Source organism: Homo sapiens, chromosome X (assembly GCF_000001405.40).
Source record: "Homo sapiens chromosome X, GRCh38.p14 Primary Assembly".
NCBI classification, from domain to species: Eukaryota; Metazoa; Chordata; class Mammalia; order Primates; family Hominidae; genus Homo; species Homo sapiens.
The window spans coordinates 118,830,514-118,969,757 of NC_000023.11; the positions used below are offsets into that span (position 1 = coordinate 118,830,514).

Genomic DNA, 139,244 nt, shown 5'->3' on the forward strand with positions numbered 1-139,244 from the left:
CCATGTTAGCCAGGATGGTCTCGATCTCCTGACCTCGTGATCCGTTCGCCTCAGCCTCCCAAAGTGCTGGGATTACAGGCGTGAGCCACCGCACCTGGCCCAAAGCCTATGCTTCTTACATGTCTCCCATGTTCACAGCACCCTATCATGTAGGTGTTATTATCTGCATGTGACACGAAACAAAATTGAGGTTTGTAAAAATTCAGGATAATAAGGCCTGCCTTTCCAGGTGTGCCCTTTATATGAGTGATTAACATAGGGTTGGTCCATTGTAGACTCCCACAGACTCTCAAGAAATGGCAGCTACTGGACATCTGCTGAAATGCATTACTCTGCTACTGAAGGAAGGGCAGGAAAAGTTAAATGCTGTCCATGCCATGCATACAGTGCTTATTCAGTGTTAATCTGATGATATGACAGTCTGGTTTCAGGAGCTACACTGAGCTTGGCCCCTGACAGGAGTCCTTTACAATTCAGGTGACCCTGAAATCCTGCCACTGCCAGAGTTCTCAGGGGCAGGATAAAAGGAGGCAGCGAGACTAGCTCTGGGTCTTGAGTTATCATCCTGGCAGGAAATATGTATGGATCCTTAGCTGCAGCAGCTCATTGCAGACCAGAGCTGACAACTTAGGTTGGCCTCACACACATTCTTCTTCCAGATATGTAACATGTTCATCATCTCCATTTTACAGACTAGGACATTGAGGCACACATAGTTATTGTCACTTGCCTAAGATTACACAGATAGTAAGGGTTGGGGCTGGAATTGAACTTCAGATCTGCCTCTCCCCAGAGCCAGAAGTCTTTACAGTTATACTATAAAGTCCTTCCTAATGGGTACAATATATCTGATCATTCTATCGGTTGCATCCTGGGAACCAATTTCTAATTGCCATACTCACGACCAAAAGCCTGCACAGTAACATAGCCTTGGTCTCATTTCTTTTATTAAACAAGACGGAAAAAAAAAGATCAGTTTAGGAAAGCTCCTTCTTAGAGCCTGTAACTATCTTCTCTTCATATTTATTTTTATATACAATTTCTGGGATAAGATACTAAAAATAACAAACTGTTGATGAGGATGTGGACAAGCAGTCTCTCTCCCACACTGCTGGTAGGACTGAGGATTGAGGCATTCTTGCTGGAAGGCTGACCAGGAAATGCATCAAAGGTTGAAATATAAAAATCCCTGGATCCAACAGCTGCTGAAATTGATGCTGAGAACATAGCTGGACAAGTGTAAAAAATTTTTATGAACAAAGATGTTTACCCTAGTTTATTTTGTGTAATAGTGGAAAACTGGAAACAAGTTAAAAGACCATAAGTAAAACTTGGGTGAATAAATTAGGCTTCATACTTGCAAGACAACGCTCTGCATTTCAAGCTCTCGGTGTGCCTTCAGATCATTGAGTCTAATTGGAAAAATTAAATGTGGCCGCTCTAAAAACGGGCTTAAAACCCCAGGCCATCTGTGTTCTCTCTGACCCCCAGTGTGCTGCTCCATCAGTCTGGAACTCTTTTCACCTGGCAAAACCCTTGTCAAACTTCAAGTATCCTCTCATCTGGCACTCCCTCGGGCCAGCTTGCCCTGACCCTGCTAAAGCTCATTCCCCGAATCTTAGGTAGCATTTATCATTGTGTTGTAATTGCTTGTATAACTAGCTGTCTTCCCCACTAGGCTTTTATCCTCCCAAGCCTAGTACAATGTTGTTGGGGCATCTTGACACAGACTTCAGGCACGTTCCCACCTCACCAGTTTGCACTGGTTGTTCTCATTGTTCCTCCAAATAGCCCTGTGCCTTAATCATTCCCCATGTTCCTGTATTTGCTCAAATGCCATCTTCTCATTGAAGCTGACCCTGAACATCCCATTTAAAACAGCACATCTGATCATCAGCACTCCGATTCTCTCTTGCCTGCTCTATTTTTCCATCACATGCCTTTCTTCTAGTATACTACATAATTTACTGAGTTATATTGTACATTGATGTCTCTCCCCACCAGACTCAACGACAGCAGGCATTCTAGTTAACTGCAGCATCACCAGCTCCTGGAACACTCCCTGGAACAGAGCTCATTCTCAGTAAATATTTGTGGCTGGAATGAACAAAGTGCCTGGCACACAGTAGGCCCTCAGTGAATGCCAGCTTTTGTTACTGCCTCCTACCTGGAACAAGTGCTGCCAGAAAGGAGACAGTCAATGAGAGAATAGTGCACATTGCTGAGCCACCACCCACCTAGCCGATGAAATCACAAACCTGGAAGACATTCTATATCCATTGCTTGGTTTTCACTTCCCCAGGGTATCACTTATTAGATGGACCATTCACTCCTAGCATGGCAGAAAGTGGGAAATGGGTTTCTTTGTAGCTTCATCTATGTCACATTATCAAACTTTGGGTTTAAGAGTTTCAAATCCCCAGGCCGGGCATGGTGGTTCACGCCTGTAATCCCAGCACTTTGGGAGGCCCAGGCAGGTGGATCACGAGGTCAGGAGATCGAGACCATCCTGGCTAACACAGTGAAACCCCGTCTCCACTAAAAATACAAAAAATCAGCCAGGCATGGTGGCGGGCAACTGTAGTCCTAGCTACGCAGGAGGCCAAGGCAGGAGAATGGCATGAACCTGGGAGGCAGAGCTTGCAGTGAGACGAAATTGCGCCACTGTACTCCAGCCTGGGCGACAGAGTGAGACTCCGTCTCATTAAAAAAAAAAAAAAAAAAAAAAAAAAAGAGTTTCAAATCCCTAATCATCCCAAGTGCATTTGTTTTGTAATCCCATGGGCATTTGCAAGATGCCCCAACAACATTGTGCTAGTCATAGGGGATATAAGCCTGATAATAACTCATAGGTCCTGAAGCTAAACTGCCCAGATCTGAAGCCCAGTCTCAGCATTTACTAGTTGTGATCCCAGTCAAGGTATTTACCCTCTCTGTGCTTCAGTTGCCTCTCTCTAAAATGGGGACAATAACAGTACCTATCTTAGAGAGTAGTTGTAAGAAATAAGCAAGTTACTATATGTGAAACACATATTACAATGTCTGGAAACAGGCAAGAGCTCTATAAATGTTAACTATCATAAGCCATTAGTATTTAACAAATATGAATGCCTATAGGCACGAGTTTGAGGAATGAAAAAGAGGGAAGTGGAGACATTAAATTTATATTTTTCTTTACCCAACTCATGAAATATGGGGAGATCAGAGACAGGTTAATATAGCTAAAGAGAACCGCGGGGTCAATTCAAGCATTACACTTCCTTTATCAACCCCCATTTCCTGGAAAGTTGCCCAGTCCTTCCTTTTCTGCTCCTATGTAGACTTTTACCATAATACATATAAAACTGTCACAAAGGCCGGGTGCAGTGGCTCACGCCTGTAATCCCAGCACTTTGGGAGGCTGAGGTGGGTGGATCACCTGAGGTCAGGACTTCAAGACCAGCCTGGCCAACATGGTGAAACCTGTCTCTACTAAAAATACAAAAAATTAGCTGGGCGTGGTGGTGGGTGCCTGTAACTCCAGCTACTTGGGAGGCTGAGGCAGGAGAATTGCTTGAACCCAGGAGGTGGAGGTTGCAGTGAGCTGAGATCGTGCCATTGAGCTTCAGCCTGGGCAACAAGAGCGAAACTCCGTCTCAAAAAAAAAAAAAACAAAAAACAAAAACCTGTCACAAACATGTTTGTTTTGTTATTTACTCATGTGTTTAATATCCACAACATTCGTGTTTTACATGTCTTTTCTCTATCCTAGAATCCAGGCTCTTTGAGTGCTGGGGCTGTGTCTTATTTGTCTTTATAAAAGGATTTCTTTGTTAGTGCTTTATTTTTAGAATATGTTCACATGCTTAGAGTAAGGAAAACCACTAAAGAGAGAAAGACAAGGAATTGGCTAAATTCCTTAAAAATATGAAACTACCCAGGTTTGGGGATAGTAACTGACCAGGAGGGCTTTTTTTTTTTTTTGAGACAGTGTCTCGCTCTGGAGCCCAGGATGGAGTGCAGTGGCACGCAATCATGGCTCACTGCAGCCTCGACTTCCCAGGCTCAGGTGATTCTCCCACCTTTGCCTCCTGAGTAGCTGGGACCACGGGCATGTGCCACCACACCCAACTAATCTTTGTATTTTTGGGGTAGAGACAGGGTTTTACCATGTTGCCCTGGCTGGTCTCAAACTCCTGGACTCAAGCGACCTGTCCACCTCGGCCTCCCAAAGTGCTGGGATTAAAAGTGTGAGCCACTGCACCCGGCCCATTTTATCATTTGACTGGGGCTTTGGGAAAGTATGAAGAGGTTAAGAAGGGAAGTTAAGGAAAACCATAGCTAGTAGTCCCAACTTCCTCTATAAATTTTAACACAAGACATCTCCGAGAGACTATGCTTAATTGGGGGAGTAGAATTTGTTGAAGTCTCCTTGCATGTGCCTAACTTCAATTCCTTTTCATGAACATTTTCACCATCTGTTGCAATTTCCCTGCAGTTTACTATTCTCTTTCAAAAAGCAGTACTATACAGAGTATTCCAGATGTCATCAGATCCATATAGTGGGACTACCACCTTCTTCAATCGAACATTGGTCAAATGGAAATAATAGTCTCGATCACATAGTGTTGTAAAAATTAAATGAAAAATTTAAAAAAGAAAATAACTGTCTTGAAAAATATGGGTATATTGGGTACTCTTTGCTATTTTCCTTCTATTAAGGAACAAACAAGAGTGATAATAGGACCGGGCATGCTTGCTCAGGCCTGTAATCCCAGCAGTTTGGGAGGCCAAGGCACACAGATCACTTGAGGTCAGGAGTTTGAGACCAGTCTGGCCAACATGGTGAAACCCTGTCTCTACTAAAAAAAAAAAAAAAAAAAAAAAAAAATTAGTACGACTGTAATCCTAGCTACTTGGGAGGCTGAGGCAGGAGAATCATTTGAACCTGGGAGGCAGAGGTTGCAGTGAGCTGAGATCGTGCCACTGCACTCCAGCCTGAGTGACAGCCTAAGACCCCGTCTCAATAAAAAAAAGATAATAATAAATGATTTTCAATCACTATGTATTGAACATGTCAATAATATAGTAAGAATTCTTAATCCCATTTAAGAGAATATCAATGAGTCTCAGCAAAAGATAGTAACAGGACTAAGGTCATACAGTCAGTAAGTGAATGGTAAGTTGGGCGGCTCCAAAGCCTGTGAACTTTCCATCACATATTTTAAGTAAAAATATTGACATTGCTTAGAAAAACTGTATCATAATGGAAGATTAGTTCTTGGGGCAGGAGAAATAAGCAGATATGAATATTTGACCAATTTCCTATTCATCAAGACAAAGCTGTTTGAAAAACTATAAGTAAAGGAACTTAAATTTTACTAGTTGGAACATGATAGAGGTTTTTTTTTTTTTTCTTTTTTTTTGAGATGGAGTCTTGCTCTGTCACCCAGGCTGGAGTGCAGTGGAGCGATCTGGGCTCACTGCAAGCTCTGCCTTCCGGGTTCACGCCATTCTCCTGCCTTAGCCTCCAGAGTAGCTGGGACTACAGGCACCTACCACGACGCCTGGCTAATTTTTTGTATCTTTAGTAGGGACGGGGTTTCACCGTGTTAGCCGGGATGGTCTCGATCTCCTGACCTTGTGATCCGCCCTCCTTGGCCTCCCGAAGTGCTGGGATTACAGGCGTGAGCCACCGCGTCTGACCAGAGGTTGGTTTTAAATATCCTGGATGGACCAAGATCTAATTTTGGCTCAGGAAAATATAATTTAAGGTAGAATCTTGGGGCTGGTTATGGTGGTTCATGCCTATAATCCCAGCACTTTGGGAGGCTGAGGCAGAAGGATTGCTTGAGCCCAGGAGTTCAAGGCCAGCCTGTGAAATATAGTGAGACACATCTCTACAAAAAACTTAAAAATTAGCCCGGCATGGCGATGTATGCCTGTGATCTCAGCTACTTGTAAGGGCTGAAGCGGGAGAATAGCTTGAGCCCAGGAGGTCAAGGCTACAGTGAGCCGTGATCATGCCACTGCACTTTGGTTTGGGCAACAGAGTGGGACCCTGTCTCAAAAAAAAAAAAAAAGATTCTTGGCCAAGTGCAGTGGCTTATGATTGTAATCTCAACACTTTGGGAGGTCCAGGCAGGAGAATTACATGAGGCCAGGAGTTCGAGGTTGCAGTGAATTGTGATGGTGTCTGAGCCTGGGCAATGAGACTGTCTCTAAAAACAAAACAAAACAAAACAAAAAAACAAAAAACAGAAAAGAAATGTAAATTTTTTCCTTCTCTGTGTGCCAGAATGTTTGTAAAACTATTTCATTTATTAAATTATTTTAGGTTTGTTACAAAAGTTGAATATTTAGAGTGTCACAAAATTATGTAAAATACAGTTAATACTTAAATAATCATAAAAGTATACAGTAAAAGAAAAAATAAATCATAGGTAAACACTGAATATTTTGGGATATTTCTTTTATTTCTTTTTTATTTTTTGAAGACAGGGTCTGGCTCTGTCACCCAGGCTGGAGTGTAGTGGCACCGTCTCAGCTCACTGCAACCTCTGCCTCCTGAGCTCAAGCCATCCTCACAACTCAGCCTCCCAAGTAGCTGGGACTTTAGGCGTGTGCCACCACACCTGGTTAATTTTTGCATTTTTAGTAGAGATGGGGTCTTACCATGTTGCCCAGGCTGATCTTAAACTCCTGGACTCAAGAGATCCTCCCACCTTGGCCTCCCAAGGTGCTGAGATTAGAGGTGTGAGCCACCATGCCCAACCTGGCATATTTCTTTTAAATCTTTTTTCTAACCCTGTGAATGTAGATACATGTATAATTTACTTTATTGGGATTGTACTCTCTAAAAAGGGAGTTTTACATATGAAGTATTTATAAAATTGTTTTTGTTCTTTTTCTAATGACAAATGTGATAATTTTGAGAGCAAAATTAAAGATTATTTGTCAAAAAAGAGGAGTAAAGGGGTAAAGCCTGAGCAAATATAAAAACATACTAATAAAAAAACTATAATAAACACTGTGTTGTTACTGGCTGACAAATATCCATCATAAATTGTAATAAATATGACTCTTTTCCTAGAAAAAGCAAGAGAATTGATGGAAACACAGCTGAAAATAAAACAATGAGGGACAATAACATAAAACTGAATGACTTAGGAGAAGAAAATGATACTACTCTTTTGAGTGCACCTGTTAGAAGATTTGAATGAATGGAGAAAACTCAAGCTTAGCTGGAGGGTGGTAGGCCTGGTGGCTGGGGTAAAGAGGAAGATATCACCATAAAATCATCCAGGCCCCAGCCACATCATAGGCCAACCTCACCATTACAATGCAGGGACCCCCTGCTCCAATAGGCTTGCCAGTATGTGAAGTAGTTCACTGGGAATGAAACAAGTGTGAGGCCCGGCTTGGTGGCTCAAGCCTGTAATCCCAGCACTTTGGGAGGCCGAGGCGGGTGGATCACTTGAGGTCACGAGTTCAAGACCAGCCTGGACAACATGGTGAGACCTCGTCTCTACTAAAAAATACAAAAAGTAGCCGGGTGTGGCACGTGTCTGTAATCCCAGGTACTCAGGAGGCTGAGGCAGGAGAATCACTTGAACATGGGAGGCGGAGGTTGCAGTTAGCCAAGATCATGCCGCTGCACTCCAGCCTGGGTGACAGCGAGACTCCATTTCAAAAAAAAGAAAAATCGTGCAAATGCTTGGCTAATTATTCCAACACCATTAATTGAATAAGTGGGAGGATCACTTGAGGCCAGTAGTTGGAGAGCAACCTGGGCAACATAGCAAGACCCCATCTTTAAAACAATAAAAAATCAAATGCTCGCTCCCCATATATCACCAATGCACCTGATGATATGACGAAGTGCATTTATTGCTTCCCTCACTACGGGAGAACACCACTTCGTGAAGCTTTAGCGGTGCTTCAGACAGGAAAAGAAAGATCAGAATTTATTGAGAAATGAAAAATGGGCTTAAGGCGGTGAGTCTTTCAATGCTGGGATTTGATTGGGATTGGGTAAGAACCACGAGATACCAACATTCTAGGATTGGTGTAAGCAGCAAGAGGAGGATTTTAATGAGAGGCATTCAAAAAATTTTAGAGTGCAAACTGTTGGTGCTGTCCATTGACGAGTTGATGGGCCTTTGCAGAAGATCCTGTAATGCAGAAACTATTCGCCTGCAGAGAACGTCCTGGAAAAGTAATGCGAATGAAGACAGTGGATTAGCAAAGTCCTTTTTATGTAGATGCTACAGTGGGGTTTTTGATTCTCAGTGTCCAGGCCGAGTTTGGGGATAGATGGTTTTAATTCCCATATACATACATTTTTAATGGACAATTCACCTTAGGCACGTGTTTATTTTATGGTGTCAAAATCCTTTCATTTCTCGAAGGTGTTTACTGAGACCTGAGTTAGTTGCTAAACTAGCTGGTTTAAAGCTAAACAAGTAGCTTAAACCTGTCTGCTAAAACCTTCAGGTGGATTATTTCATTTGCTCCTCACAAACACCTGTGAATCCTCACAAACACTTCACCATTATTGTCCCTATTTTATAGAAGAGGAGAATGAGACTCAGAAGTAATAATTAGCTCACAATCTCGGGGCTACAAATACATGTTTTCAGGAGCATCAGCAAAACCCTCTTAATCAAACAAACAAACATAAACTCCAAAACCCTGCCTTATTCTTCTGTTTTTGCACAAGGAGCTGGAATCCAGGTTCAAGATAATTATCTGGCCATTCTGTCTTCTTAGAGGTCCTTTTCCCTTTCGGGGGAAGGGAGGAAAGGGTGGAAGCGGCTTCCACCCACTCCAGTTCGGGCTTGGGTCAGCTCCCTGGGCTTCGCGGAGCACGCCCTGGTGCCACCGGCGGGGCCATTTCCGCCGCGGGGGCCCAGACAGCGCCGCCGGCTCGCGTAGGGTCCAGCGGACCGGCAGGCTCGCCCTCGCGGTGCCAGCTCTGCTCTCTTCTGGTCACCAGGGGGCGCCAGAAGCAATGGTGCATCCCGAAAGGGACGGCGGCCACGTGACAGGGGGGTCACGCGCAGGGTCGTAGGGGACCGCCTGGGGATCCCCGGACGGCTGCGAGGAATGAGCGGTTGGCTCGGGCTGGTTTCCTCCCTCCACCGCCTGCTTGTTTCGCCATGCCCGGGCCGGACGGTGGGGCTGCAGCGGCGAAAGCGACTGAAGTCCGGGAGCAGTCGCATGAGCTTCCCGGTCACCAGGAGGCCCCGGGAACAGACACCTCACCCTGACATTGTGGCAGGTTTGGCCCTTCCCGCAATGCAACAAAGGAGGGACTTTGTCCCAGCCTTTCCCCTAGCCAGGAGAGGTGCTGTTAAATCCCTTTGTGCCTCCCCACCGGCCTTGGAGAGATGAGATTTCCCCTGTAGTACCCCAGGGGACGGGCCGACGGGATGGACTTTGTATCTTTTGGCTGATCTGGCCGGACATCCTTGCCCAATAAGCACTTACCCAGTTGCCCACCCTCCAAAAAAAGGAGAAAATCAAATCAGTAATTTGATCGATCATTTTCATAGATATGCTGTAATAGAACAATTCACCTGGTTGTGAACTGGGCTGGGGAGTTTCAAGACGTGAGTTTGTTAACTGACTAGTTTCTTGCTTGGTGTAGAGGCCTTAGGCACTCTCACACTTAAACCAGCAGAAAGGCCAGGGAGTATCTAGACTACACACTGGGGTCACTCAACTGGAAACACGTTGTACACCTCAAGACATCGTACAATTTCTCAGACTGAGATGCTGGCTGTGATGTCTATGCAGCACAGCCCCAAGTCCCAACTGACAGAAATGTCTCAGAAACTTAATTCACCACGGTCTTTTTTTTTTTTTTTTTGAGACAGAGTCTTGCTCTGTCGCCCAGGCTGGAGTGCAATGGCGCGATCTCGGCTCACTGCAACCTCTGTCTCCTGGGTTCAAGCAATTCTCCCGCCTCAGCCTCCTGAGTAGCTGGGATTACAGGCGCCCGCCACGACACCCGGCTAGTTTTTGTATTTTTTAGTAGATATGGGGTTTCACCATGTTCGCCAGGCTAGTCTTGAACTCCTGACCTCAAGTAATCCGCCCATCTTGGCCTCTCAAAGTGCTGGGATTACAGGCGTGAGCCACATGCCTGGCCTCACCACGGTTTTATTTTTGTTTTTGTTTTTTTTTGTTTTTGTTTTTGTTTTTTCTTGAGACGGTCTCACTCTGTCGCCCAGGCTGGAGTGCAGTGGCACGATCTCGGCTCACTGCAACCTCTGCCTCCTGGGTTCAATCAGTTCTCCTGTCTCCAACTCCCGAGTAGCTGGAATTACAGGCATGCCACCACCATGCCCAGCTAATTTTTGTATTTTTAGTAGAGACGGGGTTTCACCATGTTGGCTAGGCTGGTCTCGAACTCCTGACCACAGGTGATCTACCCGCCTTGGCCTCCCAAAGTGCTGGGATTACAGGCGTGAACCACTACCAGCAGCCTCACCACAGTTCTTAATAGAAGTAGTCTATTTGAGGAAAAACAGTTAATTTATAAAGAAACTGAATAATGTAATAAATTGAGGAATTTTTTCCCAGCCTTGTACTTTTTATACCATCAAATCCACTGACTTTAAGTGTACAGTTTAAAAAATAAATTTAGCCAGGAGCGGTAGTGCACACCTGTAGTCCCAGCTACTTGGGGGCTGAGGTGGGAGGATCACTTGAGCCAGGGAGGTTGAGGCTGCAGTGAGCTGTGATTGTGCCACTGCACTCCAGTCTGGGTGACAGAGCAAGACCCTGTCTCAAAACTAAACAAATAAATAAAAATAAATTTATGGAGTTGTGCAACCATCACCACAATACAGTTTTAGGACATTTTCCCTATCCCCCACGAATTCCCAGAAGCAGTTTGCAGTTAATCTCCTCTCTCATGTTTAGCCCTAGGCAACCATTTGTCTGCTTTCTGTCTGTATATAGTTGCTTTTTCTGGACATTTCACATGAATGGACTCATACAATATGTGGCCTTTTGTGTCTGGGTTCTTTCACTTAACATGATGTTTTCAAGGTTCATCCATTTTGTAACATTATCAATACTCCCTTCCTTTTTCTGGCTAAATAATATTACATTGATGGATATACCATATTTTGTTTTTCCACTCATCAGTTGATAAACATTTGAGTTGTTTCCACTTTTTGGTTGTTATGAATAATTCTGTGAATATTCGTATACAAGTTTTTGTGTGGACATGTTTTGGGTTCTCTTGGGTATATACCTAGGAGTGGAATTGCTGGGTTTTATAAAGTAACTGTATGTTTAACTTTTTAGGAACTTCTGGATTGCTTTCCAAAGTGGCTGCACTGTTTTCTATCCCCACTGGTAAATGTATGAGGATTTCTATTTCTCCACATCCTTACCAATACTTTCTTGTCTGTCTTTTTGATTAGTGTCTCATTGTGATGTTAATTTGCCTAGATTGAGTGACTTTTGGTTGTATTTGGTTTAGCTAGTTTCACTTCATTTAATGAATGCCTTTTTTAGTGTTATAAAAATTAGGAGCTGAAATGAATAATACATAGTCCTTCCTTGCAAGGAGCTCATAGTTCCTTCAGGAAGACAGACAACAAAACAATGACAGTATAGCTTGTTAAGTGCTCTGAAGGGAGTTGAGGACAAGATGCTCTGGGGAGCAGAGAAGAGGAACACTTAACCCTGCTTGAAGGCGGGTGGAGGAAAGTATTAAGGAAACCTTTTACAGAAGAGGAACACTTAACCCTGCTTGAAGGCGGGTGGAGGAAAGTATTAAGGAAACCTTTTCCAGAAGAGGACTTAATGTGCCTCTCGTTTTCTTTTGTTTATTTTAATCAAAATTATACAAGTACATACTGTAGGTTTTTTATTTGTTTTGAAACAGCATCTCGCTCTGTCACCCAGGTTGGAGTACAGTGGCGCGTGCAATCACAGCTCACTGCAGCCTCAACCTTCAAGCAATCTTCTCACCTCAGCCTCCCAAATACCTGGGACTACAGGTGCACACCACCATGGCTGGCTAATTTTTAAATGTTGTGTAGAGACAGGGTTTCACAGCCAGGCGCAGTGGCTCACGCCTGTAATCCCAGCACTTTGGGAGGCTGAGGTGGACAGATCACCTGAGGTCAGGAGCTAGAGACCAGCCTGGCAAACATGGCGAAACCTCATCTCTACTAAAAATACAAAAATTAGCTGGGCGTGGTGGCATGCACCTGTAATCCCAGCTACTCAGGAGGCTGAGGCAGGAGAATCGTTTGAACCCAGGAGGTGGAGGTTGCAATGAGCTGAGATCGCATCACTGCATTCCAGCCTGGGTGACAGAGCAAGACTCCATCTCAAAAAAAAAAAAAAAAAAAGAAAAAGACAAAAAAAAGACAGGGTTTTGCCATGTTGCCCAGGCTGATCTTGAACTCCTAGGCTCAAGCGATCCTCCCATCTCAGCCTCCCAAAGTGCTAGGATTACAGGTATCATACTGTAGTTTTTAAAAATCAAATAGTTCTACAAGATTTGCTTTTTTTAAAAAATGAATCATTTGCTTTCCTTCCCATTCCATGTTGCCCCCAAAAGCAACCACTTTCTATTCTTTTAAGTCTTTGAATATTTACCTGTATATCTTTAAAGAGCATATTTATATTTGAGAAAAAGAAGCCCCAACATAGGCCAATTAATATCCTCACTTGCACTGATTTTTAAATTGGTCAGCCCTATTAAATATTAACACATAGTTAGTTATGAAAGTGACGGTCACAATGCAGCCTACCTTCTGTCCATCTAAATGAAAGAAGACAGGCATGCTCAACAGTTAGCTACTAGAATAACTGAAGTAACACAATACATACTTTTAAAAAATGTGGGCTGGGCGCGGTGGTTCACGCCTGTAATCCCAGCACTTTGGGAGGCCGAGGTGTGTGGATCACCTGAGGTCAGGAGTTGGAGACCAGCCTGGCCAACATAGGCGAAACACCATCTCTACTAAAAATACAAAAAGTAGCCAGGCGTGTGCCTGTAGTCCCAGCTACTTGGGAGGCTGAGGCAGGAGAATCGCTTGAACCTGGGAGGTGGAGGTTGCAGTGAGCTGAGATCACACCACTGCACTCCAGCCTGGGCGACAAAAAAAAAAAAAAAAAAGTGGCTGAGGAATTGTTTTTCTCATTGGTGCTTTACTATCATATAGCTCCAATAAGCCAGCACCCAAATGTAACTGTCAATTATGAGGAATGTTATTTTCACTTAAACTTTAAAAGAAAAGCAAACCACAAACAAGCTGCATGATGTAGTATAGGAATTAGCAATCTATGACCTGTGAGCTAAGAATGTGTTTTCAGATGAATAGTGACAACAAATTTGATGATAGGGAACACTAATTTTCAACCCTAATGAAGCAAAATATTATTTTTCTATTCTAACCTTTTCATTAGTAGAACTGTATTATAAAACCTTATAGTCAATTGTTATTACTTTTTAAATTTCATTAATTAAAAATTTGTACAATTTTGTTTTCTCTCATTATGTAAATACTTATATAATATCCTCGATCTTGCTTCTTGGTTCATAAATTCTAAATTATTAATTCTCTGACCTTCACAGAAAAGCTTGCTAACTCCTGGTTTAATAGAATAAAAAGGGCTGGGCGCGGTGACTCACGCCTGTAATCCTAGCACTTTGGGAGGCTGAGGTGGGCGGATCACGAGGTCAAGAGATTGAGACCATCCTGGCCAACATGGTGATCAAAAGATCGAGACCATCCTGGCCAACATGGTGAAACCCCGTCTCTGCTAAAAATACAAAAATTAGCTGGGCATGGTGGCGTGCACCTGTAGTCCCAGCTACTTAGGAGACTGAGGCAGGAGAATTGCTTGAACCCGGGAGGCAGAGGTTGCAGTGAGCTGAGATTGTACCACTCGCAGTGAGCTGAGATTGTACCACTCTACCCCAGCCTGGCAACAGAACGAGACTCCATCTCAAAAAAAAAAAAAAAAAAAAAAAGGTATGGAAAGCAATTGACATGTACTTGCTGTGTGACCTTGGGAAGTCACTTTATGTCTCTGGTCTTTATTTTTATTATCTATAAAATGGAGCTAAAGGGTAATGGGTTGATGAGATAAACTCTACCATGAATCCCCCAGTTTTTGATTAATTAATTATACAAGTATTTATTGAGTTACTGTTATGTACCAAGAACTGTTAAATGCATTGGGAATACAGCATGAAACAAAATTTTTGTCCTGAAAGAAGACACTGTTCTCAATGAAAAGAGACTTAAGATGCAGTGTGTGGTCTGAGATTGGATCATGATTTAAACAAACTTGCTTAATGGGACATTTTTGGGAAAATTAGGGAAATTTGTATATGGATGGTTATTAGATGATGTGAAAACTTTTTAAGATGAAATGGTGGAGGTCATTAACTGAAAAGGGCAGTTGTAAAACATTTTGTACAGTATTTCATTTTTGGAAGAAAATGCGTATATGTATTACATATACTTAGAAAAAATATCTGAAAAGATATATACTAAGCTGTTAATGGTGATTTCTGTGTGATGGGAACACAATGTTCTATTTAGTTATTTTTGCTTTCAAATTTTTCACAATGAATATACACTGCTTTTGTAAAAATAAAAGATTGTTTCTAATTTAAAAAATAATCTCTCTTTTCACAAAGCTTATAGCTAATGCCTCTTGTAAGTATTCATATTGCCAATTTGTCACTTTTTTTTTTTTCAGGGCAGGAAAACATCTAAGAAAGGAGGCTCCCCCCTTCCCTTGCAGGTAACAAAGTATCGGGGTGATCTCTGTGAAATAGCTACTGAATGTAAACTGATGCTACTGGCATTCCTCTGGGACTTTTACTGATAAGTAGAGCTTTCATAGTCTTCCCAATTTCAGATGACTCGAGATTGAATTTCTTTTTCTTTCCTTCCTTCCTTCCTTCCTTCCTTCCTTCCTTCCTTCCTTCCTTCCTTCCTTCCTCTCTCTCTCTTTCTTTTTTTTTTTTTGACCGAGTCTCGCTCTGTCGCCCAGGCTGGAGTGCAGTGGCACGATCTCGGCTCACTACAACCTCTGCCTCCCAGGTTCAAACGATTCTCCTGCCTCAGCCTCCCGAGTAGCTAGGATTATAGGCACCCACCATCGTGCCTGGATAATTTTTGTATTTTTAGTAGAGATGAGGTTTCACCATGTTGGCCAGGCTGGTCTTGAACTCCTGACCTCAGGTGATCTGCCCGCCTTGGCCTCCCAAAGTGTTGGGATTACAGGCATGAGCCACTGCACCTGGTCTAGATTGGATTTCTTATCTTGCAAAGCCAAGGTGAAGTCCAGACCATGAAAAAGCAGAAAATGTATCAAGATAAATACTACCTTGTGAGCCCTATCAATAGTCCTACCAATAGCTTTCTGATATTGGAGGCTTTCAAATGAGATTTTTTTTTTTTAGGGTTACCAGCAATTAAAAAGAAGTACTAGAGAGGCAAATATCGGCAGTATACATCTAAGCGCTGGTCGGAAAAGAAGGAACTCAGCCCAAGAACTTGCCCAATCTGATACTGGAGGTAGGTGTATCTCTGTTGCATCCATGAACGCATCAGGCTACCAAAGCCCGATGTGATTAAGCATTTGAATCGTGTAACTGCTTCTCTTATTGTAGGCCAGGAGTCAGCAAACTTCAGCATGTGGACCAAATCTGGTCTGCCATCTATTTTTGTAAATAAAGTTTTATTGTTTATTTGTTTATGTATTGTCTATTACTGCTTTTACCCTGTGATGGCAGAGTTGAGTAGTTGGCAACAGATACTGTATATGACCTACAAAGCCACAAATATTTACTATCTGTCCATTTATTTATTTATTTATTCATTCATTCATTCATGAGACAAGGTCTCGCTCTGTCACCCAGGCTGGAGTGCAGTGGAGTGATCACGGCTCACTGCAGCCTTGAACTCCTGGGCTCAAGCAATCTACCCACCTCATCCTCCCAAGTAGCTGGGACTACAGGTGCGCCCCACCATGCTCAGCTAATTTTAAAATATTTTGTAGAGATGGGGTCTTACTGTATTTCCCAGGCTGGTCTCAAACTCCTGGGCTCAAGCGATCCACCCGCCTCAGCCTCCCAAAGTGCTGGGATTACAGGTGTGAGCCACCATGCCCAGCCTATATGGCCCTTTAAATAAAAAGTTTGTGGACCCTTCTTCTAGATTCACCAGAAAACTGCCTCAGTACGCATGCCTGTGGGAGAGAATAACCACTTATATTATTTTCTTTTTTTTCCCTATACATTTAAGTAGTGTTCCTTTCATCCAACGGAAAATGAAGAAAGGGACTTTCTTTGGTCCCTGCCTGTGTTCACCTTTGCCAAGGACCTTTCTCTCATGAATCCCTCTCTGCTCTTTTCAAGGAGGGTTTCAGGTTCTGTGTTATCACCCAAATTGTGACCTTTACAAAGCCCCGCTGGTCTGCTTGGAATTTCACATGATGTGCCCTTCTCTAGATTTAGGTCTTTACATGTAGTACTTGCTTATTTAAATTTTATTTGCCTTTCAAGGTGCCACTCAAGAACCACTCCCTCCAAGATGTTTTCCTGGATTTCCTCAGCCTAAAGTAATCCCTCTTTTTCCTGGGTGAGTTATATCTTTTAGTTTATTTCTCTTGTTAGGCTCACGTTCACTGATTTACATCCATACTCATTGCTTTGTGCTTATTTGTATTTGTGAGTTACATTCTCTACCAGATTTTAAATTCCTTGAGGGTAGGTACATATGTTGTTCAACTTTTTTTTTTTTTTTTTGAGACAGATTCTCGCTCTGTTGCCCAGGCTGGAGTGCAGTGCACGATCTCAGCTCACTGCAACCTCCACTCCCCGGGTTCAAACAATTCTCGTGCCTCAGCCCCCCGAGTAGCTGGGATTATGGGTGCATGTCACCACGCCTGGCTAATTTTTTTTTAACAGTTTCTTCATGTTGGCCAGGCTGGTCTCAAACTCCTGACCTCAAGTGATCTGCCCGCCTTGGCCTCCCAAGATGCTGGGATTACAGGTGTGAGCCACTGCGCCCGGCCTTTTGTTCAACTTTAAATAAATTATTTTTTCCCCATCATCAGATGCAAAAGAGGTTCAACAATAAAATAAATTGGTAAGTTCCCCCATATACTTCAGATCTAATCTTTAGTTCTCCAATGTTTCCACTGAGGATTTTTCCTGTGAAATGCTGGAGTCACTTCCTTTGTCCGTAGTGATCCTTGTAATTTCAAGCACCAGGCTATGATTTTCTATTCCATTGCTTTGATGGAGTTACTTCCACTAGGGGGAGCTCCTTACTTTGCTATATAGTCAATTTCCTTCTCTTTAGGAGACAAAAGAAGGGAGACTTCCTCAGACAAAATGTCAAAACAATGGTAGGAAGTAGCAACTAAAAACATCTCCTGGGGCTTGACTAGGTCTCAGCACTAGCTGGCTCCTCAAATGCCATTTCACTTGTCATATTGCAATTTGGTATAATTCTGGCCCATGTGTCAAGATTTCCCCCTACCCAATCTACTTCATTCATTCCATTTACAAATACATATTGAGTACATACTTTGTGTCAGGTATTGCTGTAGATGCTGGGGCTTCATCTGTGAATAAAACAGACCAAGTCCCTGACTTTATGGAGCTTATATTCACATATGGGCAGCGGACAATAAGTGAGATGAATAAAGAAAATATACAGTCTAGTAGATAGTCTAGTAGATAGATATTTATCTAGTAGATAAATATAAAAGAAAAAAGCAATGCAGCATCTTGTAGGCTATTGTGAGAATTTTGAATGTGATGGGAAGCATTGGGGAATTTTGAGTAGGGGAGTGATGTGATCTGACTTACATTTTATAAGGATTGCTGTGGTTGTTTTGTGGAAAGTAATTTTTTTTTTTTTTGAGACGGAGTTTCGCTCTGTTGCCCAGGCTGGAGTGCAGTGGTGCGATCTTGGCTCACTGCAAGCTCCACCTCCCGGGTTCACGCCATTCTCCTGCCTCAGCCTCCCGAGTAGCTGGGACTACAGGCACCCACCACTACGCCCGGCTAATTTTTTGTATTTTTAGTAGAGACGGGGTTTCACCGTGTTAGCCAGGATGGTCTCCATCTCCTGACCTCGTGATCTGCCTGCCTCGGCCTCCCAAAGTGCTGGGATTGCAGGCGTGAGCCACCGCGCCCAGCCTGTGGAAAGTAAATTTTAAGGGGGCAAGCTTGGGTCAGGGGAGGAACAGTGGACTTGGGGAGAAGTTGTTGGATTTTGGATACATTTTGAAGGTAGAGCCAACTGGATTTGCTAACAGATCAGATGTAGGATGTAAGAGGAATCAAGGAAAGCAGGGTCACCATATGGCATAACACTAATAGCATTGACAAAAATGTGACTGGTGCCCCCTGGAGTTCTGTAACACAGCATCTCTGTCCAAGATGATGCCAAGTCTTTTGGCCTGAATGGTCGGAAAGATAGAGTTGCCACTAACTGCAATGGTGAAGACTGTCAGATGAACAGGGTTGGGAGTGTGTTGGAAGCTCAATTTTGGATATGTTTAATTTGAGCTGCCAGTTAGACATCTAAGTGGGGATGTTGAATAAGCTGTGGGATGTATGAACCTGGCATTCAGAGGAGTGGCCTGGGCCAAAGATAAACATTTTTGAGTCGTAGGCATCTACATAGTATTTAAGGTATGATATGGACGAAATCACCAAGGAGTGAGAAGGGTTAAAGAGAAGGAGACCAAGGACCAAGCCCTGAGACATCTCAACATTTAGAGTTTAGGAACGTAAAGAGGAACAAATAATGGAGGCTAAGAAAGACTGGCCAGAAGGTAGAAGGCAAACCAGAAGAGAATGGTATCCTGGAAGCCAAGTGAAGAAGGTGCTTCAAAGAAGAGAGAATGATCAACTGTGAAAAATACTTATGGTTGGCCAAGTAAGCTGAGGTCTGGGAAGTTTTGGTAGAATTTAACAACTTAGAGGTCACTAGTAGCCTTGATAAAAGCTGTTTCAGTGGACAAAAGCTTGATTAGAATGGTTCAAAAGGGAAAGAGAAGAGAAAAATTGTAGACAGGGAGTATAGACAAATCTTTTGAAGATTTTTGTTTTAAAGGTGAGCAGAGAAATGAGGCAGTAACTCAAATGGTTTGTGGGGTCAAGAGAGGGTGTTTTGAGTGGGAGAAATAATTGCAAGTTTGCTCTAGGAGTACTTAGCGACAGTTGAGTTCACTTGTACTTATTCACCTGCATTTCTTGGGGGTAGTACCCAGTAATCCTCAGGGAAGGTAGCTATCACAGGAGGGGATGTTGCCAATAGGTTTGAGTGGAATGAACTCTAAGGGAACCCATGGATGCCCTTTAATAAAACTGAATTCAGAACCTCTGCAGTTAGCAGAGCAGAGAGTATCTTAATGTATGGAAAAAATCAGGGCTGTGAGGTCTAGCTATCCCTCTCACCCACATGGTGATTCCAGCCTCCTTTGCCAACCTTGAAAGATCTGGCCTCAAGTTACACTAAAGAGAGTCTGAGGGTCTCCTTCCAGAAACATTATCTATTGTATGGAAGGGAGAGGAAAGGAAGTTCTTACAGGTGCTGTGAAGCTGACTAAAACCCCAGGGAGTGTTTCAACTAAGTGGGAAACTTGACATAAAGATTCACTGGTCATTTCCCGGTTCCTTGGTGAGAAGTGGCCTCAGCAGTAGAAGACAGTATAGCACTGGGCTTGTTTCTTAGCTTTGTACTTTAGTAGTGATGGCTTTGAAAACACATACAAGTTTTACTGGTCTCCATGTAGCATTTTGGTTTGAATTTTTTTAAATTACTTTTATGTTTTTGAGACACAGTCTCACTCTGTCACCCAGGCTGGAGTGCAGTGGTGTGATCTTGGCTCGCTGCAACCTCCACCTCCCGAATTCAAGCAGTTCTCCTGCCTCAGCTTCCCGAGTAGCTGGGACTACAGGCACCTGCTACCACGCCTGGCTGAGTTTTGTATTTTTAGTAGAGATGGGATTTTACCATGTTGGCCAGGCTGGTCTCAAACTCCTGACCTCAAGCAACCTGCCTGCCTCAGCCTCCCAAAGTGCTGGGATTACAGGTGTGAGCCACTGTGCCTGGCCTGAATTTCTTTCCTATTCTCATACCTTCAAGGCCCAGCTCATATGTTACCTGCTCTACAGAGCCTTCTTTGAGCTCCCTCTCTGGCAAAAATAATCATTTCCTCTCTGCATCTATAGTATTTTTTCTCTTTCTTTCTCTTAGCACATATCACATTGCGTTATGGTTGTGTGGTTGTAAACTGATGAGGCAGTAGAGTGTAATGATGAGAGCATGGGTTCTGGAGCTAGGCTGCTTGTATTCAAATGGTGGCTCTTGCAAGTTGCTTAACCTCCCTGAGCCTCAGTTTCTTATCTGTCTCATCTCAGTTTAATAATAACAATATGACTGGGATCTCATAATAGGGATTTTGTAAAGATTAAAGAGATTAACAATGTGAAGTACTTAGAACAGTGCCCAGCACATAGTAAGTGCTTAGTGACCTTTCGTTATTTGTTTCTCTTCTTGCTGAGGAATAAGACCATATATATATATTTTTTTTTATATGGAGTCTCACTGCTTGCCCAGGCTGGAGTGCAGTGGCGCGATCTGGGCTCACTGCAAGCTCCATCTCCCGGGTTCACACCATTCTTCTGCCTCAGCCTCCCGAGCAGCTGGGACTACAGGCGCCCGCCACCACTCCCAGCTAATTTTTTTTTTGTATTTTTAGTAGAGACGGGGTTTCACTGTGTTAGCCAGGATGGTCTCGATCTCCTGACCTCGTGATCCACCCGCCTCGGCCTCCCAAAGTGCTGGGATTACAGGCGTGAGCCACCGCGCCCCGCCAAATAAGACCATATTTTTATCTTTTATATATATATATATATTTATTATACTTTAAGTTCTAGAGTACATGTGCACAATGTGCAGGTTTGTTACATATGTATACATGTGCCATGTTGGTGTGCTGCACCCATTAACTCGTCATTTACATTAGGTACATCTCCTAAAGCTATCCCTCCCCCTCCCCACACCCCACAAAAGGCCCCGGTGTGTGATGTTCCCTTTCCTGTGTCTAAGTGTTCTCATTGTTCAATATAAACAGAACCAAATACCATATTTTTATCTTTGTACCACTGATGCTTAGCACTGGGCTTGGCAGAGAGTACTGGGTATCTACTTAATCAATTTTTGTGTGAATAAACCAGATTTCTAAATCAACTTCAGTTCTTCTTTAATAGTTTCATAGGTATATAGCCCTTTTATGAGATCACTCATTCATTCCTGTGTACCACTCTGTGTAGTAGTTAAGAATGAAGGTTCTGGAGCCTGATCACCCAGTTTGTATTGTTGTTTTGCCAGTTATTGGCTGGATGAGATTAGGCATGATATTTAACATCTCAGTGCCTCAGCTCTCTCACCTGGAAAATGAGGAGAAATATAGGACGTTAAACATAGAGTTTCTGAACACTCAAAAGTTAACTATAAGTATTATTAATCTTATCAGCAATTAAGCGACTTAATGAACACCTACAATGTTCCAGGAATTGTGCTAACAGTGGGGATGCAGAGATGAATAAGGCTTGGTCCCTGCTCTCAGAAATCCTATAAGCTAGTGAAGGAAACAAGTGTGATCAAATCAGTATGTATGGAGCCTAGCAGAAGATGGGATCAATTTAACAGGAGGGAACAGTAACAGGAAAAGGCAGGGTAGTAAGACTTTATAGAGGAGGGAATTCCTGAGCTTTGCATCTGTGGGTTGACAGTCCTGGGATATTAATGTCAAGTACATATTGAAATCCCTTTTGTGGTTTATCAGAGATGAGTTTTATAACAGATTTCTCCCATCAGATTTTCTTTTTTGTTTGTTTGTTTTTGTTTCACTGAAAGCATTTACCTGGAAGATTTTCTTAATAAGGCCACTTAACAAGAGGCCTCCAGACGGTGATGATCTCTGTCCTCACTTGGCAGCATGGTGACTGCACTGCCATGCAGCTCCTCCGTCTCACCTTGCCTTTTGAGAGATCTGGCTGGTTTTAGGAGCACTGTTACTGGATTCAACATTGCATCTAGACTTGAGAATTCTTTGTTCACATCTGGTTTGAAAAAGAATGTTTGAATGGCTTCTGTCTGTCCTGTTTGCTTGGAAACAGAAACAGGGCTAATTGTTTTATGGAACCCTCAATCTGCTATTTGAATGAATTTTATGATAAATGCATATAACCAAGACCAGTATTGATATTGCCTTCTAGTTTGGGGGCCTAAGAAAAATTTTAATCCTTCTCAGAAAATATGGAATTGTCATGTCAATAAATCTTGTCCAATGCCTAAAGAAAAAGCCTCACCCTGGCTGGGTGTGGTGGCTCACGCCTGTATTCCCAGCACTTTGGGAGGCTGAGGTGGGTGGATCACGAGGTCAGGAGTTCAAGACCAGCCTGGCCAAGATGGTGAAACCCCGTCTCTACTAAAAATACAAAAAAAAAAAAAAAATTAGCCAGGAGTGGTGGTGAGCACTTGTAATCCCAGCTACTCAGGAGGCTGAGGCAGAGAACTGCTTGAACCCGGGAGGCGGAGGTTGCAGTGAGCTGAGATCACGCCATTGCACTCCAGCCTGGGTGACAGAGTGAGACTCCGTCTCAAAAAAAAAAAAGCTTCACCCTGCCTTTTGAATCCCAGAGAACCTGTTCTGGGCCAACAATGCACCACCAGGCTTTCCCAAGTGCACCAAACATAGTTTTGAATAGTTTTCCTTGGGCAAAGCTCCTCTTTCCTTTTGAACTTCAGCCAGAGGGCCCTCACAGGCAGAAGACTAAATTTCAGATGCTTCTGTCTTGCCCTCTCCCTCCCTCTCAATAAATTTTCTGAAAAAGTTGGCATTTGGATTCTTCTTTTCCCACCCTAACAATCAGGCAGGAAGGAAGTAGAGAATAGCATATGTTCTAAGAAAAGGCTGGTGCCCCTTTCTAGCTCACCCTTTTAATAGAGGCCTCTTAGAGATGGTGGGACTGGAGCTACAATTAAATTTTTGAGATCAAAGACAGGGTGCAGATAGATGAAAATCTTAATGTCTTTTGTCTCTCAGAAAACCAATAGAGCCATCGAAGCTTGTCTAGTTCCCCCAAGTAGTTAATGAGAACAATAGAATTTTGAGTTCCTGGTGTTCTTTGGAGCTGATTTTGGCAAATGACAAGCAGTTTGTAAAAGGGCTTATTATTCGAGTAGAGCTTTGGCTGCCTGACTTTTAAGGTTGATTATTTGTTTTGCATGTTGTATAACAGGAGTGTTGGGCAATGCTCAGAAGAGGTTTTTGGGGTCAGAGATGTAAGGACTTCTCTGACTGTCTTCTCCCAACAGAACCAGATTCCAGCTGCGGAGCAAGAGGCAAGCTTGTACACAGGACCAAAGCCATGGCTTTTGTATAGCCCCTTACCACCAGACAGGCCTTTTCACTGGTTCCTTTAGGGGGAGAATATATCAAAATTTCTATCAAGTCAGTAACCCAAGAAAAATATTTCTCTGTGTATGTAATTTCTCAAACTTTCATTGGTGATGTGACCTGCTTTTTAAAGAAACATTTTTAAGGACATAGTTTGGTCTTTTGCAATAAACAGTTGTATATGGGGTCCCTGTCAGCTCAGTAAGTAGATGCTCTGAAAGGTAGAGCCTTCAACTGGTTATAGTGAAAAACAGCTAAGAGAGGTCTTCCCTCATTGGTGAAGAGTGCCAAGTGGATGTTGTCCCAGCCCTTTTGTTTTCAAGGTTTAAAGTGTTGTGCTTCCTGACCAGGTGCAGTGGCTCACACCTGTAATCCCAGAGCTTTGGGAGAATGAGGCAGGTGGATCACTTGAGGTCAGGAGTTCGAGACCAGCCTGGACAACATGGCAAAACCCTGTCTCCACCAAAAATACAAAAAAAAAATTAGCCAGGCGTGGTGGTGCACGCCTGTAATCCCAGCTACTGGGGAGGCTAAGGCAGGAGAATCTCTTGAACCCGGGGGACGGAGGTTGCAGTGAATGGAAATCGTGCCACTGCACTCCAGTCTGGGTGACAGAGTGAGACTCTGTCTCAAAAAATAAAAATAAAAAAATAAATGAAATGTTGTGCTTCCTATCTTATGCTGGACCTGCTGGCTCACTGAGAGATAGAGAGGCAAATATTAGACATTTTGGAGACAGTGAATGAAGGATGTTCCTCTCCCTCCTATTCTAAACTTTAAAAGTACACTGAGCCAGGGCCTACAAGAAATTGAGATTTTTTTTTTTTTTTTGAGATGGAATCTTGCTATGTTGCCAAAGCTGGACTTGAATTTCAAACAATCCTCCTGCTTCAGCCTCCCAAGTAGCTGGGACTACAGGTGCTTGCCACTATCAGATGGCTTTGATAAACAGAAACTTAGTTGTGTCTCCTTTTTTGTTTTTTAATGGGAACCTAATATATGAGGGAGTTCTGTGTATAAAGGCTATAAACTAGCATTTGTGTCCAGTGCCATCAGTAAAATGGGAAGTAGCAGAAGGAGATGATAGGTACCTAGGAAGAGATTTCATGAGCTATTCAATAAATTTTGGATGCTTTTTGATATTTGGAAGATGTGTGTCCTTAGGAGAGATGGCCTCTACACTTGAAGTTACTAATTCATGGCAAACCATTCTCCTTCAAAGACAAAGTTTTGCTGAAGAGAGTCTTGGGAAACATGAAATCTGATCATCCTGGTAGAGTTTGTGTCTCTAAAAGGAACTATACATTGTGGGTGTGAGTAGCTTAATTTCTTGCACTAAAGTCTCTGGCACCCTAAATGAAACACTGCTTTGGTGCCTATATTAATCACGATAGGCTAGACCGATACAGTGACAAATAGCAGAGGTTTATTTGTTGCTCACATAATGTTTGATATAGACTGGTTGGTCCTCTTCTGTCTTGTAGCTATACCATCTGGAACAGATGACTTCCAAGGACACCGTAGCAAAGAAAAAGAGAACTGGAAGCCCATGTGCCTTAATCGCTTCATCCTAGAGGTAACACAGAACTTCTGCATACATTTCATTGGCAGGAACTAATCACCTAACCCCAATTTAACCACAAGGAAGACTGGGATATGTAGAGGCATAGCTAGTAGATTTCACGTCTATTAACAGTCTCTGCTATACCCCCTCAGTACCAACTGACCACTAACTTCCCACCCCACTCACCAGGAATGTATAGCTGCTGATGATTTTCGAATTCGGTAAGAGACTGGATTGTGAATATCAGACCACCTCTTCAGTCTAACAGACAGTGCTTGTTTTACCTAAGGTGAGGAGACAGCACAGGCAGTACTCACTTGTTTGTCAGTTACAGTCCTTTTCCTCTCCCTCTCTCATTACTCACCATGAAACACACATTGTCCCTTCTACTTCTGTCCCAAGCGTCACACTCATAAGAACATAAGAAGTGCCCCCAGATCAAACAAGAGTGCTTGAATAGAAAGTGAGATATTTCTTCTTTATAAGGTTGACCTTACAAGGCTGAGGCAGGCTATGCCTAATTATGTAGGGACCCTAATGTCTCATGGTTGTGTCAGCATAAATTAATTAATGATTAACCCTCTAACAAGGCTAAGTGAACAGAATTCCCCAGTGTCCTGAGAGAAGGAAAGTTAATGTGTTCTTTCTCCCAGGAGGAGGATAACCAGTGGAGCCTTTTCTGGATTTCTCACTAGAAGTAAAGACCAAATTTCCAGAAGGAACCTGAGAGATAAAAAGTGGTTGGCTGCTCCTGACCTGACTCATAGTGTTTAACTGAACCATACCACTAGTGTATACTAGTGTGTGTGTATGTACATGCATACACACATGCACACACACATTCACACACAATCCTATGGTATTTGGTGACTTTGGATGCCCAGCTCTTGCAACAATTTCCTGCTGTCATTCTTTTCCCTTTGAATCTCAGGGGTGAGCAAACTAAAGAAATACTATCATCTTACTGCTTTTAGTATATTCCATAGAAAAGGAGTGGCTGGAGTCAGTGTAGATCAACCCAAGCAGTACAAATCTGCCAGAATTGCAGCTCAGCTTCCTTACCTCCAGCATGTGTACCTTTCTGAAGGGTAGGCCCTTAAGCCAGACATAAGTAAGTTATCCACTCTGTGCATAACTGTCTGACTTGGCTTAGAAGCATGAAAGGGGCAGAAATGTAAGATGGGTAAAGAAGGGCTTCATCTGAAATAGGGCCATGATGATTAGCTCTCTCTTTCCTTCCTTTGGCTTCATTGCTGTATTCCATGTGGGTCTTGATATCTTGAAACTGGATGAGATACCCAAATAGTCAGTCCCTGAATATAAATCATTTCCTTGTACAGAATCACTGCCAAACTCAGTATGGTTAAAAGATTTTTAACACCCAGCTGCAGCATTCACTCTGGTTAGAATTGGCCATTTAAATTTATTTCACATATGTAAGTATCATATCCTTTATAATGCATTCTTAATTGTTGCTCAGTTCTTCCAGATTGAATTCCTTTAAAAAATTCCTTATGTAATCTTTTAATTCTAGTTGGAAAACATCACTTGACAGTTGCTGTTTATACAGGCATGCCTCGTTTTATTGTGCCTGGCTTTATTGTACTTTGCAGATACTGTGTTTTTCACAAATGGAAGGTTTGTGGCAACCCTGCGTTAAGCAAGTCTGTTGGCACCATTTTCTCGACAGCATGTGCTAACTTTGTCTCTGTCTCACATTTTGGTAATTCTCTCAATGTTTCAAACTTTTTCATTATGATTACATCTGTTATGTGGAGCTGTGATCAGTGATCTTTGATGTTAACATTGTAATTGTTTTGGGGTGCCACAACTGTGCCCAGATAAGACAGTGAACTTAATTGGTAAATGTTTTATGTGTTCAGACTGTTCCACTGACTAGCCCTTCTTCAAACTCTCTCACTCTCCTTGGGCCTCCCTATTCCCTGAAATACAACAATATTGATATTAAGCCAATTAATAACCCTACAATGATTTCCAAGTGTTTAAGTGAAAGGAAAGACATGTATGTTTCACCTTAAATCAAAAGCTAGAAATGGCCAGGCGTGGAGGCTCACGCCTGTAATCCCAGCACTTTGGGAGGCCAAGGCGGGCGGATCACAAGGTCAGGAGATCGAGACCATCCTGGCTAACACGGTGAAACCCTGTCTCTACTAAAAAATACAAAAAATTAGCCGGGCGTAGTGGCAGGCGCCTGTAGTCCCAGCTACATGGGAGGCTGAGGCAGGAGAATGGCGTGAACCTGGGAGGCGGAGCTTGCAGTGAGCCGAGATCGCGCCACTGCATTCCAGCCTGGGTGACAGAGCGAGACTCCATCTCAAAAAAAAAAAAAAAAAAAAAAAAAGCTAGAAATGACTAAGCTAAGCTAAGTGAGGAAGGCACGTCAAAAGCCCAGCGAGGCCTCTTGTGCCAGCCAGTTAGCCAAGTTGTGAATGCAAAGGAAAAGTTCTTGAAGGAAATTAAAGTGCCATTCCAATGAGCATGTGAATAAGAAAGCAAACAGCCTTATTGCCGATATGGAGAAAGTTTTAGTGATCTGGATAGAAGATCAAATGTTTTCTTAAGCCACGATATTCCCTTAAACCAAAGCCTGCCTAATCCAGAACTGGACCCTAACTCTCTTCAATTCTATGAAGGCTGAGAGAGATGAGGAAGCTGCAGAAGAAAAGTGTGAAGCTAGCAGAGGTTGGTTCATGAGGTTTAAGGAAAGAAGCTGTCTCCACAACACAAAAGTGCAAAGAGCAGCAAGTGCTGATGGAGAAGCTGCAGCAAGTTATCCAGAAGATTAACTAAGATCATTGATAAGAGTAGCTGCACTAAACAACAGATTTTCCATGTAGACAAAACAGCCTTATATTAGAAGAAGATGGCATCTAGGAATTTTTTTTTTTTTGAGATAGAGTCTCACTCTGTTGCCCAGGCTGGAGTACAGTGGGGCGGCCTCAGCTCACTGCAACCTCCGCCTCCTGGGTTCAGGTAATTCTCCCTGCGCCAGCCTCCCAAGTAGCTGGGATTACAGGCGCCCGCCACCATGCCCAGCTAATTTTTGTATTTTTTAGTAGAGATGGGGTTTCGCCATGTTGGTCAGGCTGGTCTTGAACTCCTGACCTTAAGTGATCTGCCTGCCTCGGCATCCCAAAGTGCTGGGATTACAGGCATGAGCCACCGTGCCCGGCCAGCATCTAGGATTTTAATAGCTGCAGAGGAGAAGTCAGTGCTTGGCTTCAAAGGTTCAAAGGACAGGTTGACTCTCTTGTTAGGAGCTAATGCAGCTGGTGACTTTAAATTGAAGCCAATATTCATTTATCATTCTGAAAATTCTAGGGTCCTTAAGAATTATGCCAAATTCTGCTTGTGTTCTCTAAATGGAACAACAAAGCCTGAATGACAGCACATCTGTTTACAGCATGGTTTTCTGAACATGTTAAGCCCACTGTTGAGACCTACTGCTCAGAAAAAAAGGTTCCTTTCAAAATATTACTGCTCATTAACAATGCACTTAGTCACCCAAGAGCTCTGATGGCTATGTACAAGGAGATTAATGTTGTTTTCATGTCTGCTAACACAACATACATTCTGTAGCAGATGGATTAAGGAGTAATTTAGACCTTCAAGTCCTATTTTTTTAAAAAATACATTTTATAAGGCTGCAATGGAGCTATTCCTTTGATAGATCTGGGCAAAGGAAATTGAAAACCTTCTGGAAAGGATTCACCATTCTAAATGACATTAAGAACACTCATGGTTAATAGGAGGAGGTCAAAATACCAACGTGGACTGTAATCCCAGCATTTTGGGAGGCCAAGGCGGGTGGATCACTTGAGGTCAGGAGTTCAAGACCAGCCTGGCCAACATGCTGAAATCCTGTCTCTACTAAAAATATAAAACATTAGCCGGGTGTGGTGGTGGGCGCTTGTAATCCCAGTTACTTGGGAGGCTGAGGCAGGAGAATCTCTTGAACCCAGAAGGTGGAGGTTGCAGTGAGCCGAGATTGTGCCACTGCACTCCAGCCTGGGCAACGGAGTGAGACTCCATCTCAAAAAACAAAACAAAACAAAACAAAACAAATAAACAAACAAAAGACAAAAAAAAACCCAACATTAACAGGAGTTGGGAAGAAATTTGATATGGTTCAGATCTGTGTCCCCACCCAAATCTCATGTCGAATTGTAATTCCCAGTGTTGGAGCTGGGGCCTGGAGGAAGGTGGTTGGATAACGGGGGTGGTTTCTCATGGCTTAACACCATCCCCCTTAGTTGCCGTCATCACATACTTGTGAGATCTGGTTGCTTAAAAATGTGTATCACCTCCTCCCCGCTCTCTTTCTCCTACTCTGGCCATGTGAAATTACTTGCTCTTCCTTCGCCTTCTGCCATGATTGGAAGCTTCCTGAGACCTCCCCGGAGGCTGATGCTGCCGTGCTTCCTGTACAGCCTGCAGTACTGTGAGCCAAATAAACCTCTTTTCTTTATATATTACCCAGTCTCAGGCATTTCTTTATAGCAATGCAAGAATGGACTAATACAAAGTTCATTCCAACCTTCATGGATGACTTTGAGGGGTTCAAGACTTCAGTGGAGGAAGTCACTGCAGATGAGGTGGAAATAGCAAGAGAACTAAAATTAGAAGTGAAGCCCGAAGATATGATTGAATTGCTGCAATCTCATGATAAAACTTGAACAGATGAGGTATTGCTTCTTATGGATGAGCAAAGAAAGTGGATTTTTGAGATGGAATTTACTCCTGGTGAAGATGCTGTGAACATTGTTGAAATGACAACAAAGGATTTAGAATATGACATAAACTTAGTTGATAAAGCAGTGGCAGGGTTTGAGAGGACTGACTCCAATTTTGAAAGAAGTTTCACTGTGGGTAAAATGCTATCAAATAGCATGGCATGCTATAAAGAAATCTTTTGGGCCAGGTGCAGTGGCTCATGCCTGTAATCCCAACATTTTGGGAGGCCGAGGTGGGTGGATCACGAGGTCAAGAGATTGAGACCATCCCGGCTAACATGGTGAAACCCCATCTCTATTAAAAATACAAAAAAATTAGCTGGGCATGGTGGCACATGCCTGTAGTCCCAGCTGAGGCAGGAGAATCACTTGAACCCCGGAGATGGAGGCTACAGTGAGCCAAGATTGTGCCATTGCACTCTAACTTAGTGACAGAGCAAGACTCTGTCTAAAAATAAATAAATAAATAAATAATCTTTTAGGCCAGTCGTGGTGGCTCACGCCTGTAATCCTAGCACTTTGGGAGGCTGAGACGGGCAGATTGCCTGAGCTCAGGAGTTCCAGACCAGCCTGGGCAACACAGCGAAACCCCATCTCTACTAAAATACAAAAATCGGCTGGGCGTGGTGGCGGGCGCCTGTAATCCCAGCTATTCAGGAGGCTGAGGCATGAGAATTGCATGAACCCTGGAGGCGGAAGTTGCAGAGAGCTGAGATCTTGCCACTGTACTCCAGCCTGTGAAACTCTGTCTAAAAAAAAAGAAAAGAAAGAAAGAAGGAAAGAAGAAAGAAAGAAAGAAAGAAAGAAAGAAAGAAAGAAAGAAAGAAAGAAGGAAAGAAAGAAGGAAAGAAGGAAAGAAAGAAAGAAAGAAAGAAAGAAAGAAAGAAAGAAAGAAAGAAAGAAAGAAAGAAAGAAATCTATCTTTTGGAAAGGAAGAGTCAATTGATGTGGCAAACCTCACTGTTGTCTTATTTTAAGAAATTGCCCCAGCCACCCTAACCTTCAGCAACCACCACCCTGATCAGGCAGGAGCCATCAACCTCAAGTCAAGACCTCCCACCAGCAAAAAGATTATGACTTGCTGAAGGCTCAGATGATCATTAGTATTTTTTAGCAATAAAGTATCTTAAATTAAGGCATGTTTATTGTTTTTATAGGCACAATGCTATTGCACAATTAGTACACTATAGTATAGTGTAAACATGACTTTTATATGCACTGGGAAACCAAAAAAATTGTGTGACTCACTTTATTACGATATTCACTTTATTACAGTGGTCTGGAACCCAACCCACAATACCTTCAAGGTATGCCTGTATTTCCCCTTTCTTTCCCAGTAACAAAATTTTAATTCTTCAATTTCACATTTTCCCGTCTTCCTCTTCCTATTTTGATCTCTGCTGTTGGTTGCCACTTTCTTTGCTAAGTTTCCTTTCCTTTCCCAACATCAAATCCTAAGTTTTATTCCCTTTTCTGTATATTTAATTTCAGTTATTTTGTGCGATTTCTAGCACAACTTTTAAGTAACTGAAGATATATAACTCTGAGCCAGTTAGAATCCCTTAGACTTATGTGATCCTTCCAAGGAGTTCAAAGTAATTCACCTTAAAAATTAAACTATTCCACTGTAGTACTTCATTTATCATCTCCAGATATCTGGAGACTAGGTAGGGGCGACTTTTACCCTTCCTATTTTAAGAATGGACAAATCGAGATTTCGAGATGATAAATAACTTTTCCATCATCATTATCCTGCTGGTTCTTTGATGTCCAGACCAAAGTAATGAAATGATGACCTGTGAATTCTACATTATTACCTCCTTCCTTGATTAAAAATGACACTGGGACAGGCTGAGGGAGACTGCTGTGCATTGTATGGGAGTGAATAATCTGGCAGAGGCAGAACTCTATAGTTAGGCATCCCTAAAAGGCAGGGACCCCAGCATCTAAACAATCCTCCTTTGATATCCTGTGTCTGGCTGGGCCTTTGGCATCTGGCCCAGCGCTCCCAGCAGAACCCTGTGGTAATCCTTGCCTACAGAGTATGGGGATGCAGTGAGCATTTAGCTGCCAAGAATGTTATAGACAATAGAAATAGAGAAGTTTCAAGTGTTCCTTCCTAGAGTAGCAAGTGACAGCTTAGGATGGGAGGGAGAATGGCCTTCTCTATAGCTTACCAAATGAGTTAGTGACTATGAAAGTGGTTTCTAAGTAGTAAAAATATGGAACACACGATGGTTATTGCTGTGACATTATAAATTGCCTGTGTTGTTTTTCCCCCAAGGTTTGTAAGAAGACCACAGAGATCTCAAATATTGCTACAGTCATGAGCTCAGCCTCCTGAGTAGCTGGGATTACAGGTGCCCGCCACCACATCTAGCTAATTTTTGTATTTTTAATAGAAGTAACACTTACAGTTCCCCTAGGCACAATGCAGAGATTCTCCTCTGTGGAAGTTAGAGCAAATTCCCCAGGCTAGTGTTACCCCTGCTTTGTCAGCACTTACTTCATTTTCTGAAAGAAGAATCTGGCGTGGCTTCATCTTTATTCCTAATTGTTCTTCCCAATTTTCTGTCATTCAAAGCCTTCTGAGCTCTAGGGAGTTGAGTGGAGGACAGGGGAGCTTGAGGCATGGCCTGATCCCAGGCTTATATTCCATAGTACAGCATTTATCCCCAGGTCGGGCCTCTGGCATCCTCTGCTCTCTGAAAATCTGCTCCAAATCTGGATGGAAGAAACAGTCGCAAACTCCCTCAAACACACAGAGGTAGCCTTACAGCATTAAAGGTCTGTTATTCTTCAGACATTTTCTAGTCCCTTGTTTATAACGTAGCTCTAAAGAGTCCTGTAATCTGGTTACCTAGCTGCACAGATTAGAAGCAACAGGCAGATATATTGCAGTGGGGGAGGGAGGGAAGAAGCTCAGACAAACTGATGGAGGAAGTGCCTGCTGAAGGCCTGAAACCCTGGGAGGAGGCAGGAAAACAAAATAGCATAACGTAATGAAGGATGTGATTGTGATTACCCTGAGTAAGCTGGAAAAAGGTTCAAGTGGGCTGGGGAATCTGGAAAACATGTTATATAAACATGTATATTTCACATGTCATGAAAATACTGTTTAAAATTTTTGGCATTTAAGGGATAAGGTTCCCTTATCTATACAAATCCAGTTATTTCTAAGTCTGCCATAACTCACCTAAACCAGAATTATGAGTATTTCCTATAGTGACAATATAATGCTTTTTTATAGTAAGGATTTGAAGCCCTGTTTTTGTGAGTGTGATTCAGGCATCGTGTGAGAATGTGATTGGAATGCTGAATTCATTCATTCCCTGATTTGGTACGCATATAGAAGTGTTAGCCAGGTGCGGTGGCTCACGCCTGTAATCCTAGCACTTTGGAAGGCTGAGGTGGGCAGATTGCCTGTGCTCAGGAGTTCGAGACCAGCCTGGGCAACATGGTGAAACTCCGTCTTTACTAAAATACAAAAAATTAGCTGGGTGTGGTGGCGCTCGCCTGTAGTCCCAGCTACTCAGGAGGCTGAGGCACGAGAATTGCTTGACCCTGAGAGGCAGAGAGGTTGCAGTGAGCCGAGATTGCGCCACTGCACTCCAGCCTGGGTGGCACAGCAAAACTCTGAGTCCAAAAAACAAACAAAAAAAAGTGTCACATTTCAGCCTTCATACAAGGCTCTCTCAACCGCCCTTAGACTTTTCCTCACATTTCTTTCATTGGCCCAGGAGTTGCTTTTGATCCTCCATGGAAGCCTGAGCTGTGGAAGACTGCATCTCAGGACTGGAGGTCCCAAACAGGAAGTGACTTCAATCTTCAGGAAAGTCACTGCCTGGTTGTCACCTGGATTCACGTTCAGTGTACCGATGAACTAACTAGCCCAGTGCATTTGTCACTGCTTCTGAGTCAAGCCTGGGCAGGGCACAGAGGCTGGTGTACAGATTCTACCTTGTGAACTGTCCTGCTCGCAAGGCCATAAGCTTTCTGAACAGCTGCTGTGAACTGGCAGGTGCTGGGTGGGAGGTGATGCTGGTTGTGCCAGAGCTTTCTGGTGCTGTCATATGCTTCTACAATTACCTCCCTTCTTTTGCTTGCAGATTCATAGTTTGGCCACACATCTTTGCCAGCAGGAAGGTCTGTTTTATTCACTCCTCTCACTGACCCTCCCCCCACCCCCAGTCCATGACAGAGAGTATGATTGACTTGGCTCAAAGCAAAGAAGCAGCAAGGCTGCAGAGCCCATAAAGCAGTCAGAAACATGTCTCACTTAGCTCTTGTAATTGTGATGTCTTGGCTTGGCCTTTTGCCACCCTTCCCTGTTCTGGTCCTTAACATGCTTCACCGAGGGGTAGTTGCTAATTGGGAAATTTAGTGCATCCTTCTTTGAGGATGATTGTTATGGCTATAGAACTGCAAAATAGGACACTAAGATGTGGTGGAGCACTGGACTTAGAATCAGGAAGCCTGGTCCTGATTCTAATCATATTCTGGTCCTGGGTCAGCTGTGGATTGCTGTGTGATCTTGGACAAATCTCTTCCTCATCTGCTGGAGGGGCAAGGGGACAATGGTTATACTAGTCAATCTCTGAGATCTAAGCATTAAATCTTCCATTTTCTTTCCTGTTCATGCAGAAAGAAATGTTTTGGTTCATTTCCTAGAATGTCTTCTCTTTTTCTCTGTATCCACGTCTCCTTTCACCAGAACCTGTCTTTTGGTGAAGCAATTACTCATCTATTTCATTTTAAAGCTTCCCTGGGAATATGGAAAGATTGTATAGAGGTGCCTAGGTTCTAGGAGTTTTTATTTTGAAACCGATGTATGGAATTCAAGATTAATAGAGTTATTGTAGTCCCATCTGGAATTTTAATCACTGAATCACAGGGAGAGCAGCCAAGCCAACCATCCATGATGCAGTTAGATTTGGAACTAGACATCTCAGCCTCAGTTCTCTCCTGCAAGTGACTGGGGTGGGAGCAGAAGGAATATGCTATCCCATCACCTCCCATCATTAGCACTGCCCAGAAAAAGCAGAGGAGAGACTGAAAAGGGTGTGGTAGCAAACTTGGACAAGGATACCAGACAAGTGGCAGACTTTATGAAATGTCCACTGTTTGGCAAATGAGCCAGGCATTGTGGAGCAGGGAGACTAAGGACAACTTTCTACAAACAAACCCTGCCTGTTCTTGCTTTTGGGCCTATATCAAGTTTTCTCCAATTGGCATGCCCTCCTTTTCCTCGTAGCTTATTCAAAGTCCTACCCATCCAGCAAACTCCACCTCTTCTATTTAAGTTCAGCAGACCTTTATTGAGGACCACCCAATGACCCAGCCCTCCTTTAAGGATACAAAGATGAATAAAAACTTAGTGCCTGGCCTTGGGATGACAGTAATATATTGTCCTGCTTGGGTCACTGTTGTTTCATGTGTGTTTCTTTTCCCTCTGCAGCTAAACTGTAAGCTCTTGGAGGGCAAATTGTGTTTTGAGGGGTCCCGCAATCACCCCAAGTTGGGTGATTTACTAGAAAGACTCATAAGACCCAATAGCAGGTTTTACTTACAGCTAAGGTTTATTACGCCAAAGGATACAGAACAAAAGCTGCAGGAAAAATATACATTGAGTAGGCACAGGTTTTCAAGTCCTTTCTTATCCATGGCTGCACAGGAGCATCTAACAAATTAACAGCAAACTACAGGGACACCTGTGAAATGTCTCTGTCTAGGAAAGCCCACCCAAGTCTCAGAGTCTCTGAGGCTTTTGCGAAATGACACTCAGGATCCCAACATCAAAACCAGGTACATCATGAATCTTGCAAAAACAATCCAGAGAAGTCCTGACAAGTAGATACAGTATACCTCATTGCTCTGGATGTATAAAATGACATCAAGACATCATCAATTGGTGACATAAAGAACATCTGAGGGCTGTATTCCCAGAGGTAGGCCTAGGGGCAATCATAATTCTAGGCTCCCCTGAAGATGTGCAAGGACTGATCAATTAGAGCTTCTGTGTTAACCCTTTCTTCAACGCTGTGTCTTACACATTTCATACATCCCCTCAGAGTGTTTAGCACAGACAGGTCCTCTTCTCTAAGCCCAAGACTCATATATTTCACTATCTCTTATGTTCATTCCCACAGACATCAGCACCTCAACATGTACAAATATGAACTAGATTTCCCCCCTTACCCCACTTTCTCCATCTCAGTAACTGTCAACATCATTCACTCTGTTGCTCAGGCCCCCAAATCTTTGTTTTCCTTTTGATTCTCCTCTCCCCGTCACTTCCCACAACCAATCAGGAATTTTCTTTTGACTCTAACTTTGAAGTATATCCCAAATGTGATCTCTCATCCTCTCAGCCACCCTAGTGTAAACCATCATCATCTTTCATCTGGACCACTTGCCTCCTAAATGTTTCAATTTGTTTCCTCTATAGCCTGTTCTCCACTCACCACCAAGAGTGATCCTTCAAAATGTACATCAGACTATGTCACTTCTGGCTACTCACAACCTCCAATTGTTCGTTAATATGCTTGGAATAAAACTGAAACATTTTACTCTCTTGCTCACTTATTGTGCTCTAGCCTGAGACCCCGTGAATGAGTATGTTTCCTTCTCACATGACATTCCTTTTTCCAGGACTGTTCTTCCTCTAACGCTTTAAATGCCTGGATGCTTTTCCTTTAAGTGTGACCTTCACTATCAGCCCCTCATGGAGACTTTTTCTGATCACCCTATCTAAGGTAGCCCTGCTCCTCTGCTCACCTGAAATCATAATTGTTTATTTGTTTATGTATTTGTTGTCACTCTACACTGATTAGACTATAAACTCATGAGAGAAGACCTTTGTCTCTCATTCATAATGATATCTTCAGCGCCTAGCACTATGCCAAATTTAGAGTAGGCTTCCAATAAATATTTGTTAATGAATATAATAGGTTATTAATAAATATATTTGATTACTTAAAAGTGATGAACTGGCCTCTGCCCTTAAAAGGTTTATGTTCTACTGAAGAGTTGAGTAGGAAAGAAACTCAAAATAGATGGAAAACTTTTCTGTGTTGTCCGGGATCCAACATAGGACATATCAGCATTCTGGACAGCAGAAACCAACAAGCAACAGAGGGACCACATCAAACAGCTGGAATCTATCCAGCTCAGCATTCTCTCTGGCAGGGGTTTCTGGGGTCTGTTTGAAGAGAGATACAAGAAGCTTGGAAATTCCATGTGGAAAGCAAGGATCGTGGAGAGTTGATGTCTTCTTTAGGGTAGTGGCAGTGGAGTTTTTGCCAGCGAAGCACCCACAGTATGGCTGCACCTTGTTTCTGGCCTCTTCAGGGCCTCGCTTTATGGGTCGCCAGAGATCCTGTGGGTGGTCTAATATTGTTTAATAAATTTCCTTTCTGCTTAAACTAGTCAGAGTGGATTTTGCAGTTTGCAGTTAAGAACTCAGACCTATCTAATAGGTTGAAAAACAAGGTTGAACTTCAGAATGGTGACTTGTAACTGACATCTAACTTTGATAGAAAGTGTTAAAATTATACTGATGTTGGAGGCATTACTTCAAAACTGAACCAAAACATATAGCCATATCAAAATGACATGCTAAGTTTGAGACAAAGCAATTTATTTAGTCACATCCATGGGAAAAATTGTATATGTTTTCATGTGTCTATAAAGCACTATTGTCAAAAATGAGCATTTTTAAGCATTTACTTCTTTAAGTTGATTGCTATTATAATCTGGTGTAATTTTTATTACAAGTATATCAGCAACTAAATGAAAAACACTTAAAATATTTTTAAAAGGCAAAACTAAACTATTACGTTTAAGGTTGCAACCTGAGCGATAAAACTATAATGAAATCAAGGAAGAGAGGAAGAGATTTCCATAAAAGTCAGCGTAGTGGTTAATTTTAGGATTGGGATGGGACATGTGCCAGGCTTCTAAGGTAGCTAGCAAAGTTCTATTTCTTGACCTAGAAGTAAATATCTAAAAGTGTATTTACTTTATAATACTCTATTAAGATATGCATTTTTCTATTATTATATCTTGCAGTTAAAATGGTTAAAAATATGTATATCAACTACTCAAATGTGAATTATTTTTATGGAAATGTCCCCTGTATGTTTTCATTTCAGGATCCCTGAGGACTTTCTTACGGATTTTTGTCTGTGGGAACTTGTGAATTACCGTATGAGCTTAGCAGGAGAGTTAACTTAAAATGTTTATTGTCCCTTATGACTGGGCGCGGTGGCTCATGCCTGTCATCCCAGCACTTTGGGAGGCAGAGGCAGGCCAATCATCTGAGGACAGGAGTTGGAGACAAGCCTGGCCAACATGCTGAAACCCTGTCTCTACTAAAAATACAAAAATTAGCCAGGTGTGGTGGCGCACGCCTGTAATCCCAGCTACTCGGGAGGCTGAGGCAAGAGAATTGCTCAAACCCAGGTGGCAGAGGTTGCAGTGAGCTGAGATCACATCACTGCACTCCAGCCTGGGCAACAGAGTGAGACTCCGTCTCAAAAAAAAAAATTAATTATCCCTTATAATCAAAGTTATGCAAATGAAAACAAGACACCATTATTCCCCATGGAACTGTCAAAGATGTTTTAAAAAGTGTTATTACTCAGTGTTGGTGAAAGTATGGAGAAATGGATACTTATATATGCCCTGATGGCAGAAATGTAAATGACTATAATCTTTTTTTTTTTTTTTCTTTTGACAGAGGCTTGGCCTGTCACCCAGGCTGGAGTGCAGTGGTGCAATCTTGGATCACTGCAATCTCCGTCTCCCGGGTTCAAACGATTCTCTTGCCTCAGCCTCCCAAGCAGCTGGGATTACAGACGCCTGCCACCATTCCCAGCTAATTTTTGTATTTTTTTTCAGTAGAGATGGGGTTTCACCATGTTGGCCAGACTGGTCTTGAACTCCTGACCTCAGGTGATCCACCCGCCTCAGCCTCCCAGAGTGCTGGGATTACAGGTGTGAGCCGCTGCACCTGACCGACTACAACCTTTTTGTAAAGCCATTTTGAAGTCTGTAACAAGGGCCTAAAAATGCTCATTTTTTTTTTCTTTTGAGACGGAGTCTTGCTCTGTCACCAGACTGGAGTGTTGGGGCACAATCTCGGCTCACTGCAACCTCTGCCTCCTGGGTTCAAGTGATTCTCCAGCCTCAGCCTCCCAACTAGCTGGGACTACAGGCTTGCACCACCAAGCCCAGCTAATTTTTGTATTTTTAGTAGAGACAGGGTTTCACCATGTTGGCCAGGATGGTCTCGATTTCTTGACCTCGTGATCTGCCCACCTCAGCTTCCCAAAGTGCTGGGATTACAAGCGTGAGCCACCACACCTGGGCCCAAAATGCTCATTTTTAGGAAACTTTAACCCAGTAAACTCAATCCTAGGAAATTTATATTAAGGAAATAGTCAGAGGTGTACAAGAAAATATATGTACAGGGATGTTTCTTGCAGTAGTTTTGTAATAGTAAAATTTTGGAAACAACATAAATGTTTAACCCTAGGGAAATGGTACAGTCACAAAACAAAATATTATACAGCCATCAATATGAGTAGTTTTGAATGTATACACATAGAAGATAATAATGATAGTGATGGCCAACATTTATTGATCACTCAATATTTGCCAGGGACTATGAAACCTCTTTACATGAATTATCTCATCCTTGAGATAATACTGTGAGGTGAGTACTATGATTATTCTCATTTTGTAAATAACAAAACTGAGACTCAGAAAGTTTAAGTAACTTGCCCAAGGTAAGTAAGCAATAGAGTCAAGGTTAAATACTCCAAATTTACATAAAGGCTGTTAACCCTAGTAATCTTTAAGTGATGGGATTATAGTTATTTTTGTTGTCTGCTTTATATTTTATTTATTTATTTATTTATTTTGAGACAGTGTTGCTCTGTCGCCCAGGCTGGAGTGCAGTGGCATGATCTTGGCTCACTGCAACCCCCACCTTCCAGGTTCAAGCAACCCTCCCACCTCAACCTCCTGAGTAGCTGGTACTACAGGTGTGCGCCACCACACCTGGCTAATTTTTGTGTTTTTACTAGAGATGGGGTTTCCCCATGTTGACCAGGCTGGTCTTGAACTCCTGAACTCAAGTGACCCATCCACCTCAGCCTCCCAAAGTGTTGGGATTACAGGTGTGAGCCATGGTGCCTGGCCTCTACTTTATATTTCTCTTTATGCTTATAATTTTTTATTTTTTTAATTGATAAATGATAATTCTATATATTTATGGGGTACAGTGTGATGTTTTGTTTGATGCATGAATATATTGTGAAATGATCAAATCATGGTAATTAGCATACTCATCACCTCAAACATGTATCATTTTTGGGGGTTGAGAGAGGATTTAGAATCCTCTCTTCTAGTTATTTTGAAAAATCTTAATTTTATAAAATAACCACTTATTACTTTTGTAATCAGAAAAAAAAAAATAGCTCTTCCCAGATATTCTTGCCACACAGAGATGCACTGACTTCTGGGGAAAGTGTCCTGGGATGAGGTTAGGGCCAAGGGTCTTGAGGCAGGAAATAATACAAAATAGTTCTGTCACCCAGGCTAGAGTGCAGTGGTGCGATCTCAGCTCACTGCAACCTCTGCCTCCCAGGTTCAAGCAATTCTCCTGCCTCAGCCTTCCAAGTAGCTGGGATTACAGACGTATGCCACCACACCAGGCTAATTTTTTGTATTTTTTGTAGAGACTGGGTTTCACCGTGTTAGCCAGGATGGTCTCAATTTCCTGACCTCGTGATCCACCTGGCCTCGGCCTCGCAAAGTGCTGGGATTACAGGAGTGAGCCACCACGGCCAGCCTGTTTATTTTTTATTTTTTATTTTTTTGAGACAGAGTCTCACTCTGTCGCCCAGGCTGGAGTGCAGTGACACGATCTCGGCTCACTGCAACTTGTACCTCCTGGTTCAAGCGATCCTCCCACCTCAGCCTCCTGAGTAGCTGGGATTACAGGCATGCGCCATCACACCCAGCTAATTTTTGTAGTTTTAGTAGAGACGGGATTTCGCCATGTTGGCCAGGATGGTCTTGAACTCCTGACCTCAGGCGATCCGTCCGCCTCCGCCTCCCGAAGTGCTGGGATTATAGGCGTGAGCCACTGTGCCTGACACAAAATAGTTTTCTTGTGCTCAGCTTCCCCTTCTCTGTGAATAGTCCAGTTTTTTCCTAAGAACATTACCTCCCAACTACAGACTAGAAACTTGGCTGCCTCGGTTTGGACCCTTGCTTCTGAGCAAGTAGAATCTTGCTGAAGAAGGGAATGGCATGTGGGGCAGTGACAAAGGGCAGGAACTACCTGCTTTCTGAATTTCCTACTAAATTTCCTACTTAAAGCCCTGCATTTCACACTATCCCCCTCATAGCTGTGGGTTATGCATCAGGAGTTCTGATTTGGTGCCTCTTGTTTACTTCTCTGCCACCTCTGCCTCCAGACCCAGGGTCAGGGAGCCTCCTTTTGGCTCTGGCTGGGCAGCCACCTTGGTTAGTCCAGAAGGACTCGTGGCTCCCAGAGGGTCATCATAGCTTGGTACTGTTCCATCGTATGTCAGCTACTCCACCTTCCACCTGATCACAACCAGTCTTTTCCCAAACTTGGATCTTTTGAGGAAAGATGAGACAAGAAAATGTAGCAGACTCCATGTGAACCCTTCTCTAGACCTAGGAAAACTTATTCAATACTCCTCCTTACTAAGAGCTAATCAGTATATGAAATAAAGACACTCAGGAAGTTTGCCTGAAGGTTAACTCAGAGACCTGGGAGTGAAACCTAGCTCTCCTGCTTCCTAGGCCCCTCTGTGCCATCTATTTTTAGCCAAGCTGCCCTGAGCCTTGTCCATCTTGTCTGAAAGCCAAAGTAGGCACACAGTTTGCTCATAAACATTCCTGTGCTTGCCAGCTCATGCTAGCCAACCATTTAGATGTTGGTTTTAAAACTGCGAGCCTTCCCTTGTACCTACCTCCTAAGGCCTGCAAAGAATACACACCAAGGGATCAATAGCCTGAGTTTTTCCCGAAGCCAAGTGACCTCAGTCAAATGCCCTCAATTGAGAGGCGTGTCTATTACTCGTTCATCTTGGCACAGGGTGCAGCAAATGACTCCCTCTCAGAGCCACTGTTCCTGGTCACAGTTCTTTGAGTGTGCTGACCTACTTTCTCCCCTTCACAGGAAAAACAGAAACCAATAAATGTCTCCAGTGAGTAATCTTGCTTTCAGGAGCACTGACTCTGTGTTTTGGCCTCTTGTCCTTTCCCTGCTCCATTATCACTCTGCTATAACCATAAGAAAATGGTTCATGACTGAACTAGAACTCTGTTTGTTGTTTACTGTCCCCATTCTGTAGCTGGGTTTTCAGAGCAACTATGGCCCACATATCACAGGGATGGGGGCAGAGCCCTCCCTACCTTTCCTTTCCCTACTACAATTCATTGCTAAATAGCATAATGTGGACTAAAGTTGCTTCTGCACAAGAATGTTGGGAATCAACAGAGTATCTCTGGTTTTGGCCACACATGCTATGCGACTGGTAGCATTATGGACTGAGAGGCATTCAGCTTGAGACTCCTGACTTAACTTACTATATACCTTTGGAGTGGGCCTCTAAGAAGAGTCAGGTGGCTCAATTCGGTTGCCTTGACAAGCAGAACCTCTTTACTGAGCGTGTACAGGTGACTCTCAAATACCCACACTGAGATTCTCTGTGGCTAATGGATTATTTTAGGCTGTCCTTACCCTTCACAGTCTTCATGCTATTGCCCACTCCCTCCAGCCATCATCTGGAAGCAACTTGGAAATATATGCTCATTTTAATGTCAGTCTGAGAAAAGTTAACTAGAGGAATAAATCTACTGGGGTTCAGAGGCAAGGTGTTGATAGGACATATAATGTATTCCAGAGTGCCTTTTGGATTATCTACCGGTTTTTAATAACCTGGCATGTCTGTTCTTCATGACCATGGATAACTGAGTATATCTTATTTTGCTCCCCTATCCCTGGGCACTGTGTCTCCTTTCTTCCTCACTTGTCCTTGTGTGTACAACAGATTATAACCAGCTTGCCTTCTAGAATCCTGTCAAATTTCATTTATATCGAATGTGCTGGCCAGGTGTGGTAGCTCACCCCTGTAATCCCAGCATTTTGGAAGGCCGAGGTAGGAGGATCACTTGAGCCCAGGAGTTAGAGACCAGCCCGGGCAGCATAGCGAGACCTCATCTCTACCAAAAAAAAAAAAAAATTAAAATAGCCAGGCATGATGGCACATGCCTGTAGTCCCAGCTACTTGGGAAGCTCAGGCGGGAGGACTGCTTGAGCCTGGGAGATTGAGACTGCAGTGAGCCTGGGAGATTGAGACTGCAGTGAGCTGTGATCATGTCACTGCACAACAGCATGGACAACAAAGCAAGACCCTGGCTCAACAAACTGGAAGTGCTAACATGGGCTTTTAAAAAGGTTCCAAGTCCTTTTCACCAGCTCCAAAGTCATATTCGAAGTCTGGGCAACATGGAAAAACTCGTCTCTACAAAAAATACAAAAAAATAGCCGGCCATGGTGGCACACACCTGTAGTCCCAGCTACCTGGGAGTGTAAGGTGGGAGGATCACTTGAGCCTGGGAAAGGGAGGTTGCAGTGAGCTGAGATTGTGCCAGTGTGCTCCAGCCTGAGTGACAGAGTGAGGCCCCGTCTCAAAATAAATAAATAAATAAATAAAATCAATATACATTAGGAAGCAATGAGGTTTTTTTTTTTTTTTTAAAGCAAGTTGTAGACAGATATATACTGGATGATACTGTTTTTATCAACTTGGATAGAAATTAATACACAAACAAGAGTATATTTTGTTTGAGGATAGGTATATATGTAGCAAAACACAGACTGAAAGACTAAGCCTAATTCATGATAAGTCATTTCAACCACTTCGTATCATTCCATCATGTAAACGTACCCTGATTATTTATATATTATCCTTTTGATGGACATCAGCTTCTTTCCAATTTTTGTATTTTGCAAGCTGTGCTGCAATGTACATCCTTTTATGTGTCTCCCAGTGCATATGTGCAAAAAGTTTCCCTACACCAATGAATACCTAGAATTAGAATTGTTGGGTCCTATAGTATGCTTACTTTCAACTTTACAAAATATTGCTAAATTGTTTTCCAAAGTTGTTGTACCAGCTGGGCACAGTGGTTCACAACTGTAATGCCAGCACTTTAGGAGGCCAAGGTGAGAGGATGACTTGAGGCTAGGAGTTTGAGACCTGCCTGGACTACATAGCAAGACCCCATCTCAATTAAAAAGATAATACAAATATAAAATATATATAAAGAAAAAAAATCATATTGTAGTCATAGTGGCCACAAGAGGCTGCACTTCAGCAACTAGCTTATCTCAGGCCAGCTGGGCCAGGGTTAGAGTGAACCCTTCCTCTGAAGAGCTGGGCAGGTAGCAGGTGGTAAGATAGGACATGGCTGCAGGCAACAGCCAGGAATCTCTACTTCTGGAGTAGCCATTCATACTTGTGGTTGTAAAGCATGTGTCCCCCACCCAATCATCTGGGTTGGAGGTAGGATGTGGATGAATGACAACAGGACCTCTGCATTCACAGAACTGGAGAGGGGAGGGGGCAACTGGGATGGGGAATGAGGATGAATCGCAAGCAGCAGCAGAAGTGAGGAGAACAGTAGGGAGATAGAAAGGGTAATATTGCTAGTCACCAAAACAATGGGACAAAGATCCCAAAGACATTTCAGAGATCATTGAGTAGGTTGTCCCTCCCATTACAAATTCAGAGCAGGGCCTTGAGGGCAGGGTTTCCAGAAAGGTGCCCACCAGACCTCAGCATTCACTGCCCAGGGCCACCTCAGGACTCTGCTTCCCATGTTTTGGTGAAGAGCTCCTTGGCTGCTCCAGCCATGGCTCAAGTGAGCCCATGTGCAGTTCATGCCACTGCTCTGGAGGGTACAAGTGTAAACCTTGGCAGCATGCACAGGGTGCTGACTCTGCAGAAGTGCTGAGCGCATGAGTTATGGGGCCATTGTGGCATCTACCTAGATTTCAAAGGATGTATCGGACAGTCTGGGGGCCCAGGCAGAGACTTGTTGCAGAGGCAGAGCCACTGCAGAGAGCCCCCACTAGGGCAATGCCTAGTGGAGCTGTGGAAAGCAGGATCCTGCAGAGTCTCCACTAGGGCAGTGCCTAGTGGAACCGTGGGAGTGGGACCACCACTGGGACCCCAGAGCCGTAGAGCTACCAGCATACAGTGCCAACCTGGGAAAGCTGCAGGCATGAGACTCCAACCTGAGACAGCTGAAACATGTGCTGAGCCCAACAAAGCCATAGATAGGGGCAGGGCTGCCTGAGGCCTTGGGGGCTCAGCCCGTGTCTTGGTGTGCCCAAGATGCAGGACATGGAATCAAAGGAGATTATTCTATACCTTTAAGACTTAATGTGGTTTTCTTTGTTGGGTTTTGGACTTACTTGGGACCCCTTTCTTCTTGCCTATTTCTCCCCCTTGGAATGGGAATGTCTATCTTATGTCTGTCCCACTGTATTAGTCCATTCTTACACTGCTATAAAGAAATACCAGGCTGGGCACGGTGGCTCATGCCTGTAATCCCAGCACTTTGGGAGGCCAAGGGGTGCAGATCATGAGGTCAGGAGATCAAGACCATCCTGGCCAACATGGTGAAACCCCATCTCTACTAAAATACAATTAGCCAGGTGTGGTGGTGCGTGCCTGTAGTCCCAGCTACTCGGGAGGCTGAGGCAGAGGAATCGCTTGAACCTGGGAGACAGAGACTGCCGTGAGCAGAGATCACACCACGGCACTCCAGCCTGGCAACAGAGTGAGATTCCGTCTCAAAAAAAAAAAAAAAAAGAAAGAAAGAAATACCAGAGACTGGGTAATTTATAAACAAAAGAGGTTAATTGGCTCATGGTTCTGCAGGCTGTATGTAGATTCTGTAGGTTCTGCAGGAAACATGGTGCTGGCATCTGCTCAGCTTCTGTGGAGGCCTCAGGAAACTTTCAATCGTGGCAGAAGGTGAAGGGGAGGCAGGCATGTCTTACATGGCTGGAGCAAGAGGAAGAGAGAGGGGAGGTGCTACACACTTAAACAACCAGATTTCATGAGAACTCACCATCACGAGAAAAGCACAGAGGGGATGGTGCTAAACCATTCATAAAGGATCCACCCCCATGGTCCAATCACCTCCTACCAGGCCCCACCTCTAACACTGGAGTTTACGATTCAACATGAAATTTGGGCAGGGACACATATCCAAACCACATCACCCAGCATTGTATTTTGTAAATAAATAATTTTGTTTAATTTTTAATCTGTTTCCTCACAGCTGGAGGAAAATTTGCCTCAAGGTGAATTATGCCTTGAGTCCCACCCATATCTGCTTTTGATGAGACTGGACTTTGGATCTTTGAGTTGACACTGAAACAAGAATTTTCTGGCTACTGCAATGGAATGAATGTATTTCGCATTGTGAGGACATGAATTTTGGGGACCAGAATAGAATGCCATGGTTTGAATGTGTCCCCTAAAGTTCATGTGTTGGAAACTTAATTCCCAATAGAACAGTGTTGGGAGGTGGGACATAATAAGAAGTGATTAGGTCATGAGGGCTCTACCCTTATTAATAGATTAATGTCATTATCTCAGGAGTGGGTTAGTTATTGTAAGAGTGGCTGCATTATAAAAGCAAGTTTGACTCTTCCTGTTCCCTCGCTCTTACCCTCTCTTGTACTTCTGCCTTTCATTATGGCATGACGCAGCGTGAAGGCCCTCATCAGATGCTGGCTCCATGCTCTTGGACTTCCCAGCCTCCAGTACCATGAGCCAAATAAATTTCTGTTTATTATAAATTACGTAGTCTGTGATACTCTGTTATAGCAATGTAAAACAGACTAGGACACTCTGCCTGTTTCAAAACCCTCCAGGGGCTTCCAGTTACATTTTGTATAACGTTCAAGCTCTTTACTTTGACCTAATAAGATATAGTAGCCCTTACCAAAATATCTGATCTCATCCCATACTATGTTATTTGTTTATGATGCTTCCAGCTATAATTTGTTCTCTCTTCAGGGCCTATGCACCCTGCATAAAATGTTCTCTTACCATCTTTCTCATCATCCACATCTCAGCTCTAGGGTCAGCTCCTCATAGAGGCTTTCCCTGGTCATCCCAACTAAGGAGCCACCTACTCTGATCAGTATCTCATCATATCACCCTGGTTTTTTTTTTCTCTCTCTCTCTTTTTGGCGGGGCGGGAGTGGGGTTGACCTGGGCTATGGCTGGGTCAAGTGCCTGCTTTATTCAACAGGAAATGCCCAAGTGGGACTCACCCCCACCTTTCACAGTGTAAATGAGCAGGGAGCAAGGCAGGAAGCTAGAAAAATAACACATGGATCTAGACGATCCAGAAAGACCCTGTTAAGTCAGCTCAAGGCCAAGACTGGTCAGCGTGAGAGAATAAAAGAGGTGACGGAAAAGCCTTGGGCAGCCTGGGCCATGATGGGCCTAGCGGAAGTAGTTGGGACATTCGTGGGCAACAAAATGCCAGGTTTGATTAAAAGTGTCCATGACAGCCGGGTCCATGGGCCCTTCCTCCATCACTGCCAAGTTCTGCTCCAGCTTCTCCAGGCTGGACATGCCCAGGATGACCACGTCTCTGTGGGCACCCTGCAGCTGTGAGTGGTGGTACATCCACCAGAGGGTGGGTGGCCAAGGTCATGCTGGGGGCACTGACACCATACACGGCCTGTGTGGCCTTCTGCATCAGGGAAATGGCCTCAAAGTGGTGCTCCTTCCAGAAGCGATTCCTGTGGGTCTCAGCCCAGCTATTCCCAAAGAAGTGGCCCCCAGACTGTTTCCTGCCCTTGTCCTCATACTTGTACTTGCCGGTCAGCAGACCCCCAGCCAGAGGGTTGTAGGCATAGAACCTCAGTCCAAAGTGCCCAAGGCAGGGGAAGAGCTCCATTTCCACCTGCCGGGTGGTGGCATTGTACATGCCATGGTACACAGTGGGCAGGATCCAGCCTTTGCTCTTATTTATTTATTTATTACTTTTCTTTTTTTTTGGAGATGGAGTCTCGCTCTGTCACCCAGGCGGGAGTGCAGTGGCGCCATCTCGGCTCACTGCAAGCTCCGCCTCCCGAGTTCACGCCATTCTCCTGCCTTAGCCTCCTGAGTAGCTGGGACTACAGGCACTTGCCACCACACCCGGCTAATTTTTTTTTTTTTTTTTGTATTTTCAGTCGAGACGGGGTTTCACCGTGTTAGCCAGGATGCTCTCGATCTCCTGAACTCGTGATCCGCCCACCTCGGCCTCCCAAAGTGCTGGGATTACAGGCCTGAGCCACCGCGCCCGGCCCAGCCTTTGCTCTTGCAGAGGGTACAGATCTCGGCCACTTCCCCCAGCCGGCATAGTTGGAGAGGCCAAGCTCCACGAACTTGCCCTCCTGGTGTCGCTGGTGGCAAGCACACAGCGTCTCTTCCACTGGGGTGCCGTGGTCAGGTGCATGTAGGTAGAAGAGGTCCAATCGGGGACACTGCAGCCTCTTCAGTGACGTCTCTAGCTGGGACCAGACACTGTCAGGCTTTAGTGATTTTCCCTCTCAAGGGTTGGCCTTGGTGGCCAATTTCACTCAGCAGTCGCCGCCGCCCAGCCCCAGCCTCAGGCCGCCCAGGATGATTTTGGACTGGCCATCGCTGTACATGAAGGCCATGTCCAGCTCGGTGTGGCCACGCTCCAGGAAAGCGTGCACGGCCGTGGCGCTGGCAGATGTGTCCATGTGGCGCCCCATCTCCATGATGCCCAGCACCATGGTGCGCCGGGCCAGGATGCCCAAGGCGGCCTGCGTTGGTTGTGGAAGGGACATGGCGAGCATGCGGGCCTCGGGTGGCAGGGAGCGACTTGTGCAGTGGATGGCGGCTTGGGGCATGGTGCGAGACGCGGTGCTCAACATGACCATGGTGCCTGCCCCTCACCCTGTTTTATTTTCTCCCTACCACTTAACATTATCTGAAATTGTCTGTTCATTTATTGGCTTGCTTATTATTATATATCTTCACCGCCACTAGAATGTAAATTTCATGAGCATGGCAATCTTATTTGCCTCAGTCCTGCTGAATGTCTAGCAACTAGCACAGTACTTAGCAGGTGCTCAGTGGATTATTTGTTGAATAAATGAGTCAGGATATGGACTGGCATTGTTGAAACCATGGGAAATATGTGATCATATGATCACTTCAAGGAGAGCCTGAAGAGTTAAATGTGGATTATAAAGGAATGAGCAGAGGAAAGAATGCCTACAAAGCAATTTGGAGGAACAACCAGGGAGGTAGGAGGAGAGACAGGAAAGTGTGATGTTACAGAAGGCAATCCTACTTCTCTCCCCAAAAGCAACCAATGCTAACAGATGGGTGGGTATCCTTCCAAATCATGTTCTATATATTTACATACATTCACAAATGTTTATATTACATGCATATGTAGTTTTGGTTTTTATATAAATGAGCTCATAGTACATGTATTATTCTATCATTTGCTTTTTTTTAAAAAAGAAATAACAGCTTTATTGAGCTATAATTCACACACTACACAATTCACACATTTAAAGTGTGCAGTTCAATTATTTTTAATATATTCATGGATGTGTGCAACCACTGCCATAGTCAATTTTTAGAACATTTTCATCACCTCAGAAGGAAACCCTGTATCCTTTAGCTATCGCCTCTTTATCCTTCAACCCTTACCAACCACTAATCCACTTTCAGTCTCTATAGATTTCCCTATTCTGGACTTTGATATTAATGGAAGAATATGTGATCTTTTGTGACTGGCTTATTTTACTTAGCACAGTGTTTTCAAGGTTCATTTATGTTGTAGCATGAATCAGAACTTCATTCTTTTTATTGCTGAATAAAATTGCTCTTGGAGGCCAGGCATGGTGGTGCACACCTGTAATTTCAACACTTTGGGAGGGTGAGGCAGGTGGATCACTTGAGCTCAGGAGTTCAAGACCAGCCTGGGCAACATGGCAAAACCCTGTCTCTACAAAATACAAAAAATTAGCTGGATGTAGCATTGTGTTCCTATAGTCACAGCTACCCAGGAGGCTGAGGTGGGAGGACTGCTTGAGCCTGGGAGGCCAAGGCTGCAGTGAGCCATGATTGTGCTATGGCACTCCTGCCTGGACAACAGAGTGAGACCCTGTCTCAAACAAAATAAAACAAAACAAAACAAAACAAAAAACTTGCAACTTGCTCTTGGCATATCCATTGTGTGGATATACTACATTTTGTTTATCTATTTGTCATTTGGACATTTGGGTAGTTTCTACTTTTTATTTTATTTTTTGATGGACTCTCACTTTGTTGCCAGGCTGGAGTGCAGTGGCGTGATCTCGGCTCACTGCAACCTCCGACTCCCTGGTTCAAGTGATTCTCCTTCCTCAGCCTCCCAAGTAGCTGGCATTAGAGACACGTGCCACCACACCCAGCTAAGTTTTTTTTTTTTTTTTTTTTTTTTTTTTTTTTTTTAGTAGAGACAGGGTTTCACCATGTTGGCCAGGATGGTATCCATCTCCTGACCTCATAATCCACCTGCCTCAGCCTCCCAAAGTTTTGGGATTACAGGCATGAGCCACTGCACCCAGCCAGTTTCTACTTTTTGGCTATTATAAATAACATGGCTATGAGTATTCATGTTCCAGTTTTTGTGTGGACATATATTTTCATGTCTTTTGGGTGTGTATCTAGGAGTGGGATTGCTGGGTCATATGGTAACTCCGTGTTTAACATTTTGAGGAACTACTGGATTGTTTTTCAAAGTGGCTGATCCATTTTACATTCCCACCAGCAGTATATGAGGCTTCCAGTTTCTCCACATCTTTGCCAACACTTGTTAGTATCTGTCCTTTTGATTATAGCCATACTAGGGACTGTGATTTCACTTGCTTTTTTATTTAATGTGTATGGATTTTTTTCTGTATCAGTATATATAGATAGCTTGTGTGTGTGTGTGTATGTGTGTGTGTGTGTGACAGTCTCACTCTGTAGCCCAGGCTGAAATGCAGTGGCACGATCTCAGCTCACTGCAACCTCCGCCTCCCAGGTTCAAGCGATTCTCGTGCCTCAGCCTCCTGAGTAGCTGGGATTACAGGCTCCTGCCACCACGCCTGGCTGATTTTTGTATTTTTAGTAGAGACGGGGTTTTGCCATGTTGGCCAGGCTGGTCTCAAACTCCTGACCTCAGGTGATCTGCCCACCTGGGCCTCCCAAAGTGCTGGGATTGCAGACGTGAGCCACCACGCCCAGCTGATATCTTACATATTTAACTGCTGCATAATATTCCACAGAAACCATGCTTTTCAAGATATTCCTGCCTATATCATTGTGTTATTTCTTCCACCAGGGCGCAGCAGTCTGGAAATAGAAACAATGGTGGTGGATCAATTCAATTGATCCAGATTTGGAAGTTGCGTGGCAAGTGAGAAGGATTTGGATGGTAATGGTGAGAAAGGATTTGAAATAATTTATCAAACCTGGTTCAGATCAATCCTGGTGCATAAGTGACTAACAAGGAGCTGGAGTGGATGGCATAGCATAGTGGCTAGAACCCTAAAACAAGGGATTTTACATGAAAGTGGAAAGGTAACTGTTTGGTTTTGCATTTACCCATTCCCTCTGTTGAGTTTTTTTTTTTTAATACTGAGTTATTCACTACTTTGTCTTCTTTTTTTTTGAGACAGAGTCTCATTCTGTTGCTCAGGCTAGAGTACAGTGGCAATCTCGGCTCACTGCAGTCTCTACCTCCTGGGTTCCAGTGATTCTTGTTCCTCAACCTTCTGAGTAGCTGGGATTACAGATGCCCACTACCATGCCCAGCTAATTTTTGTGTTTTTATTAGAGATGGGGTTTCACCATGTTGACCAGGCTGATCTCGAACTCCTGACCTCAAGTAACCCACCCACCTCAGCCTCCCAAAGTGCTGGGATTACAGGCGTAAGCCACTGCACCTGGCCTGCTTTGCCTTCTTAAACAGATGATTCAGAACATAATATAACCTTGTCTTGTGACTCAGGGTGGCCATTATGATCATCTGCTTTTGACCTGGACCTCTGAGGCATGTAGCAATATGTCTTTCCTTATGTCTTTTCCCTAAGTGTGTTCCGGATTTTTGTGCTTTTGAAGAAGTTCTGAGATCAACGTATTCTTGGTTCTTCTAATGTGTAGCTGTTTGACTAAGGACTGACTCCATGCATCTCCTATGAAGTGAAGTTCATGGGTTTTATGACAGCAATTTTACATGCTGCTTAGATGCTTTTTTCTCATCTAGGTTTTTAGTTATATTATGGCAGAGATTATAAGAAATCTGATCTCTAGAGAAGTGCTGGTACTTCTTTAATTTGGCATAGACTATTTTTGGCAAGCTAGTTTTCTAGCATTGAACACTTTAATGAATAAGTTCATAGTCACCCTATCCACATTCTTTTTAATGGTAGAAAACTGTCTGTCTAATACAGTAGCCATTAGCTACATGTAGATTTTTAAATTTAAATATACATTAATTAAGAGTAGGCTGGGCATGGTGGTTCATGCCTGTAATCCCAGCACTTCAGAAGGCCAAAGTGGGTGGATCATTTGAGGTCAGGAGTTCAAGACCAGCCTGGCCAACATGGTGAAACCCCGTTTCCACTAAAAATACAAAAATTAGCTGGGCGTGGTGGTACACACCTGTAATCCCAGCTACTCGGGAGGCTGAGGCAGGAGAATTCCTTGAACCCAGGAGGCAGAGGTTTGCAGTAGCCGAAATCCGCCACTGCACTTCAACCTGGGTGACAGAGCAAGACTCCATCTCAAAAAAAAAAAAAGAAAGAAAAAATTCCCTTATTGTACTAGCCACATTTCAAGTGCTTAGTAGTCACATGTGGCTACTGGCTACCCTATTGGAAAGTGCAGATGTAGAACACTTTCATCATCAAATAAAGTTCTATAGAGCAGCAATGGTTTAGACATTGAGCCAGTCTCTTCTCAGGCTTCTTGTTTCCAAACTAGAGTCTCATGGTTTAAGTGCATCCTTGTACAAGCAACCATGCTCATACTATTCTCCAACACTCTCTGATTTCCAACCCCTGATCATTGTCATTTGCTCTCTATTAGTATTAATTTCCTATGGCTACTATAACAAATCATCACAAGTTTAGTGGCTTAAAACAACATAAATTTATTATCACATATGACATAGTTTTGATATTTGTCCCCTTCAAATCTCATGTTGAAATGTGACCCCTAATGTTGGAGGTGGAGCCCACTGGGAGGTGTTTAGGTTATGGGGGTTGATCCCTCTTGAATAGCTTGGTGCTGTCCCCATGATAATGAATGAGTTCTCACTCTATTAGTTTACAGGAGATCTAGTTGTTTACAAGTACATAGCATGCCTCCCCTCTCTCTATCACTCCCCCCTCACCATGTGACATGCCTGCTCACCCTTTGCCATCTGCCATGATTAGAAGCTTCCTGAGGTTCTCACCAGAAGCAGATGCTGGCATCATGCTGCTTGCTGCTTATACAGCCTGCAGAACTGTGAGGCAAATCAACCTCTTTTATTTATAAATTACCCAGTCTCAGGTGTTCCTTTATAGCCACACAAAACCAACTAAGGCAATACAGTTTTGGAGATTGAAGTTCAAAATCAGCCATTTTCCAGCTTCTAGATGCTGCCTACATTCCTTAGTTCATAGCTCCTTCCTCCGTCTTCAAAGCCTGCAGCGTAGCATCTTCAAGTCTCTCTGTGACTCTCTGACCTCCGCCTCCATAGTCACGTGACCTTCTCTGACTCTGACCTTCCTGCCTCTTTTATGAAGAGTCCGTAATAAAGATTAGGTCGCCTTGGCTAATCCAGAGCAATCATCTCATTTCAAGAATATTAACTTAATCACACCTGCAAAGTCCCTTTCAGCATTTTACCATTATGTTATACCGGTATGTTGTGAGGACCACTATTCAGCCTGCCACAGACAGTTTTCTACAGTGGCATTTTGTTTTCCTGTGATGGACAGTGATCCAGTGGTCCTTATTTTCCAGGACCAGAGTATGCTGGTCCAGCACAGAGTATGCTGATATCCCAAGGTTTTATATAAAGGGAGGATAATGTTTTAAAATCTTATTTTCTGTGAGAAAACATTTTAAATGGTCCATTTTCAAGGTATGATAAATCTAAGTACTGGCAGCCAGCCTGCGGACGTGACAAACCGCACAGCTCATGCACCTAGAAAGTCGCAATAAGCAAACAGAATGTAGAGGAGGAGTCAGCCTATAAAAGGGAAGAAAAAGTTTACAGAGTTATTGGAAAATCGAAACTTAAGCAGGGAAGGGGACTGGGTTATAACCTTATAAGGGATAATGAAACTTAGGTGACGTCCAGAAAGATTGTAACCCCACAGTATTTGACCAATGAGGAACTGGGGGAGGGACTTGCGTGCTAGGAGATAAATTACCTGCTGTAGCTGCCCCAGCTGTGCCTGCCTACCAGACACCCATTCTTGCACGATCACCATTAAAATTCTCTCTTCCATTGTTCTTTTGTGTCTCTGAGTCCATTCTTTGGGTTTGGACAGATGAATGTGTTTCTCACAAACTTGGGGGCCCATCTGGGATCTCTGTGCCTGCGTGGAGTTGGACTCCAGCCAAGAGGGGAGAGGCGTCCCACCTGATTTAAGTGGCCTGCTCTGTCTGGGAATCCCGGCTCCCTGCAGAGGCCATAGACAAACCTGAGACTGTTATTCAGGAGGCAGTGGAGGTGACACAGGGAGAAAAGCAGGCACCGTGGCAACCAGGCAACCTCATGTACGAGCCAAGGTAGGAAAATTGGACTGTGAGTATTGTCTTGGTGGTTGGGCATTTTTGGAGGTCGAGTGTGTGTGACTGAGACGTATCCTAGGTATGAAGCAAGTGTGGAGACCCAATTTGCGGTTCTGTTCTCTCGCGAGGGGAACAGCCAGAGACGGATGAAATGATTCTCGGTGTGTGCAAGAAACCTCTAGTGGGGGGCTTGAGTACACAGGGAAAAACTCAGACACAGATTGACGAAAATGGGAAACAGAAATTCTAGGCCTAGGGGACAAAGGAAAGAGGGAGCCAAAGAGACTCCCTCTGACATTCCCCCGGATAGTCCTTTAAGGAGAATGCTGCAGGTTTGGAGGGACAACCCTTGAACCAGGGACAAGGAAAAGGAAAAGATGATAAAGTATTGCTGTTTTACCTGTCCCAAAGACCCCATTCGCAAGCCTTCAGTCTTTTGATTTAAGTTTGGCTCAGATGAGAACTGGGTGTGCCAAGCTTTAATTCTCTATGTGAATGATAAAACCCCATTCTAGGCCGGGCACGGTGGCTTACGCCTGTGGTCCCAGCACTTTGGGAGGCCGAGGTGGGTGGATCACGATGTCAGGAGATCGAGACCATCCTGGCTAACACAATGAAACCCCATCTCTACTAAAAATACAAAAAATTAGCCAGGTGTGGTGGTGGGCGCCTGTAGTCCCAGCTACTTGGGAGGCTGAGGCAGGAGAATGGCGTGAACCCGGGAGGCGGAGCTTGCAGTGAGCTGAGATCGCACCACTGCACTCCAGCCTGGGCGACAGAGCAAGACTCCACTAAAACAAAACAAAACAAAATAAAACAAAACAAAAAACAAAAACCATCCTCACAAGAAGAGATAGGTTATGCTCTCTGCTGGATCAAAGAATTAACCCCCACGTTCCCCATCAAAGAAGAAGAAAAAGAGCCTAGTAAAAAGCTCTTGCCCAGTGAAAAGCCCTGGGACCCCCTATCATGCTTGCCCCTCCATACAGCTCACAAAATAGGGGACAGGAAGATCAAGGGGGCAACAGGAGGGTTAGAGGAAGAAAGACCTGGAGACCATGGGGGAACCAAACCAATTGCTCCTTTAAGTCCTCATCCAAATTTAAGAAAAAGAACAGTGTAAGAGGGATATTAAGAACTTCCTTATCCTGTCCACACAGCAGGCATCTAGCATGCTCCCTCTTAGAGAAGTTCCCATGGGACAGGGAGAGACTGGCTTTGTAAATGCTCCTCTTACAAGTTCTGAAGTTAGGAATTTCAAGAAGGAAATGAAACCACGCCTAGAAGATCCCCTCGGTTTAGCAGACCAGCTGGACCAATTCCTAGGAACCAGCTTTTACACCTGGGCTGAAATGATGTCTATCATGAATATTCTGTTCACAGGAGAAGAAAGGGGAATGATTAGGAGAGCAGCCATGACCATCTGGGAGAGGCAACACCCTCCCAGGCAAGGAGTCTTGCCAACCAAACAAAAATTTCCAAATGTCGATCCTAAATGGGATAATAATGATCCCAGGGACTGGACCCAAATGCAGGACCTCAGGGAACTAATAATTAAAGGGATCAAAGAGTCCACTCCTAGGACACAAAATGTCTCAAAGGCATTCAAGATTCAACAAGAAAATGAGGAAACTCCCTCTGCATTCCTGCAGAGGTTCCTGAGAAAATACTCTAGATTAGATCTGGAGGACCCAGTAGGGCAAGGCCTTTTGAAGGTTAACTTTGTAACTAAGAGCTGGCCTGACATTACAAAAAAATTACAAAAGAGTAATGAATGGAATGAGAAACCAGTTGAAGAATTACTGAGGGAAGCTCAGAAGGTCTTTGTAAGGAGAGAGGAAGAGAAGCAGAAACAAAAAGCGAGAATCATGGTTTCCACTGTGGAAAAGGTAGTCAGAAGAAGGTTAGATCAAGATCCCTCTTGAAGGAAACAATGGGATAATAGATTTTGACACAGAGGAAGAAGGGAAAAGCTCCTAAGACTATGAGTTGATGTTACAAGTGCGGAAAACCAGGGCATTTTAAGAGAGAATGTCCTGAATGGAAAAAAGAAGAAAAAATGATCCCCTTCATGACGGTTGATGAAGACAAGGGGGGCCAGGGGTTCCTTCTGAGTAGGACCCTCCAGGAACCGCTGATAAATGTGAAGGTGGGACCCGAGGGAGAAGAAGTGACAGTTTTGGTTGATACTGGGGTGGCTTGCTCCTCCCTAATTCACCAACCAAGGGGTACAGAAGTCTCTAAGAAAAAATTGACAGTATCGGGGTAAAAGGGGAGGGATTTCAGGTTCTGATATTCAAGGAAATGTTAATTAGATTGGGACCTGAACAAATTGAGGTGTGACTCTTATATGTTCCTGAAGCAGGAACTAACCTCCTTGGTCAAGACCTGATTGTGAGATTGGGTTTAGGATTAGGAATAGAGGAAGGACAAATAAAAGTAATGATGGGCCTCCTAACAAAGCAAGAGGAAAGAAAAATTAATCCCCTTGTGTGGATTAGGGAAGGCAACAGGGGAGGGTTAAAAATCACACCCTTACAGATTAAACTAAAACAACCAGGAGAAGTAGTTTTCAGAAAACAGGCCAGGCACAGTGGCTCACGCCTGTAATCCCAGCATTTTGGGAGACTGAGGTGGGCGTATCATGAGGTCAAGAGATCGAGACCATCCTGACCAACATGGTGAAACCCCGTCTCTACTAAAAATACAAAAATTATCTCGGCATGGTGGCACACACCTGTAGCCCCGGCTTCTCAGGAGGCTGAGGCAGGAGAATCACTTGAACCTAGGAGGCGGAGGTTGCAGTGAGCTGAGATCATGTCACTGCACTTCAGCCTGGCAACAGAGTGAGACTCCGTTTCAAAAAAAAAAAAAGAAAGAAAAAAGAAAGAAAAAGAAAACAATATCCCATTTCTACTGAAGGGAGAAAAGATCTCCAACTGGTAATAGAGGGATTGATTAAAGATGGACTATTAGAACCCTGCATGTCACTATACAATACTCCAATTTTCCCAGTCAAAAAGCCTGATGGGTTCTATAGATTGGTGCAAGATCTAGGGACTATGAATCAAATTGTCCAGACCCACCATCCTGTGGCACCTAACCCCTACGCCCTCCTTAATAAGATACTCTATGAACATAAGTGATTCAGTGTGGTGGGTCTAAAAGATGTATTCTGGGCATGTCCCCTAGATCTTAGGAGCAGGGACCTCTTTGTCTTTGAATAAGAAAATCCTATAACTGGGAGAAAACAACAGGACTGCTAGACTGTGCTGCCACAAGGTTTCATGGCAGCCCCAAATGTATTTGGTCAAATAATAGAAAAAGTCCGGGAGGAATTCCAACCTTCCAGGGGAACCCAGTCATTACAATATGTAGATAATCTTTTAATTTCTGGGGAGAGGAGGGCCGAGGTATCAGAAACCACCATAAGCTTGCTTAATTTCCTAGGAGAAAGGGGATTGCAAGTCTCTAAGAACAAATTGCAGTTTGTAGAAAAAGAAGTTAAATATTTAGGACACCTGATTAGTGAAGGGAAGTGGAGAATAAACCCAGAGAGAATATCTGGAATAGTGGGCCTGCCTTTGCCTAAGACAGAGAGAACTCCGAAAATTTTTAGGTTCAACTGGCTACTGCAGGTTGTGAATTGACTCATATGCTCAAAAGACAAAAATTCTGTATCTCAAGTTACTAGAAGAGGAACCCGATCCCATGCAATGATCCCCATAGGAAATTCAGGTAGTGAAAGAGCTAAAGCAGGCCCTCATTACTGCCCCGGTCCTGGCCCTCCCATCTTTAGAGAAACCATTCCATCTGTTTGTAACAGTAGACCAGAGTTTGGCCTTGGAGTGCTCACTCATACCGGGGGAGGGAAGAGGCAACCTGTTGCTTTTGTCTCCAAGCTTCTTGAGCCTGTCTCTCGGGGGTGGCCTGAATGTGTGCAAGCAGTAGCTGCCACAGCCCTGCTGGTAGAGTCAAAAGCTAACTTTGGTGGGGCCCTAATAGTAAGCACCCACACCAAGTCAGGAATATATTAAATCAAAAAGCCAGGAGGTGGTTAATGGATTCTTGGATTCAAAAATATGAAGCCATGTCACTAGAAAAAGATAATTTGGCTGTAACAACAGATACTTGCCTGAATCCAGCCAGTTTCCTATGGAAAGGAGAGAAGAACAAAGAGACATCAGACCATAACTGCTTAGATATCATAGAATACCAAATCAAAGTTAGACCAGACCTTAAGGAAGCTCCACTACATGATGGGATAAGGCTGTTTGTGGATGAGTTTTCCCAAGTGACAAATGGCAAGAGACATAATGGTTATGCTGTTATTGGTGGAAATAGTTAACCAAGTAATGACCCTAAAAGGGTAGAAATAATTGAGGTAAAGGATTTAAGGCAAACTTTAGAAATTGAGACAGGGTACAGGGATGTGAATGCCTGGTTCAAATTTTCAGTACAAGCCCTCAACAAGAGTAATTGCTGGCTGGGCGCAGTGGCTCACGCCTGTAATCCCAACACTTTGGGAGGCTGGGGCAGGCAGATCACGAGGTCAGGAGATCGAGACCATCCTGGCTAACACAGTGAAACCCCGTCCCTACTAAAAATACAAAAAATTAGCCAGGCGTGGTGGCACGTGCCTGTAATCATAGCTACTCGTGAGGATGAGGCTGAGGCTGAGGCAGGAGAATCGCTTGAACCCGGGAGGCGGAGTTTACAGTGAGCCGAGATCATGCCACCGCACTCCAGCCTGGGTGACAGAGCGAGAGTCCGTCTCAAAAAAGAAAGTAATTGCTATGTGCGTGCTGCGGGACGACCTCAGGCCCAGGTGATTCCATTTCCCCTAGGATGGGATACCGATCCTGAAGGCATGCATTGCATGTTGGCTCTATACCAGGACAAAGATGCATGGGAAATGAGACTTGTAAGAGCCTGTCATTGTTCTTTCCTGCATTGTGGTGGTCAGATCCCAGAGCAATCCCCTCATTCTCTATAGGGAATATGAACCACTCCTCTTGTCTCTCTAGGCAGGGGGCAGAGTTCAATAAGCCCGTGGGAGAACTCTCGTACTTGTACCCACATCCTAATTGTCACTGCTGAGTCAGGCAATGGCAATTACTCAGCTCTCCATATACTCTGGGCTGTTGTCTGGTGGTATTGTGGGAAAGGGGACCTCCATAACCTGTTAGTTACTGTCCAACTGGACCAGGACTTGTGCTTTAGTCCAATTGGCCATTCCTTTCACCCTGGCATTCCATAAGATACCCGAAAATACACATGGCCACCAAAACCAGACAGATTTGACAAATTCTTTTGATCCCAATATATATATTGACTCGACAGGAGTCCCCAAGGGGGTGCCTAATGAATTTAAGGCCTGAAGCCAAATAGCTGCTGGGTTTGAGTCAGCACTCTTTTGGTGATCAATTATTAATAAGAATGTGGATTGGATTAACTATATCTGTTATAATCAACAGAGATTCATCAATTGTACTCAGGACGCCCTCAAAGAGGTGGCTAGCGAGTTTGATGCCACCAGCCAAATGGCCTGGGAAACAGACTTGTGCTAGACATGATACTAGCAGAAAAAGGGGGTGTATGTGTTATGCTAGATGGGAAATGTTGTACTTTCATTCCCAACAATATTGCCCCAGATGGGACCATCACCAAAGTTTTACAAGGACTGACAACTGTAGCCAATAAACTGGCAGAAAATGCTGGAATTGACCCATTTACAGACTGGCTAGAAGGTTGGTTTGGAAAATGGAAAGACATGGTAGCTTCAATCCTTACATCTCTCATAATTGTGGCAGGAGTCTTAACAGCAGTGGGATGTTGTATTATCCCTTGTGTGAAGGGAGTAGCACAGAGATTAATTGAAACAGCTATTAATAAACAAATGCCAATGACTTACCAGCAAAATAACCTGCTACTATTAGAAACCAAATTAAACTCACTCTCCTATAAGGAAGAAAGTAGACAACTTCTAGAGTGATTGGAGGACCAAAAGGGTTTAGATGAAAATGAGACCAAAGGAAGTAAATAAAAAAGAGGAGGGAATTTGTGAGAAAACATTTTACATGGTCAATTTTCAAGGCATGATAAATCTATGTACTGGCAACCAGCCTGTGGACATGACAAACCACATGGCTCATGTACCTAGAAAGTCATGATAAGGAAACAGAATGTAGAGCAGGGGTCAGCCCATAAAAGGGAAGAAAGTTTTGTTATTGGGAAATCGAAATGTAAGTGGGGTAGGGGACTGGGGTATAATCTTATAAAAGATAATGAAACTTAGGTGATATCTGGGACTATTGTAACCCCATAGTACTTGACCAATGAGGAACTGGGGGAGGGACTTGCATGCAAGAGATAAATTACCTGCTGTAACTGCCCCAGGTGTGCCTGCCTACCAGACACCCGATTTTGTAAGACCGCCATTAAAAGTCTCGCTTCCACTGTTCTTCGTGTCTCTGAGTCTATTCTTTGGGTTTGGACGGGTGAATGTGTTTCTCACATTTTCTGCCTTTCGCCTATATGGAAATACCAAAATATGATTGTTCTGACCTTCAAAATATGATTCTGTGAGTATAGTGGTATAGGAGTATCTTATCAGCAAGACAAATCCACAGCTAACTCAATATCCTATCAGAGTGTTTGGCTACTGTAATACAGTTATTTCAGGGCTAATCTCTGCCAACTTTTCTTCTCAAACACACACACACACACACACACACACACACACACACACACACACACATAGGGATATGGATGCACCCATAAACAAAAAACTGGGGGCTCGATATATTAACCAAAGCAAAGCCTTCTGAGCTTCTCTTTGCCCCCCAAAAAAGGATGATAAATGAAAGTCTGAATCATTCCTAGGAGAAGAAGCAGCAGACACCAATGCAGGATTGGTCTTCCACTTCCAGTCTGGACAAGATAGCATAGACTCATTTCTCCCTGCTTCTCCCAGGTAAGCCCAACCAGAAATCCTGGAAATAATTCAAGAGGTGGCCACAGGAGAATTCTAAAAGGTGTAAAGGGGAAGGCAGAACGATTAGGAATCCCAGGACTGGAGGAACACCATAGTAGCAGGGTACCTTATGACTCTCAAGCCATAAATGTGACCCAGGCCCAGCATTTCCCAAACCCCAACGTAGCAATAGAAAATGGTTCCTGTAGGTTCCTTTCTCCTCTGCATTGAATGGGAGTCCTACTGACACCAACAGGTAAGCCTGGCAACTCCAGCAAGTGGGATTTAGCAAGGTGCCTCACTGACAATAAGCAGCCAGCAGAAGTGCTGTCCTTTCCCACAAGGTCAGAGACTCCCCTACCCCACTGAAAGATACTCTCCAAGCAAGCACACCATCAAGGGGAAACGTGACCATGACAAGTAGCCTAGCCCAGGAAGCCTGTTTGTTTTCATGGTCTTGAGGCTTCTCTCTTCCTCTGAGAGATACCAGGAAGGCAGGCAGCAAAGTCAGGGGAGTCCCACCAGAACCAGCAGAGACAAGGAAGATTCTTTGTTTCCACAGACTAGAAAAATCACTTCCCCCACCTAGAGGCACCAGGCAACCCTATCTGAGGAACACTCTGCTTCCTCAGGCAGCACCAGCAGGGAAGAGTGGACCCATTAGCACCACATGAATCAAGCAGATCAAAATAGCACTACAGAGGCTCTGAAACTAAATTGTCATTGGAATCACAGCCTTCAAAAGTAGGCCAGGACCTGCATGCTAAACCTAAACAAACTGACTGCCTGCTAAAATCAAATATTTAAGTAGGAATTAGAGTCTTCTAATATAATAGTCAACATATCCAGAATATGATAAAAATCACCCTAAAACAATCAACTGATACCAACACCAAGATGAATTAGATGTTGAAATTATCTGACAAGGGATTTAATGTAGCCACCACAAAAATGCTTTAATAAGTAATTGCAAAGTCTCTTGAAATAAATGGAAAAAATATAAAATCTTAGCATAGCAATAGAAGTTATACAAAAGAATCAAATATACTCCAGGCCAGTCTGACATGGTACATTCAGTCTCTGATTAAGAACGTGGAGTAGGGCAAGGACAAGTTAAGATGGGAAATACATGTGTGGTTCTGTGATGGAGCTGCAGCTGAATTATTTCATCACAAGGGGCTCTTATGTTATCAAAGGACACAGACCTGAACCTTGACTGAGTAGTTTTCTGAGGGGCATTGAGCACTTCCTGGGGAGTCCAGAATTGGGAAACTTGGTTTTGACCTTCATGTGGCTGTGTGACTATCTCTTATCTGCCTCTTTCTGGGAATAGGAACTACTTCAAATCCAGGAAGGGAGGCTGGTCAAATACAAATAACAATAAACAGCCCAATGGCAACCCTTCCTTGCAGTGAGTACTTACTGTGTGCCAAACACTGAACTAGATCTCTTTGTGATCATCCATTCATGGAATCCTCACAGCAGCCCTCCACTAAGGGCATTTTTGAGATCTCAGGTTTAATTGGGTTAAAGTTCCCTCAGTAGACACCTGGGGTATCTACCAGCCTACAAGGACCTGTGCCGGGTACAGGTATAGGTGATACTGTGATGACACCCTTCATAGACACATGTGACTAGAGCTCACAGCAGGTGGGGGCAAGCAAGTTCCTGGGATAGAACAACATGGGGGTCCCAAGGAACAAGTGGCCACATTCTGGGAGTGTTTGGGAAGATTTCCCCTTGGCAGGGTATTTAACTTGGGCCTCCAGATACCAGTGAAAGCATGGGCTTTGGCATCAGGAAGACTTGGATTCAAGTCCTGACTCCTTTGCTTCTTGGCAATGGGACCTTGGTTAAATAACTTAACCTAAAAAAAAAAATTTAACCTGACTGAGCCTCAGTTTCCTCATCTGTAAAATGGGTATAAGTATTGCTATAATCATTGTTGGGTTGTTGTGAGGAAGAAATGGGAAGATGCTCAGAGCAGCCCTAGGCAGGGATAGTCTGTGCCTCTTTACTTGAAGGCCCCTTCTGACACACCTTCTTCCAGGAATCCTTTGATCTCTTCTTCCTTCAAATTCATACATAATCAGGCATTTTATACATGATTAAAACACCTGTTCACATTTTCTAAAGAACCAAATGAAAATTACAGAACTGAAAAATAGATTTTTAAAAATTGCTGGATAGGATCAATTATAGAGCAGAGATGGCAGAGGACAAAATCAGTAAACTTGTTTATAGATCAATAGAATTTACCCAGCCTGAACAACAGAGAGAAAATAGACTGAAAAAAAAGATAGGGCCTCAGGGACCTGTTAGAAATAACAAAAGATCCAACATTCATATAATCAGATTCCCAGAAGGATACCAAAACCAAAGACAGTACAAAGCAAGAAAACTATAGATGAATGAATATCTTTCATGGACTTAGACACAGAAACTGCCGCAAAATAATAGCCAAATGAACCCAACAATGTAGAAAAGAATTATACTCTGGGATTTATTCCCATGTATGCATAGTTCAATATTTTAAAGTTAATCAATGTAATCCACCATATCAGCAGACTAAAATCATTTAACCATATCAACTGGCACAGAAAAAGCATTTGATGATAACATTCAAACTTTTTTTTTTTTTTGAGACAGGGTCTCGCTTTGTTACGCAGGCTGGAGTGCAGTGGCACAAACATGGTTCACTGCAGCCTCAACCTCCTGGGCCCAAGTGATCCTCCCTCCTCAGTCCCCCAGTAGCTGGTACTGTAGGTGTGTGCCATCATGCCTGGCTAATTTTTTGTATTTTTTTGTAGAGACAAGGTTCCACTGTGTTGTCCAGGTTTGTCTCGAACTCCTGAGCTCAGGCAATCTGCCCACCTCAGCCTCCCAAAATTGCTGGGATTACAGGCATGAGCCACCACACCCAGCTTAAAGTTCAACATTTATTCATGATTAAAAACTCTCAGTACACTAGGCATAGAGGAAAACTTCCTTAATCTCATAAAGAACATCTGCAAAAAACCTACAACTAACATTATACTTAATGGTGAAAGACTGAGTTCTTTCTCAAGTCAGAACAAGGCAAGCATGTTTGTTTCCACTATTTTTTTTTTTTTCAGGTGGAGTCTCACTCTGTTGCCCAGGCTGGAGTGCAGTGGCACGATCTCAGCTCACTGCAACCTCTGCCTCCTGGGTTCAAGTGATTCTTGTGCCTCAGCCTCCCAAGTAGCTGGGACTACAGGGGCCCACCACCACGTGCAGCTAATTTTTGTATTTTTAGTAGAGACGGGGTTTCGCCATGTTGGCCAGGCTGGTCTCAAACTTGTGACCTCAGGTTATCCACCCACCTTGGCCTCCCAGAGTGCTACAGTCATGAACAACCGTGCCTGGCTGTTCTCACTACTTCTATTCAATATCGTATTGTAAGTTCTATCCAGTACAATGGCAAGAAAGGGGGAAAAATAGCTCTAGCACAACAAGAAAAGGAAATAAAAGGTACATGGATTGGAAAGGATCAAGTGAAACTGTGTTGATTCTCAAAAGACTTAATTGTCTACATAGAAAATCACAGGGAATCTTTTTTTTTTAAAAAAAATAAAACAAAAAAACCTCGTAGAACTATTCACTGAATTCAGTAAGGTCATATGATACCAGATAAACACACAAAAATCAATCACATATATATACTAACAATGTGGAAATCTAAATAAAGAACACAATGCCATTCATCCTTGTGCCAAAGAGCAAGTATAAATTTAACAAAACATGAAAGGATCTGTATGTTGGAAATTATAAAACACTGAGGAAAGAACTCAAAGAAGACCTTAATAATTGCAGAGACATACTGTGTGGGTTAAAAGACAACATAGTAAAGATATCAATTATCCCCAAATTGATCTATAGGCTAATGAAATTCCTATCAAAATCTCAGCAAGGATCTTTATAGACATAGAAAAGCTTCTTCTAAAATTTACATGGAAAGGCAAAGGACCTAGAGTAGCTAAAGTGATTTTTATAAAGAATAAATTGGAGGGAATCACTCTTCCCAATATAAAGGGTTACCATATATGGCTATAGTAATCAAGATACTGTGGTACACGGATATAGACAGTGGAAATGATAGATCATTGCAGACTTGGAAGAGTGAGGGGTGGAAGGGAGGAGGATGATGAGAAATTGGCTAATGGGTACAATATATGTTATTCATGTGATGGATACACTCAAAGCCCTAACTAACTTGGCCTCTGTGCAATCTATGCATATGATAAAATTGCACATGTACCCCAATATTGTACAAATAAAAAGAAAAAAAAGAGAGTATGGTAATGACAGAGAGTAGACACATAGATCAGTGGAACAAAAAACCCAGAAATATAGCAATGCAAACTTGCTCAAACGATTTTTGACAAAGGTATAAAAGCAACTTAAGGAAGGATAGCGTTTTCAACAAACAGTTCAGGAGAATTGACATCCATAGGCCAAAAAAGTGAACTTTTACCTAAACATCCCACCTTATACAAAAATAACTCAAAATGGATCACAGACTTAAATGTAAAGCATACAACTATAAAACATTTTAGAGAAAAAACAAAACCACAGGAGAAAATCTTCATGATTTAGGGCCTAGCAAAGTGTTCTTAGGTTTGACACTGTCTAGGGGTTATCCATGTAAGAAAAACTACATTAAATTGGGCTTCATAAAAAATTAAAAGCTTTGATCTATGAAAGGTCCTATTAAGAGAATGAAAAGACAAGCTATAGACTGAGAGAAAATATTTGCAAGCTACATACCCAACAAAGAACTCGTATCTAGGATATATAAAGAACTTTTGGGCCAGGCATAGTGGCTCACGCCTGTAATCCCAGCACTTTGGGAGGCCAAGGCAGTTGGATCACTGGAACCCAGGGGTTGGCGACCAGCCTGGGCAACATGGCAAGACCACCTCTCTACAAAAAAAAAATATATAAAAATTAGCTGGGTGTGGTGGCGCGTGCCTGTAGTCCCAGCTACTCGGGAGACTGAGGCAGGAGAATTGCTTGAGCCCAGGAGGTCGAGGCAGGAGGTACCACCACACTCCAGCCTGGGAGATAGAGCAAAACCCTGCCTCTGGGGTGGGGATAGATTAACACACCCTATTTTGATTTCCTAGTGCTGTCTCCTGGTATGAAGATTTATATAGCAAAGGCTTGGTTTTTTCATTAAAGTGATGTTCAATTAAACTTGGTTACTGAGAATTTCCAGAAGGCAAACAATTCTTCTTTGGATTACCAGAGGCCCTAAGGTGCTACATACTCAGGTTTGGGAAGTCATTCTTCTTTGTAACTATCCAGCCTGGTAGCCAGATGGCCAATGAGTTTCATGCCTGCACAATGAGCCAGAAAATGTTCAAGGCCCCAATTTTTTTGTTTTTATCTTTTTTTAAAAAATTAAACTTTCTATTTTGAGATGACTGTAGGTTCACATGCAATTGTCAGAAACGGCACATTGAGATATTATGTACCCTTTATCCAGTTTTTCTCAGTGGTGACATCTTATTTACTGTACTATAGTATCACAACCAGGACGTTGCTACAACCTATTACTCTTGTCCAGATTTCCCAAGTTTTACCTGTAATCATTTGTTTCTGTTTATGTGTTCTATGTATTTCATTATATGCATTTTAAAAAAAAATAACAGATCTTTTTCACTAGAAGTTTTATGCAGTTGTAGCACTTGTAGTTCATGTATCCACCAACACAGTACAGAAACGTACTTTCACCACAAGGAATCTTTTGTAGCCATGCCTATCTCTTTTTTTTTTTTTTTTTTTGAGATGGAGTTTCAACCTTGTCATCCGGGCTTGAGTGCAGTGGTGCAATCTTGGCTAACTGCAACCTCTGCCTCCCAGGTTCAAGCAATTCTCCTGCCTCAGCCTCCTGAGTAGCTGGGATTACAGGCACCTGCCACCAAGACCAGCTAATTTTTGTATTTTTAGTAGAGACAGGGTTTCACATGTTGGCCAGGCTGGTCTCAAACTCCTGATCTCAGGTGATCCACTCCCTCGGCCTCCCAAAGTGCTGGGATTACAGGCATGAGCCACCGCACTGGGCTGCCATGCCTACCTCCTATATGCTCCATTCCCTAATGCCTGGTACCCACTAATCTGTTCCCTATCTCTATATTTTTGTCAAGAGTGTTATGTAAATAATCATACAGTTTATAACCTTTTAAGATTGGCTTTTTTTCACTAAGCAAAATTCCCAGGAGTTCATTCAAGTTATTGCATGAACCAATACCTGATTTCTTTTTTTTTTCTTTTTTGAGACAGTCTCATTCTGTCACCCAAGCTGGAGTGCAGTGATGTGATCACGGCTCACTGCAGCTTTGAACTCACTCAAGCGATCCTCCTACCTCAGCCTTCTGATTAGCTGGGACTACAAGCATGTGCTACCACACCCAGCTAATTTTTAATTTTTTTGTAGAGACAGTGTCTCACTATGTTGCCCAGGCTGATCTTGAACCCCTGGGCTCAAGCAATCCTCCTTCCTCAGCCTCCCAAAGTGCTTGGATTATAAGCTTGAGCCACTGTGTCTGGCCCCTGATTTCTTGTTATTGCTGCATAGTATTCCATGGCATGGATGAATTATAATTTGTTTAATCATTAATCTGTTGAAGAATGCCAACAATGTATGAATGATACAGTTTTTCTGCTTATTTGCCAGCATGTGTGTTGTTAACTGTTTTTTAATTTTAGCTATTCTGATAGGTGTTTAGTGATATCTCATTGTGATTTTAATTTGCATTTCCCTTATGGCTAATGATGTTGATTGAGCATCTTTGTCGTGTGTTTGCAATCTATATATCCTTTTTGGTGAAATATCTATTCATATATTTTGCTCATTTTCTAATCGGATTGTTTGAGTTTTGAGAGGCTTTTTTTTGGGACGGGGTCAATTTTGTATTGCTATAAAGAAATACCTGAGGCTGGGTAATTTACAAGAAAAGAGATTTAATTGGCTTATGGTTCTGCAGGCTGTACAGGAAGCATAGTGGCATCTACTTCTGGGGAGGCCTCAGGAAGCTTCCAATCATGTTGGAAGGCAAAGCAGGAGCCGGCACATCACATGGTGAGAATGGGGTGGCCAGGGCAGAGAGAGGGAAGTGTGTATGTGTGTGGAGAGACAGAGAGAGAGAGAAGAGAGCGCCACCACACACTTTTAAATGACCAGATCTCATGTGAACTCAGAGTGAGAGCCCACTTATCACCAAGGGGGTGGCCCAAGCCATTCACGAGGGATCTGTCCCCATGATCCAAACACCTCCCACCAGGCCCCACCTCTAACACTGGGGATTAGATTTCAACATGAGATTTGGGTGAGGACAAATATACAAACTCTATCAGTTATACTGCATAGTTGATGAAGTCTGGGCTTTTAGTGTACCCATCACCCGAATTGTATACATTGTATCCAATAGGTACTTTCTCATCCTTCACCAACCTCCCACCCTCCTACCTTTTGGAGTCTTCTCCAATGTGTATTATTCCACCCTCATTATAGAGTTTTGAAACCAGAAATCAGCATCTTGGGCTGCCTGAACTATTCTTAGATCACTTCTCTCACCAATTGGGGAAACTTACAGGACAGAAGAAGCCAGCTGACTTCTGTACATGTATATGGTTCTTGCCCAGGAGCCTCCATGTGATTCTAGAGCCAGTCCTACACACACACACACACACACACACACACACACACACACACAATAGGTACAACTGCCTCAGGAAGTCATGTTTTAAGGAATTCTTAAACTGCCCTCCTGAGTACCCCCAAATGTCTCTTGCTAAAGTTTAATCATGTCTGAACTTTCCAGCATCAGAATCATCTGTCTGGACTGAGGAATTCCAGAAGACCTCCCTAAAAATGCAGATGCGTCACTTATGAGGATATTCCATGATGAAGTTCGGCCCTGTGGGATTAGAATGATACCTTTTGATTTGAGATGTGTGAGAGGTCTGAAATGGTGCTCAATGCTAAGAAATAGGAACTCCAGCTTACATTAAGAGGTGGGACAGGGAATGACCCTGCCCAGCCAGGTGTCAGCAGGAGATGCTGGGACTCAGAGAGGTGGGCCAGAAGGGGAGGAAAGAGCCAAAGGAGGAGTGGGGGCATGCTGAGTACAAACTTTGCCTATTTCATAAATATGCCTGGATCATGCCCTGGTGGGCCCCACTATTGAGTTGGGTAGCTAGATGCTTGTTGGCTTCTGCCTTATCTACCTACCAGAAAAACACTAAGTAAAAGCTTTGAAATTCAATTCAATAAAAAAGAGTTTATGAATCCAGTGTACTTAGCCAAAATGAGGGATAAGGATGACTTCTGGTTGCAGGAGGGCTTTATTCTTTGTTTAGTTTCCTCTTCTTTTGTGCTTCCCCTTTCTCCTCAAAGGCAAGCCATCACGGAGGTCCTAAGGAACTCAATTGTCAAGTATTGAACACTGCCAGTTTCTATAAGGAAGGGAGTCAGTCTGAGGTAGGAGGATTTAACCTGGAGCTGAAGGCAATAGGACAATCTTTGCACACTGCATCCAGAAGTAAGCATCCCTTCTGGCCCGACACGGTGGCTCATGCCTGTAATCCCAGCACTTTGGGGGGCCGAGGCGGGCAGATCACTTGAGGTCAGGCGTTCGAGACCAGCCTGGCTAACATGGCGAAACCTTGTCTCTAGGAAAAATACAAAAATTACCCGGGCATGGTGGTGTGCACCTGTAATGAGGCGCTTGAACCCAGGAGGCAGAGGTTGCAGTGAGCTGAGATTGTGCCACTGCACTCCAGCCTGGGCAACAGTGCGAGAATACGTCTTAAAAAAAAAAAGTAAGCTTCCCTTCTGCCTGGGGTTAACCAGGGCCATGGTCTTTTTCACCTTTTTTTTTTTTTTTTTTTTTTTTTAAGACAAGTCTTGCTCTTGTCGCCCAGGCTGGAGTGCAGTGGCACAATCTCGGCTCACTGCAACCTCTGCCTCCTGGGTCCAAGCAATTTTCCTGCCTCAGCCTCCTGAGTAGCTGGGATTACAGGTGCCTGCCACCATGCCCAGCTAATTTTTGTATTTTTAGTAGAGACGGGGTTTCACCATGTTGGCCAGGCTGGTCTCAAACTCCTGACCTCAGGTGATCTGCCTGCCTCGGCCTCCCAAAGTGTTGGGATTACAGGTGTGAGCCACCACACCCATCACCAGTGTTATTTTATAGCTCCCCTCCCAACTACAGACATATACAACTAATGAAGTAAGGGTGTGTATGTCCAGCAACACAGCTAATTTCTGTCAATTGGCCAATGCTCAACAATTGACAAATTAGTAGACTGTGCTTGAGTTGACACTTTTACAATCCAGTGCTTCATAAAACAGATGGCTGCTTGTTTTATTCATATATAAGTGGCTCTTAGTGCATCAAAAGGATGTTTAAAACAACAAAAGAACAATCAAAAGCACAATTTGTCACCTCGATTCTTAACAGATTCAAGCCGTATAATGATACGAGCCTTTGGTTAAACAAGCAAAATGACAGATTGCCAGCAGAGGTATTGAGGCAGGCACAGTCCCATTCCTGATGGGTTCTGGCCATGACACCTGTACACCAAGCAGGTGTGTTTACGTGTGCCCCAGGAAGTGGGAGATCTGAGCATTAGGATATTCCAGACCTCTTCACATTAGTAGTCATAAAGGAAGTGCAATTTGAGGAAGAGCAGAAATAAAATACACTCAGGAAGCTAGTAAGGCATTCTGAGACCCAAATGAGAACGGGAAAGAAATGCATCTTTAGTGCTGATGCAGTCAGGAGCCTTTCATGTTGAGCCTTTCACAAATGAGGTGTGAACATTTTCAACTGAGGTAACAACCTCTCCTCCATTTTTGTTGATCTAATTTTCCATTTCAGTTGCTCCTTCTCTGTACCCAGCCCCACTGTGGGACTGCACGCTAATTATCTCATGGTGGTTATACCATCTGCTGAAAAAGCTGGCAGCTGGGCAATCACCGTCTTCCAAAATTGTGGCCTCCCTCTACCTGCCCTGGTACAAAAAACAGAAGGCAGTGTGTTGACCCCTGTACCCTGCTCCAGGGACTGCATCAGCTTCACAGATTGGAACAGAAACCTAGAACTTAACCCGTTCTCCAAGCTGGAGCCTCCTGTGGGGTTCCGTACTGAGGTTTTGGGACTCAGCCTATGTCTACACATTGCCTAGGTGGTGGACCCGATGACACGGTCAATATGGTGAAAGTAATTGAGAAGAGTACCAGACGTGTGGTTTGTGATCCAAGGTCTGAGGTAAAGGAACTAGTTAATTTCTTGGCCACTGCTTTTACCTCTATCAGTAGCCACCTGGGTACACATGATAGCTGTTTGGTCACAAGAGTGTGAGAGAGTATGGATGATTCAGAATAATCTCATCCTCAATGCTAGCAAAAGAACTGAAAGGACATGGCTTATTCATAGATCAGTTGTACCATCTTTTCATAGAAAGGACAGCACAGGCTGAGCATAGTGGTTCACGGCTATAATCCCAGAACTCTGGGAGGCTAAGGCAGGAGGATTGCCTGATGCCAGGAGTTCAAGACCAGCCTTGGCAATATAGCAGTTGCCATTTATTAAAAAATGATTAAAAATAGCGAGGTGTATGGCCAGGCACGGTGGCTAACACTTGTAATCCCAGCACTTTGGGAGGCTGAGACGGGCAGATCATCTGAAGTCAGGATTTCAAGACCAGCCTGGCCAAAGTGGCGAAACCCTGTCTCTACTAAAAATACAAAAATTATCTGGGTGTGGTGGTCCACACCTATAATCCCAGCTACTCGGGAGGCTGAGGCAGCAGAATCACTTGAACCTGGGAGGTGGAGTTTGCAGTTGGCCGAGATCACGCCATTGCACTCCAGCCTAGCGACACAGTGAGACTCCATCTAAAAAAAAAAAAAAAAAAAAAAAAAAGTCAGATATGGTGATGCATACCTGTGTCCCAACTACTTGGGAGGCTGAAGCAGGAGGATCCGTTGCGCCCAGGAGTTTGAGGTTGCAGTGAGCTGAGATCATGCCTTTGCACTCCAGCCTGGGTGGCAAAGCAAGACTCTATCTCAAAAAAAGAAACAATAAAAAAGAAAGGCGACGTGATCTTTATTCACACCCCCTCTCTAAAAGTATTCTTAAACTTCAGAATAGAAGCAAGGAACTTAGGTGTTACACTGGAAAATCATTCCAAGCTGGCAGTAAGGAAGAAGGTGAGCAGGGCACACTGTCTCTAGACTAATTTCCCTCCAAAAAGCTTTGAAGGTTTGGTAAGAATAGTTGATGAGTTGAGAACAGTAGTTATACACCCTTTCTTTTACATATATCAAAACATTCTAGGCTGGGCACGGTGGCAGTGGCTCAGAGCTGTAATCCCAGTACTTTGGGAAGCCAAGGTGGGCAGATCACCTGAGCTCAGGAGCTTGAGACCAGTCTGGGGGGCAACATGGAAAAACCCTGTCTCTACGAAAAATACAAAAATTAGGCTGGGCACGGTGGCTCACGCCTGTAATCCCAGCACTTTGGGAGGCCGAGGTGGGCGGATCACGAGGTCAGGAGTTTGAGACCAGCCTGACCAAAATGATGAAACCCCATCTCTACTAAAAATACAAAAATTAGCCAGGTGTGGTGGCACGCGCCTGTAATCTCATCTACTCAGGAGGTTGAGGCAGAATCATTTGAATCTGGGAGGTGAAGGTTGCAGTGAGCCAAGGTTGCACCACTGCACTCCAGCCTGGGCGACAGAGCAAGACTCCGTCTCAAAAAAAAAAAAAAAAATTAGCCATGTGTGGTGGTGCACATCTGTAGTCCCAGCTACTTGGGAGGCTGAAGCAGGAGAATCACTTGGGCCTAGAGGCTGAGACAGGAGAATCACTTGGGCCTGGGATGCGGAGGTTGCAGTGAGCCGAGATCATGCCACTGTACTCCAGTTTGAGCAGCAGAGCAAGACCTTGTCTCAAAAAAAAAAAATCTCTTAACATTTTATGACAACTGTGAGAGAGGTAATGAAGAGAGAACAATATTCACTATCTCCTCAAAAATTAGCAGGGTTGAGGAGTAAACCTTGATTTTATCAGGAAAAAAAGTGGTTTGTTTCCCTCTTTTGAGCCATTGATTTGCTCTCAAGGGGACACACCCTTACTGTTGTACAGCTGAGCACTGATATTAATAGCAAGAGGTCAATCACATTTTCCCCTATAACTCTCACTTCCTTTTACTTACCATATTTTGTGACTGGGTTTTTGGGGTTTTCTTCTATTGTCATGACCTTGAAAAGAATATAGTCAGCTTCTACCCATTTGTATTAATGTAGGAGAGCAGTGATACAGCTACAAGAAAAGTGTAGATAAACCAAATGTCAAAGAATCATAGGCTGCTCCAATTTCTATGGCTGGAAGAGCCATAGAAATAACAGAAGCCAGTTCATCACTTTTATGTTTGGAGAAATAGAAACCCAGAGAGAGAAGGTGGCAAATCTCATGACTCCTGTTCCTGTTCTCTTTCCAGAATATGATATATGACTTTATTGCCACACACTTTCCTTTCTAATTATGATTTGTAAAGGTTATCAGTTGGCATTCCTGGGACATGTAGCCAATTTGGTGTTAAAAAAATAGATCCAGAGCCATACAAATGGTAGGGAAATGTAGGCCCAAATTAAACATTAATCCTGAACAATCAGATCCAGAGTCGACTCTAGCTTTCATTGTTAAGTGCTGGCTTTCTCCTAGGTTCTGTCCTTGGCCCTCTTTTCTTCTATTTAGAGTAGCTCTACATCCAGGGTTGGTCTATCTGGCAAACGTAAGACTAAGTCTGAATTAGCCCCTCCTGCCCCCTGGCAACTTCCATCATATTCTTTGCCTTTATAAATTTATGAATTTGATTATCTTCTATTCCAAAGAGGAGTGAGATCATGCAGCTTCTCTCTTCTGTGTCTTGTTTATTTCACTTAGTATAATGTTTCCAGCTCCATCCATGTTGTCGAAAATGGCAGAATTTCCTTCTTCTTCTTTTTCCTCTTCCTCCCCTTCCCCTTCCCCTTCTTCTTCTTCTCCTTCTTCTTCTTCTTCTTCTTCTTCTTCTTCTTCCTCTTCCTCTTCCTCTTCCTCTTCTTCTTCTTCCTCTTCCTCTTCCTCTTCTTCTTCTTCTTCTTCTTCTCCTCCTCCTCCTCCTCCTCCTCCTCCTCCTCCTCCTCCTCCTCCTCCTCCTCCTCCTTCTTCTTCTTCTTCTTCTTCTTCTTCTTCTTCTTCTTCTTCTTCTTCTTCTTCTTCTTCTTCTTCTTCTTCTCCCTCTTCTCCTTCTTCTTCTTCGACAGTGTCTCGCTCTGCAGCCTCAGTCTCCTGGGCTCAAGTGATCCTCCTGCCTCAGCCTCCCGAGTAGCTGGGACTATAGGTGTGTACCACCACACCTGGCTAATTTTTTGATTTTTTATAGACACAAGGTCTCATTATGTTGCCCAGGCTGATCTCAAACTCCTGAGCTCAAGCAGTACTCCTAGCTCAGCCTCCCAAAGTGCCGGATTGCAGGTGTGAGCCACTGCACCCAGCCTTTCCTTCTTTTTTGAGGTTGAATAATATTCCATTATATATCTATACACCACATTTTCTTTATCCATTCATTCTGCCACTGCACCCAGCCTTTCCTTCTTTTTTGAGGCTGAATAATATTCCATTATATATCTATGCACCACAGTTTCTTTATCCATTCATTCATCAAAGGACATTTAGGTTTTTTCTACACCTTGGCTACTGTGAATAATGCGGCAGTGAACATGGAAATGTAGCTATCTCGTCAAGATGCTGATTTCATTTCCTTTGGGTGTATACCCAGAAGCAGGATTGCTGGATCATATGGTAGTTTTGTTTTTAATTTTTTGAGGAACCTTCATACTATTTTCCATAATGACTGTACTAATATACATTTTTGCCAGCAGTGTACAAGAGTTCTCTTTTTTCCACATCCTCACCAACACATAACTTTTCTCTTTTTGATAGTAGCCATTCGTTCTAACAGGTGTGAGGTGACATCTCATTGTGGTTTTGATTTTCCTTTCCCTGATTAGAGATATTGAGAATCATTTAATATACCTATTAGCAATTTTAATTTCTTTTCTTGAGAAGTGTCTATTTAGGTCCTTTGCCCACTTTTTAATTGGCTTATTTGTGTTTTTGGCATTGAGCTATACAGGTTCCTTATATATTTTGGGTATTAATCCCTTATTGGATATATAGTTTGCAAATATTTTCTCCCATTCTGTATGTTGCCTTTGCATTTTGTTGATTGTTTCCTTTGCTGTGCAGAAGATTTTTAGTTTGATGAAGACTCGCTTGTCTATTTTTCTTTTGTTGCCTGTGCTTTTGCTGTCATATCAAAAAGTCATTGCCAAGACCAATGTCAAAAAGGCTTTTCTCTGTTTTCTTCTAGAGTTTTGTGGTTTCAGATCTTATGTTTAAGCAATCCATTTTGAGTTGATTTGGTATATGGTGTGAGCTAGGGGTCTTAGTCTTTTTCTGATGCTGTAACAGAATACCAAAGATTGGATAATTTATAAACAATAGTTTATTTGACTCATGGTCTGGAAGCTGGGAAGTCAAAGAGCATGGCACCTGCATCTGGCAATGGCCCTCGTGCTCTATTATCTCATGGCAGAAGGGCAAGACAGAAAATAAGGGGACTGAACTCCCACAATAACTACATACTCCATTGATAGCAGCATTAATCAATCCATGAAGTTGAAGCCCTTATGTCCTAATCATCTCTTAAGATCCCACTTCTTAATACTCTGACAATGGCAATTAAATTTCAACATGAGTTTTGGAGGGAACATTCAAATTATAGCAGGGTCCAATTTCATTCTTCTGCATGTGAATATCCAGTTTCCCCAACACCGTTTGTTGAAGAGACTGTCTTTTCCTCATTGTGTATTCTTGGCACCCTTGTTGAAGATCCGTTAACCATAAATGAATGGGTTTATTTCTGGGCCCTCTATTCTGTTCCATTGGTCTATATGTCTGTTTTTCTGTCATTACTATACTGTTTTGATTGCTATAGCTGTGTAATATAATTTGAAGTCAGGGAGTATGATGCTTCTAGCTTCTTGTATGATTGCTTTGGCTATTTGGTGTCCTATACGAATTTTAGGATTCCTTTTCCTATTTCTGTAAAAAATAATTGGGATTTTGGTAGGGATTGCATTGAATCTGTAGATTGCTTTGGCTAGTATGGACATTTTAACAATATTAATTCTGCCAGTCTGTGAACAGGGGATGTCTTTCCATTTGTTTGTGTGTTTTAAAATTTCCTCCATCAATGTTTTATAATTTCTAGTATACAAATTTTTCACCTCTTTGGCTAAATTAATTCCTAAGGATTTTATTCTTTTTGTTGCTAATATAAATGGGATTTTTTTAAATTTGCATTTCAGATAGTTTGTTGTTAGTTTATGGAAATAACATTAATTTTTTAACTTTTATTTTAGGTCCAGGAGTATATGTGCAGATTTCTTATTTAGGCAAATTGTGTGTGGTGGGCATTTGGTGTACAGATTATTTTGTCGCCTAGGTAATAAGCATAGTACCTAATAGGTAGGTTTTTGATCCTCACCTTCCTCCCACCCTCCATTTTCTTTTTTTTTTTATGAACATGGAATATGTCTCCATTTATTTGGTTTTTCTTTTTTTTTAAATTATACTTTAAGTTCTAGGGTACATGTGCACAACGTGCAGGTTTGTTACACATGTATACATGTGCCATGTTACCTAATGTAAATGACGAGTTAATGGGTCCACCCTCCATTTTCAAATAGGCTCTAGTGTCTGTTGTTCTCTTCTTTGTGTCCATGTGCACTCCATGTTTAGCTCACACTTATAAGTGAGGACATGCGGTATTTGGTTTTCTCTTCCTGCATTAGTTTGCTTAGGATAATGGCCTTCAGCTCCATTCACGTTGCTGCAAAGGACATGATTTTGGGTTTTTTGTTTTTGTTTTTGTTTTGTTTTGTTTTTGAGACAGGGTTTCACTCTCGTCACCCAGGCTGGAGTGCAATGGTGCAATCTCAGCTCACTGCAAACTTCACCTCCCGGGTTCAAGCGATTCTCCCACCTCAGCTTCCCGAGTAGCAGGGATTACAGGTGCCCGCCACCGCACCTGGCTAATTTTTGTATTTTTAGTATAGACAGGGTTTCACCATGTTGGCCAGACTGGTCTTGAACTCCTGACCTCAGGTGATCTGCCCGCCTTGGCCTCCCAAAGTGCTGGGATTAGAGGCATGAACTACCACGCCTAGCTAATCTCTCTCTCTCTCTTTTTTTTTTAAATGGAGTCTCCCTCTGTTGCCCAGGCTAAAGTGCAGTGGCGTGATCTCAGCTCACTGCAACCTCCGCCTCCTGGGTTCAAGTGATTCTCCTGTCTCAGCCTCCCGAGTAGCTGGGACTACAGGCGTGTGCTACCATGCCTGGCTAGGTTTGTTTTTTTGTTTTTTTTTTTTTTTTTTTTTTTTTTTTTTTTGAGACAGAGTCTAGCTCTGTCACCCAGGCTGGAGTGCAGTGGTGCAATCTCGGCTCACTGCAAGCTCCGCCTCCCGGGTTCACGCCATTCTCCTGCCTCAGCCTCCAGAGCAGGTAGGACTACAGGCGCCTGCCACCACGCCCGGCTAATTTTTTTGCATTTTTAGTAGAGACAGGGTTTCACCGTTTTAGCCAGGATGGTCTTGATCTCCTGACCTCGTGATCTGCCCACCTCGGCCTCCCAAAGTGCTGGGAATACAGGCGTGAGCCACCGTGCCCGGCCTGCCTGGCTAGTTTTTTGTATTTTTAGTAGAGACGGGGTTTCACCATGTTAGCCAGGATAGTCTTGATCTCCTGACCTCGATCCGCCTGCCTCAGCCTCCCAAAGTGCTGGGATTACAGGCATGTGCCACCACGCCTGACCAGTCTTGTTCTTTTTACGGCTGTACCCCATAGTATATATGTACCACATTTTCCATGGTATATATGTACCATATTTTCTTTATCCATTCTACCATTGATGGGCATTTAGGTTGATTCCTCTTTTCTATTGTGAGTAGTGTTGCAGCGAACATACGTGAGAAATGACACTAATTTTTGCATATTGGTTCTGTATACTGTAACTTTACCAAGTTTATTTATTAGTTCTAGCAGTTATTTTGGTAGCATTTTTAGGGTTTTCTGCATATATGATCATGTCATCAGGATATATAAATCATTATATTTCTCTTCTTATTTGGATGTCTTTTATTTCTTTCTCTTGCCTAACTGTTCTGGCTAAGATTTCCAGTACTGTGTTGAATAGCAGGACAAGAGTGGGCATTCTTGTCTTGTTCCATATCTTAGAGGAAAAACTTTCAGTTTTTCTCCACTGCTTATGATGCTTGTGATGGTTTTTAATATTTGGGCTTTATTGTGTTAAGGTAAGCTCCTTCTATACCTATTTTGTTGAGGGTTTTTATCATGAAGGGATGTTGAATTTTGTAAAATACTTTCTTTGTGTCTATTGAAATGATCATATGGTTCTGCTTTCATCTTATTAATGTGGTGTATCACATTGGTTGATTTGATATATTTGTATATTGAACCATCCTTGCGTCCCACTAGGGTTTTTGCATCTACGTTCATTGAGGATATTGGCCTATAGTTTTTTTTACTTGTGATGTCTTGTCTGGCTCATGGTATCAGGGTGATGCTGGCCTTATAAAATGAGTTTGGAAGTGTTCCTTCTTCCATTTTTTGGAAGAGTTTAAGAAATTTTGGTATTAATTATTCTTTGAGTGTTTTGTAGAATTTTCCAGAAGCTTGTCTAGTCCTGGACTTTTCTTTGTTGGAAGCTTTTTGATTGCTGATCCTATCTCTTTGTTTTTTGTTTTTTTTTGAGACAGAGTCTCACTCTGTCACCCAGGCTGGAGTGCAGTGGCGTGATCTCTGCTCACTGCAAGCTCCGCCTCCCGGGTTCATGCCATTCTCCTGCCTCAGCCTCCGGAGTAGCTGGGACTACAGGCACCTGCCACCACGCCTGGCTAATTTTTCGTATTTTTAGTAGGGACAGGGTTTCACCGTGTTAGCCAGGATGGTCTTGATCTCCTGACCTCATGATCCGCCCACCTCGGCCTCCCAAAGTGTTGGGATTACAGGCGTGAGCCACTGCTCCCGGCCTTATCTCTTTGTTTCTTATTGGTCTCTTCAGACTTTCTATTTCTTCTTGATTCAGTCTTGGTAAGTTGTGTGTTTCTAGCAATGTATTCATTTTTTCTAGGTTATTCAATATGTTGTTCATAATAGTCCCCTATGATCCATTTTCTGCATCATCCATTGTAATGTCTCCACTGTCATTTCTGATGTTCTTTTTTCTTTCTCTTTTTTTTCTGTCACTGTCCACCTAGAGATACATTTCTGATTCTATTAATTTGTGTTTTCTCTTTTTTTTCTTAGTGTAAGTTTGTTGATTTTATCTTATTGATTGCCTGTTTCATTCCACTGCTGTCTGAGAAGATACTTGGTATGATTTCAATATTCTTAAATTTGTTAAGACTCATTTTGTGACCTAACATGTGATCTATCCTGCAGAATGTTCCATGTGCACTAAAGAGGAATATGTATTCTGCTGCTCTTGGGTAGAGAATTCTGTATATGTCTGTTGGGTCCATTTAGTCTATAGTGTTGTTCAAGTAAGCTGTTTTTTAATTGATTTTCTGCCTGGATGTTCTATCCATTATTAAAAGTGGGGTATTGAAGTTTCCTACTGTTATTGTAGTGCTGTCAATTCCTCCCTTCAGATCTGTCAATATTTGTTTTAAATATTTAGGTGCTCTGATGCTGGGTGCATATATATTTTTAATTATTATATTTTCCTGCAGAGTTGATCCTTTTATCATTACATAATGACCTTATTTGTCTCTAGTGACAGTTTTTGACTTAAAGCCTATTTTGTCTATGTAAGTATAGCCACCCATGTTCAATTTTGGTTATGATTTGTATGGAATATCTTTTTCCTCATTCCTTCACTTTCAGCTTATGTGTGTTTTTATATCTAATGTCAGTGTCTTGTAAATAGCATATCACTGCATCTTGTTTCTTATTCATTCAGCCACTCTATGCCTTTAGATTGGAGAATTTAGTCCATTAACATTGAAAATAATTATTGGCACATAAGGACTTACTATTGCTATTTTATTATTTTTTATCTGTTTTGCAGTTCTTTCATTTCTCTCTTGCTGTCATCTTTTGTTATGTAATTGTTTTTGTAGTTTATCATCTACTGATTGAACCACTTGCAGCAGTCTCTGCCTAATTTGTTTCCCTGCCTCCATAATTGCCCTTCTTCAATTCTATTGCAAATTTATTTATTTATTTTTATTTATTTATTTTTTTGACACAGAGTCTCACTCTGTTGCCCAGGCTGGAGTGCAGTGTCATGATGTTGGCTCACTGCAATCTCCGCCTCCTGGGTTCAAGCGATTCTCCTGCCTCAGCCTCCCGAGTAGCTGGGATTACAGGCGCCCACACTACGCCCAGCTAATTTTTTGTATTTTTAGTAGAGACGGGGTTTCGCCATGTTGGCCAGGCTCGTCTCGAACTCCTAACCTTGTGATTCGCCCGCCTCGGCCTCCCAAAGTGCCGGGATTACAGGCGTGAGCCACCGCCCCAGCCTGCAAATTTATTTAAACCAGTTTAGCCTCTCACATCATCAGGTACTTTTCAGTGATATCAGTAGCTTCTAATGGCTAGAGGTAGCTGGGGAGTTTAGTTCTTCCTCATCCCCCACAATCTCCCAACCAGTTGGTATGTTCTAATGAAAACACAAATTTGGTGCAATTCTGTCAATCATGCATTTTTTTTAGCACTTAGACGTAGTCTTGAAACCTGTCTTCACAAGCTCCATTAAGCCCCATGTAGGAGCAATTCACTTGAAGCACATGCAGCAGTTCTCCAGTAGTAGCATTTTAGCTCAATGGGCAGACCAGGCAATAGAATCATCCATTAGGTGTCAGGATGTAGAAACTAGTAGATTCCTAGAACTAAGATGCCACTCTGGGATCACCAGTTTTTTAGGCTTCATTTATGTGAGGGTAGAGAGAAGTGTCCATCCATGTATCTAGAACACCATTTATTTCATGAATGAATGACTCTTTTATGTGAATGAGCAACCCCTCTAGTGTAGGTTTAGGTAGATTGGTTGCAGTTTTTCAGTAACTGCCTCTGGAGGGTGGACTCACAATTAGTGTCTTTATATGCAAACTAAGTGCTGCTGGAAAGTGTTTGTCACTGGGGGTACTTCAGATATTAACTGCCCCTAGAGTATGTGTATATCTACATGTACATGTGTGTAAGTCTATGTGTATCTCACACTGTCTCTGCGGAGTATTTTTAAGTAAATTGTAGACCATATAACAAATCTACTCTCCCATATGTATCTGTCTACATTGTTCCCCTACATAAAACTCTTTTCTTCTATGATTCTTCTATGTTACCTACAAAATAAAGTCCAAATTCCTTCAAGTGACCTACAGAACTGCCCCTGCCCAGAACAGCCCCTACCTCTTCCTTCCTTGTGCTTTATGGTCTAATGGAGAACTGCCAAACTGCTTGTAGTTAGCCTCCATCAACAATACTGCTGTATGCCTGTGTTTTATGCTCATGCTCTCCCCCTGCCTGGTAAACCTTTCCCACCTTCACCTGGCTCTTTTTTTTTTTTTTTTTCTTTAACAGAGTCTCGCTCTATTGCCCAGGCTGGAATGCAGTGCAGTGGTGTGATCTCGGCTCACCACAACCTCCAACTCCCTGGTTCAAGCGATTCTCCTGCCTCAGCCTCCAGAGTAGCTGGGATTACAGACACATGCCACCACACCCGGCTAATTTTTTTTTTTTTTTTTTTTTTTTTTGAGACGGAGTCTTGCTCTGTCGCCCAGGCTGGAGTGCAGTGGCGCCATCTCGGCTCACTGCAAGCTCCGCCTTCTGGGTTCATGCCATTCTCCTGCCTCAGCCTCCAGAGTAGCTGGGACTACAGGCGTCCGCCACCACGCCTGGCTAATTTTTTTTTTGTATTTTTAGTAGAGACAGGGTTTCACCATGTTGATCAGGATGGTCTCAATCTCCTGACCTCGTGATCCGCCCACTTTGGCCTCCCAAAGTGCTGGGATTACAGGTGTGAGCCACTGCACCCGGCCCTCACCTGGCTAACTCTTATTCATCTTCTGTGACTCAGCTCCAGGCATCAGTCCTTCCAAAAAGCTTTCCTGTAACCTCATTTGGAGTTAAGCTTATTCATTTTATCTAACACTGGTGTAGTGTAGTGCTTACTCTGTGTCAGGAATTATATTCTAAGCACATTTAATCCTCACAACTCTATGAATTAAGTTTTGTTATTATCTTGATTTTCAGATGAGGAAACTGAGGCACATAGAGGTTTAAGTTGCCCATGTTCACATAATTTGTAAGTGGCAAATCCACACTTCAGATCCAGGCTGTCTGGCTTTGAAACTGCCTTTGCAAAAATTTTAACAGTGAGAAAAGTATGGCAGTGGGGGAGATCTGATCTAGCCAATCCCCATCTTGCCTTTAGCCTTCAAGCTACCCTTAATTATTCCTGGGCTTGGGCCAAGCTAACTTTGGGAGATATTTAGTTTATAGTTTATTTTTATTTTGAGACACAGTCTTGCTCTGTCACCCAGGCTGGAGTGCAGTGGTGCGATCTCAGCTCACTGCAAACTCTGCCTCCTAGGTGCAAGTGATTCTCGTGCCTCAGCCTCCTGAGTAGCTGGTACTACAGGCGTGCACCACCACACCTGGCTAATTTTTGCATTTTTAGTAGAGGCAGGGTTTCGCCATGTTGGCCAGGCTGGTCTGGAACTCCTGGCCTCAAGTGATCTGCCCACCTCAGCCTCCCAAAGTTCTGGGATTACAAATGTGTGCTACCACGCTGGGCCTATAGTTTAAATGCTAATAGCCCTTACCCAAAACTCAACTGCCTTTTAAAAGCTAATGAGAGACCACCAGGTTAGGAGGATAAAGGAGCCGAATTCTGCCAAAGTGTAGACATAAACGATTGGTAACCATTATTCCAGAGGTCACCAGATACGCAACTTCCCCATTTACTCTGCAGATAACATCACTATTGTAGAACCTAAGATTGGCTTTTTGAGATATCATTTCAGGGTTTTCGCGTGTCTGAAGGACTGATGGCTCCACCTGAACCTGCCAACCACTCCTGTGGCCTCAACCAAAAGTGACTCAGTGCGCATGAGGACCATTTCCCATACCCCCATGTTTGTACCACCAACCAATCAGCAGCAAGCACCCATTACTTAGCTACCCCCATCCCTTCTTCTAAACTGTCTTTGAAAAACCCTAGCCCCCAAATTATCAGGGAGACTGATTGCAATGATGACTCCATTTCCCACATGGCATGGCTAGCCTCATATCTATTAAATTCTTTTTTTGGGGGGGGGGCGGGTAGAGGGTCTCACTCTGTCATCCAGGCTGAGTGCAGTGGTGCAATCATGGCTCACTGCAGCCTTAAACTCCCAGGCTCAAGAGATCCTCCCACCTTAGCCTCCTGAGTAGCTGGGACCACAGGTGTGAGCCACCACACCCTGCTAATTTTTGTATTTTTTGTAGAGACAGGGTCTCGCCATGTTGCCAAGGCTGGTCTCCAACTCTTGGGCTTAAGTGATCCACCTGCCTTGGCCTCCCAAAGTGCTGGGACTACAGGCGTAAGCCACTGTGCCTGGCCTAAACTCTTTCTCTATTGCAATGCCGTGGTCTGGTTTTGTCTGTGCTGTGGGCAGAAGAACCCATCAGGCAGTTATAGCTTTGGAGTCTGTGCTCTAAATCCATATGCAGTGCTACTTCCCAAGGGCACATCCTCTGTATTCCGGCATGCTTCTATCTTAGCATTTAGCATAATAATTAGAAAATGCGTCATTTCATATGTGCCTGCTAGTCTACCATGAGGCTCTTAAAATGTATTAATATCTAAGGCAGTATGGTATAGTGGTTAAGATCATGGAGTTTGGAATTAGACAGAACTGGGGTTAAGTTCCATCTCTGCTATGTATTGGGTGTGTAACCTTAGGCAAATTATTTAACCTTTCTTTTTTTTTTTTTTTTTTTAGATGGAGTCTTGCTCTGTTGCCCAGGCTGGAGTGCAGTGGCACGATGTTGGCTCACTGCAACTTCTGCCTCCCAGGTTCAAGCGATTCTACCACCTCAGCCTCCCGAGTAGCTGAGACTACAGGTGTGCACCACCATGCCCAGCAAGTTTTTGTATTTTTAGTAGAGATAGGGTTTCACTATGTTGACCAGGCTGGTCTCGAACTCCTGACCTCAGGTGATCTGCCTGTCTTGGCCTCCCAAAGTGCTGGGATTGCAGACATGCACCACCATGCCTGGCCAAATTATTTAACCTTTCTATGACTTGCTTTTTTCACCTGTAAAGTGGTATCTCCTCACTCCTAGCCAGTGCTTTTCCCCAGGGGTAAACATTTCCAATCTTTCTATTTCTGCACCCTCCATGGTTTATTTCTGACTATCTGGACAGAAAAAGAGAGGACAATTCCAGCCTTGTCCTGAGCATAAAACCACTAGCATCGACCCTAGTTTATTTTGTGCACTGTGTGCTTTGACTCATGTCCAGATCCTCTTCCTCACTCTGGAACCCCCTACAGATCCCTCATGATCTGGCTAGAGACCATATAAAGTGGGGCTAAGAATACCTCACAGGGTAATGGAAAGAATGAAATGAGATGATGTATCTAAAGCATCTGGCAGAGGGTCTTACATAGTAAGAAACTCTGAGTAATGCCTGACACTTATAACTCGTTATTAATATCTCTCCATCTCCAGCAACCAGCACGGTGCCTGGACAATAGACATTTGAGAACTATTTGTTGAACTGAACTATTTTGGAAAACTTTAGGCTGACATAGACATCTGAAGCATATCTTAGTATATATGACTTCAGAAATGATTCTCTGTAGTTAAGCAGAATGTGCTACCTCACTTTGCTAGGGCACCCAAAAGAGTTTTAACTCCAAAGAGTAGATAGCCCTGTAACTCTCCAGTCATGCAACTAATAAGCATATCTTTCTGGTCCTTGAAGCCATCAATTTTAATGCAGCTGAAGCTCAAATGGGATAGCTCACCACTTTGAAGTCAGACTTGTTATCGTAAGTCATCTCATCATCATTCAAAATGAAAGAGAACCCCATTTCGTTTCCTTTCCTTAGAACAAGGGCTTCAGAACTCCCCAGGGCTAGCTAGTCTCATTGGATCGCTGACCTTTTCAGTATTGAAATTCCTATGCAAATTTCCTTCTCAGCATCCCAGGGCTTTGATCCTTTGTGCGATGAATTTTATTTGTCGAATGGATGAAAAATGCAGTTATCAGACATGCCCAGGTCACCTTTGGAGAGTGTTGTGATAACAAATGTCCCCAAATGCGACCATTGATTTTCTCTTCCTTTGAGGACCTTAAAGAGCCTCTAGGTTAACCCCATTATCATCAGATCATCAGTGATCACTTCTCAGAAGTTTAGCTAGACAGAAAAAGTGGATGAAATTGAACTGAATTTGTATCAATCCCAGTCATTGCCTAAAATCTGGCAGTTCAACTAAAACTCTGATAGTTGGTTATGTTGTCACTTTTCTCTTTTCCCTGAAAACTGGTATATGGAACCTCCCACCCACCACCAACACGCACAAAAAAGCCCAACTAGTGGAGGATTATGGATTCACATGTTCTGAGGGGATTTAATTTGAGGAAAGAATGACTCTAGTGTGGTTTTGATCAGGAGAGGCTGCCTGGAGAAGGTCTCTAGCCAGACCATGAAGGACTGGTAGGGGATTCCAGAGTCGAGGAAGAGGATCTGGATGTGAGGCAAAGCACATAGTGTGCACATAATAAACTAGGGTTGATGCTAGTGGTTTTATGCTCAGGGCAAGACTGGGATTGCCCTCTCTTCTGTCCAAATCATCAGAAACAAACCATGGAAGGTCCAGAAACACAGAGGCTGAAAATATTCACCCCTAGGGAAAAGCACTTGCTAGGAGTGGGAGATATAATTTATTTTCTTTTCTTTTTCTTTTCTTTTCTTTTTTTTTGGAGACAATGTCTTGTAATATTTCCCAGGCTGGAGTGCAGTGGCAATTCACCGGCACGATCATAGCTCGCTGCAGTATTGAACTCCTGGGCTCAAGCTATCCTCCCACCATGTCCGGCAGAAAATATGATTTCTGATCTTTATTCTACCACTGACTTGTTCTATGATGATGGTCAGGTCATTTAAACCTCTCTTAGATCATTTCCTTGGCAATAAGATAGATGTATAATCAGGCTACCATACAGAACTGGTGGGAAGATTATACGAGAGCTCACAAATATCTATCAGATATAAGTTATTGAGATACTATTATTAAAATGTAAATATCACAGGAAGGGAGACCACCTTCAGTCTTGTCAGCTTGCATCTTATTGGATAATTAATGCAGCTGCTCAAGGACCCCACGAAATGGGCATCAAGTACAGAGAAGAGAGAGAATTTTTTTAAAACAAATGAAGAAACCAAATCTCAGAGAGCTTTAATCACTACCCAGTTGTGAAGCAGGGACTATGCCAAATCATTTATCATAAATGTAAATTACTTCACTGTTTTGTGCCAATACTCTGGAAACCTGTTTGTATCTCTTCGGAAGGCCCTGCCTTCCACAGGAAGGTTCTGCCAGACATGGTGGGAGGATCCCTTGAGCCCAGGAGTTTGAGGCTGCAGTGAGCTATGATTGTGCTGGGAATTGGTGAGAATTTCAAGGGTAAGTGGAAAGCTACTGAGGAGAGTATTTTGGAGGTTGGCAGCTAATCTCAGATACAAATAGTTTAATCACTTGGTGTGCCTTAATCCACATTGATCTTTGAGTGACTTGATAGCCCCTTAAACTTCAGAAGGTAAACCTGTTTACTTCTACTGGTACAGAATTCTAATAAAAATAAATGTATTTTGTGTATTTGGCACAACTTTGTAAATTTTTATTCTATTCTATGTAAACTACAACTATATATCATTCCTTTGAGCCTAACTTAGAAGAGAGAACTGGGAGTTCATAACACTAAAAAAGGCGGTAATATCATAGGCAAACATAGCAAACATTTTTTAGGGAAGTCTCAGGAGAAAGGAAGCAAGTGAAAGTAAAGTGAGCATGGTAAAGAGTTGCACTTGGTAGGATCAGGGTTCAGGGAGTTCAAGTTTATATCAAGGTATATCAGCACATGCCTAGGTAGAGGGAGAGGAAGAAGGAGAGGTAGAGAAGGGAGAAAAGGGGAGAGGGGAGAGAGGGAGAGAGAGGAGAGGAGGTAGAAGGAGAAGGAAGGGGCAAGAGGAGAGGAGGGAGCAGGCACACACACACACACACACACACGTGCACCCACGCTTACATGCAAGCCTGCTGCTCTCCCACACCTGGTAAGTGTGTCAGAGCCCTCCTGGTGCTTGTCCTTATTCATCAAAGCCACTCCAGTTCTCTTTCTAGTCCCTTTGTCAATCACTCTCCTTCTCTGCTACCAGGGAAACTTGACTGAGAGGAAGAGAAAGCTAAAGAAGTATCAAATTCCTCTCTAAGACATCTTCACTAGTCTTCCAGAACATCTCCGCCTTGGGAAGCAGAACTCTGAGGTCCAGGAAGACCTTCCGACCAATCCACTGAGACATTGCTACGGCTGCCTCCTCTTCACTTTCTGGCCTCTTGAGCCAACATCCAACATGATCTTCATGAGAGGTTGCCGGTTACCTTTCTAAAAACGTATTTGACCAGATTTCTTCATGATATTTCAAAATGTAAAGGCAGAAAACAAGTTAAACTTTAAACAAATTTAAATTTAAACAATCTAAAAGGGAATTTAAGTAAGCGTATGACTTTGTTGCAGAGGTTCTAGGCTTCCTTTTTTACAAAAGGATGGGAAATTTTAAAGCAACTGCTCTGACTAACCCAGAAAAATCTTTCTTTGTTTATCTCCTTTGTATTTAGCCCCAATATCTGAGAAAATTTTAAACATAGTTTTTTTTTCTAGGATTGGTGCCTAAGGGTCATTCCCTTACGAAAACCCTAACTTTTTTTACACCTTTGTTGAATGAAGGAGCTGGTGGAAGTTCAAATTTGTGTGTTAACATGTGACTTCAATTAGAGTCTGAAGATGGCCACTTGTTAGTAATCTCACACTGCATCATTTTAAAAAAACACAGCATTTTTGTTCTGGTGAAGAGAGAGGCACTGGAATTCATCCCCATTGTCCACTCCCCACCCAGTGTATTTTACAGAAATTCTTAACAAGTTTAATAGTGTGCTATTATAACATAATTGCAGCATTACACCAGAAGCATTATCAACACTAAGTATTCTCCAATTTAGAATGCATGAATAAAGTCTCTAAAACTCTTAAGAGTATCACTTTTTCTCAGCTAAATAAACTAAGTTCAAAGGGTAAAAGGAATATTTCTTCTTATATTGAAGGTAGCATGTATTTGGGGGTAGTATTTTGATAAGCATTTGTGAGCTCCCTGCTGGTGGATTTTAAAACCTCCTTGGCAATCTCATGGTAACTATGAGGAGTGCGAAAGTGTCTAGAGCATTATTATGTATCTGTTATGGTAACACTAGCTCTGTCACTTTCAACATATGGCATCAAAAGTCACCCTGGATGCTGACAAAACTAGTCAACGCATGGGAAACAAGAAAGAGTGGGTTCTTAGATTGGCCTGAATGTCACACATACCTGTCATAAAGTATCACCTAGATGCAAGAGGAACTAAGAAATGGTAGTTCCGATCTGCAGAGCCACCTCGCTGCCACTATTTAGCATGATGAAAAGGCAGTACTGATATTTGGGGGATAGCTAAATGGCTTTGCCACAGTTGTATTTTGGCAGTTATTAGGTTATTGTCTCAGCTCCAAAACCAGTCTTTTTTTTTTTTTTTTGAGACTGAGTCTTGCTCTATCACCCAGGCTGGAGTGTAGTGGCGGGATCTCGGCTCACTGCAACCTCCGCCTCCCAGGTTCAAGCAATTCTCCTGCCTCAGCCTCCTGAGTAGCTGGGATTACAGGCGCCTGCCACCATGTCTAGCTAATTTTTGTATTTTTAGTCGAGATAGGGTTTTACCATGTTGGCCAGGCTGGTCTCGAACTCCTGACCTCAAGTGATCTCCCGCTTCTGCCTCCCAAAGTTCTGGGATTACAAGAGTGAGCCATTGCGCCGGGTCCCAAACCCACTCTTCTATACCTTATTTCGTGATGCTAGCAATAGGACACTGAAAACCACAAGTCAGTTTTGTCTGCTGGCTTTGTGTTAGCTTCTGCCAATAGGGGTCTGTAGAGGGGGATTGCAAAGCTGAAGGAGAAAAGGACTTGCTCCTAGGTGGGTTGCCTGTCTGCTTGTAGTTCCTATGAGCGCCACCCCGGCCTTGCCTCTTTACCCTGAAAAGAGCAAGTCCTTCCTGTAGAATTGAGTGAGTCCAGTTTACAGTTTTTCCATCACTTGAAAGAACCAATCTCTGCCGGGCGAGGTGGCTCAGGCCTGTAATCCCAACACTTCGGGAGGACGAGGTGGGCAGATCACGGGGTCAGGAGATGGAGACCATCCTGGCCAACATGGTGAAACCCCGTCTCTACTAAAATACAAAAAATTAGCTGGGTGTGGTGGCACGTGCCTGTAGTCCCAGCCACTCGGGAGGCTGAGGCAGGGGAATCACTTGCACCCGGGAGGCGCAGGTTGCAGTGAGCCGAGATTGCACCACTGCACTCCAGCGTGGCGACAGAGCAAAACTCCCTCTCAAAAAAAAAAAAAAAAGTAAGAGAGTAAGAACTAATCTCGACATGCCCTGCTCATAGACAACACCAACAGTCTGTGCCCCTCCTTAGAAATCTGGGTCCCAATGTGTCCGGAATTGGTGGGTTCTTGGTCTCACTGACTTCAAGAATGAAGCCGCGGACCCTCGCGGTGAGTGTTACAGCTCTTAAGGTGGCACGTCTGGAGTCTGTCCCTTCTGATGTTCAGATGTGTTCGGAGTTTCTTCCTTCTGGTGGGTTCCTGGTCTCGCTGGCTCAGGAGTGAAGCTGCAGACCTTCGCGGTGGGTGTTACAGCTCCTAAAGTAGCGCGTCTGGAGTTGTTCGTTCCTCCCGGTGGGCTCATGGTCTTGCTGGGCTCAGGAGTGAAGCTGCAGACCTTCACAGTGAGTGTTACAGCTCATAAAAGCAGCGTGGACCCAAAGAGTGAGCAGTAGCAAGATTTATTGCAAAGAGCGAAAGAACAAACCTTCCACGCTGTGGAAGGGGCCCCAATCAGGTTGTCAATGCTGGCTCAGGCAGCCTGCTTTTATTCTCTTATTTGGCCCCACCCATATCCTGCTGATTGGTAGAGCTGAGTGGCCTGTTTTGTCACAGTGCTGATTGGTGCGTTTACAATCCCTGAGCTAGATACAAAGGTTCTCCATGTCCCCATCAGATTAGTTAGATACAGAGTTTGGACACACAGGTTCTCCAAGGCCCCACCAGAGCAGCTAGATACAGAGTGTCGATTGGTGCACTCACAAACCTTGAGCTAAACACAGGGTGCTGATTGGTGTATTTACAATCCCTGAGCTAGATATAAAGACTCTCCACGTCCCCACCAGACTCAGGAGTCCAGCTGGCTTCACCTAGTGGATCCCGCACCGGGACTGCAGGTGGAGCTGCCTGCTAGTCCTGTGCAGTGCGCTCGCATTCCTCAGCCCTTGGGTGGTCGATGGGACTGGGCGCTGTGGAGCAGGGGGTGGTGCTCGTCGGGGAGGCTCGGGCCGCACAGGAGCCCATGGAGTGGGTGGGAGGCTCAGGCATGGTGGGCTGCAGGTCCTGAGCCCTGCCCCGCGGGAAGGCAGCTAAGGCCCGGCGAGAAATCGAGCACAGCGCCGGTGGGCCCGCACTGCTGGGGGACCCAGTACACCCTCCGCAGCCACTGGCCCCGGTGCTAAGTCGCCCATTGCCCGGGGCCAGCAGGGCTGGCTGGCTGCTCCGAGTGTGGGGGCCCACCAAGCCCACGCCCACCCAGAACTCCAGCTGGCCCGCAAGTGCCGCACGCAGCCCCGGTTCCCGCTCGTGCCTCTCCCTCCACACCTCCCTGCAAGCTGAGGGAGTGGGCTCCGGCCTTGGCCAGCCCAGAAAGGGGCTCCCACAGTGCAGTGGGGGGGCTGAAGGGCTCCTCAAATGCCACCAAAGTGGGAGCCCAGGCAGAGGAGGTGCCAAGAGCAAGCGAGGGCTGTGAGGACTGCCAGCACGCTGTCACCTCTCACCAGCATCACAGGGATCCTCTTCCAAGCTCAGAGATTTCAGCACCAGCAAGCAGATGACCCCTTTTCAGAAGTATGGGTTTTAGCTCCATGGAGCCCCTCCCCCAAGGAAGCTCCTAGGCTTCCCAGGCTTCTTGATCTGTTTTTAGATTTCATAAAATTTACAGTTGAAAATATGGATTAGCCAGGCTCGGTGGCTCACGCCTGTAATCCCAGCACTTTGGGAGGCCGAGGCAGGTGAATCACCTGAGGTCAGGAGTTCGAGACCAGCTTGGCCAACATGGCAAAACTCTGTCTCTACTAAAAATACAGAAATTAGCCAGGTGTGGTGGCACGTGCTTGTAACCCCAGCTACTCAGGAGGCTGAGGCAGGAGAATCACTTGAACCTGGGAGGAGGAGGTTACAGTGAGCCGAGATTGCACCACTGCACTCCAACCTGGGTGACACAGTGAGACTCTGTCTCAAAAAAAAAAAAAAAAAAAAAGGGAGAAAGAAAGAAAGGAAGGAGGAAAGAAAAAAGAAAGAAAGGAAGAAAGGAAATATGGATTCACATACTCAAGTTGTTCCAAGCATACTTAACATTTTTCATTAGCGGAATTATAAATTTTTAACTTTTTACTTTGGGATAATTATACACTCAAAAGAAGTTGAAATAAATAGTACAGAGACGTTCCATGTACCTATCACACAGCTTCTCCCATTGGTGACATTTTCTGTAATTACAGTGCATTGTCAAAACGAGAACATTAACTGGCACAATGCAACTAACCAGACTGGAAGTCTTAATTAGGTTTCACCAGTTTTGGCATGCACATATTGTTTTTTTGTATGTCTTTGTGATTATATAACATTTCCTCACGTGTATAGATTTAAAAAATTGTTTAATTTTAATTTTTGTGGGTACATAGTAGGTGTATATGTGTATGAGGTTCATGACATGTTTTGATACTGGCATGTAATGCATAATAATCACATCATGTAAAATGGGATATCCATCACCTCAACCATTTATCCTTTGTATTATAAACAATTCAGTTATACTCTTATAGTTATTTCAAAATGTACAATTACATTGTTACTGGCTATAGTCACCCTGTTGTGCTATCACACACTAGGTCTTATTCATTCTTTCTATTTTGTGTACACATTAACCATCCCTAACTCCTGCCCTTCCCCCTACTACATTTCCCAGCCTCTGGTAAGCATCCTTCTACTCTCTCTCTCTTATTTTTTTTGAGAAGGAGTCTTACTCTGTCGCCCAGGCTGGAGTGCAGTGGTGCGGTCTTGGCCACTGAAACCTCCGCCTCCTGGGTTCAAGCGATTCTCCTGCCTCAGCCTCCCGAGTAGCTGGGACTACAGGCATGTGCCACCATGCCTGGCTAATTTTTATATTTTTACTATAGAATGGGCTTTCGCCATGTTGGCTAGGCTGGTCTCCAACGCCTGACCTCAAGTGATTTGCCTGCCTCAGCCTTCCAAAATGCTGAGATTACAGGTGTGAGCCACCACACCCGGCCACCATCCTTCTACTCTCTATCTCCATAAGTTCAATTGTTTTGATTTTTAGATCCCACAAATAAGTGACAACATGTGATGATTGTCTTTCTGTACCTGGCTTACTTCATTTAGCATAATGACCTCCAGTTCCATCCGTGTTACAAATGACAGGATCTCACTCTTTCTTATGACTGAATAGTATACCATTGTGTATAATTACCACATTTCTTTATCCATTCATCTGTTGATGGACACTTAGGTTGCTTCCAAATCATGGCTATTGTAAACAGTGCTGCAACAAACATGTGAGTGCAGATATCTCTTTGATATACTGATTTCCTCTCTTTTGGGTATATGCCCAGTAGTGGGATGGCTCGATCATATGGTAGCTCTCATGTGCATAGATTTGTGTGACCACTGCCACTACAATGAAGAGACAGAACTGCTCCATTACTACCATGGAAGTTCCTCATGCTGCCCCTTTATTTTTACTTCCTCTCTTCCCTACAACTAATCCTGGCAGCCACTTATATATGCTCCATCTATATAATTTTGTCATTTTGAGAATGTTATATAAATGGAATCATACAGTATGTGACATTTTGAGACTGGCTTTTTTTAAATTTAAATTTTAATTTTTGAGACCAAGTCTCGCTCTGTTGCCCAGGTTGGAGTACAGTGGCGTGATCTCGGCTCACTGCAACCTCCGCCATCCGGGTTCAAGCGATTCTCGTGCCTCAGCCTCCCAAGTAGCTGGGACTACAGGCACAGGCCACCACACCTGGCTAATTTTTGTATTTTTAGTAGAGATGGGGTTTTACCACATTGGCCAGGCTGGTCTCAGACTCCTGACCTCAGGTGATCCACCCACCTCGGCCTCCCAAAATGCTGGGATTACAGGCATGAGCCACCGTGCCTAGCTGAAACTGTCCTTTTTATTCAGCACAATGCCCATAAGATCCATCTTGGTTGTTGGATGTAGCAATGATACGTTCCTTTTTTATTGCTGAGTAATATTCCATGGTACGGATGTACCACAGTGTGTTTAATCATTCATCTGTTGAAGGACATTTGACTTATTTTTAAATTTTGGTTATTACAAAAAAAGCTGCTATGAACATTTGAGTATAGGTTTTTCTGTAGGTATGGGTTTTAGTTTCTCTGGGATAAATGCCCAGGAATGTGATTGCTGTGATTGCTGCACCATATGGTAACTCTATGTTTAACTTTTTTTTTTTTTTTTAGAGATGGAGTCTCACTCTGTTGCCCGGGTTGGAGTGCAGTGGTGTGATTTCGGCTCACTGCAACCTCCGCCTCCCAGGTTCGAATGAGTCTCCTGCCTAAGCCTCCTGAGTAGTTGGACTACAGGCTCGTGCCACCACGCCCGGATAATTTTTTGTATTTTTAGCAGAGACAGGGTTTCACCATGTTAGCCAGGATGGTCTCAATCTCCTGACCTCGTGATCCGCCTGCCTCGGCCTCCCAAAGTGCTGGGATTACAGGCGTGAGCCACCACACCCAGCCTACATTTAACTTTTTAAGAAACTGACAGAATGATTTCTAGAGTGGCTCTGCCCTTTATTATTATTATTATTATCTTTATTGATATGGAGACTTGCTCTGTTACCCAGGCTGGAGTGCAGTGGCATGATCTTGGCTCACTGCAACCTCTGGCTCCCAGATTCAAGCGATTCTTCTGTCTCAGACTCCTGAGTGGCTGAGATTACAGGCGCCTGCCACCAAGCCTGGCTAATTTTTGTACTTTTAATAGAGACAGGGTTTCACCATGTTGGCCAGGCTGGTCTCGAACTCCTGACCTCAAGTGATCTGCCCACCTCAGCCTCCCAAACTGCTGGGATTATAGGCGTGAACCACCGCGCCCAGCCTGCCTCTACCATTTTACATCCCTACCAAAAACATATGAAAGATCCTATTTCTTGACATCTTCATCAGCATTTGTTGTTATCAGTGTTTTCTTTTTCAGACATTTGAGTAGGTGCATAACAGCATTTCGTTGTGATTTTGATTGGCATATCCCTAATGGCTAGTGATATTGAACATCTTTTCATGTATATATCTGCCACCAGTATATTGTCTTTGGTGACATGTCTGTTCAAGTCTTCTTTTACCCATTTAAAAACTGGGTGGTTGGTTTATTACAGATGAGTTTTGGGAGTTCTTTATATATTCTGGATATATATTCTTTGTTAGAGATGTGATTTGCAAATATGTTCTCCCTGACTGTAGCTTGTTTTTTGTTTGTTTGTTTGTTTGTTTGTTTTGAGACAGGGCCTCACTCTGTTGCCCAGGCTGCAGTGCAGTGGTGTGATCATGGCTAACTGTAGCCACAATCTCCCTGGCTCAAGTGATCCTCCCACCTCAGCCCCCTGAATAGCCGGGACTACAGGTGCATGCCAGCATGCCCAGATAATTTTTTTTTTGAGACAAGGTCTCATCTTGTCACCCAGGATTGAGTGCAGTGGCACAACCTTGGCTTCCTGTAGCCTTGACCTTCTGGGCTCATGCGATCCTCCCACCTTAGCCACCAAGTAGCTGGGACTACGGGTGCACGCCACCATGCCTGGCTAATTTTTGTATTTTTTGTAGAGACGGGGTTTCGCCATGTTGCCCAGGCTGGTCTCAAACTCCTGAGCTCAAGCGATCGGCCCGCCTTGGCCTTCCAAAGTGCTAGGAATACAGCCATGAGCCACCACGCCTAGCCCCAGAGCTTGTCTTTTTATCATCTTAACAGATGTCTTTCATAGAGCAGAAGTTCTGTGAGCTTTTCATCAATATGTTTAGGTTTTTTCCTTCTATGCATTGTGCTTTTGGTGTCATGTCTATGTTCCCTTCACCTAACTCCAAATCATGGTGATTTTCTTTCTACTGTGTTTTCTTCTTCTTCTTCTTTTTTTAAGACGGAGTCTCACTCTTTTGCCCAGGCTGGTGTGCAGTGGCATGATCTCAGCTCACTGCAACCTCTGCCTCCCAGGCTCAAACGATTTTCCTGCCTCAGCCTCCCCAGTAGTTGGGATTACAGGCGTGCACCACCACACCCGGCTAATTTTTGTATTTTTAGTAGAGTCGGGGTTTCACCATGTTGGCCAGGCTGGTCTCGAACTCCTGACCTCAGGTGATCCACCCGCCTTAGCCTCCCAACCAAATTGCTGAGATTACAGGCGTGAGCCACCGTGCCCGGCCTTTTCTTTTTTCTTTGTCTTTCTTCTTCTTCTTCTTCTTCTTCTTCTTCTTCTTTTTTTTTTTTTTTTTTTTTTTTTTTTTTTTTTTTTTTTAGACAGTGTCTTGCTTTGTTGCCAGGCTGGAGTGCAGTGGTGCAATCTTAGCTCACTGCAACCTCCGCCTCCCTGGTTCAAGCGATTCTCCTGCCTTAGCCTCCCGAGTAGCTGGGACTACAGGCGTGCACGACCACGCCCAGCTAATTTTTGTATTTTTAGTAGAGACGGGGCGTTTCACCATGTTGGCCAGGATGGTCTCCATCTCTTGACCTCGTGATCTGCCCACTTTGGCCTCCCAAAGTGCTGGGATTACAAGCATGAGCCACTGCACCCGGCTTTTTTTTTTTTTTTTTTTTTTTTTTTTGAGACAGAGTCTCATTCTGTCGCCCAGGCTGGAGTGCAGCAGCACTATCTCAGCTTACTGCAACCTCTACCTCCCAGTTTCAAGTGATTCTCCTGTCTCAGCCTCCTGAGTAGCTGGGATTAGAGGCATGCACCATGACACTCTGCTAATTTCTATATTTTTAGTAGAGACAGGGTTTCACCATTTTGCCCAGGCTGGTCTCAAACTCCTGAACTCAAATGATCGGCTCACCACAGTCTCCCAAAGTGCTGGGATTACAGGTGTGAGCCACCATGCCCAGCCTCCTGTGTTCTCTTCTAAAAGCTTTATAATTTTACATTTAAATCAAAGATCAAATTTGAGTTAATTTTTGTATAAAGTATGAGGCTTAGGTATAGGTTTATTGTTTATTTCTGCCTATGGATGTGCAAATTTTCCAGCACCATTTGTTAAAAAGAAAATTCCCGTGTTTCTGGGGTCCCATGACCACCCCAGGTTTAGTGATTCACTAGAAGGAGTCACAAGAGTCAATATAGCAGGTTTTACTCACTGCTAAAGTTTATTAAGGAAAGGAAACAGAGCAAAAACAACAGGAAAAATGCATGCATTGGACAGAGTCCAGAGAGGTCAGGCATAGACTTCCCCATCTGAAGCCACACAGGATGTGCTTTCTCTCTTGCAGTGAACTACAGGACCATGTGAGGAATAACTCTGCCCAGAGAAATCTGTTCAAACCTCAGGGTCTGCGGCTTTTATGTGTAGAGGAACAGCTCTGTCATGGCAACCTGACAACAGAGACCACACAGACAAAGACTTGACCTGCAGTTTATCTGAATCTTGGCAGAACTCCTTGTGATCTTCTCGGTATACAAGAGGATAAGAGGTCCCTTTTGTTTTGATGTCATCCTTTTTGGTGTGTGAAACAAGGACCACAGGGAGCTGGCACCTTTGGCTACACTTCTTTTCACTCCCCAGGTAAGTAATAAACTGTCTGAATCTTAAAAGCACTCATAGTGTCTTTTTTATTGGCGAAGTCTGTCAGGCCTTAGCCTTTTCTCACACTTCACCAAATTACTTTTGCATCTTCGTCAAAAGTCAGTTGGACATATTTGTGTGGGTCAGTTCTTTCTAACAGCTTTACTGAAGTATGACTGGCATACAATAAACTGCACATATTTTAAGTGTACAATCTCACTTTGACCCTCAAAGGGTCTCACTTTGTTACCCAGGCTGGTGTGCAGTGGCACAAACATGGCTTACTGCAGCCTCGACCTACTGGGCTTAAATGATCCTCCCACCTCAGCCTCCCAAGTAGCTGGGACTTACAGGCATTCACACCATGGCTGACTAATTTTTTAAAAAAAATTTAGTACAGACGAGATCTTACTGTGTTGCCCAGGCTGGTCTCAAACTCCTGAATTCAAGCAATCCTCCCGTGTTGGCCTCCCAAAGTGCTAGGATTACAGGCGTGAGCCACCTCGCCTGGCCTAGTTTGTGTTTTTTAAGAATTTATGTTTTGCCTGGGCACAGTGGCTCACGCCTGTAATCCCAGCACTTTGGGAGGCCAAGGCGGATGACTCAAGGAGTTCAAGATCAGCCTGGCCAACGTGGTGAAAACCTGTCTCTACTAAAAACACAAAAAATAGCCAGACGTGGTGGCACACACCTGTAGTCCCAGCTACCTTGGTGAGGTGGAAGAATCCTTTGAACCCCGGAGACGGAGGTTGCAGTGAGCCAAGATCACACCATTTCACTCCAGCCTGGGCAACAGAGCGAGACCCTAACTCAAAAAAAAAAAGAACCCCCCCCAAAAAAGAATTTATACGTTTTGATTCATTGATTGATTGAATCATACATCAATTTTTTTCTGACTTCTTTCACTCAGAAGAATTATTTTCAGATTCACCTATGTTAGTTTTTTTTGTTGTTGCTGGTTTTTTTTTTTTTTTTTGAGACAAGGTCTTGCTACTGCCCAGGCTGGAATGCAGTAGTACCATCTCGGCTCACTGCAACCTCTGCCTTTCTGGGCTCAAGTGATTCTCCTGCCTCAGCCTCCTGAGTAGCTGGGACTACAGGCGTGCACCACCACACCCAGCTAATTTTTGTATTTTTAGTAGAGACGGGGGTTTACCATGTTGGCCAGGATGGTCTCGATCTCTTGACCTCATGATCTGCCCACCTCGGTCTTCCAAAGTGCTGGGATTACAGGCATGAGCCACTGCGCCCGGCCACACCTATGTTATTATATATATCAATAGTCCTTTTCTTTTTTTGCTAAGTAGTATTTTGCTGTATGGCTATACCACAATTTGTTTATCCATTTACCTGTTGATGCACATTTGGGCTCTTTCCAGTTTGTAACTATTGCAAATAAAGCTTCTACGACCATTTGTATATAAAACTGAAGTGCAATGGTGCGATCCACAGGATGGAGTGCTGTGGTGTGATCTCAGCTCACTGCAATCTCCGCCTCCTGGGTTCAAGCGATTTTCCCACCTCAGCCTCCTGAGTAGCTGGGACTACAGGTGTGTGCCATCACGCCCGACTAATGTTTGTATTTTTAGTAGAGATGGGTTTTGACCATGTGGGTCAGGCTGGTCTTGAACTCCTGACCTCAAGCAATCCACTTGCCTCCGTCTCCCAAAGTGCTGGGATTACAGGTGTAAGCCACCACGCCCGAACTAAGTGGTATTTTAAAATTTCAATTTCAATTGTCAATTACTAATATATATAAATGAAATTTTAAAAAAACATTAATGATGTAGCCTGCAACCTTGCTAAACTCACTTTCAGTTCTAGAACTTTTTTTAGATTGTAACTGGTTTTCTGCATATGAGCAATTATCTCCAAGTAAAGAGAATACTTCTTCCTTTATCATTTGTGAGCTTTTATTGCATTTTATTTTCTAATTTCTCTGTCCAGACCCTCCAGTACAATGTTTGCTATGGTCTGGATGCATCCCCCAAAATTCATGTGTTGGAAACTTGATCCCTAGTTGCAGCAGTGTTGGGAAGTGGGGCCTTTTGGGAGATGTTTAGGTTTTGAGGGCTCTGCCCTCTAAATGGATTAATGCCATTATAAAAAAAGGACTTGTGGGAGTGGGTTTGCTCTCTTCTACCACATGAGGACACAGCGTTCCTCTCCTCCAGAGGATGCAGTGTTTGAGGCATCATCTTGGCAGCAGAGAGGTCAGGCTCTAACCTGCTGGTGACTTGATCTTGGACTTCACAGCCTTCAGAATTATCAGTAATTAATTTCTGTTCTTTGTAAATTACCCAGTCTCAGGTATTCTGTTATAACGGCACAAAACAGACTAAGGCAATGCTGAATATAAGAGGTGAGAACAAACATCCCTGACTTGTTACTGATTTTATAAGGAAGGCACCCAGTCTTTCACCATTAAGTTTGTTAGGTATAGGATTTTCATAGATGTGCTTTAATAGGTTGAGGATCTTTACTTCTACTCCTATATTGCTGAGAATTGTTATCAGCCATAGATATTGGTTTTGTCAAATGATTTTTCTGCATCTATTGAGATGAGCCCATGGCTTTTCTTTGTTAATTTATTAACATGGTCAATTATATTGATTGATTTTCAAATGTAAACCAACCTTGCATTCCTGATATAAACCACACTTACACATGATGTATTATTTTTTTTTTAATTTTTAATTTTTGTGGGTACATAGTAGGTGTATGTATTTATGAGGTACATGAGATGTTTTGATATAGTCATGCAATGTGAAATAAGCACACCATGAAGAATGGGGTATCCATCCCCTCAAGCATTTATCCATTGAGTTGCAAACAATTCAATTACACTCTTTAAGTTATTTTAAAATGTACAGTTATTATTGACTATAGTCACCCTGTTGTGCTATCAAATAGTAGGTCTTAGTTATTCTGTCTACTGTTTTTTTTTGGACCCATTATATTTTTTATATTCTTATATTGCTAGATTCAGTTTGCTAATATTTTGTTTAGAGTTTTTTGTTTCTATGTTCACTAGGGGATATTGGTTTGTAGTTTTATCTGTCTTGCTTCGGTATCATGGTAATGCTGTCCTCATAGAATGAGTTAGGAAATATTCCTTCCTTTCAATTTCCTGGAAGAGTTTGGGTAAAATTGATGTTATTTCAAACCTTAAGTTTTTGGTAGCGATAACTAGTGTAAACATCCAGGTCTGGAGTTACTAAACTGGAGTTTACTAGTGAGAAGCTTTTTAACTACAAATTATATTTCTATGATAGGTTTAGGGGTATTCATTTTTGTGTGTTTGTATGTGTGTGTATGTATCTCTATACATACAGATAGATAGATAGGTAGATAGCTAGATAGAGATATAATCTCCTTTAATGAGCTTTAGTAGTTTATATCTTTCAAGCAATTAGCCCATCCCATCTAAGTCCTCAAATTTATTGCTATAAATGTGTTTATAATATTCCCTTATTAACCTATTTAGTATTTGTAGAATCTGTGTTAATAGTTTTTTTTTTTTTTTTTTTGAGATGGAGTCTTGCACTGTCGCCCAGGCTGGAGTGCAGTGGCGCAATCTCGGCTCACTACAAGCTCCGCCTCCTGGGTTCACGCCATTCTCCTGCCTCAGCCTCCCGAGTAGCTGGGACTACAGGCGCCCACCAGCACGCCTGGCTAATTTTTTGTATTTTTAGTAGAGACGGGGTTTCACCGTGTTGGCCAGGATGGTCTCGATCTCCTGACCTCGTGATCCGCCCACCTCGGCCTCCCAAAGTGCTGGGATTACAGGCATGAGCCACCGTGCCCAGCCCTGTGTTAATATTTTTATCTCATTTATGACATTGGTAATTTGTGTCTTCTCTTTGTCCTGATCCACATAGCCAGAGTTTTATCAATTTTGCTTATTATCCAAGAGAACCAGCTTTTGGTTTCATTAAATTTCTCTAATGATTTTCTGTTTTCTATTTTATTGATTTCTACTTCTTAGTTTTTGCTTAATTTGATCTACTTTTTCAATTTATTAATGTGGAAATGATGTCAATGATCTGAAATCTTTTTTCTTTTCTTACATATGAATATAGTGCTATAAATTTTCCACTATATAGTGCTTTATGGTATCTCATATTTTGATATATTGTATTTCCATTTTCATTCAGTTAAATATGCCTTCCAATTCCACTTTTGATTTTTTCTTGAATTCATGTTTTACTTATAAGTATGCCGTTTAACTTCCACATATTTGAGTATTTTCCAGCTTTCTGTTTTTAGAATATTATTTAATTCCATTGAAATCAGAATACATACTTTGTATGACTTGAATACACGTTTTGCTTTGTGTATTTTGAAGATTTGTCAAGTACACAAACATTTAGGACAGTTATGTACTATTGATGAATTGACCCCTTTATTATTATCATCCTACCGTGATATTTGCTGCTTTGAAATCTACTTGTTTGTCACTAATATAGCCATCTGTCTTTCCTGCATCTGGTGTTAGCATTAATTAACTAGATCTATTAGTTTCTCATGGCTACTATAACAAATTACTGAAATGTTGATGGCTTAAAAAACATTTATTCTCCCACGGTTCCGGAGGTGAGAAGTCTGAAATCAAGGTATAGGTAAGACCACACTTCCATCATAGAGTCTGAGGGAGAATATATTCTTTGCCTCTTCCAGTTTCTGCTGTCTGTCAGTATTCGCTGGCTTGTGGCTACAGCTCTATCTCTTTCTCTGCTCCGTGTTCATATTGCCTTCTCCTCTGTGTTAGTGTAGCTAAATTAGCTCTCTTTCTCTCCTATAAGGATACATGTGATTGCATTTAGGGCCTACCTGGACAAGCTCCTCGCAAAAGCCTTAAGTTAATCACATATTTTGCCACGTAAGGTAATATTTACAGGTTCTGGGGATTAGAACATAGACATATCTTTGGGGCCACCACTGAGTCCACTACACATGGTATATCTTTCTCCATCACTTTATTTTTCACTGGTTTGTGTATTTAAAGTGTGTTTGTTGTGAACAGCATACACTTAGGTCTTGCTTTTTTGCTTTTTTATTATCCAGTCTGATGGTCTTTTTCTTTTTTTTGAGACAGGGTCTTGTTCTGTCCCTCAGGTTGTAGTGCAGTGGCCTGATCATGGCTCACTGTAGCCTCAACCTCCTGGGTTCAAGCTACACAAACACACACACACACACACACACACACACACACACACACATATATTATTGTAGTCTCCCTTTGAGTTATATTATATCATTTCACAAATAATATAAGAAGAGCCTTCCAATAGTATACCTACATTTCCTCTCTCCTGGCCTTTATGCTGTTGTTTGCATATATTTTACTTACACATAAATTATAAAGCCCACAATGCATTGTTACTATTTTTGCTTAGTCAATTATCTTTTAAAGATATTTATGAAATAAGAAAAATATCATATATATTTATTCATGAAGTTTCTGTTTCCAGTGTTCTTTATTGCTTTACTATAGATCCATATTTTCATCTGGGGTCATTTCTTCTGCTGCTCTTCTTCCTGGTCTTTCAGGCCAGGCATGGTGGCTCATGCCTGTAATCCCAGCACTTTGGGAGGCCCACGTGGGTGGATCACCTGAGGTCAGGAGTTCAAGACCAGCCTGGCCTACATGGTGAAACCCCGTCTCTACTAAAAATAAAAAAATTAGCTGGGCGTGGTGGCAGTTGCCTGTAATCCCAGCTACTTGGGAGGCTGAGGCAGGAGAATTGCTTGAACCCAGGAAGCAAAGGTTGCAGCAAGCTGACATTGCACCATTGCATTCCAGCCTGGGCAACAAGAGTGAAACTCCATCTCAAAAAAAAAAAAAAAAAAAGGATGTCTTTCAGCATTTACTACAATTCAGGTCTGTTGGTGATGACTTTTTAAACCTTTTGTATGCTTAAAAAGTCTTTATTTTGGCCAGGCACAGTGGCTCACGCCTGTAATCCCAGCACTTTGGGAGGCCGAGGGGGGCAGATCACGAGGTCAGGAGATTGAGTCCATCCTGGCTAACGTGGTGAAACCCCGTCTCTACCAAAAATACAAAAAATTAGCCAGGCGTGGTGGCGGGCGCCTGTATCCCAGCTTCTCGGGAGGCTGAGGCAGGAGAATGGCGTGAACCTGGGAGGCGGAGCTTGCAGTGAGCCGAGATGGTGCCACTGCACTCCAGCCTGGGTGACAGAGCAAGACTCTGTCTCAAAAAAAAAAAAAAGTCTTTATTTTGGGATGGGCGCAGTGGCTCACGCCTGTAATCCCAACACTTTGTGAGGCCAAGGCGGGTGGATCACGAGGTCAGGAGTTAGAGACCAGCCTGGCCAATATGGTGAAACTCTGTCTCTACTAAAAATACAAAATTAGGCGGGCGTGGTGACATGCACCTGTAGTCCCAGCTACTCGCGAGGCTGAAGCAGAAGAATCACTTGAATCCGGGAGGCGGAGGTTGCAGTGAGCCTAGATCATGCCAGTGTACTCCAGCCTAGGCAACAGAGACTCTGTCTCAAAAAAAAAAAAAAAAAGAAAAAGAAAGAAAGAAAAAAAGTCTTTATTTCACCCTTTAAAAAAATTTACATTGTGGCAAACTACACATAACACAAAATTTATCATCTTAATAATTTTCAAATGTATAGTTCAGTGGCATTAACCACATTCACATTGTTGTGCAGCCATCATTATCAGTTATCTCCAGAACTACTCTTATTTTGCAAAACTAGAATTCTATATCCATTAAACAGCAGCCCCCCATTATCCTCTACTCCTAGCCCTGACAACTAGCGTTCTATTTTCTTTCTTTCTTTTTTCTTTCTCTCTCTCTTTCTTTCTTTTGTTCTTTCTTTCTTTCTCTCTTTCTTTCTTTCTTTCTTTCTCTCTTTCTTTCTTTCTTTCTTTTCTTTCTTTTTTGACAGGGTCTCACTCTGTCACCCAGGCTGGAGTGTAGTGGCATGATATAGAGCTGCTGTGATATGTAGGTTTATAGCTTTCATCAAATTTTGAAAACATGGGCAAATATTTCTTCATATTTGTTTTGTTTCCCTTCCCTTTTCTCCTCTCCTCTGGGGATTACAATTATACATATATTAAGCTGCTTGAAGTTGTTCAATAGCTCACTGAATTTCTTTTCATTTTTTAATAATTATTTTATTATTCTCTCTTTCACTGGATAGTTTCTATTGACATGTTTTCAAGTTCATTTATCTTTCCTTCTGAAATGTCTGATCTATTGTTAATCCTATCAGTGTGTTTTATCTCAGATACTATAATTTTCATATCTAAGTTTCATTTTCATCTTTTTAATATATTACATGGTTCTACATAACTTTTTTACCACTTAAAATACAATTACAATAAATCCTTAAATATCCTGGTCTACTGATTCTAACATCTATGTTAGTTCCTGGTCCATTTTAATTAATTGATTTTTAAAATTACTTGAACATAGTTTTATCCTTTTCAGTCTTTCTTTTAAGATCCGTTAGGTTGGAGCACAGCAGTGTTTTTTTCTAGGGCTAATTATTTCCCACTACAAGGGAAGATCCTTCTGAATAATCTATCAATTTACCATTAATTATGAGGTTTTCCAGTCTGCCTATTTGGGACAGACAGTATTCCAAGTTCTGTGTATATGTTGGGTACTGTTCCTTTTTTTTTTTTTTTTTTTTTTGAGATGGAGTCTTGCTCTGTCGCCCAGGCAAGAGTGCAGTGGTGTGATGTTGCCTCAGTGCAAGCTCCGCCTCCCGGGTTCACGCCATTCTCCTGCCTCAGCCTCCTGAGTAGCTGGGACTACAGGCACCCGCCACCATGCCCAGCTAATTTTTTGTATTTTTAGAAGAGATGGTGTTTCACCATGTTAGCCAGGATGGACTCAATCTCCTGACCTCGTGATCTGCCCGCCTCGGGCTCCCAAAGTGCTGAGATTACAGGCATGAGCCAGGGTGCCGGGCGGGGTACTGTTCCTTTTAGTCCTCTTGTATAGTCCTTTCCTTGGCTTCTGGTAGTTCCCTCACATGTACACACCTATCAGTACTTGAAGGTGACCCACCAAAACTCTCTAGAGTTCTCCTTCTGTGTACTTCTCTCCTTTCTGGTATTCTTCCCTGCAGTCTAGCTGCTTTGAGCTCCCTGAACTCTCAGTCCTGTCTCTTCAACTCAGGGAGTCCTCCTGGCTCTACCTCACCTTCCCTGTGCCACAGCCAGGAAACTCTCTTCAGTCAGTAATCTGGGACAATCCTAGAGCTCACCTCACTTATTTCTTTTCTCTCAGAGAATCACTGCTCTTCTTGTCTGCTGTCCAGCGTATTGGAAACCATTTCATATATTTGATCCAATATTCAGTAGTTTCAAATGTGAGGGTAAATTCAGTCTCTATTATTTCATACTGGCTAGAAGTGGAAGTACCAACTAATGGTTTCTAAATATAAATTTAAATGAATTAAAATTAAATAAAAATTAAAATTCAGTTCATCAGTTGTACTAGCTGTATTTCAAGCACTCAAACGCTGCATGTAGCTATTGTATTGGACAGCACAGTCTTATCTGTGCTGGGTAAAAAGTTATCTTTTTACCCTTTAAGCTACTTAGTTAACAACTATAAACCTAGTTAATAATTATTTATATTAAATCGTCTTTGACCAAATAGCTCATGTGATTTCTTTCTTCTGATTAGAACCTGCTTGATACATTTATTCAGGTAGTTCCATTATCAAGGAAGTATGGTGACAGGCCTTAGAATCTTAATGACATGGGTTCAGTTGTCACTTACTAGCGGTACAAGCAAATTACTTCATCTAGCTAATTCTCAGAATATTACCAGGAAAAATGAGGACAATGTTACCAGGAAAAATGAGGATAATATTACCTGCTTCCCGGAGTTTGTTGTGAGGATATATGAAAATATCTGACACATAGTAGATGCTCAATATATAGTATTTCCTTTTATTAATTTCTTCATCATCATCCTCCGAGCACTTAGATCTATCCATCTCAGAAACAGCTTCCAAGAGTATTTCTTCCCATCTTCCTGTCAAAACCACAATGTGCTTTGTCCCTTTTCCTTGGGACTGTTTTTCCACAAAGGTTTATCTTGAAAAGCAATCATGGGTACTGCAGCACACTGGCTGGAGTAGAGGACTTTGGATGCATGACTCTCCCGCTCCCAAAAACAGCCCCACAACCTGCCGCCCCGCACCACCTTGGCCCAGCTCAGGTGACATGTATACCTGCCAGAGCGCAATGACGGGTGTTTGGCTCTTGTTTCTGCTTTGAGTTCTTTTCAAGGGACCAGGACTCTAGCTGCATAGTTGTGCAGGGAACTACACACCAAAAGCAAGTGAACAAGTCTGAATAGTAAGAGTTACGTGGATCGATTGTTTACCAGAGCCAGGCACCACCAAAAGAAATGTGCACACTTTATCCCATGTAATCCTCCCTCTGGGCCTAAAAGAGCAGCTGGTGTGACTGCAGGCACCCACCTCACGTCATGGAGAGCTGAGTGTATGCCGATGGGGGCTCTTGAGACCCCAGGTGTGCCTGGGAGGAGAGGAGGAAGATGAAGGCCCATGCTCCCCCACCTCCTGGAAAGGCTGCCACTCTGCACGTGCACAGCCACCAGAAGACCCCAAAGACAGGGCCCTCAGGTTGCAGCAGAACCTGGTCCTCATGAAGGAGGCGCTGAGGGCCACCATCATGGACGTCACCATGGTCCTGCCCAGCAAGCTGGAGAAGAGGAGCGTGCTCAATGGGAGCCATGCAATGATGGACCTACTAGTTGAACTTTGCCTTCAGAACCACCTGAATCCATCCCACCACGCCCTTGACATTTGGTCTTCAGAAACCCAACAACCTTTGAGTTTTAAGCCAAATACTTTGATTGGGACCCTGAATGTGCATACTGTGTTTCTGAAAGAAAAATTTCCTGAAGAAAAAATTAAGCCTGTTCCCCCTAAGGTGCCTGAGAAATCTGTGTGTTTGGTCGTGAATTACTTGCAGACACAAAAAGCTGTTGTGCATGTGAGCCCTGAGGTTCCTCTCCAGAATATTCTCCCAGCCATTTGTGCAAAGTGTGAGGTCAGCCCAGAGCACATGGTTCTCCTCAGGGACAACATTGCCAGGGAGGAGCTGGAGCTGTCCAAGTCCCTGAATGAGCTTGGGATAAAGGAGCTCTACTCGTGAGACAACAGAAGAGAAACCTTTAGAAAATCATCGCTTGGCAATGATGAGACAGATAAAGAGAAGAAAAAATTTCTGGGATTTTTCAAAGTTAATAAAAGAAGCAATAGTAAGGCTGAGCAGCTCGTGCTGTCGGGTGCAGACAGCGATGAGGGCACCTCCCGGCTGCCCCTGGGAAGGGGTTTGAATGGCTGTTTAACAACACCCAACTCTCCATCCATGCACTGACCTTCCATTACACTGGGTCCATCCCTCTTGCTGGGCAGCATCTCAGGGGCGTCTGTGAAGTCAGAGATGAAGAAACGCTGAGCCCCTCCTCCTCCAGGTTCAGGGCCACCTGTGAAAGACAAGGCATTGGAAAGGGCTGGACATAGTGCCTCATGCATGTAATCCCAGCACTTTGGGAGGCTGAGGCAGGAGGATCACCTGAGATCAGGAGTTCAAGACCAACCATGGCTAACATGGTGAAAACTCGTCTCTACTAAAAATACAAAATTAGCCAGGCATGGTGGTGCAGGCCTGTAGTCCCAGCCACTCGGGAGGCTGAGGCAGGAGAATCACTTGAACCTAAGAGGCAGAGGCTGCAGTGAGCCGAGATTGTGCCACTGCACTCCAGCCTGGGCAACAAGAGCAAGACTCCGTCTCAAAAAATATATATATATACACACATATATATACACATATATACACATATATATACACATATATATACACACATATATATACACATATATACACACACATATATACACATATATACACATATATATACATATATATACACACACATATATATACACATATATACACACACATATATACACATATATATACATATATACACATATATATACACACACGTAGTGTGTATATATATACGTATATATGTGTGTATGTATACATATATATGTGTGTATATATATACGTATATGTGTGTATATATATGTATATATATGTGTGTGTATATATGTATATATGTACGTATATACATATATATTTTCTAATGTGACTGACTTATTTTGAGTACTTCATGATATGATAGCTGCATTTTCATAAAAAGAAATTTAGGCACAAATGGTACCTTTTTCTTGTATGGGTCTATGATAAGATTATGCAAATGGAAAACACGAAGCTGTTTCTTCTGATTAAAAAAAAGCAATCATGGCAGAACAAAGCTAGAGGACTAATACTTCCTGATTTCAAAACTTACTACATAGCTACAGTAAAAACTGTGGTACTGCAAAAGACAGACATATTGACCAATGGAATAGAATAGAGAGCCCAGAAAGAAACTGTCACATATATGGTCAAATGATTTTTGACAAGGGTGCCAAGAACTATTCAATGGGGAGAGGAGAGTCTTTTCAACGAATGATGCTAAGAAAACTGTATATCCATCTACACATTAAAAGAATGAAGTTGGACCCTTACCTAACACCATATACAAAGATTAACTAAATATGAATTAAATACATAAATAGAAGACCTAAAACTATAAAATTCTTAAAAGAAAACAGAGCAAAAGCTTCATGACATTGGATTTGGCAGTGATTTATTGGATATGACACCAAAGGCACAGGCAACAAAAAAAAATGAACACATTGGACTTCATGAATATTTTAAAAATTTTGTACATTGAAAGATAGTATCAGCTAGGTACAGTGGCATGTGTCTCTGATACCACCTACTTGGACTGAAGCAAGAGGATCAGTCCAGGAGTTTGAGGCCAGCCTGGGCAACATAAGGCAACCCTGTCTCTAAAATGTAATAATAATAAAAGAAATAGTATCAGGCTGGATGTGGTGGCTCATGCCTGTCATCCTAGCACTTTGGGAGGCTGAGGCAGAAGGATCACTTGAGCTCAGGAGTTGTTTGTTTGTTTGTTTTGAGACAGAGTCTCGCTCTGTTGCCCAGGCTGGAGCGCAGTGGCGTGATCTCAGCTCACTGCAAGCTCTGCCTCCCGGGTTCATGCAATTCTCCTGCCTCAGCCTCCCGAGTAGCTGGGACCACAGGCACCTGCCACCATGCCCAGCTACATTTTTTGTATTTTTAGTAGAGACGGGGTTTTACCATGTTAGCCAGGATGGTCTCGATCTCCTGACCTCGTGATCCGCCTGCCTCAGCCTCCCAAAGTGCTGGCATTACAGGCATGAGCCACTGTACCCCACCGAGCTCAGGAGTTTGAAACCAGCCTGGGCAACATAGTGAGACCTCATCGCTACAAAAAAAAAATAAAAATTAACTGGGTGTGTTGCTTCACCCATGTAGCCCCAGGTACTCGGGAGGCTGAGGTGGGAGGATCACTTGAGCCTGGGAGGCTAAGGCTGCTGTGAACCATGATCATGCCACTGCACTCTCACCTGGGCAACAAAGTGAGACCCTGTCTCAAAAAAAGAAGAGGAAGAAGAAGAAGGAGAAGAAGAGGAAGAAGAAGAAGGAGAAGAAGGAGAAGAGGAGGAAGAAGAAGAAGGAGAAGAAGAAGAGGAGGAAGAAGAAGAAGAAGAAGAAGAAGAGAAGAAGAAGAGGAGGAGGAGGAAGAGGAAGAGGAAGAAGAAGACGAAGAAGAAGAGGAGGAGGAAGAAGAAGAATAGGAGGAAGAACAAGAAGAATAGGAGGAAGAAGAAGAAGGGAGAAGAAAAGAAAAGAAGAGAAGAAGAGGAAGAAGAAGAAGGAGGAGGAGAAGGAGGAAGAAGAAGAACGAGTATCAGCAAAGTAAAAAGCTAACCTACAGAATGGGAGAAAATATTTGCAAATCATATATCTGATAAGATATTCATATCCAGAATACATGTGGAGAACTCCTAAAACTCAAGCACAACAACAACAAAACGAACAAGCCAATTCAAAAATGGGCGAAGGACTTGAATAGACATTTCTCCAAAGATATACAAATGGCCAAAAAGCACAAGGAAAGATGCTCAACATTACTAATCATTAGAGAAATACAAGTCAAAAACACAATGAGATACCACTTCACATCCATTAGGATGGCTACTATAAAAAAAACAACAGAAAATACAAGTGTTTGTGAGGATGTGGAGAAATTTGAACCCCTGTGCACTGTTGGTGGGAATGTAAAATGATACAGCTGCTATGGAACACAGTATGATGGTTCCTCAAAGAATTAAAAATAGAAATACTATATGAGGCCAGGCATGGTGGCTCACGCCTGTAATCACAACACTTTGGGAGGCCGAGGTGGGTGGATCACCTGAGGTCAGGGATTTGAGACTAGCCTGGCCAACATGGTGAAACCCTGTCTCTACTAAAAATACAAAAGTTAGCTGGGCGTGGTGGCATGCACATGTAGTCCCAGCTACTCAGGAGGCCGAGGCAGGAGAATAGCTTGATCCCGGGAAGTGGAGGTTGCAGTGAGCTGAGATCATGCCACTGCATTCCAACCTGGGCAACAGAGCAAGACTCCATCTCAAAAAAAAAAAGGGAAGAAGGAGGAAGGAGGAGGAAGGAGGAGGGGGAGAAGGGAGAGAATGGAAGAAGGAGAAGGAGGAAAAGGAGAAGGAGGAGGAGAAGGAGAAGGAGAAGAAAGAAGGAGAAGGAGAAGAAGAAGAGGAAGAAGAAGAAGAGGAAGAGGAAGAAGAAGAAGAAGGCATAATACTATATGATCCGAAGAAGAAGAAGAAATAATACTATATGATCCAGCACTTCCACTTCTGGGTATATACTCAAAAGAACTGAAAGCAATGCAGGCTGGGTGTGGTGGCTCACACCTGTAATCCTAGCATGTTGGGAGGCTGAGGAGGGTGGATTGCTTGAGCCCCGGGCTTCAAGACCAGCCTGGGCAACATAGTGGGACCCCATCTCTACAAAAAGAAATACAAAAATTAGTGGGGCATGGTGGCACGTGCCTGTAGTCCCAGCTACTTAGGAGGCTGAGGTGGGAGGGTCGCTTGAGCCTGGGAAGTTGAGGCTGCAGTGAGCTGCGATCATGCCACTGCATTCCAGCCTGTGTGACAGAGGCAGACCTTGTCTCAAAACAGAAAAAAGAAAGCAATTCAATTATTTTCTCTAAAAGTCTCAAAAAGAGATTTGTATGCCCGTGTTCATAGCATCATTATTCATAATAGCTAAAATATGGAAGCAACCCAAGATGAATGGATAGCAAAATGTGGTATATACACACAATCGAATATTATTAAGCTTTAAAAAGAAGGAAATTCTGATATATGCTACAACATGGATTAACCTTGAGGATATTATGCTAAGTGAAATAAACCGGTCACAAAAAGACTATATGATTCCACTTGTATAAGATGCATAGAGTAGTCAAAATAATAGATAGAGAAAGTAGAATGGTGGTTCCCATGGGCCAGAGGAAAGGGGCAATGGGGAGTTAATGTTTAATGGTTTAAATGTTGCAGATACCAGGATAAATTCACTTTTGTCAAACCCAAACGAATTGGAGCCAGGAAAGCAGGAAGGAGGAGAGTTCATGCCTGCATGTATAAGATAAAGACTGTGTCTCAAGGACCTTCTAAAATAACCCCACAAGATATTCCTTTTATAGGACTGCAGCAATTCAGATAAGATGGTCTGGAAAGAACACTTGGCTAGCACAGCATCTCCATCAATGAACTGATGCCAACTCTGATTTTGAACCTCCTGAACCAATGAACTTCATTTCCAACAGCTTATGTGAAATTATCTTCGCCAATAAAAGCTTCCCCTTCCCCTTCCTTTTTTTTTTTTTTTTTTTTTTTTTGAGACGGGGTCTCGCTCTGTCGCCTAGGCTGGAGTGCAGTGGTGCGATCTCGGCTCACTGCAAGCTCCGCCTCCCGGGTTCACACCGTTTTCCTGCCTCAGCCTCCTGAGCAGCTGGGACTACAGGCGCCCGCCACCGCGCCTGGCTAATTTTTTTGTATTTTTAGTAGAGACGGGGTTTCACCGTGGTCTCAATCTCCTGATCTCATGATCCGCCCGCTTCGGCCTCCCAAAGTGCTGGGATTACAGGCGTGAGCCACTGTGCCCGCCCCTTTTTTTTTTTTTGAGATGGAGTCTGGCTCTGTCGCCCAGGCTGGAATGCAGTGACGTGATCTCCGCTCACTGCAAGCTCCGCCTCCCGGGTTCATGCCATTCTCCTGCCTCAGCCTCCCGAGTAGCTGGGACTACAGGCGCCCGCCACCGTGCCCAGCTATTTTTTTTTTTTTTGTATTTTTAGTAGAGACGGAGTTTCACCATGTTAGTCAGGATGGTCTCCATTTCCTGATCTCGTGATCCGTCTGTCTCGGCCTCCCAAAGTGCTGGGATTACAGGCATGAGCCACCGTGCCTGGCCCCCCTTCCCCTCCCTTCTTCAGATGCATCTGTGGCTTGCCATAGCTGTGCACCCCAGATTATAATCCTCTCTGCTTACTACTAAATAAATGCCTCAAATTAGGAGATTTTTTTCCTGGTGTCTTTCTTTTATTTTTTATTTATTTTTATTTTTTGAGACGGAGTTTTGCTCTTGTTGCCCAGGCTGGAGTGCAATGGCACGATCTCAGCTCTTCAACCTCCACCTCCCGGGTTCAAGCGATTCTCCTGCCTCAGCCTCCCGAGTAGCTGGAACTACAGGCGCCCACCACCATGCCCAGCTAATTTTTTTTGTATTTTAGTAGAGACGGGGTTTCATCATATTGGCCAGGATGGTCTCAATCTCCTGACCTCGTGATCAGCCTGCCTCGGCCTTCCAAACTGCTGGGATTACAGGCGTGAGCCACCACGCCTGGCCTCCTGGTATCTTTCTTTAAGGTTGATAATGGGTGGTCAGATGCGGTGGCTCACGCCTGTAATCCCTGCACTTTGGGAGGCTGAGGCAGGTGAATCACCTGATGTCAGGAATTCGAGACCAGCCTGGCCAGCATGGTGAAACCCCGTCTCTACTAAAAATACAAAAATTAGCTAGGCATGGTGGCGGGCACTTGTAATCCCAGCTACTCAGGAAGCTGAAGCAGGAGAACCGCTTGAACCCCAGAAGCGGAGGTTGTGGTGAGCAGAGATCATGCCACTGCACTCCAACCTGGGCAACGAGAGTGAAACTCTGTCTCAGTAAATAAATAAGTAAATAAATAAACTTGATAATGGATATAAAATTCCAGTTTTACAAGATGAAAAGAATTCTAGAGATGGAGGGTGGTGGTGGTTGCACATTATGAATGTAGCGAATACCACTGAACTACACACTTAAAATAGTTAAGATGGTAAATTTTGTTATATGTATTTTACTACAATTTTTAAAAATGGAAAAAAGTAATTATAGTTCATTGTTCACAAATTATGATGGCTTAGAATGTTCCCTTTCCCAGAAAACCAGAGGAAGTAATATATTTTAGGTACCATGGTGGGGTCAATAAAGGAGATATTAGTGGTGGAGGCAAACTTCTGATTGCCCCAGCATAGCTGACAGTGACTTCTGCATGGAACCAAGCTGAAGGATGTTAAAACTGACTTTTTTTTGGTGCCATGAGACCATTATCAGCTCTAACACCTGAGATGGCCAACTTTTTATTATCTGAGTATAAATTATCCTCGTCATCATTTAAATGCCCCCTGCATCATATATGCCACCTGCAACAACAGATATGTCTGTGTACACAGTCAGGCACATATTTTTATCAATGGTTCTCAACTAGAGGCAATTTTGCCTTCTAGAGGACATTTGGCAATATCTGGAGACAATTTCAGTTGTCACAATTTGGGGAGGGGGTTGTCGCATGTCGTGGGTGGAGACCAGGGATGCTACCGCTAAACATCACTATAAGGCATAGGACAGCTTCACACAACAGAGAGTTATCAGGCCTTAAATGTCAGTAGTGCTGAGGTTGAGAATCACTGGCCTAATCTGAGCTCAAAAGGAAATGTAAATCTGCTCTGCAGCCCCAGAACATAATACCATGCTTTCCAGGGCTCAATACTATTGACTTTTGGATTTCACATGCTATTGCTTCCACTTTTTTTGGATGGAAACTTGAAGGTTGACTATGTGGTACAAATATACTTAAATGTAACCCAGAGCAGCAGAGTTTTGTTTTTTTTTAAGGTTTCCACTTTGTTTTCTGCTAACTTGATAAATCAATGATTTTACACAAAATATTTTACATTGATGCTTTTTGAACTGCATTTTGCAGAATGCAGTTGCAATGGACTGAATGTTCATGTCCTCTAAAAATTCATATGTTGACATTCTAACTCCCAGGATGATGGTATTAGGAGGTGAAACTTTGGGAGGTGATTAGATCATGCAGGCAGAGTCCTCTTGAATGGAATTGGTGCCCTCATAAAAGAGGCCTCAGGGAGCTAGCTCACCCCTTCTACCATGTGAGGACACAGTGACAAGTTGCCATCTGTGAACCAGGAAGCAAGTCCTCACCAGACGCCAATCTGCTATTGCCTTGGTCGTGGACTTGCCAGCTTCCAGAACTGTGAAATATAAAATTCTGTTGTTTATAGGCCACCTAGTTGCAAGTATTTTGTTACAGCCACCCTGACACACTGACAGAGGTATTTCATGGGTCTCATTAGAAAATGGATGAAAAAAGAGCTAAGTCAAAGTTTTTACCCCCACGCTATCTTAGTCAGAATTGCTCTGTTTTCATATTTTACGTGTGGCTATTCTCTGTAAAATTTGTTTGAAAAGAAGTTCAACTGCTAAGAAGAAAAAACATATTTGAACAGCCCTGCTTTATATAATAGGTAAGTGATTGAACATGTGGATATATTTCTCTGTGCACTGGGAACACATAGGGAAATCATTTGAAAGAATATTGCTGCATTCTTTGTAAAATCAATACCTGTGGATTTTCATGAGTCTGAAATAATTAAGAGTGTGTAGGATGAACAGCCCTTAAGGGTAGTGTTGGGGAGCGGGTGGGGCGGATCTGGGGAAGGACATTGTATTGTTTCGCTGACTGTTTTATGTCTTAGCAACAAGACATAACTTAGTACAGCATCAGAGTCCCTCAGGATTACAAATTACTTGAGGGCAGAAACTCTTTTCTGTAGCTCCTTCAGCTCCCTGTCGTGATTCTTTAAATATTTCATGTGCAAATGAGTCAATAAATGGTAGGAAGGCAGATAGAGCAGGAAAATTCTTTTCCTTCCTATTAACTCTTGTCCCCTACTCTTTAAACTCACTGGGCTCGGCTCTAGACAATCAGGTCAAGTTTATCTTTGGCACCCTTTGCTTTAGCAGGCATTCCTTTTTTCCGAGTGCCCAGTGTATCCTCTTACCCAGGGTTATTTCACTCTCAAATCCCAGAAAGGGCTATCTTCCCATATAGTATCTCATGCCTCAGACCTTTCCTAATCCTCTAGGAGAGGCTCTAGGACCTCTAGGCTTCCTTGTTATGAGTTCTACTTCTTGCTCTCTGTAAAAATTTTACAGAGTTAGCATCAGGCCACTTAGAGGATGAAGATTACAGAGAAGAGAGCCTTCAAACTCTTGTCTCTGCATGCAACTGGAATAGAACACTGCCCACCATCGCTCATTGTATCTAAGCACTTAACCCCACCCATGTTGAACAACACTTACCTACCTCCCGAGACCTTTTTTCCTCGAAGGACAGTTTTGTGTGATCCCAGGCTCATTTATTTTTAAGGGCAGGTAAGTTACAAAAACATAGGGCATCCTTTTCTTGGGTTATCATATCTCCCACTCCTCATGGCTCAAAGTTACTGTCCTTCAAATCGATATATTGAAAAAAGCATGAGCCACTGCCAGAGCAGTCATTTCTCTCCCAGTGTGTGGTTATCCTGGCCTACTTTGGCTCACAGGAGTGAAGGAAACAAGCTGCTTGTTTAAATTATGGAGAATCAGGCTGGGCATGGTGGCTCACACCTGTAATCTCAGCACTTTGGGAAGCCGAGGCAGGTGGATCACGTGACGTCAGGAGATTGAGACCAGACTGGCCAATGGGGTAAAACCCTGTCTCTACTAAAAATACAAAAATTAGTTGGGTGGTAGCACATGCCTGTAATCCCAGCTACTTGGGAGACTAAGGTAGGAGAATCACTTGAACCCAGGAGGTGGAGGTTGCAGTGAGCCGAGATCGTGCCATTGCACTCCAGCCTGGGCAACAAGAGCAAAACTGCGTCTCAAAAAAAAAAAAAAAATATGGAGAATCAGTACTAAGGAGTTACTCCTTTAGTTTTTCAAACAAATGGTCATCATGTGCCTGCTATATACTATACCTATTAACCCACTGTGGTAGATTCTGATATAATTAACTTCTTAATGTATCATTTTGTTTTCTGTTTACTCCTTCAGCAAAATTCTTTAGGGAAACTTATGTAACTGGTTCAGTAACAAAAGCAAACAACACTCAAACATACTTAAAACTCATGTAGCTTTTAAACCACTATCTACAAATATTTTCAGTTTTAAGGCAAAAACAACTTGAGTACCAGGTATGACTACAAAATAAAGTGATTATTATCTTTTAACAACAAACATAATAGGGTGTACTCACTCAAAGATATAATCTCCCCTTTAATGTAGCCACCATGAGAGTCCATGCCTTTGTTCTATTGGTGTGGCAACAACTGCTTGTCTTTTGGGACTAAAATTAGACATTACTTCCTTCTTTCAGGAAGCTGGCCCTCACTCCTAAAGCTGGGTTTCATGCCCCTCTTCTGGGCTCCTGTGCTTGCGTCAGTCAAAGCACTTGTCATACTGGATTATCTTTCTCCTTCACCTGGCTGAGTGCTCCCTGAAGATAGGGAGGATGTCTTCTGTGGTTTTTGTACCCCTGGGGCCAAGCATGTACAGGACTAGTTGCTCAGTAAATATTTGTTAGTTGATTGAAAAATATCTCTGCATCACATTTTTGGACCATCTTCAACAACAGAAAATTTTCATTCTTTTAATGGAGAATGATTTTTGGAAAACAAATGTTATTCAGAAACAAGTTGGGCACATAAGGTATTCATCTAGCTTATTTAAAAATGAGTTATGATCATAATATATTGACCACTTTTCTTCTCTGATTCATAGACTGGCTCTGAGAACAACTCCAAAGGAGGAATTACAAAAGGTTCTGAACAATAGAAGCTTCCCAGGGCAACATCTTCGGTTTTTTGTTTTTGTTTTGTTTTGTTTGTTTGTTTGTTTTTTGAGATGGAGTCTCGCTCTGTCGCCCAGGCTGGAGTGCAGTGGCGCGATCTCGGCTCACTGCAAGCTCTGCCTCCCGGGTTGACACCATTCTCCTCCCTCAGCCTCCCGAGTAGCTAATTTTTTGTATTTTTAGTAGAGACTGGGCTTCACCATGTTAGCCAGGATGGTCTCAATCTCCTGACCTCATAATCCGCCCGCCTCCGCCTCCCAAAGTGCTGGGATTACAGGAGTGAGCCACCGCACCCGGCCAGGGCAACATCTTTGAAGGACTACATTCATTTATATGTTTAAGTTACAACATGTGTCTGGAGAATAGTCAAATAAATATTTGCCATGATAATTATTGAATACATACTCTAGGCAGCAGAGCATACCTTTAGAGGTTAAGAGCATTACTCTGGAGCTGGACTGCTTGGGTTCAAGTCCTGGCTGTGCAATTTATTTAGCTGTATAGCCTTGGACAAGTTACTCAACCAGTGGGTACCTCTGTTTCCTCATTTGTAAAATGTAGATTAAACAGTACTTCCCTCCTAAGATCGTTGTGAGATTAATTGAGTCAACCACGTAATATACTTAGAAATAGGGCCTGGTATATAGAAAGTGTTCAGTATAGGTTATTATTGTTATCATCATTACATTTATCATTATTACTATGTTTGAGGTACTGTGTTAGTAATACTAAAGATTTAAAAAAGGGGCTGGGTGCAGTCACACATGCCTTAATCTCAACAGTTTGGCAGGTGGAGACAGGCAGATTGCTTGAGCTCAGGAGTTCAAGACCAGACTGAGCAACATAACAAAACCCCTGTCTCTACAAAAAATGCAAAAATTAGTCAGGCATGGTGGCAAACCTTTAATCCCAACTACTTGGGAGGCTGAGGCAGGAGAATCGCTTGAGCCCAAGAGGCAGAGGCTGCAGTGAGCCTTGATTACGCCACTACACTCCAGCCTGGCGACTCTGTCTCAAAAAAAAAAAAAGTTCCTTCCCTCAGTAAGTTCACAGTCTTATGAAAAATATACACATGTGATTTATCTTATAATACAACTTGATGAGTGCCCTTAGAAAAGTCAACTGTCATTGTGGGGAGGGATCTAGTAGTGGTAACATCTCAGTAGAGTTCTGTAAGTACTGAATGCCCTCCACTCAATTCAAAACAGTGTGTCCCAGGAATATGAATGTCAGTATAGCCAGATACCTGACATTCATGATAGTGATAGCAGCAGAAAGACCTGACTAAAATTTTTTTTTTTTTTTTCTGAGACGGAGTCTCGCTCTGTTGCCAGGCTGGAGTACAGTGGCATCATCTGGGCTCACTGCAACCTGTGCTTCCCCGGTTCAAGCGATTCTCCTGCTTTAGCCTCCCAAGTAGCTGGGACTACAGGTGCCTGCCACCACGCCCAGCTAATTTTTGTATTTGTAGTAGAGACGGGGTTTCACCATGTTGGCCAGGATGGTCTCGATCTCTTGACCTCATGATCTGCCTGCCTTGGTCTCCTAAAGTGCTGGGATTACAGGTGTGAACCACCGCGCCTGGCCCCATTTGTTTTTTAAACAAAGTAATGATATGTGATGTTAATGCCTGTGAAAGTATTTAATGTACCACGCATCGCTCTGAATAGAATCCATTCTGGACAGAGAATTCATAGACTCTATCATTAATATGTCTCTATCTTTTAAAAAAAACCAATTCCACTTTCAAGAACAAAGACATAATGCTGCTCTGATCCTTGAAGTGAATAATCTAGAAGGGCTTGCCACTTTACCAAAATAACTTACAGCTTTACTGTGGATTAAAATTGAATCAAAATTTAAGAAGAGAATTATTTAATAATGACATAATCTACATTTGGGAAGTATATTGTTTCTTTCATTACTGTGTCATTTATTTTACTGTGCAGAAAATATTTTTCCTTTTTTTTTTGAGACGGAGTCTCGCTCTGTCACCCAGGCTGGAGTGCAGTGGTGCGATCTCGGTTCACTGCAAGCTCTGCCTCCCGGGTTCACGCCATTCTCCTGCCTCAGCCTCCCGAGTAGCTGGGACTACAGGTGCCTGCCACCACGCCAGGCTAATTTTTTGTATTTTTAGTAGAGACAGGGTTTCACCATGTTAGCCAGGATGGTCTCCATCTCCTGATGTGATGGAGATGCAGATGTGATCTGCTCGCCTCGGCCTCCCAAAGTGCTGGGATTACAGGCGTGAGCCACCGCACCTGGCCCAGAAAATATTTTTCAATTAAAATATTGGTTTCCTTTTTTTAACTAGAGTTTTTCTCTCTCAGAAGTAGTTATGAAGATGACAATATATATTGCAATCAGCTATTTTGTATGATTCATGAAGAAACACTTCAAAAATAACTTTGTAATAAAGACAGAAAACTGTTTCTTCACGATTGTGATTCATCATAATTATTTTTGAACATTTGGTAAATCTTATTTCTGTGGACTTTTTTTTCTTGAGACTTGGGTCTCACTCTGTTGCCAAGGCTGGAGTGCAGTAGTGCAATCATGGTTCACTACAGCCTTGACCTCCTGGGCTCAAGGGATTCTCCTGCCTCAGCCTCCTGAGTAGCTTGGACCACAGACTTGTACCACCATGCCTGGCTATTTTTTAATTTTTTTGTAGAGATGGGGTCTCGCTATGTTGCCCAGGCTGGTCTCCAACTCTTGGCTTTAAGCCATCCTCCCACTTCAGCCTCCCAAAGTACTGGAATTACAGGCATGAGCCACTGCACCAGACTGTGAACTTTTAAGAACTTTAAAACCCTTTCAGGGCTTATTTCAGGCCCTCCTTTATGAATTCTGCAAAGGCTTCACTTGGTGAAGAAAATGGACTTGAAGTACTAAGTGTAGTATGAAACAATGTGGTTACATATATGTTCCTGCACACTTTTCAGTTTCTCTTCTGAGAAGTTCAAAGAAGTCAAGGGATTATTTGGGGGAATTAAAGTAATTGCAAAGAGAAATAGTGTGGGCCAGCAACCCTTCCAAAATGACATGCTGTGTTCTCTGGGCCCAAGGGGCAAGCAGGAGGTAGGGTGTTTGTTGAAAGAGTTCTCTTTCACAAGAGAAGAAGGTAAGGTTACTATATCAATTCTTTATTTTCTTTTTATGAGACTGAGTTTCACTTTTGTCGCCCAGGCTGGAGTGCAACGGAGTGATCTCAGCTCACTGCAACCTCCGCCTCCCGGGTTCAAGCAATTCTCCTGCCTCAGCCTCCCGAGTAGCTGGGATTACAGGTGCCCGCCACCACACCTGGCTAATTTTTTTTTTTGTATTTTTAGTAGAGATGGGGTTTCACCATGTTGGCCATGCTGGTCTTGAACTCCTGACCTCAGGTGATCTGCCCGCCTTGGCCTCCCAAAGTGCTGGGATTGCAGGCATGAGCCACCCTGCCCGGCCAGTTACTATATCAATTCTTAAGAAGAAATCTGTAGTGGAGCCCCAGATGTGTTTTCTTCTGAAAGAGAAACAGAATATGGCAATGGTAATTGGGGCCATGTACTATATTTGGCATTTGTTCCAGGTCTACTTAGTTAAACTGAATTTTCTGCTTAAAGTTTGGAATTACTATTTTGGAAGATGCCACTCTAAGTTGTACAGAGCAAGTACACAGCTGTCATCTTTATTTCCCCTCAACAGCTATTAACAGTTTATCCTAAAGTGATGGATTTTATTCTGCTACGTGAATCATGAGTAGTGTAATCATAAAGCGTATTAATATTGTGAGGAAACTCTGCATTCTGAGTATGTACATGATTAACACCGTTTCTGGACATGAATAATGATGCCTAGGGTTTCTGACCTCACCCAGAACTTCCTAAAGTTTCAGAAAATGAAATTTTCAGCAACTACAACTACTATAATTTCTGTTGTCCTTCTAATATCAAGACTTAAAAAAAAATCCAAGCATGCACTTTCAGTCATGATTGCTACTTTAGGGGTGCCTGGGTCCTTTTCGTGTTGAAATGCCCCACTTTTAGGCCAGACGCGGTGGCTCATGCCTGTAATCCCAACACTTTGGGAGGCCGAGGCGGGTGGATCACGAGTTGAGGAGATCGAGACCATCCTGGCTAACACGGTGAAACCCCGTCTCTACTAAAAATATATAAAAAAATTAGCCGGGCATGGTGGCAGTTGCCTGTAGTTCCAGCTACTCAGGAGGCCGAGGCAGGTGAATGCCGTGAACCCGGGAGGCAGAAGTTGCAGTGAGCTGAAATCGCGCCACTGCACTCCACCCTCAGCGACAGAGCAAGACTCCATCTCAAAAAAAAAAAAAAAAAAAGAAATGCCCCACCTAATTCTCTCTAGGCAATGCTCCCACTTCCCAATCACTATTCCTCCTCTATGGTCCCTCAGACGTAAAATATCCAAGTGTGGGTATTTGTTCCCTCAAGGCCACAACTCAATCTTTTTAAGCAAAAGAAGTTCCTCTAGAAAGTTCATGAATCATCACTTGAAAGTAAAATGTTATGCATTCGGAGTGGGGGTATTCAAAGGATTCTTTCAATTCTCGAAGAGATCAGTATCCTCCCCCCCAAAAAAATTAAGAAATATGGTACTAAGGTCTAATGCAATGAGGTTGATGTAGTTTCATTTGAAGATTATTTGTAGTTTAGCAGAGAGCTCCTGGAAAGAATGCCTTAACCTAAAGAAAGAATTCTACAATAAAGGAAAAGTAGGCTCCAGTGGTGGGGAACGTATTATTTGGGAGAGGATTTTGGAGTACTTCACCACATTGTATGGGCAACTAATTATTTTTTCTTGCTCTGTCTCTTTAATACTGATGACAAAGGGATATCTGTCTTTTATTTCGCCCTGTAGTTATGGTCCTAACATATACTAGGATATAATACATTTTAAAATGTTAACACAAGTGCCAAAATGGGGTGGGGAAGCATTAAGTCCACTTAACTTTAGCAAGCACTTACTGAGCACCTACTATGTATAAAGCACAGTGCTAGGTGATATAGGATAGAAAGGCAAATAAAATTCTATAAGGTCTGAACCTTCCAGAACCTGACAATCCCTAGGAGGGGGATAGATAGGTGATATAGGATAGAAAGACAAATAAAATTCTATAAGGTCTGAACTTTCCAGAACCTGACAATCCCTAGGAGGGGTATAGATAGACACACACACACACACACACACACACACACACACACACACACACATACACGACAGTACACACACATATATATATATATATAAATAATATTAATGTAAGACAGACTATGAGATATGCTATTGCATAATATGGGAGAAGGCATTGATGCTAACTAGAGAGCACCTAGGAAGCTTTAACTAAAAGTAGAAACAAGGCTACCAACCCTCAAATCCCTGGACCCTTCCCCTTCTCTGAACAACTATCTTCAACAGATTCAGAGATTAGGTCCACTGAACTTTAATTTTTTCTCTTTTTTCTTTATTATGAAATATTTCAGACCTGCAAATGGTATATAAAAACCATTATAAATACCCATGTGCATAAATACCCATAACTTAAGCAAGAAAATGTTACAGATATGTTCTCATTGTTCAATTGCCACCTATGAGTGAGAATATGCATTGGGAGATATACCTAATGCTAGATGATGAGTTAGTGGGTGCAGCGCACCAGCATGTCACATGTATACATATGTAACTAACCTGCACATTGTGCACATGTACCCTAAAACTTAAAGTATAATAATAAAAAAAAAGAAAGAAAATGTTACAGATATAGTTGAAGTACCCACACAACTAGAATTATTTTACTAACATCCTCTGCTTTTATTTAAAAAAAAAGTTTTTTTTTTTTTGAGACGGAGTCTTGCTCTGTCACCCAGGCTGGAGTGCAGTGGCGCGATCTCGGCTCACTGCAACCTCCATCTCCCAGGTTCAAGCAATTCTCCTGCCTCAGCCTCCCAAGTAGCTGGGATTACTGCTTGCCACCACACTCAGCTAATTTTTGTATTTTTAGTAGAGACGGGGTTTCACCATGTTGTACAGGCTGGTCTCAAACTCCTGATCTCAAGTGACCCACCTGTCTCGGCCTCCCAAAGTGCTGGGATTACAGGTGTGAGCTGCTGTGCCCCGCCATCCTCTGCTTTTACTAGCAGCTTTGAAAGATGACCCTCAATGAACCCTGTCTTCTGGTATTCATGCCCTTGTGTCATCCCCCTCCCCCGACTGTGGCTGGACTTAGCGACTTGCTTCTAATGAATAAAATATGACAAAAGTTGTGGGATGTCAGTTCTGTAATTAGGTTGCAAAAGACTTTGACTTCCATCCTGCCAGCACTCTCACTCGTTCATTCTGATGAAGCCTGCTGCCACGTTGTGAGATGCTCTATGGGGTGGCCCACATGGCAAGGAATCAAGGGAAGCCTCTAGCCAACACCTTGTGAAGAACTGAGTCCTTCGTCCAACAGCCCACAAAGAGCCAAATCCTGACAACAACCATGTGAGTGAACTTGGAAGCAGATCCTCCTGGTTAAGTCTTCAGGTAAGACTGAACCCCTGGCTGACACCTTGATTGCAGCCTTGGAAGAAACCCTGAAACAAAAGACTCAGCGAAGCCATGTCTGGATTATGTTTTGAGCTCCTGAATTTTGGGGTAATTTGTTAATTTGTTATGCAATATGAACTAATATACCTTCCAAGAAGTAACCACTGTCCTAAATGTGCTGTTTATCATTCTCATACGTGTGTGTGTGTGTGTATATATATATATATATTTGTATGATCATTCCCATGCATGTGTATATATATAAATTGATTAAATGTTTTTATTCCAGTCTGCCATGGAAGAAGCATATATAAGTTGTATTAAATGTTTTAAAAATCCATATAAGTGCCATTACAATATTTGTATCCCTCTGGAACTAGCTTTTCCCTTATTCATTTTTCTACTGCCACCACTCAATCTTTGCTCTTCCAAGAGGTCTTTCTCTCACAGCCCCTGTGACTTCTAGTCTCCTCCCCAGCCCAGCCTTTGGTGTTCTATTCAGTTTATGTGCAACAGTCCCAAGCCATTGAATTAAGCCTGGTCATACCTTAAACGAAGCTCAGCTTCTTCCCATATTGCTCTCTAAACCAAAATCTGGGCCTAGGCTCTTTAATATTACATGGGCTTCTAGGCTTATCTGGATCATCACTTTGGTTTTCTTTGATAATGCTGCTTTCCATAGCAGTGTGCATGTTAAAGTTTAAGTGTACAGGAATTACTTGTGGATCTTGTTAAAGTGCGATTGTGATTCACTAGGTGTGCAGAGGGCCTGAGACTCTGCATTTCCAAAACACTTTCAGGTGTTGCTGATGCTGCTGATACGTGGACCACATATTTAGTAGCAAGGTTCTAGAAGATAGACATCCATCTCTGTCTTTGCAGAAATTGTTTTAACTTGGTATTTTAATTTATATAGTTCAGCAATAAAGGAACTTAACATAAGCTTACCCAATGATTGAATGTGATAGCTTTCAAAGAAGGGAAGGTAGGCCAAAACAAAAACAAATAATGTAAGGAAACATTTTACTCAGTGTTATTTACCTAAAGCAAGTGAAAAGAAGAGAAAAATTAGAGTGAAAATTAACAGACTAGATAATAGAAAAACAATAGAGAAAAATCACTGAAACTAAAAGCTGCTTCTTGGAAAAAAATTAACAAAATTGTCAAACCTTTAGCTACATTGACCAAGAAGAAAAGAGAGAAGACTCAAATTACTGTTACCAAAACACCCGAGGTTTGGTCTAGATCCTGCTGCTCCTGGCACAGAAAGCCAGTCACTGAGACAATGAGTATTGCCAAGGAAGAAGGCTTTAATGGAGTGGGGGTGAGGGGTGCTGCAGTTGAGGAGTTGGGAGATGAGTCTCAATTCCATCTTCCTGGCTGACTAATATTAGGGGTTTATTTAGTGGGGAAGAAATGTAACTGTGTGGGAAATCAGGAACTAGGGAGGGGTAAGGAAGCAATCATGAGGAATGAGGGGTCTGGCACTTCATTGTCTGGATATGGTGATCTGTTGAGTTTCAGTTCTTCGATACTTTTTGAGAGGCCTGGGGATCTTTTCCTGAGGAAGGAACGCAAATGAAACAAATGGAAGTTTCAAGCTTTAAGAACAGAAGGGTCAATTTCTATGTTTATCCACAAAAACTGTCTCTGGGACTATTGGGTTGGTTTCATTGATAGAATTAGAAATTAAAGAGGGAACATTACTACTGACTTTACAGAAATAAAATGGATTATAAAGAAATACTATTAACAACTGGACATCAATAATTAGATAAAATGAAAAAATTCCTAGAAAGATGAAAACTACTGAAACTGACTCAAGAAGAAAAAACTAATATCAATATACCTATCGCAAGTGAACAGATTGAATTAGTAATTTTAAAAAACTACCCACAAAGAAAACTCTAGGCCCAGATAGTTCAACACTGAGTTCTAACAAACATTTAAAGAAGAGTTAATTTAGCCTGGCGCAGTGGCTCACACCTGTAATCCCAGCACTTTGGGAAGCCAAGGCAGGCGAATCACGAGGTCAGGAGTTTGAGACCAGCCAGGCCAACATGATGAAACCCCGTCTCTACTAAAAATACAAAAACTTGGCCAGGCGCAGTGGCTCACGCCAGTAATCCCAGCACTTCGGGAGGCCGAGGCGGGCGATCATGAAGTCAGGAGATCAATATCATCCTGGCTAACACGGTGAAACCCCATCTCTACTAAAAATATAAAAAAAAATTAGCTGGGCGTGGTAGCGGGCGCCTATAGTCACAGACACTCAGGAGGCTGAGGCCAGAGAATGGTGTCAACCTGGGAAGTGGAGCTTGCAGTGAGCCGAGATGGCACCACTGCACTCTAGTCTGGGCGACACAGTGAGACTCCATCTCAAAAATATAAATAAATAAAATAAAATAAAATAAAATAAAAATTAGCTGGGCATGGTGGCAGGCTCCTGTAAGCCTGTAATCCCAGCTAGTCGGGAGGCTGAGGCAGGAGAATCGCTTGAACCCGGGAGGCAGAGGTTGCAGTGAGCCGAGATCCTGCCACTGCACTGCAGCCCGGGAGACAGTGCTAGACTCCCTCTCAAAAAAAAAAAAGTTAATTTAACACCAGTTCATCACAAAGTATCCCAAAATAGACGATGATGGAACTCTTCCCAACTCATTCTGTGAGACCAATATTACCTTGATACCAAAATCAGATAAAGATATCACAGGAAAAGAATACTAAAGATCAGTAACTTTTATGAATATGGATGCAAAAATCCAAAACAAAATACTAGAAAGCTGAAACCAACAACGCAAAGAAAACAATGCAGTATGAAAAGTGGGATTTGGCTGGGCACAATGGCTCACGCCTGTAATCTCAGCACTGTGGGCGGCTGAGGCGGGCAGATCACCTGAGGTCAGGAGTTCGAGACCAGCCTGTCCAACATGGTGAAATGTACTAAAAATACAAAATGTACTATAAATACAAAAATTAGCTGGTCGTGTTGGCGCGCACCTGTAGTCCCAGCTACTTGGGAGGCTGAGGCAGGAGAAGCACTTGAACCTGGGAGGCAGAGGTTGCAGTAAGCTGAGATCACATCACTGCCCTCCAGTCTAGGTAGCAGAGTGAGACTCTGTCTCAAAAAAAAAAAAAAAGAAGAAAGAAAGAAAAGTGGGATTTATCCTCGGAATATAAAGTTGGTTTAACATCTGAAAATCAATATACCATAGCAATTGAATAAAAACTAAAATTCACATGATCACCTCAATAGATGCAGAAAAAGCATTTGACAGGCTGGGTGCGGTGGCTCACACGTGTAATCCCAGCACTTTGGGAGGCCAAGGCAGGTGGATCACTTGAGGTCAGGAGTTTGAGACCAGCCTGATGAACATAGTGAAACCCTGTCTCTACTAAAAAATACAAAAATTAGCCAGGCGTGGTGGTGGGCGCCTGTAATCCAAGCTACTCAGGAGGCTGAGGCAGGAGAATTGCTCGAACCCGGGAGGCGGAGGCTGCAGTGAGCCTGCCACTGCAGCACTCCAGCCTGGGTGACAGAGTGAAACTCCATAAAAAAAAAATAGCATTTGACAAAATCCAATACCCAATTCTCTTTCATGATAACAATATTCAACAAACTAGCAACAGTAGGGAACTCCCTCAACTTGATAAAGGGCAACTAGGAAAAATCACAGCTGACACTATACTTAATGATGAAAGAATGAATGACTTACTCTTAAGATTAGGAACAAAACAAGGATGTCAGCATCTCAACATTGTATTGGGAGTTCTATTCAGGGCAATTAGGCAAGAAAAAGAAATACAAGCCACCTAGACTGGAAAAGAAAAAAGTAAAAGTATCTGTGTTTGCAGATAACACGATCTTGTATGTAGAAAATCCCAAGGAATCCACAAAAAAAAAGGTCAATCAAGGTTGCAGGATATAAGATCAATATATAAAAATCAACTGTTTATCTATATACTTGCAATAAACAATAAAAAATGAGATTAAGGAAAACAATTCCATTTACAATATCATCAAAAAGAATAAAATACTTAGGAATAAATTTAAGAAAAGGAGTACGAAAATTATGCTGTGAAAACTACAAGGCAATGTTGAAAGAAATTAAAGAAGGTATAAATAAATGGAAACACATTCTATGTTCATAGGTCAGGAGACTTAATATTGTTAAAATGGTAATACTTCCCAAAGTAATCAACATATTCAATGCAATCTTTATAAGATCCCAGCTAGTTTTTCTTTAGAAATTGGCAAGATGGCTGGGTGCAGTGGCTAACACCTGTAATCCCAGAACTTTGGGAGGCTGAGGCGGGTAGATCAGAAGGTCAAGAGATTGAGACCATCCTGGCCAACATGGTGAAAGCCCGTCTCTACTAAAAATACAAAAATTAGCTGGGCGTGGCGTTGTGTGCCTGTAATCGCAGCTACTCGGGAGGCTGAGGCAGGAGAATCGCTTGAACCTGGGAGGCGGAGGTTGCAGTGAGCCAAGTTTGCACCACTGCACTCCAGCCTGGTGACAGAGCGAGACTCCGTCAAAAAAAAAAAAAAAAGAAGAAGAAGAAAGAAAGAATGAATTTGGCAAGCTGATTCCAAAATTCATATGGAATTGCAAGTGACCCAGAATACTTAAAACAATCTGGAAAAAGAAGAACAAAGTAGAAGGACTCACATTTCCTGATTTCAAATTTTACAACAAACGGTAATCAAGACAGTGCAGTAGTGGTATAAGGATATATGGCATAGAATTGAAAGTCCAGAAATAAAACCATGTGTCTATGGTCAACTGATTTTGACAAGAGTGTCAAGACCATTCAATGAGAAAAGAATAGTGTTTTCAACAAATAGTGCTGGGACAACTGCATAGCCACACAGAAAAGAATGACGTTGGATCATGCCCCACACTATATATAAAAATGAACTCAAATGGATCAAAAACCTAAATATGGCCGGGTGCGGTGGCTCATGCCTGTAATCCCAGCACTTTGGGAGGCCAAGAAGGGTGAATCACCTGAGGTCAAGAGTTTGAGACCAGCCTGGCCAACATGGTGAAACCCCGTCTCTACTAAAATTACAAAAATTAGCCGGGTATGGTGGTGGGCGCCTGTAATTCCAGCTACCCAGGAGGCTGAGGCAGGAGAATCGCTTGAACCCGGGAGGTGCAGGTTGCAGTGAGCCGAGACGTTTTCATTGCACTCTAGCCTGGGCAACAAAGAGCAAAACTCCGTAAAAAACAAACAAACAACAACAAAAAAACCCCATAAGATTAAATGTTCATGACCTCAGCTTTGGCAAGGAATTGTTATTTATGATACCAAAAGGACAAGCAACAAAATAAAAAATAGATAAATTTGATCTCTTCAAAATGTAAAACAAGGACACCATCATGAAAGTGAAAAGTCAACCCACAGAATGGGGGAAATATTTTCAGTTCATTAATAAGGGAGTGGTATCTAGACTATATAAAAACCCAATAATAAAAAGAAAAACCAATTAAAAATGGGCAAAGGATCTGAATAGACATTTCTTTGGGGAAGAAGTACAAATGGACAATAAACACATGAAAAGTTGCTCAACATCATCAGGGAGATGCAAGGCAAAATTACAATGAGACACCACTTCATACCCATGAGGATGACTATAATTAAAAAGTCAGATAACAAGTATGGGCAAGGATGTGGAGAAATTAGAATCGTCCTACATTGCTGACAGGAAGGTTAAATGATGCAGCCACTTTGGAAGACAGTCTGGCAGTTCGTGAAAAGTTTAAACAGAAAGTTGTCATATGAACCAGCAATTCCCCTTCTAGGTATATACCCAAGAGTAAGGAAAATATATGTCCACACAAAAACTTATACAGAAATTGTACAGGAGTGTTTATAGCAGCATCCTTCATAATAACCAAAAGGTGAAAACAACACAAATGTCCATCAACTGATGAATGAATAGACACAATGTGGTATCTCCATACAGTGGTATATTATTTGGCCATAAAAAGAATGAAGTACTTACTGATACATGCTACGACATGGATAAACCTTGAAAACATTACATGGAGTAAAAGAACCCAGATACAAAAACCACATATTGTATGATTCCATTAATTTGAAAGTCCAGAATAGGGAAATCTAAACAGACAGAAAGTAGATTGTTGCTCAGGGCTGAAGGGAATAGGGAATAAAACAGCGATAGCCAAAGGGCATGGGATTTCCTTTTGAGGTGATGAAAATGTTCCAAAATTGGTAATGGTTGCAGTATCTGTGAATATACTAAAACCACTGAATTCTACATTTTAAGTGGGTGAATTGTATGGTATGTGAGTTATAGCACAATAAAGCTGTTAAAAAAAATAACCTGGGACATTCATAGGGCTCACCTTGTTTATTTCCCATCTTCCTGGGATCACCATCCTTAGTTACCTACTATTAATATCTAGTGACTTGAAAACTTGCTTCATGTTGTCTGTCTTTATTTGATTTTATTTGGTTGTTTCATTCAGGAGGGTAACTACAAACCCTGTTGCTCCATCTTAGCCAGAAGTGGAAGTCTCCCTATTTCTTAACTGGAGAAACTGAGTCAGCTAACTGGCTTGCCAAAGTTCACATCAGTCAGGACTATAACCAATATTTCCTGACTTCTAATCTGCAGTTGAGACAGAATTGTTTCTTGGCTAACTTCCAGGACAACTTGATAGCAGAAAGTCGATTAATCCGGCATAGAAAAAGGAAATATGTGTGACTTGACAATCCCTGGAAGGTTCAGATCAGTTATCTGCCTTCCCCTCAATCAAGCAAGTATTTGCCACATACCTATGCACAATGTCTTTTGGGAGACACTGCCGGGAATAGAGAAGTCAGTGCTAGCATCTCTGGCAACAGGGGGATCACCATCTATTTGGGAGAAAAAGCTACACATGAAACATCTCTGTGACTCAAATGACTCAACCATGTTTACCTATAATATAATGACTTACTCAACTATGCAGTCAAGAGAGTCAGGAAAGGTCACAGTGTGTGGCCTTTTCTCAAGAAAGGCTTCCCAGAGGAGGAGGGACTTGGGCTTCAAAAGATAGGCAGCATACTCTGTCTGGGTAGGGCAGTAAAGGCAGGACATTGTCTCCACAGGACTTATGTCAAAATGCACGAGGCCTCAGAGGGTTCTTGGCTGTAAAAAACAAACAAACAAAAAAAAAAAAAACTTGAGCCTTGTGGTAAGGAGGAAGGAAGGGGATATTGTCCTGTCCAGAGGACAGACCTAGAGGACAGTCCTAGAAGATTTAATGGAAGTTCTATGGTGAGGAGGATGACGAATAAGGCATCTTTATGCCTACCGCAAAATCAAATCCTCCTAGGTAGACAGTTTTCATTGAAAGCAAAAAGTGTCTTCCCAGGTCATGAAGAGCAGGGCTGTCCACTCGAAGCTGCAGGACAAACACTCTAGACTCTACTCATTCAATCATGCAGTGAACATGTATTGAGCATCTACTATACGCCTGAAGTTGTGTTAGGGGCTGGGGACTCACAGTTGCCTAAGACTTGTGGCTTGCCCCAGTTTAGTCTAGATGAGAAGACAGACATTTGGATGATGATGACAATTTTCCTTAGGGAAAGGTGCTCTCTTTCCCCACCCTACTCCCTCTGTCAGTCAACAGAAGTGGCCAAGTCCTTTCCATTTGCAGACCAACATCAGGGTCAGGGTGGGACAGAGGGAGAGACCTAAAGCCACAACAACCCACAGAGGTTTCCACTTAATGTTGGGATAACAGGCAACACCCCTGGAAGACCAGCCCAAAGATCTACTTTACAGCCTGTCTCAAAACTCAGGGCCTCCAGGCAGCCTACTTTTCTATATCTGCCCCCTACCACCCTCACCAGAGGCCATCCTGAATGACAGTGATATGTGTGGATATGGTTTAGCTCCCCTAAGAAAGGCCCTTTAGGGGGAACGCCCAGGCCTGCCTCAAGTTTGTAACACCCACGGAGCCTGCCACAGGGCTCTGCACCAGGTCAGTGTTTGGTAAATGCTTGCTGAATGACTCAAAGGGCTTTGGAATCACTATCACCATGAATGGTGTTTCTCTTCTACCTGCCTAGGGCTTGACTGTCTACAAAGGGCCTTGCTATCCCCTCTTCCTTTTTCTTAGGATCATTTCCCTGGCCTCACTTGAGGTTTCTGCTCTTCCGGCCTAGTGTGATTCTGCTGTGAGGCTGGGGACAATGAGGGATCTCACCCCTCAGGGGAGACCCTGCGCCCGCCCCCCACATACAGGGAGTGACTTGGTCCCTTGCTGGCCTCCTAGTCTACTGTGTCACAGCCAAAGCAGGCTGTGGGCACTCTCCAAAGAGAAACACCAGTGCAGGAGTGCCATCTCCCTCCAGGTGGGGTAGGGCCCCTGGTCCTCAAGCCCAGTGCTTCCTGCTGCTCCTGGAAGCCACGGGAGGGGTGGGGGACAGTGTGGAATGCTGGTCTCTCTTGGGATTTGACCTTCACTCCCACATCCCATGGGGGTCACTGCACAGGCTCTGTGACCTTGAGCTCAGCCCCTGGGAGTGGAGTTGCCTGTCAGGGCTCCATCCTTCCTGTTGAGCAGGAACTGCAGCCCCACTGGGCCCTGATTCTGGGCAAGTCTGCACCACCACAGGCTCCTTTTCACTTACAGGCTAACCTAGCTTGTGGGATTCGAAGAAAGATTATTATCATTAATACCCTCTGTGTGTGCAGGGCCTTGCCATTCACAGCAACACTTCTTCATCATCTTATTGATGTCTCAGGATAGGCATATCAGTTGGGTTTTTCATAAACTGTAATTTCATCTCCTTCCTCAGTCATTTTTTCCCTTCCTACTGGTTTTCTAACTCAGTGAGTGGCCCTCCCCCTCCAAAAGTATATTAGCAGTACAAGTGTCTCAGAAAAAAACAAACATACCCATGTATCTTGGTTGACACTTTGAGTCTGATAACACCATGCTCAGCAATTACAGGGCAGGGACACACTCCCTGGTGAGCAAACAGTAGAGTTCAGGGAAAATCGCTATCAAGTATAAGTGTATTATGAGGTCAGAGACCAATTTACCAAATAGATTGATGACAGAGTTGCTATTCACAGTTTGAAAGTGCAGTTATTTTAAAAGACATTCATAAAGTTATTGAATTTGAGTGAGTATGCACTTGTGTATTCTATTCCCCTGGGTTTTCTGATACAAGTTTATAAAAAGAAAGTGACTAGTTACATCCCACAGCTAATTAGTGGTCTGGGCTAGGACGCAAGCCCATTTTTCTTTCCTGAGCCTTGGCCTGTTTATATGAGCCTCCCTGGAATGGAAGCGTTTGCTTACAGGCTGCCCATTAAATGCTAAAAGTAAAATAGAAGATAAAAGAGTGACTTGAAGCTCAAGTATTCCAAAACATAGTACACTGATGACCAGTTCAACATTTAGATAAAGTACTATAGCTCTGAAATGAATATTTGCTTCATAGCAGTCAATGGGGAAATGGGACTTGAATTCCTTGAAGTGGCTTTACATACAAAGATCTAGCAACCCATCTAACAGCATCTTCTGAAGAAGTGAACAAAAGATGTCAAGGTGGAAAGCCAGGGTCCTGACCAAATTCTTTAGGCTGTGAGACCTCGTACAAATCACTTAGCCTAGGATCCTCAACTTCCATTGATGTTAATATCTAAGTTACTACCAAAGAGAATCAATTGAGGTCATCCAGTCAGTCTCCACATCTGCTCTGTCTTATCCCTAAATTCCTCTTTTCTCCATCCTCTGTTCTCTCCTTAGCTGAGTCCTCTTCATTTTGCTCTCTACACTGTAGCCAAAGAGATCTTTTGAAAAGGCAAACCCAGTTACGTAGCTCATCTGCTCAAAACCCTTCAATAGGTCTCTGTTATTATCATAATAAAAATCCCAATTCCTTACCCTGGTCTACAAGGCCTTTCATGATCTGGCACCTGCTGGTTTCTCTGGACTCATCCCACACTACTACTCCCTCTTAAATCCTAGGCTCTAGCCATAATTAACAGCTGTTCCTGAGTAAGCCAGCTTCTCTCACCTCCAGCCTTTGCACTAGCTTCTTCTTGTTCCCAGAACACTCAGTGCCTTCCAGCTCCCACTCCCCCTTTTCTTCTTCTAACCCTGTAATATTCTGTATCTATATTACCCACCTGGGAAACCCTCCCCCAGTCTGAACTGCTCTTCCTCTGTGTCTCCCCCGTCACACCCCCGCAGCACCCTATGCTTCTGTCTTCTTAACACTCCTCAGCCTGATTAAACGGCCTTTTTTTCCTTGTTGATTTCTCCCACTCACTTCTGCAGGACTGTGTCTTACTCATCATTATGTCCCCAGTGGAGCTCGTTGAATGAATGATGCATGTTTAAATGCTTTGTAAACTGCAACTTGCTACACAAGTGTTAAGTATTATGTAACGTTATTGTGTTCAGATTGCTTGCTTAGTTATTGTTGGCATACTCACCCATTTGATAATAAAGAATATAATATTTCAAGCACATTATTTTGGCTCCTTCTTAAGCCCAATAGTAATAAAGGCTACCACTTATTGAGCACTTAACCTGGTCTAGGCTCTGCAGTAAGATTTTACATGTACAATCTCATTTACTTATCATTATAGCAATCTTATAAGCAAGGTTCTATTATGAGCGTCATCCCTATTTTTCAGATGAAAACACAGCTTGCCCAATGTTACACAGCCAGATTTTGAATCCAGATTTTTCAAGTTCAAGATCCATGCCCTGCCAAAGTCTTCATATAAGAGAACTATCAACAGAGTGAAAAGACAACTCACAGAATGGGAGAAAATATTTGCAAATCACATAGCCAGTAAGGGATCAATATCCAGAATATATAGAGAACTCCTAAAACTCAGCAGCAATTGTTTTCTTTTTATTTATTTATTTATTTTTTATTTTGAGACGGAGTCTCGCTCTGTCGCCCAGGCTGGAGTGCAGTGACGTGATCTTGGCTCACTGCAAGCTCTGCCTCCCGGGTTCACGCCATTCTCCTGCCTCAGCCTCTTGAGTAGCTGGGACTACAGGTGCCCACCACCACACCCGGCTAATTTTTTGTATTTTTAGTAGAGACGGGGTTTCACCGTGTTAGCCAGGATGGTCTTGATCTCCTGACCTCGTGATCTGCCTGCCTCGGCCTCCCAAAACACTGGGATTACAGGCGTGAGCCACCGCGCCCGGCCAGCAATTGTTTTCTTAAAAAAACAAACTGATTAAAAAATGGGAAAAGGCTTGAATAGTCCTTTCTCCAAAGATGATATGAAAATGGCAAAAAAGCACATGAAAAGATGTTTAACATCACTAATCATTAGGGAGATGCAAATCAAAACCACAATGAGATATTACTCACACTCATTATGATGGCTACTATTAAAAAAAAACAAAACAGAAAACAAAAAGAATTGGCCAGCATATGGAGAAATTGGAACCCTTACGCATTGCTGGTGGGAATGCAGAATAGTGCAGCCTCTGTAGAAAGCAGTGTGTTGGTTCCTCAAAAAATAAAAAGTAAAAAAAATAGAAGGACAGTGTGAACCAGCAATTCCATTGCTGGGTATATACCCAAAAGAATTAAAATCAGGGTCTCAAAGACATATTTGTATACCCATGTTCATAGCAGCAGTATTCACAATAACCAGAAAGCAGAAGTAACCTGTGTCCATCAACAGACGAATTAATAAACAAATGTGAGATTTACGTGCAATGGAATATTATTCAGCCTTAAAAAGGAAGGAAATTCTTGCGGCCGGGTGACACGGTTCATGCCTGTAATCCTAGCACTTTGGGAGGCCAAGGCAGGCAGATTGGCTGAGCTCAGGAGTTCGAGACTAGTCTGGGCAACACGGTGAAACTCCGTCTCTACTAAAAAATACAAAAAATAAGCCAGGCATGGCAGTGTGCACCTGTAAACCCAGCTACTCGGGAGGCTAAGGCAGGAGAATGGCTTAAACCCAGGAAGCGAAAGTTGCAGTGAACTGAGGTTGCGCCATTGCACTCCAGACTGGGCGATAGAGCGAGACTCCGTCTCCAAAATAAAAAGGAAGGAAATTCTCATATGCTACAACATGGATGAACCTTGAGGACATTATGCTAAGTGAAATAAGCCAGTTGGAAAAAGACACATATTGTATGAATCTTCTTCTTTGAGCTGCTTAGAGTAGTCCAATTGATAGAGACAGAAAGTAGAATGGTGACTTACCAGGGGATTGGCAGAAAACAGAATGGGGAATTAATGTTGAACGGGTATAGAATTTTGGTTTTACAAGATGAAAAAAGTTCTGGAGATGGATGAATGATGACGATGGTTGCACAACAATGTGAATGTATTTAATGCCACTGATCATGCACTTAAAAGTGGTTAAATGATAAATTTTATGTTATGTATATTTTACTACAATTTAATAAAAAGATCCAAGCCCTGATTCTAACCATTTCTCAGTCCTGCCAAAGCCTTCAGATAATTTGCTCCTGATGAATGTTTGCTGCTTTCCCTCCAGATAACCTGCCTTTTGTTTCTTTTTCCTCCCATGACCAGACTGCTCTGTCTGGTCCTCTAGAGCCTCCACATTGGTGAGTGTCTCTGAAGAGGGCAGGGCCCAGGCTCAAGCCTCCTGCCCACTCTCCTCTTGGGAAGAAAATGCTTACTCTGAGAGCAGCCAGCGCAAATTTTACTCATAACAATTAACAGATGGCTGTGCATCCCTTCTGTTCCCAGGAATCACATCTCACATCGGGACTAACTGCACTGTGCATTTTCCATCACTGGTAACTAATTCCAACAGTGACGCTGGGCATTGTTATTCATCGGTGAAGAACAGACATAAAGAGAGAGGGGAAGTGGCTTGGGCTGAGTCACATAGCAAAGTTAGAACTCCAACCTCCCAGCAACTAACCTTGCCCTGGGCTCTGTCCCACACACCTGGCAGCTCAAGACTTGCTCCTTTTTGCACTCTGGGCGACAGACTCCCTGGCTAACCAAGCGCGTCTAACTTGTCTTGCAGAGAAATTAAGCGAAATCTTCCTTGGGATAGTATCTTGCCATCTTTCTTTTCTTAGTGGTTGACAGGCCAGTATCTCCACTACTGCTGAATGACCTTGTGCACATCATTGAAAGTCTCTGGACTCTCAGTTTACCCTTCAGTAAAATGTAGGGAAGAATTATTAATGCCACTACCAGGGGAACTGAGGATGAGGTAGGGAGGGAAGAATCGGGGTAAACTCCTCCAGTGTATTCTGCATCATCCTTTACATGGGTGAACATCAAATTTAACTGAGCATCACAATCACATGCGTAGCCTTTAAGAATACAAATTCCTGGCTGGGCGCGGTGGCTCACGCCTGTAATCCCAGCACTTTGGGAGGCTGAGGCGGATGGATCACCTGAGGTCAGGAGTTTGAGACCAGCCTGGCCAACATGGCAAAACCTCGTCTCTACTAAAAATACAAAAATTAGCCGGGTGTGGTGGTGCATGCCTGTAATCCCAGCTACTCGGGAGGCTGAGGCAGGAGAATCGCTTGAACCTGGGACACAGAGGTTGCAGTGAGCTGAGATCCTGTCACTGCACTTGACCAGTCCAGCTTACTTGGAATTCTCTTTTTCCTGGGCCACCTATCCCCCAATATAAAGGAAGTCCCCTGGTATTGAGCCGCAGGATGGTCTCACTTCTCTATTTAAATCCTCTCCAACCTAGCTTAAAAGCACCTTTTCCATGAGACTGCATTGCAGTCTGTCCCCTTTGAGGGCTTCCGTGGACACACTGTTCCCTTAATTTTGGCACTTCTTACAGACTGCCTGTTATTTTTTAAATCTTTGTCTCTTGTTTCCTCAGTTAGCTACTAGAGGATAAGGACTGTGTCACATCCTATTATTGCCCTACAAATGCCAACTCCATTAGCACATAGTATATGCTCGATAAATATTTGCTGAACTGATGAAAATCTTGTAGGTGGGAAATCTGAAATAATTTCTTACAATAAGTAATAAGAAGGAGATACGGGAGTTCGAAACCAGCCTGACCAGCATGGAGAAATCTTGTCTCTACTAAAATAATACAAAATCAGCTGGGCGCGGTGGCACATGCTTGTAATCCCAGCTACTCAGGAGGCTGAGGCAGGAGAATCACTTGAATCCAGTAGGCGCAGTTTGCAGTGAGCCAAGATCACGACATTGCACTCCAGCCTGAGCAACAGGAGCGAAACTCTGTCTCAAAAAAAAAAAAAAAGAAGGAGATGTTCTGTGCTCTTTAGCTTTCTGATCATATGAAAAAAAAAATTTTATAAACAAAGAGATATGAGCCCTAGCTTCCAATTTGGCTGTATCAAATTCATTATGACCTGTGGCAAGTCACTTGC

General features: G+C 43.0%; 1 long non-coding RNA gene and 2 pseudogenes across 1 annotated transcript, besides 1 other annotated feature; 2 read left to right on the forward strand and 1 right to left on the reverse strand.

Annotated features, from left to right (window-relative positions):
- Positions 8,841 to 8,910: a silencer, noted in NCBI's record as "silent region_20951". NCBI's record gives its function as "represses an Ori minimal core promoter by ATAC-STARR-seq in GM12878 lymphoblastoid cells {active_cell/tissue: GM12878}" and the evidence as "EXISTENCE:reporter gene assay evidence [ECO:0000049][PMID:35858748]".
- On the forward strand, positions 9,043 to 51,502 carry LINC01285 (long intergenic non-protein coding RNA 1285). The gene is made up of 7 exons (NR_110393.1): positions 9,043 to 9,262; positions 11,302 to 11,352; positions 14,728 to 14,772; positions 15,437 to 15,551; positions 16,541 to 16,616; positions 24,951 to 25,042; positions 51,265 to 51,502. It is a non-coding gene; the product is annotated as a long intergenic non-protein coding RNA 1285 (long non-coding RNA).
- On the reverse strand, positions 47,170 to 47,889 carry AKR7A2P2 (AKR7A2P pseudogene 1; annotated as a pseudogene).
- COBLP1 (COBL pseudogene 1) lies at positions 107,642 to 108,633 on the forward strand (annotated as a pseudogene).